Genomic DNA, 144,179 nt, shown 5'->3' on the forward strand with positions numbered 1-144,179 from the left:
GGAGCAGTAGTAGGCCATTCGGCCCTTCGAGTCTGCACCGCCATTCAATATGATCATGGCTGATCCTCTATCTCAACACTATATTCCTGCTTTTTCCCCATACCCCTCGATGCCTTTTGTATCTAGAAATCTATCTATTTATCTCCCTCTTAAATATATTCAGTGACTTGGCCTCCACAGCCCTCTGTGGTAGAGAATGCCACAGGTTCACCACCCTCTGAGTGAAAAAATTTCTCCTCATCTCGGTCCTAAATTTCCTACCCCTTATCCTGAGACTGTGACCCCTTGTTCTAGACTTCCCAGCCAGGGGAAACATCCTCCCCGCATCCAGTCTATCTAACCCAGTCAGAATTTTATACGTTTCAATGAGATCCCCTCTCATTTTTCTAAACTCTAGTGAATACAGGCCTAGTCGACCCAATCTCTCCTCATACGACAGTCCTGCCATCCCAAGAATCAGTCTGGTGAACCTTCGCTGCACTCCCTCTATGGCAATTATATCCTTTTTTAGGCAAGGAGACCAAAACTGCCCACAATACTCCAGGTGCGGTCTCACCAAGGCCCTGTATAACTGTAGTAAGACATCCTTGCTCCTGTACTCAAATCTTCTTGCAATGAAGGCCAACATACCACTTGCCTTCTGAACTGCTTGCTGCACCTGCATGTTTGCTTTCAATGACTGGTGTACAAGGACACCCAGGTCCCTCTGTACATTGACACTTCCCAAGCCATCACCATTTAAATAATACTTTGTCCTTATGTTTTTCCTACCACAGTGGATAACTTCACATTTATCCATGTTATACTGCATCTGCCATGTGTTTGCCCACTCACTCAACCTATCTAAATCGGCTTGCAGCGTCTTTGCATCCTCCTCACAACTCAATCCCACCTAGTTTTGTGTCATTAGCAAATTTGGAAATATTACATTTGGTTCCCTCATCCAAATCATTTATATATATATTGTGAATAGCTGGGACCCAAGCACTGATCCCTGTGGTACCCCAATAGTCACTGCCCGCCACTCTGAAAAAGACCCGTTTATTCCTATTTTGTTTCCTGTCAGTTAACCAATTTTCAATCCATGCCAATATATTACCCCCAATCCTACGTGCTTTAATTTTGTACACTAATCTCTTATGTGGGACTTTATCAAAGGCCTTCTGAAAATCCAAATACACTACATCCACTGGTTCTTCCTTATCTATTCTATCAGTTACATCCTCAAAAAACTTTAGTAGGTTTGTCAAACATGATTTTCCTTTCATAAATCCATGTTGACTTTGTTGATATTATCTAAGTGTGCCATTATCACATCCTTTATAATAGACTCCAGCATTTTCCCTACTACAGATGCTCTTGGCTGACTACCTCTGGGTTTTGGAGCTTATGGGGGCCCCACCAAAGACTGCCCCACCTGTACCTGTGCAAGGGCAGATTTGGCCATCGGGAGTCGAGGCAGCATGTCGGGTACTGACTGCGGGGAGGGGGGATAATGGGTGAGAAGTGGAAGCGCTTTGAGTGGAGACCCACTTCCATGTCCGCTTTAGCCATCATCCCTCTCATGGCCCAGCCACATTTCACTGCTACCACTCTGCTGGAGAACACTTTGGTGCAGATCAGTGTGGCACTGTAAGACTAAGGCTAAGGTATCTGTCACCCTATTTAAGGTGGCAGACATGTTGTCATCCAGAGTCTGCACAGCCATGGTCAAGTCGTTCATGGACCCATTTGATAGGAGCGTCTGATGTTCCATGGAGCTGGACACTCTATCCATTGAAGAAGACATCATTGCAATGGCCTACGACATCAACCCACTCATGTTTGAGACAGACTCCTCCATTCTCTCTACAATCATGTCAGTTTGTTGGAAGGCCTGTCAGTGCATTGCACATTCTCTACTGCTGCTCAATGATTCTCTTTTTCATCAATGTCCCCCAGGGTATAGTATCTGTGTCCAGCTGAGCAGAGCTTAAAGAGGACTGTGCCCTCAAATGCAGACTCGCCACTGCTGTCCTTACCACCATCTGCTCTTGCTCACTTGTTAAGTGTAAGTCATCAGGTGAAAACCCAACTATCTGTCTAAATGGTCCCACCGAAGTGTGAGTATCTGAACTGGTACATGGTATGCATAGGTCCTGTGAGTGTGCACCATCAGAAGGATTCAGATCCTCTGAGAAATCATTGTCCGTAACTTCCACCGTCTTCTGCTGTACACATGATGATCCGGCTGGAGATAAAATACATGAATTAGTATTGGCAAGATAAGAATGTTGCAACCTATGTAAGATTTGGATCACAGGTCACACACATATTACCCAAAGGGTCTTGTGAGGGAGCTGTGAAGCATTTTATTAAAGTTTTAAGCATAATCAGATACAACACATGACTAACATAGATATAGTAGACATACAACCCGTGACAGAAGAGAACAACCTGCGGCCCTGGAACGGGTAGACATTGAGGCAGAACAGTGGTCTATGAACAAATCTTGAACTGGTTGAGGTGTTTGGTCGAAGCCAACATGGGGGTCCACCTCAGAGCTTGGAGCTTCAGCAAGGTTTTGGGCTGAAGCTCACGAGATCCACCTTGAGAAAATTCTCTCCTCAAGCTGCCTGTTTCGCTCTCTCAAATGCCCGTTTTTATACCTCATTTCGGTGGGCTGGTGGATACCTTGCATCAATCATTTTTTACCCATTCAATTGTCCAATCACAGGGGAAAGGGTATCTATGAGGTCATTTTCTTCCTTATCTCTGTCTGAATGCCTTGTTGCCCTTTCAATGGACAGCTTGTTTATCTTTAAGGCTCCTTGCTAAATCCCTTATCTTGAAGGCCTGTTTTCCTCTCTCTGACCTTGCAACACAGCTCTCTGTACAACTCTTTTCCTGACATGACTGGAATCCTTCTGTGTCCTCAACTTAAGCAAACTGCTAAGCTAGGGAACCCGTAACAGACTATTATTTCTTCCAATCCACAATTTCTTACATCTCTCCACTTTGAGAAGGAAATATTCATGTTGACTTCTCACAATCGGCTCCTGACTACTCGAGCTATTTCCAAGTTAATTGCTATTTGCTTTCTCCACTTGGGCATTAGTTAGTAGGGAGACTCAGAAATGAAGATTTCCCCCTTTCTTGCAGTCCATTCCTTTGAGGGTGAGGAGCAACTTCCAACCTCTTACACAAATTCAATTCAATGTTCCAGAGTTCCAGTTCTGCCCCACCTGGGGTATCCTCTGTTTCTTCTATCTTTCCTAATCTTACCCCACCTGAGGTATCCTCGATGTTGCTTCGGATCTTCTCCTTCTGTGTGCTCAATTAATTTTTTTTTGGTGCTGGTTAATCATAGGCTTGAATACAAATTATGAAGATGATCACATTTCACTTGCTGTTGAAATCAAGTCAACATGACTGAGTGCTGTATGCCATGTGGGTCATTGATATTTAATTGTATCACAGGTAGCTGGAAGGTCCCCATCTCCGATGACCAGGGATGCCAAAATTCCACTTTTCTCCAGCGCCTCCTCCTCTACATGAGTTGGAAAATGTGTGGGGATTCACCTCCAGTTCTCTTCCTCTCCCTTGTGTTTTTGGTCTCTTCTCCTGCAACAAGGGAAAGAACAGACGTATGAGTGAGTTTAATGGCATGTGTTCAACCAATGGATGGAGTGCATTTGCGAAGGGTGACTATCAAGAGGCAGGAAATTGCTTAAGGATGAGTGGCAGTGATGGATGGATAGATGGGGAAGTGCATAGAAAGAGAAGGATGGGTGCACATGCAAGGTAAGTGGATGTGAAGAGTGATGTGATGGAGTATGCTTGAAAAGGCAGAAATGAGGGGATGGAGTGATTTGAACAGCAGGATGTAAGAGAATGTGCAGCTGTACTTACTTTTCTTGACTTGGTTAGGTCATTAAAGCACTTCCTACACTGAATCCAGGAGCATGACACAATGCTCTTGCTGCTCACCTCCTGGGCAACCTCTGACCATGCCTTCATCCTCCTATTGCTGGGGGAGAGTATTTCTCTCCAGCTCCTCATAGCCCCAGCATCAAGGAGAGTGCCACTGAAACGCAGCATAGCATTTGCCCATCTCAAATCCATTCTTGAACTTACTCTTCTCTTCAGATTGGTCCTTTGAATACTGAAGCTGAGATTGTGTCATGCAGCTGTACATCAAGCCCGCTGCCATGCTTTGGATGCCAAACCCGGAAGTAAAATGCTAATGAGCTGGCTCGGTTAAAAAGTCACTAACAGATGTGCTGAACTTATCTCCGGGATAAATGTGAGGTTATCCACTTTGGTGGTAAAAACAGAGAGACAGACTATTATCTGAATGGTGACAGATTAGGAAAAGGGAAGGTGCAACGAGACCTGGGTGTCATGGTACATCAGTCATTGAAGGTTGGCATGCAGGTACAGCAGGCGGTTAAGAAAGCAAATGGCATGTTGGCCTTCATAGCGAGGGGATTTGAGTACAGGGGCAGGGAGGTGTTGCTACAGTTGTACAGGGCCTTGGTGAGGCCACACCTGGAGTATTGTGTACAGTTTTGGTCTCCTAACTTGAGGAAGGACATACTTGCTGTTGAGGGAGTGCAGCGAAGATTCACCAGACTGATTCCCGGGATGGTGGGACTGACATATCAAGAAAGACTGAATCAACTGGGCTTGTATTCACTGGAGTTCAGAAGAGTGAGAGGGGACCTCATAGAAACGTTTAAAATTCTGACGGGTTTGGACAGGTTGGATGCAGGAAGAATGTTCCCAATGTTGGGGAAGTCCAGAACCAGGGGTCACAGTCTAAGGATAAGGGGTAAGCCATTTAGGACCGAGATAAGGAGAAACTTCTTCACCCAGAGAGTGGTGAACCTGTGGAATTCTCTACCACAGGAAGTAGTTGAGGCCAATTCACTAAATATATTCAAAAGGGAGTTAGATGAAGTCCTTACTACTCGGGGGATCAAGGGGTATGGCGTGAAAGCAGGAAGTGGGTACTGAAGTTTCATGTTCAGCCATGAACTCGTTGAATGACGGTGCAGGCTAGAAGGGCTGAATGGCCTGCTCCTGCACCTATTTTCTATGTTTCTATGTTTCTATGTTTCCCGTGCAATATTGGACCGCTCCAATGCGTCTCCGAGTAAATATCGGGTTGTGCTCCCTCCAGATCATTGGAGTTGTGTCTCTCGGGGTGCAGGTGGTACTATGACCCGCGGGTGTAGGTGACGCTATGTCCCTCCGACTGTAGGTGGGGATGTGACTCATGGGTGTAGGTGGCGTTGTGATCCACAGGTGTAGTTGGTGCTGTGTGCCTAACTTCCTTTTCTGGTTCCCATGTTAGCTGACATTGTTAATGGTTCTCTCTCCTCAGTCACTGTCCCTCTCTTCCTCAAATCTGCCATCATCATCACCCTCTCCTCAAAAAACGAAGCTTGACACCTCCGTCCTTGCAAACTACCGCCCCATTGTGGCTTGAAAACCTCACTTTTGAAAATCAGTAATAACTTTTCAAAGAAAACTTCTGTATAAAGCACCCAGCGTATCCCCCTCCTTACACGATTTTGATGTTCACCTGTAATTCCTGTACAGACTATCTGGCAATCTGGGCGAGGCGCATGTTCACATCGGCCGATGGCAAACCGTTGGTGACTACTCCCCTGTTAGCTGCTATAATGGGAATCGCAGGATTAGGAAAGGAAGAATTTTACATTCACAAGGTCAAAGCCCATTCCAAAGCTAAACCCAGGAAGGAAGGGAATAAGAGAGCCGACGAGCTGGCGCGCACAGGGGCAGAGAAGGGGATTCAGTGGGGTCCATACCAGTCAGGGTTAGTAGCTTCAATAGCACCTGAAACCAACAGGATGCCTCTCCCACCAGATTTGTAAAACAGTTCAGAAGGAGGATGTGGTGTTAAGGGCAGTCATGCAAGCCAAGAGGGAAGGAAAACCAATCGAGGGGCCATACAGGGTTAATGATACTGAGATCAAAGAGGAAATTCTGTTCAAGGGAGACTTGTGGATAGTACCGGAAAGGTATCAGGAGGAGTTTATGAAACTGGCACACGGGGCACCTGGGGCTGGCCATCCAGGACCAGAACTTACGCGACAGGATCAGGGAGATAGAGTGGTGGCCCCATTTCAGGGAAGATTATTATAAAAACTGCCTGACCTGTGCAGCTGATAATGGGGATCCTCATAGGAAGAATACGCCTTTAGGCCACACCCGCCGATCCGAAGGACCTTGGCAATGTATCCAAATAGATTTTATCAGACCATTGTCCGCCTGAAGCTGTTAGAGATTGAGGGGAAATGGCATGTGGCCCATAATTCGCAGTCGTCCGAAATTGTAGAATGAACCGAACTCTCAAGCGAACCCTTCGGAAAGAAATCCTTTGTGACTGTGACAAAGGTAAACTATCCCTCCTCGTCTTTCTCGACGTGTTTGCAGCCTTTGCCATGGTTGACCACTCCATTCTCTTCCAACACCTCTCCACTGTTGTCCAGAGGATAGGACCGCACTCGCCTTGTTCCATTCTTATCTATCTAATCGTAGCCAGAGAATCAACTGCAATGGCTTTTCTTCCTTCTCACACATACCTCTGGTGTTCCCCCAAAGATCTTTCCTTGGTCCCCTCCTATTTCTCATCTATATGCTGCCCCTTGGCGACATCATCCGAAAACAAAGCGTCAGTTTGCACAAGTACGCTGATGACACCCAGTTCAATCCCACCACCACATCTCGACCCCGCCATGGTCTCTAAATTGTCAGACTGTTTGTCCGACATCCAGTACTGGATGAGCAGAAATATTCTTCAATTCAATATTGGGAAGACTGAAGCCATTGTCTTTGGTCCCCGCCACAATCTCCATTCCCTAGCCACCGACTCCATCTCTCTCCCTAGCATCTGTCTGCGGCTAAACCAGACTGTTTGCAATGTAGGTGTCATATTTGACCCTGAAATGACCTTCCGGCCACATATCCACAGCATAACTAAAACTGCCTATTTCTACCTCTGTAACAATGCCTGTCTCCGCCCCGCCTCAGCTCATCAATGAGAACGAAAAACTGGAAGAGAAGGGATAACCATCTGTGGCTAACTAAGGAAATTAAAGGATGGTATCAAATTGAAAACAATGGCATACCAAGTGGCCAAGACTAGTGACAGGCCAGAGGATTGGGAAACTTTTAAAAGCCAGCAAAGAACAACTAAAAAAATAATAAGGAGGGGTAAGATAGATTATGAAAATAAATTAGCATGAAATATAAAAACAAATAGTAAAAGTTTCTACAGGTATATAAAAAGGAAAAGAGTGGCTAAAGTAAATGTTGGTCCCTTAGAGGATGAGACTGAAGAATTAATAATGGGGAACAGGGAAATGGTGGAGACTTTGAATAAATATTTTGTATCGGACTTCACTGTAGAAGACACTAAAAACATCCCAATAGTGGATAATCAAGGGGCTATAGGGAGGGAGGAACTAAAAACAATCACTGTCACTAAAGAAGTAGTACTCAGTAAAATAATGGGACTAAAGGTGGACAAATCCCCTGGACCTGATGGCTTACATCCTAGGGTCTTAAAAGAAGCGGCTGCAGAGATAGTGGATGCATTGGTTGTAATCTACCAAAATTCCCTTGATTCTGGGGAGATCCCAGCGGATTGGAAAACCGCAAATGTAATGGCCCTATTTAAAAAAGGAGGCAGACAGAAAGCAGGAAACTATAGACCAGTTAGCCTAACATCTGTCATTAGGAAAATGTTGGAGTCCATTATTAAGGAAGCAGTAGCAGGACATTTGGAAAAGCATAATTCAGTCAAGTAGAGTCAGCATGGATTTATGAAAGGGAAATCATGTTTGACAAATTTGCTGGAGTTCTTTGAGGATGTAACAAGCAGGGTGGATAAAGGGAAATCAGTGGATGTGGTGTATTTGGATTTCCAGAAAGCATTCGATAAGGTTCCATATAAAAGATTAATGCACAAGATAAAAGTACACAGGGTTGGGGTTAATATATTAGCATGGATAGAGGATTGGCTAACTAACAGAAAACAGAGAGTCGGGATAAATGAGTCATTTTCCGGTTGGCAAATAGTAACTAGTGTTATGCCGCAGGGATCGGTGCTGGGGCCTTAACTACTTACAATCTATATTAATGACTTTGAAGAAGAAATTGAGTGCAATGTAGCGAAGTTTGCTGATGATACAAAGATGGGTGGGAAAGCAAATAGTGAGGCGGACACAAAGAATCTGCAAAGGGATATAGACAGATTTGGCAGATGGAGTATAATGTGGGAAAATGTGAGGTTATCCACTTTGGCAGAAATAATAGAAAAGCAAATTATAATTTAAATAGAGAAAAATTGCAAAGTGCTGCAGTACAGAGGGACCTGAGGGTCCTTGTGCATGAAACACAAAAAGTTAGTATGCGGGTACAGCAAGTAATCAGGAAAGCAAATGGAGTGTTGGCCTTTGTTGCAAAGGGGATGGAGTATAAAAAAGCAGAGAAGTCCTGCTACAACTGTACAAGGTATTGGTGAGGCCATACCTAGAGTACTGCGTACAGTTTTGGTCTCCGTATTTAAGGAAGGATATACTTGCATTGGAGGCAGTTCAGAGAAGGTTTTTTGGGTTGATTCCTGAGATGAGGGGGTTGACTTATGAAGATAGGTTGAGTAGGTTGGGCCTATACACATTGGAGTTCAGAAGGATGAGAGGTGATCTTATCGAAAAATATAAGATAATGAAGGGGCACGACAAGCTGGATGCAGAGAGGATATTTCCACTCATAGGGGAAACTAGAACTAGGGAATATAGTCTCAGAATAAGGGGCCGCCCATTTAAAATTGAGATGAAGAGGAATTTCTTCTCTGACGGTTGCAAATCTGTGGAATTCTCTGCTCCACAGAGCTGTGGAGGCTGGGTCATTGAATATATTTAAGGTGGAGATAGACATATTTTTGAGTGATAGGGGAATAATGGGTTATGGGGAGTGGGCAGGTAAGTGGAGCTGAGTCCATGATCAGATCAGCCAAGATCTTATTAAATGGCGGAGCAGGCTCGAGGGGCCAAATGGCCTACTCCTATTTTTTATGTTATTATGTTCTATCTGCTGCTGAAACCATCACCCATGCCTTTGTTACCTCTAGACTTGACTACTCCAATGCACTCCGAGTTTTAAAAAAGTTTTTAAAATTATGGTTTAAAATAAATTTAACGTAGTGAGCAGGGTTTTAAAAAAAATGTGTAGTTTTAAATTTTATTTTGTATGTTTTAAGACTTACGCCTGTAAAAGTCTGCTACGCTACTGCTTTTATTAGGCGCAAGAACATTGAGGACATTTGCTGGGCAAGATATGGGTAAATACCGCAATCTTGCCCTTGCAAATGTCCTCGCTCCTGAGATGCTGGAGCTTGACAGATCGGAAAAGACGGTTTTCAGCTTATGCACATTGTGCGCTGAAAACCGGCTTTTCCGATGCCTTCCCGGAGCCGTAGACACTCCGTACGGACCCGGGGAGGCCGAAATTTCTGGGCCATTATCCCCAACACTGTGAACATTTATCTTCTGCAGTAACCTTTTATGTGGCACCTTATCAAATGCCTTCTGGAAATCCAATTACAGCACATCCACTGGTTACCACTTATCCATCCTGCTCGTTACAATCTTAAAGAGCTCCAGCAAATTTGTCAAACATGATTTCCCTTTCATAAAACCATGCTGACTGCTTGATTAAATCATGCTTTTCCAAATGTCCCACTACTGCTTCCTTAATAATGGACTCCAGCATTTTCCCAATGGCAGATGTTAGGCTAACTGGTCTATAGTTTCCTGCTTTTTGTCTGCCTCCTTTTTTAAATCGGGGAATTACATTTGTGGTTTTTCAATCTGTTGGGACCGCCCCAGAATCCAGGGGATTTTGATAGATTACAACCAATGCATCCACTATCTCTACAGCCATTTCTTTTAACACCCTAGGATATAAGTCATCAGGTCCAGGGAACATGCCCACCTTTAGTCCCATTATTTTACCGAGTACTACTTCATTTCTGATAATGATTGCATTAAGTTCTTCCCTCCCTATAGCCTCTTGATTATCCACTATTGGGATGTTTTTAGTGTCTTCTACCGTGAAGACAGATACAAAATATTTGTTCAACGTCTCTGCCATTTCCCTGTTCTCCATTATTAATTCCCCAGTCTCATCTCTAGGGGAACAACATTTGCTTTAGCCACTCTTTTCCTTATTATGTACCTGTAGAAACTCTTACTATCTGTTTTTATATTTCATGCTAGTTTACTTTCATAATCTATCTTCTCCCTCTTTATCATTTTTTTAGTCGTTGTTTGCTGGCTTTTAAAAATGTCCCAATCCTCTGGCCTGCCACTAGTCTTTGCCACATTGTATGCCCTTGTTTTCAATTTGATACCATCCCTTATTTCCTTAGTGATCCACAGATGGTTATCCCTTCTCTTAGTCTTTCCTTCTTATTGGGATATATTTTTGTTGCAAGTTATGAAATATCTCCTTAAATGTCTGCCACTGCTCATCAACTGACCCGTACTTTAGTCTATTTTCCCAGTTCACTTTAGCCAACTCTGCCCTCACCCCTTTGTAGTCTTATTTATGTAAGCTTAGGACTCTAGTTTGAGAACCAGCTTTCTCACCCTCCAATTGAATTTGAAATTCAACCATGTTATGGTCACTCATTCCTAGGGGATCCTTTACGAGATCATTTATTAATCCTGCCTCATTACACAGTACCAGATCTAAGATAGCCTGCTCCCTGGTTGGTTCCGCAACATACTGTTGAAGGAAACTATCCCGGATACACTATGAACTCTTCCTCAAGGCTACCCTGGCCAATTTGCTTTGTCCAATCAATATAAAGGTTAAAATCACCCATGATTATTGCCGTTCCTTTATTACAAGCCTCCATTATTTCTTGATTTATACTCCATCTAGCAATGTAACTACTGTTAGAGGGCCTATAGACTACACCCACCAGTGACTTTTTCCCTTTATCATTCCTTATCTCCACCCAAACTGATTCAACATCTTGATCCTCTGAGCAAATATCGTTTCTCACTAATGAGGAGGAACTTCTTCTCTCAGAGGGTCGGGAGTCTTTGGAATTCTCTACCCCAGAGAACTGTGGAGCCTGGGTAATTGAATATATTTAGGGTGGTGTTAGACAGATTTTTGAAGGATAAGGGAGTCAAGGGTTATGGGGAACGGGCAGGGATGTGGAGGACAAGATCAGATCAGCCATGAGCTTATTGAGTGGCAGAGTAGGCTCGAGGGGCCAAATAGCCTACTCCTGCTCCTGCTCCTATTTCTTCTGTTCTTGTGTTATGTCCTTCGGGCTGCAGGTGCAGCTGTGACACAAAGTTGTCGGTGGAACTGTCACCACGGGACTGTAGGTAGCACTGTGTTGCTTGGGCTGCAGGTGGCGCTGTGACTTTTCTGAACAAACGTTTCTATGAAGGCCACGTGGGCCAACATGGTCCAATTGAATGGACTGTTCCATGGCATCGTGGCCAAGCATGAACTGTTCACCTCCCATCATCATCATAGGCGGTCCCTCAAACGAGGACCGTAGTCAGAGTAGAAATAGCAGGGTAGTTAAGATGAATACGTGGCTTGAGGAGTGGTGCAGAAGGGAGGGATTCAAATTCCTGGGACTTTGGAACCGGTTCTGGGGGAGGTGGGACCAGTACAAACTGGACGGTCTGCACCTGGGCAGGACCGGAACCAATGTCCTAGGGGAGTGTTTGCTAGTGCTGTTGGGCAGGGTTTAAACTAATACGGCAGGGGGATGGGAATCTATACAGGGAGACAGATGGAAGTAAAATTCAGGCAGAAGCAAAAGGTAGAAAGGAGATAAGGAAAAGGTGGAAGGCAGAGAAATCAAAGGCAAAAATCAAAAAGGGCCACATTACAACATCATTCTAAAAGGACAAAGAGTGTTAAAAAAACAAGCCTGAAGGCTCTGAGTCTCAATGCGAGGAGCATTCGTAATAAGGTGGATGAATTAACTGCGCAGATAGCTGTTAACAGATGTGATGTAATTGGGATTATGGAGACATGGCTCCAGGGTGACCAAGGCTGGGTACTCAACATCTAGGGGTATTCAATATTCAGGAAGGATAGACAGAAAGGAAAAGGTGGTGGGGTAGCGTTGCTGGTTAAAAAGGAGATTAATGCAATAGTAAGGAAGGACATTAGCTTGGATGATGTCGAATCATCAACGAGTGGGAGTTGTGTACAGACCACCAAACAGTGGTAGTGAGGTTGGGGATGGCATCAAACAGGAAATTAGGGTGGCGTGCAATAAAGGTACAGCAGTTATCATGGGTGACTTTAGTCTACATATAGATTGGGCTAAGCAAACTGGTAGCAACATGGTGGAGGAGGATTTCCTGGAGTGTATAAGGGATGGTTTTCTGGACCAACTTGTTGAGGAACCAACTAGAGAGCAGGCCATCCTAGACTGGGTCTTGTGTAATGAGAGAGGATTAATTAGCAATGTTGTTGTGCGAGGCCCCTTGGGGAAGAGTGACCATAATATGGTAGAATTCTTCATTAAGATGGTGAGTGACACAGTTAATTCAGAGACTAGGGTCCTGAACTTAAAGAAAGGTAACTTCGATGGTATGAGACATGAATTGGCTAGGATAGACTGGCCAATGATACTTAAAGGGTTGACGGATAGACAATAGCAGACATTTAAAGAACACATGGATGAACTTCAACAACTGTACATCCTTGTCTGGCGTAAAAATAAAACGGGAAAGGTGGCTCAACTGTGGCTTACAAGGGAAATTAGGGATAGTGTTAAAACCAAGGAAGAGGCATATAAATTGGTCAGAAAAAAGCAGCAAACCTGAGGACTGGGAGAAATGTACAAATCAGCAGAGGAGGACAAAGGGTTTAATTAGGAGGGGAGTAAGAGTATGAGAGTAAGCTTACAGGGAACATAAAAACTGACTGCAAAAGCTTCTATCGATATGTGAAGAGAAAAAGATTAGTGAAGACAAATGTAGGACCCTTGCAGTCAGAATCAGTTGAATTTATAATGGAGAACAAAGAAATGGCAGACCAATTGAACAAATACTTTGGTTCTGTCTTCACTAAGGAAGACACAAATAACCTTCCGGAAATACTGGGGGATCGAGGGTCTAGTGAGAAGGAGGAACTGAAGGAAATCCTTATTAGTCAGGAAATTGTGTTCGGGAAATTGATAGGATTGAAGGCCGATAAATCCCCAGGGCCTGATAGTCTGCATCCCAGAGTACTTAAGGAAGTGGCCCTAGAAACAGTGGACACATTGGTGGTCATTTTCCAACTATGGACTCTGGATCAGTTCCTATGGATTGGAGGGTAGCTAATGTAACCCGACTTTTTAAAAAAGGAGAGAGGAAAAAAGATAATTATAGACCGGTTAGCCTGACATCAGTAGTGGGGAAATGTTGGAATCAATTATTATAGACATAATAACAGCGCATTTGGAAAGCACAGGATCGGTCCAAGTCCACATGGATTTATGAAAGGGAAATCATGCTTGACAAACCTTCTAGAATTTTTTGAGGATGTAACTAGTAGAGTGGACAAGGGAGAACCAGTAGATGAGGTGTATTTGGACTTTCAAAAGGCTTTTGACAAGGTCCCACACAAGAGATTAGTGTGCAAAATTAAAGGACATGGTATTGGGGGTAATGTATTGACGTGGATAGAGAACTGGTTGGCAGTCAGGAAGCAAAGAGTAGGAATAAACAGGTTCTGTTCAGAATGGCAGGCAGTGACTAGTGGTGTACCTGACCTCTTCTCCCCCCTGCATATGGTGAGTACCATGGCTGTGACCACCCTGACCTTCCACACTGAACTCCAGGGGACCACTGACCTTCCTAATGCCTGTCCCCCACCAAACAGCAAGCCACCTACCATCAACGGCGCTACTCAGCGCCGAGCTTGCAGCCAATACCTCGCCGTAGGCAACTAGGCTCACACAGCAGTGCCTGGTCTCCAGTAGTCTTGGACCCCCTTGCCACTGGACCAAGACCTTGCCCAACTAAGCCCGTGTGGTTGCCGGTGTGCAATGACCACCCCACGTTAAAAGAACTCACGTACGGCATCTTCCACTTATCGAATATGAAGTTCGAGACCTGGAACGTCAGGACCCTAATGGACATTTCCAACAGCGACAGGCCAGAACGCCGCACCGCCATAGTTGCCCGGGAACTTAGACGCTTTGACGTCGACATCGCCGCCCTATGCGAGACCCTGCGGGCAGGGGAAGGCCAGCTCAAGGAACGTGGTGGAGGTTATACCTTATTTTGGAAAGGAAAACCAGAGGAAGAACGCCGCCTTCATGGAGTCGGCTTCGCCGTCAAAAATGAACTGGTCAGCCACCTCAAAGATTCCCCCTGAGGGGTTAATGAACGCCTCATGACCCTTCGCCTTACCCAATCCCGGAACCAATGTGCCACAGGCATCAGTGTTTACGCCACAACATTCGATGCAATGGATGAGAGTAAAGAGAGTTTTTATTCCAACGTCGAGACATTACTGTCCCATGTCCCCACAGGCGACAAATTGATCCTCCTAGGAGATTTTAATGCCAGGGTCGGCAAAGACACAACCCTCTGGGGAGGTGTGATTGGCAGAGAGGGGGTAGAGAAATCCAACTCCAACGGCACCCTACTCCTGACAAAATGTCTAGAACATGAATTCTTCATCACCAACATCCTGTTCCGCCAGAGAGACAAATACAAGGCATCGTGGTAACACCCCCGCTCCAAATACTGGCACCTGCTGGACTATGTCATCGTCCGAGCCAGGGATCACAAGGATGTGCGCATCACCCGAGCCATGACAGGAGCTGATGACTGCTGGATGGACCATCGCCTAATCCGATCCGTCTATATATTAACATAGCCCCAAAGCAGAGAGGACAGCAGAAGCCGTGCCGCAAAAAAAGTTAATGCCAGAGCACTTAAAGACCCTGCTAAGAGAGCCCTATGCAGCCAGCGCCTCACAGCCATTCTGGTGTGCCTTGATGACCCTGAGATGCTCAATGCCCACAGCGCTTGGTCTGCCCTCCAGACCTCCATAACCAGTGCCTGTGAAGACACTTGGTTACTCAACCAGAAAACAGCAGGACTGGTTTGATGAAAACGATCAGGAGATCCAAAACTAATAGATCGTAAGCACAGAGCATTTCTGAGCCTCAAGCAACAACCCAACTCGGGAGCTGCAAAGCAATGTTACAGATGGCTCAAGGCTCAGGTCGAAAAAAACTCGGGACCTAAAGAACAGGTGGTGGATGGAGAAAGCACAGGAGATACAACAACTGGCCGACAGCCACGATATACGAAGATTCTCCATTGCAATCAAGGCCACCTACAGTCCAAACTCCCAAGGCCCCACCCCACTCCTGGCCAAGAACGGGGAAACACTCATCAAAGACACCGAGGCTGTCAGGGCCCGCTGGAACGAACACTTTGACGATCTCCTCAATCGAGACTCTACCTTTGACTCGAATGTTCTCAATTCCATCCCGCAACATGCAACCCGCCACCAACTCAGTGAAACCCCAATCCCGCACGAGGTAGGCAAAGCCATAAAACAGCTGAAGAGTAACAAGGCTACAGGTGCAGATGGAATTCCTGCTGAGGCGCTAAAATATGGCGGAGAGGCGCTGTTGGCGCGGATACATGACCTCATCTCTCTCATTTGGAGGGAGGAGAGCATGCCGGAAGATCTGAGATGCAGTGATCATGTCCATTTTTAAAAAGGGGAACAAATCCGACAATGGTAGCGAGGTTGGGGACAGCATAAAACAAGAAATTAGGGATGCATGCAATAAAGATAAAGCAGTTATCATGGGCGACTTTAATCTACATATAGATTGGCTAACCAAACTGGTAGCAGTACGGTGGAGGAGGATTCTCTGGAGTGTTTTAGGGATGATTTTCTAGACCAATATGTCGAGGAACCAACTAGAGGGCTGGCCATCCTAGACTGGGTGATGTGTAATGAGAAGGAACTAATTAGCAATCTTGTTATGCAAGGCCCCTTGGGGAAGAGTGACCATAACATGGTGGAATTCTTTATTAAGATGGAGAGTGACATAGTTAATTCAGCGACTAGGGTCCTGAACTTAAGGAAAGGTAACTTCGATGGTATGAGACATGAATTGGCTAGAATAGACTGGCGAGTGATACTTAAACGGTTGATGGCAAAAATTTAAAGATCACCTGGATGAACTTCAACAGTTGTACATTCCTGTCTGGAGTAAAAATAAAACAGGGAAGGTGGCTCAACCATGGCTAACAAGGTAAATTAAGGATAGTGTTAAATCCAAGGAAGAGGCATATAAATTGGCCAGAAAAAGCAGCAAACCTGAGGACTGAGAGAATTTTGTAATACAGCAGAGGAGAACAAAGGGTTTAATTAGGAGGGGGAAAATAGAGTATGAGAGGAAGCTTGCTGGGAACATAAAAACTGATTGCAAAAGCTTCTATAGATATGTGAAGAGAAAAAGATTAGTGAAAACAAACGTAGGTCCCTTGCAGTCAGATTCAGTTGAATTTATAATGGAGAACAAAGAAATGGTGGACCAGTTAAACAAATACTTTGGTTCTGTCTTCACGAAGGAAGACACAAATAACCTTCCGTAAATACTAGGGGACCAAGGGTCTAGTGAGAAGGAACTGAAGGAAATCCTTATTAGGCGGGAAATTGTGTTAGGGAAATTGATGGGATTGAAGGCCGATAAATTCCCGGGGCCTGATAGACTGCACCCCAGAGTACTTAAGGAAGTAGCCGCAGAAATAGTGGATGCATTGGTGATAATTTTCCAACAGTCTATCGACTCTGGATCGGTTCCTATGGACTGGAGGGTAGCTAATATAACACCATTTTTTAAGAAAGGAGGGAGAGAGAAAACGGGTAATTATAGACAGGTTAGCCTGACATCAGTAGTGGGGAAATGTTGGAATCAATTATTAAAGATGAAATAGCAGCACATTTAGAAAGCAGTGACAGGATTGGTCCAAGTCAGCATGGATTTATGAAAGGGAAATCCTGCTTGACAAATCTTCTAGAATTTTTTGAGGATGTAACTGGTAGAGTGGACAAGGGAGAACCAGTGGATGTGGTATATTTCGACTTTCAAAAGGCTTTTGACAAGGTCCCACACAAGAGATTGGTGTGCAAAATTAAAACACATGGTATTGGGGGTAATGTACTGACGTGGATAGAGAACTGGTTGGCAGACAGGAAGCAGAGAGTCGGGATAAACGGGTCCTTTTCAAAATGGCAGACAGTGACTAGTGGGGTGCCGCAGCGATCAGTGCTGGGACTCCAACTATTTACAATATACATTAATGATTTGGATGAGGGAATTGAGTGTAATATCTCCAAGTTTGCAGATGACACTATGCTGGGTGGCGGTGTGAGCTGTGAGGAGGATGCTAAAAGGCTGCAGGGTGACATGGACAGGTTAGGTGAGTGGGCAAACGCGTGGCAGGTGCAGTATAATGTGGATAAATGTCAGGTTATCCACTTTGGCAGCAAAAACGCGAAGACAGAATATTATCTGAATGGCGGCAGATTAAGAAAAGGGGATGTGCAATGAGACCTGGGTGTCATGGTACATCAGTCATTGAAAGTTGGCATACAGGTACAGCAGGTGGTGAAGAAGGCAAATGACATGTTGGCCTTCATAGTTAGGGGATTTGAGTATAGGAGCAGGGAGATCTTAATGCAGTTGTACAGGGCCTTGGTGAAGCCTCACCTGGAATATTATGTTCAGTTTTGGTCTCCTAATCTGAGGAAGGACGTTCTTGCTATTGAGGGAGTGCAGCGAAGGTTCACCAGACTGATTCCCGGGATGGCAGGACTGACATATGAGGAGAGACTGAATTGACTGGGCCTGTATTCACTGGAGTTTATAAGGATGATAGGGGATCTCATAGAAACGTATAAAATTCTGACGGGTCTGGACAGGTTAGATGCAGGAAGAATGTTCCCGATGTTGGGGAAGTCCAGAACCAGAGGACACAGTTTAAGGATAAGGGGTAAGCCATTTAGGACTGAGATGAGGAGAAGCTTCTTCACTCAGAGAGTTGTTAACCGCAGAAAATTGTTGATGCCAGTTCATTGGATATATTCAAGAGGGAGTTAGATATGGCCCTTACGGCTAAAGGGATCAAGGGGTATGGAGAGAAAGCAGGAAAGGGGTACTGAGGTGAATGATCAGTCATGATCTTATTGAATGGTGGTACAGGCTCGAAGGGCCAAATGGCCTACTCCTGCACCTATTTTCTATGTTTCTATGATTGCGGCAACTAAGGGGAATCTCCCTACTATCAACCACTGGGAAGGTTATCGCTAGAGTTCTCCTCAACTGTCTTCTCCCTGCGGCCGAGGAGCTCCTCCCAGAGTCGCAGTGCGGATTTCGTCCCCTACAGGGAACAACGGACATGATCTTTGCAGCACGACATGCAAGAAGCAGCACCAGCCCTTATACATGGCCTTTTTTGATCTCACAAAGGCCTTTGACACTGTCGACCGTGCGGGCTTCTGGAGCGTCCGCCTCCGTTTTGGATGCCCCGAAAGTTTGACAACATCCTTCGCTTGCTCCACGACGACATGCAGGCCGTGATCCTTACCAGCGGATCCATTACAGACCCATTTCATGTCAGGACCGGGCTCAAACAGGGCTGCCTCATTGCTCCAACCCTCTTTTCAATCTTCCTCATGCTCCACCTCACTTTCGACAAGCTCCCCGCTGGAGTGGAACTAAACTACAGAACCAGTTGAAGCTGTTTAACCTACGCCGCCTCCAGGCCAGGTCCAAGGCCACCCCAACCTCTGTCGTTGAACTGCAGTTCGCGGACGATGCCTGCGTCTGCACACATTCTGAGGCTGAACGCCAGGATATAGTCGATGTATTCACTGAGGCATATGAAAGCATGGGCCTTATGCTTAACATCTGTAAGACAAAGGTCCTCCACCAGCCTACCCTCGCCGCTCAGCACTGCCCCCGTCAGCAAGATTCACGGCGCAGCCCTCGAAAATGTGCACCATTTCCCATACCTCGGGAGCCTCGTCAACAAAGGCAGACATTGATGCGGAGATTCAACATCGCCTCCAGTGCGCCAGTGCAGCCTTCGGCCGCCTGAGGAAAAGAATGTTCTCAGACCAGGCCCTCAAACCTACCACCAAGCTCATGGTCTACAGGGCTGTAGTAATTCTCACCCTCCTGCATGGATCAGAGGCATAGATGATGTACAGAAGACACCTCAAGTCGCTGGAGATATATCACTAACGATGTCTCCGCAAGATCCTGCAAATGGGGGGGGCAGCGGAAACATTACAAGGACACCCTCAAAGCCTCCCTGGTGAAGTGCAACATCACCACTGACACCTGGGAGACCCTGGCCGAAGACCGCCCTAGGTGGAGAAAGTGCATCCGGGAGATGGCTGAGCTCTTTGAATCTCAACCCTGCGAGCGTGAAGAGGTCAGGCGCAGACAACGGAAGGAGCGTGCGGCAAATCAGTCCCACCCCCCACTTCCCCCGACAAATGTCTGTCCCACCTGTGACAGGGCCTGTGGCTCTCGTGTTGGACTGTTCAGCCACCAAAGAACTCACTTTAGTAGTAGAAGCGAATCTTCCTCGACTCCGGGGGACTGCATATGATGATGATGATGACCGCAATGTTCAGTGTTGGGCCCCCAGGTATTTATAATGTACATTAATGATTTAGACGAAGGAATTGAATGTAATATCTCCAAGTTTGTAGATGATACTAAGCTGGGTGGCAGTGTGAGCTGTGAGGAGGATGCTAAGAGGCTGCAGGGTGACTTGGACAGGTTAGGTGAGTGGGCAAATGCATGGCAAATGCAGTATAATGTGGATAAATGTGAGGTTATCCACTTTGGTGGCAAATATTATCTGAATAGTGACAGATTAGGAAAAGGGGAGGTGCAACGAGATGTGGGTGTCATGGTACATCACTCATTGAAAGTTGGCATGCAGATACAGCAGGCGGTGAAGAAGGCAAATGGCATGTTGGCCTTCATAGCAAGAGGATTTGAGTATAGGAGCAGGGAGGTCTTACTGCAGTTGTACAGGGCCTCGGTGAGCCCACCTTGAATATTGCGTACAGTTTTGGTCTCCTAATCTGAGGAAGGACATTCTTGCTATTGAGGGAGTGCAGCGAAAGTTCACCAGATTGATTCCCGGGATGGCAGGACTGACATATGAAGAAAGACTGGATCGACTAGGCTTATATTTGCTGGAATTTAGAAGAATGAGAGGGGATCTCATCGAAACATTTAAAATTCTGACGGGACTGGACAGGTTAGATGCAGGAAGAATGTTCCCTATGTTGGGGAAGTGCAGAACCAGGGGTCACAGGCTAAGGATAAGGGGTAAGCCATTTAGGACGGCGATGAGGAGAAACTTCTTCACTCAAGAGAGTTGTGAATCTGTGGAATTCTCTACCACAGAAAGTTGTGGAGGCCAGTTCATTATAGATATATTCAAAAGGGAGTTAGATGTGGCCCTTACGGCTAAAGGGATCAAGGGGTATAGAGAGAAAACAGGAATGGGGTACTGAAGTTGCATGATCAGCCATGATCATATTGAATGGTGGTGCAGGCTCGAAGGGCCGAATGGCCTACTCAGGCACCTGTTTTCTATGTTTCTATGACTTGCTTCCACATGAGTTCACAGATATTTCAATGAAGGACCAGATATTCCAGTCCTGAACTCCAATTGAAGGGGTGGAAGATGCCTATGCGTGGATTTTTTTTAACATGTGGTGCCGGTGCACATAAGCCACCACATGGGCTTAACAGAGCTAGGCCTTTATCCAATGGCAAGGGTTAACCAGGACAACTGGAGACCTGCTCTGCTGCACGGACGTAGCGTGCACACATATAGCAGTGTGGGCTGGCCCGTGATGCCCCTGGGCCCGTACCCCCATTTGTCGCACCTCCGCCACGATGTCTCGCCACTCCTCCGGCACAAAAACATTTGCCACACCTCCGCCACGATCTCTCGCCGCTCCTTCACCACGACCTTCCTGTTCCTCCGCTTTACCTGGACCCCGCTGATGTTCCTGCCCACGCTCCAAACAACCATGCAACCAAGGACCTCCAAGCTGCAGGAGACGCTGTGACCCCCAGGCTGCAGGTGGCGCTATGATCGGCGGAACCTTTACCTCGGTTTCCGGTCTGTTTTTCTTTCCACCGATCCATTCCTGGTGCCGGCAGTACAGCAGGAGTTCGAGGTAAAAATGGTCAAAATGAGTAAAGAGACCAAACAGCGGCTACAGCAGGTCTTCCGCTGCGGACAGTTCGCCATCCGCTGGGGATTTATTCCGACCGTCCTTTACCTAGGTCAGTACCGGCAATGTGCGGGGAGGCGGGCGCGCGCCCGGCGAGTGCCCCGCGTGCTCCCTCGGTCGGCGGTGCGGCCGCGCGCCTCATCGTCTCCCGGCGCCGCTGGGCTCTAATCTCCAGCGCGCGCCTGCCCGCCCACCCCAGCCTTTAGTCACGTGAGAAAGTACGTCGCCAACAGCACCGAGAGCCCCACCTGACCCCCTCCCTCCCTGAGCCCGAGCCCCCTGACCCCCCCCTCCCCGAGCCCCCCGACCCCCCCCCCCTCCCCGAGCCCCCCGACCCCCCCCCCCTCCCTGAGCCCCCCGACCCCCCCCACCCGAGCCCCCCGACCCCCCCCTCCCCGAGCCCCCCGACCCCCCCCTCCCCGACCCCCCCCTCCCCGACCCCCCCCTCCCCGAGCCCCCCGACCCCCCCCTCCCCGAGCCCCCCGACCCCCCCCTCCCCCGACCCCCCCCCCCTCCCCGAGCCCCCCGACCCCCGAGCCCCCCGACCCCCCCCCTCCCCGAGCCCCCCGACCCCCCTCCTCCCCGAGCCCCCCGACCCCCCTCCTCCCCGACCCCCCTCCTCCCCGACCCCCCTCCTCCCCGACCCCCCTCCTCCCCGACCCCCCTCCTCCCCGACCCCCCTCCTCCACGAGCCCCCCGACCCCCCTCCTCCCCGAGCCCCCCGACCCCCCTCCTCCCCGAGCCCCCCCGACCCCCCTCCTCCCCGAGCCCCCCCGACTGCCCCCTCCTCCCCGACCCCCCCCGACTGCCCCCTTGCGCCTCTCCCCCCCCCCCCCGACTGCCCCCTTGCGCCTCTTCCCCCCCCCCCCCCCCCCCGACTGCCCCCTTGCGCCTCTCCCCCCCCCCCCCCCTCCTTGAACCTCCCCCTCGCCCGCTCGAACCCACTGACTCCCCTAAACCCGAGCCCCTTGAAAATAAAATAGTGTTTAACAAATTATTTTGATTGTTTTAGTTTGTAACTAGCAGGGTAGTCGGGGGAACCGGTGGATGTAGTATATTTTGATTTCCAAAAGGCATTTAAAAATGTGCTACGGTTCAAGGGATATAAAGATTGGGTGTGACAGTGTAGTAGAGGTTGAAGATTAGCCATGATCTTATTGAATGGCAGAGCACGCTCGAGGGGACGTATGGCCTACTCTTCCTCCAATACTTATGTTCTTATAGTGGTTCAGTAGATGATGGTTGTAATTTACCAAAATTCCCTGGATTCTGGGGAGGTCCCAGCAGATTGGAAAACTGCAAATGCAATGCCCGTATTTAAAAAAGAAGTCATACAGAATGCAGAAAACTATAGACCAGTTAGCCTAACATCTGTGGTTGGGAAAATTTTATTAAAGAAGCAGTAGCAGGACATTTGGAAAAACATAATTCAGTCAGGCAGAGTCAGCATGGATTTATGAAGGGGAAGTCATGTTTGACAAACTTGCTGGAATTATTTGAGAATGTAACGAACAGGGTGGATGTGGTGTATTTGGACTTCCAGAAGGCATTTGACAAGGTGCCACATAAAAGGTTACTGCACAAGATAAAAGTTCACAGGGTTGGGGGTAATATATTTGCATGGATACAGAATTGGCTAATGAACAGAAAACAGAGTGTCGGGATAAATGGTTCATTCTCGGGTTGGCAATCAGTAACTAGTGGGATGCCGCAGGGATCAGTGCTGGGACCCGAACTATTTACAATCTATATTAACGACTTGCAAGCAGGGACTGAGTGTAATGTAGCCAAGTTTGCTGATGATACAAAGATGGGAGGTAAAGCAATATGTGAGGAGGACACAAAAAACCTGCAAAAGGACATAGACAGGAAAAGTGAGTGGACACAAATTTGGCAGATGGAGTATAATTTTGGAAAGTGAGAGATTATGCACTTTGGAAGAAAAAAAAATCAAAGAGCAAGTTATTATTTAAATGGAGAAAAATTGCAAAGTGCTGCAGTACAACGGGACCTGGGGGTCCTGGTGCAGGAAACACGAAAGGTTCGTGTGCAGGTACAGCAAGTGATCAGGAAGACCAATGGAATTTTGGCCTTCATTGCAAAGAGGATGGAGTATAAAAGCAGCTAAGTCTTGCTGCAGTTATACAGGGTATTTTGAGGCCACACCTGGAATACTGCGTAAAGTTTTCGTTTCCATATTTCTGAAAGGATATACTTGCTTTGGATGCAGTTCAGAGAAGGTTCACTAGGTTGATTCCGGAGATGAGGGGGTTGACTTATGAGGAAAGGTTGAATAGATTGGGTCTCTACGCATTGGAATTCAGAAGAATGAGAGGTGATCTTATCGAAACGTATAGGATTATGAGGGGGCTTGACAAGGTGGATGCAGAGAGGATGTTTCCACTGATGGTGAAGACTAGAACTAGGGGGCATAATCTTAGAATAAAGGGCCATTTAAAACTGAGATGAGGAGGAATTTCTTCTGAGGGTTGTAAATCTGTGGAATTCGTTGCCTCAGAGAGCTGTGGAAGCTGGGTCATTGAATAAATTTAAGACTGAGATAGACAGTTTCTTAACCGATAAGGGAATAAGGGGTTATGGGGAGCGGGCAGGGAAGTGGACCCGAGTCCATGATCGGATCAGCCATGATCGTATTAAAAGGCTCGAGGGGCCGTATGGCCTTGTCCTGCTCCTGTTTCTTATGTTCTTCCACACAAGTAATATATGAGCTGTTTTTAAAATTCCGGTCGGAGGCTTCCTGTGGGCAATTGCTTCCGACCTGGAACATTTCTACGAATTTACCTGGTGATCCGGGAGGAGCCTGCAATTCCAATGGGGAGGCCTTCTCTTCCCGCGCTGTGAAGCGCGCTCCCGTCCTCGAGGTTCCCATGCAGAAGATGCAGTCACGTGTGACTGCTTAGCCAATCAGGTACAGTATTCTCAATTAATAGCAATGGGAACTCCGTATCTATGAGTTCTCATTGTTATTAATTGAGGGGAAAAAAACAAACACAATAACACCAAATAAAAAAAAATAAAAAACACACCTCACAGAATTAAAATTAATTTAAATTAAAGTTAATAAATATCTTAAACATTTTTTCCAAGTTTTTAAAATGTTTTTTTAATTATGGTTTAAAAGAAATTTAACGTGATGGGCAAGGTTTTTACACACTGTTTTTAATTTATTTTTTATGTTTTAAGTGTGTTTTAAGACTCTTATGCTTGTAACAGTAGGCTATGCGTCTGCTTTTATCAGGCGCAAGAGTTTCGAGGCCATTTGCTGGGCAAGATATGGGTAACTACCGCAATCTTGCCCATGCAAATGTCCTCGTTCCCGAGATGCATGCAATCTGTCAAGTTGGAGCTTGACAGATCAGAAAAGCCGGTTTTCAGCACCTGCACATTGTGCACTGAAAACCGGCTTTTGCGATGCCTTCCCAGGTCCGCAGAGACACTGCATGGACCCGGGAGGCTGTAATTTCTGGGCCAATATTGTGCCACAATCAGATTGTTTAGAAGATCTGACCACCTTATTGGAGTATTTCCAGGGGACATAGTCTAGGATAAGGGGTAGGCCATTTCGGACTGAGATGAGGAGAAACTTCTTCACTCGAAGAGTTGTTAACCTACGGAATTCCCTGCCGCAGAGAGTTGTTGATGCAAGTTCATTGGATATATTCAAGAGGGAGTTAGATATGGCCCTTACGGTTAAGGGGTATGGAGAGAAGTCGGGAAAGGGGTACTGAAGGAATGATCAGCCATGATATTGAATGGCGGTGCAAGCTCGAAGGGCCGAATGGCCTACTCCTGCACCTATTTTCTATGTTTCTATGTATTATTTTGTGTCACTTGTGTGATTAATAGTTATTCATTGGAGCATCATCTCTTTACTTCCTATTTATTCGTGTCATTGTCTTGGGATTTGCGGTTTTGAATGCCTATGGTGTATTGAGGAACTTCATCCAAGGGAATGGTCAGGGTATGTGGTAGTTGCATCTTATTAAAATATGTACTGTATGAGTCCTTTTAAAAGGAGACAATAATAGAAAACAGGATTTGCCTTCCAAGGGTTCTGAGACTAAACTGTAAACAGGATTTGGGTTACACATGTTTTGCCACTCCCAGAATTATGTACCTCGTCTTTATTCCAGGTGAATTCTCAATTGGATATGACCTATCGCTTAGTCACTGACAGGTGTGGGATGTTTAGAGGGGTCATTCTGTGCTACTTGTGCAATTTAGGAGAGCTAACTGAAGAATGTTGACATGGGGCTGGGTGTGAGTCATTGCCCATCTGGTGTCTCGAACCAAGAGTAGTGTTTGATGTGGGAACTTTAATTTTAAAATATTTGAGAAAGAAAATAAGCATACTATATCTGATTACCAAAGTGGGAACTTTCATGAAAGTACGTGGGAGTCTTAAAAACATAATTTTCTGTGGTAATTTTCTGGTTTTTAACTTCCAAAACACTGGGATTTACAGGATTATAATGTAATTTTGAACCAGCAGTCCTTAGTCTTAAAAGGCTCAGAAGGAGAACACAAAACATTTAAATCAACATTCAGCATTATGTTTATTTATACTAGACAGAGCAGCACTTGAGACCCTTGTATCTTATGGTGGTACAGACAGTGACTGACTCATGAGTATGTTTTGTTCTGATGTATGTTAATCATCAGTCAAAAGGAAGTTGCAGCAAAGGTTACAGTAAAAGCTTTTCTGGTTTTCAGTAAGATTTCAGAGCTATATAAATTTTTGTTCTTCACAATATAATTGGAATTGTTGTGCTCCAAAATCATGCCTGCAGTTCTAGCTGGTGAATCTCGCTGTTGGAATTTGCAGTTCCACCGTGCCATTCATATCATTACCATCATATTGATCAAAGGTGCAGACATTTTGTGAATTATTATAAGAACGACCATGTTGATCATTGCTATTTCTCCAATTGCTCTCCACCCCCTTGTTCCCCTATTTTAGATCTTCTCAGCAGTCTTAAAAAAGCATGTATATTAAACAGTCTCAATTCAGCTGCAAATGAGTGTGGACTTACAGCACACAGCTACGACTAATTTAGCATTAATTGGCACTCTGGCTGACCAAAGGATGATTAGTTTGAGAGCATAACATGAGTACAGGAGTCGCTCATTCAGCTCCTTTGTGCCAGTTGTGCCTTCCATACTTCAACTCTATTTACCCACTATTGCTCCGTGTCCCTTGATATCCTCACCTAACAAAAATATATTAATTTTAGCTTACCCAGCATCTGGAGTCTTTGGGGGAGGGCGGGGAGGGGAGGGAGAGTTTAACATTTACACTGGTCTCTATGTGAAAAGGGGCTTCCTGGTTTCACTCTTAAATTGTCTAGCTCTAATTTCAAGATTATATCCCATTGTTTTGGATTACATGGAATATACGACACAGAAACAGGCCATTTGGTCCAACCAGTCCATGCCGGTGTTTATCTATATGGGTAGAGCTGCAGAATACCAAAGGGCAAAAAACTTTAGTGGGAGTTGTGTACAGACCTCCAAACAGTAGTAGTGATGTTGGGGAGGGCATCAAACATGAAATTAGGGGTGCGTGCAATAAAGGTGCAGCAGTTATAATGGGTGACTTTAATATGCACATAGATTGGGTTAACCAAACTGGAAGCAATACGGTGGAGGAGGATTTCCTGGGATGCATAAGGGATGGTTTTTTGGACCAGTATGTCGAGGAACCAACTAGGGGGGAGGCCATCTTAGACTGGGTGTTGTGTAATGAGAGAATATTAATTAGCAGTCTCGTTGTGCGAAGCCCCTTGGGGAAGAGTGACCATAATATGGTGGAATTCTGCATTAGGATGGAGAATGAAACAGTTAATTCAGAGACCATGGTCCAGAACTTAAAGAAGGGTAACTTTGAAGGTATGAGGCGTGAATTGGCTAGGATAGATTGGCGAATGATACTGAAGGGGTCGACTGTGGATGGGCAATGGCAAACATTTAGAGACCGCATGGAGGAACTACAACAATTGTACATTCCTGTCTGGCGTAAAAATAATAAAGGGAAGGTGGCTCAACCGTGGCTATCAAGGGAAATCAGGGATAGTATTAAAGCCAAGGAAGTGGCATACAAATTGGCCAGAAATAGCAGCGAACCCGGGGACTGGGAGAAATTTAGAACTCAGCAGAGGAGGACAAAGGGTTTGATTAGGGCAGGGAAAATGGAGTACGAGAAGAAGCTTGCAGGGAACATTAAGACGGATTGCAAAAGTTTCTATAGATATGTAAAGAGAAAAAGGTTAGTAAAGACAAACGTAGGTCCCCTGCAGTCAGAATCAGGGGAAGTCATAACGGGGAACAAAGAAATGGCGGACCAATTGAACAAGTACTTTGGTTCTGTATTCACTGAGGAGGACACAAACAACCTTCCGGATATAAAAGGGGTCGGAGGGTCTACTAAGGAGGAGGAACTGAGGGAAATCCTTATTAGTCGGGAAATTGTGTTGGGGAAATTGATGGGATTGAAGGCCGATAAATCCCCAGGGCCTGATGGACTGCATCCCAGAGTACTTAAGGAGGTGGTCTTGGAAATAGTGGATGCATTGACAGTCATTTTCCAACATTCCATTAACTCTGGATCAGTTCCTATGGAATGGAGGGTAGCCAATGTAACCCCACTTTTTTTAAAAAAGGAGGGAGAGAGAAAACAGGGAATTATAGACCGGTCAGCCTGACATCGGTAGTGGGTAAAATGATGGAATCAATTATTAAGGATGTCATAGCAGCGCATTTGGAAAGAGGTGATATGATAGGTCCAAGTCAGCATGGATTTGTGAAAGGGAAATCATGCTTGACAAATCTTCTGGAATTTTTTGAGGATGTTTCCAGTAGAGTGGACAAGGGAGAACCAGTTGATGTGGTATATTTGGACTTTCAGAAGGCTTTCGACAAGGTCCCACACAAGAGATTAATGTGCAAAGCTAAAGCACATGGGATTGGGGGTAGTGTGCTGACATGGATTGAGAACTGGTTGTCAGACAGGAAGCAAAGAGTAGGAGTAAATGGGTACTTTTCAGAATGGCAGGCAGTGACTAGTGGGGTACCGCAAGGTTCTGTGCTGGGGCCCCAGCTGTTTACACTGTACATTAATGATTTAGACGAGGGGATTAAATGTAGTATCTCCAAATTTGCGGATGACACTAAGTTGGGTGGCAGTGTGAGCTGCGAGGAGGATGCTACGAGGCTGCAGAGCGACTTGGATAGGTTAGGTGAGTGGGCAAATGCATGGCAGATGAAGTATAATGTGGATAAATGTGAGGTTATCCACTTTGGTGGTAAAAACAGAGAGACAGACTATTATCTGAATGGTGACAGATTAGGAAAAGGGGAGGTGCAAAGAGACCTGGGTGTCATGGTGCATCAGTCATTGAAGGTTGGCATGCAGGTACAGCAGGCGGTTAAGAAAGCAAATGGCATGTTGGCCTTCATAGCGAGGGGATTTGAGTACAGGGGCAGGGAGGTGTTGCTACAGTTGTACAGGGCCTTGGTGAGGCCACACCTGGAGTATTGTGTACAGTTTTGGTCTCCTAACCTGAGGAAGGACATTCTTGCTATTGAGGGAGTGCAGCGAAGGTTCACCAGACTGATTCCCGGGATGGCGGGACTGACCTATCAAGAAAGACTGGATCAACTGGGCTTGTATTCACTGGAGTTCAGAAGAATGAGAGGGGACCTCATAGAAATGTTTAAAATTCTGACGGGGTTAGACAGGTTAGATGCAGGAAGAATGTTCCCAATGTTGGGGAAGTCCAGAACCAGGGGACACAGTCTAAGGATAAGTGGTAAGCCATTTAGGATCGAGATGAGTTGGAATTTCTTCACCCAGAGAGTGGTGAACCTGTGGAATTCTCTACCACAGAAAGTTGTTGAGGCCAATTCACTAAATATATTCAAAAAGGAGTTAGATGAAGTCCTTACTACTAGGGGGATCAAGGGGTATGGTGAGAAAGCAGGAATGGGGTACTGAAGTTGCATGTTCAGCCATGAACTCATTGAATGGCGGTGCAGGCTAGAAGGGCCGAATGGCCTACTCCGGCACCTATTTTCTATGTTTCCATGTTTCTATGTTTATGCTCCAGTTGAGCCTCCTCCCATCCTTCCTCATCTAACTCTATCAGCATAACCCTCTACTCCCTTCTGCCTCATATGCTTATTTAGCCTCCCCTTAAATTATATATACACCCCCAACCGCTCCCTATGGTAGCGGGTTCCACATTCTCACCAGTCTTTGGTAAAGAATTTTCTTCTGAATTCCCTATTGGATTTCTTGGTGACTATCTTATAATTGATCGTCTCTGGTTATGCTCTTCTCCACAAGTGGTAACACACACTGTCTACTCTATCAAAATCTTTCATAATTAAAAAAAAATGCTATTAGGTGACCCCCCCTCAGCCTTCTCGTTTCAAGAAAAAAAGAGACCCAGTCTGTTTATTCTTTCCTGATAGCAGAAATGCGAGGTCATACCCATCATCAGTGTAAAAAAAAATTTTGCACCCTCTCGAGTGCTACTACATCCTTTTTATAATTTGGCAACTGGAACTGTACATAGTACTCCAAGTGTGGTCTAACCAAGGTTCCGTACAAGTTCAGCATAACTTCTCTACTTTTCAATTCTATCACTCTAGTAATAAACCCTAGTGCTTGTTTTTTTCGTGACTTTTAGTGATTTGTGTATTTGAAGTCCCAGATCCCTTTGCTCCTCTGCCCCATTTAGATTTTTATTTTCCAAGTAATCTGTAACCTCCTTATGTAATACAGGCTGGACCTCTGTGGTCCGGCACCCTCGGGCCTGAACGGTGCTGAAACACAGAATTTTCCGGACCACAGGAGATCATGCCTAGCTTAACCTGTCGACAGCACCCGGGCCGCGCACACCAACTCACTGACTCACAGCCGCTCCAGCCAATCGCCGCACGCACTCACTGACTGACAGCCGTTCCCAGCGATGGTTAACGTGCTGCTTTGGTGCTTTTTTTTAATAAACCTTCCTCTCCCTCAGGCCCAACAAATGCTGAACCACAGATGTTTCCGGACCAGAGAGTGTCTGTTGAAATTCACTTGCCAATTATATATCCATTCTGCAAGTTTATTAATGTCTTATAATTTATTGCAGCCCTCCCCAGTGTTGATTGCCACCCCCCTCACAAAAATAAAATGGTTTTATCCGCAAATTTAGAAATTGTGTTTTAATTCCAACGTCTAAATTGTTGATGTAAATTGTGACCAACAGTGGTCCCAGGACTGATCCTTGTGGTACATCACCAGAGGAAATAACTTCTCTGTATCTATCATTTATCATTTTAAACACCTCGATTAGATCACCCCATAACCTTCTAAACTCGAGGGAATGCAAACCAAGTTTATGCATCCTGTCTTCATAATTTAACCCTTTAAGCTCTGATACCATCTGGTGTCTCTGCACTCTACCCTCTCCAAGGCCAGTGTATCTTTCCTGATGTCTGGTGCCCAAAACTGAACTTGGTACTCCATGTCACACTTGTGCAGTAGGGGTGTTATTCTGATGCTGTTTGCTTCAGCCAAATTAAAGGGAGCTTTACACTGCATCTGGTTACACAATGACCTGACCTGGGAGTGCTTGATGCTGATACTGGAGGCCTGAATTGTAAGTGCTCCACTCCCCAGGACTAATGTCCCTCACCTTGATGAGCAGGAAAAATAATACAAGTGCTGCTAATTAGTCTTTTAAAAGTCCGTGAGAAATTTACCACATTAATACTTGAGAAATTTCTTTACAAAAGCGCACAAATGTAATGAGTGAAGAGAGGCTATAAATAAGAAAAAAAAAATACTATTTCTATCCCCTGGTGATATTACATCAACTCTTACACTGAGGAAGATTTTAAGGTTCCTTTTATGGCCTTGAGTCATGATCTATTTTTAAGAGAAGTAAAGTTTTTGAGTTTCTTTTGGTAACTTCCCATTTATTGGTATTAGGCCAGAAGTTGGGAAAAAATGGTCAGTTAGCAAAATTTCTGTTTTTTAATGACGGTCCATTATTTCCATTGATATGCAATAGAATTATGGAAGGCGTCAATGGTCAGTTAAAGTAGAGCTGTCCTCGTATTGTACTGCGTTTTGCCTGCCATGTAAAAGGGAAGCTTACATAGGATATACGGCACAGAAACAGGCATTCGGTCCAACCAGCCCATGCTGATGTTTATGCTACACTCGAGCCTCCTCCCGTCTTTCCTCATCGAGGATTGGCTAACTAACAGAAAACAGAGAGTCGGGATAAATGGGTCATTTTCCGTCTGGCAAACAGTAACTAGTGGGGTGCCGCAGGGATCGGTGCTAGGGCCTCAACTATTTACAATCTATGTTCATAAGAACATAAGAACATAAGAACCTAAGAAATAGGAGCAGGAGTAGGCCATTTGGCCCTTCGAGCCTGCTCCACCATTCAATACGATCATGGCTGATCTGATCTTGGCCTCAGCTCCACTTCCCCGCCTGCTCCCCATAACCCTTGACTCCCTTATCGTTTAAAAATCTGTTGAGCTCCACTTTAAATTTATTGAATGACCCAGCCTCCACAGCTCTCTGGGGTACAGAATTCCACAGATTCACGACCTTCTGAGAGAAGAAATTCCTCATCTCCGTTTTAAATGTGCGAGCCCTTATTCTGAAACTATGCCCCCTAGTTCTAGATTCTCCCACAAGGGAAAACATCCTCTCTGCATCTACCCTGTCAAGCCCCCTCAGAATCTTATACGTTTCAATAAGATCACCTCTCATTCTTCTAAACTCCAATGAGCATAGGTCCAACCTGCTCAACCTTTCCTCATAAGACAACCACTTCATTTCAGGAATCAACCTAGTGAACCTTCTCTGAACTGCCTCCAATGCAAGTATATCCCTCCTTAAATAAGGAGACCAAAACTGTACGCAGTACTCCAGGTGTGGTCTCAGCAATGCCTTGTACAGTTGCAGCAGGACTTCCCTGCTTTTATACTCCTTCCCCTTGCAACTATCAGTTTAACACAGCAGGCAGCTTTCATAGTCACGCAGATGAGGGGCTGGTGTTTTCTGACAAGCACGCTGGTTGGACAGAGCAACGAGAAAAAGGGATTCAAGCCCAACAAAGACGTGATTCCTTCTCATTTGTTCAAAGCACCTGGGAACGATCAAACTGCAAAGTGTAGTATCTGTTCTCGGCCTTTTGGCTAAGATCTGCATAACTAACCTGACCAGCCACCATGACGTCCGGGTGGTTTCTCCCTGGTCAGGAAGGTATATGCTTACATTTTTGTAAACAGGAGGTGGGTGGGATTGGTGACCCATCCACCTCCACGGAGGTGTGTGGGGGACCTGACCCATCCACCTCCATGGCACGAACCTGGTATTGCAGTACTTCCAGGAACGGTGCAGTGGCTCTAGGCCTTTTGGCTAAGAGCATTGGCGCAGAGTGACCTCTGGCGTTTGACAAAGAATTGTAACGATTGGATAACGATTGGACATGAATTTTAAAAAAAAAAAAAAAAAAAAAAAAAAAAAAAAAACCCACACTGGAGCAATCTGTAGTTGCAGTTGAACCAGACGAGTGCTTGAAGCTCTGGCAACGGTTCACGGGGAACTGGAAGTGTGGCACTAACAAGGAGAGGGGAATCCTGCTCCCAGGTGCACAATGTGACAGTCGAGTGGGCAAATAAAAAAAAAGCGATGAATGATCCAGGACACCATCCGTTGGATGAAAAAATAACTTCACTGTTCAAACTCTGGCGGGTCCCTAATGATTTTTTTTAAAATTCGTTCATGGGATGTGGGCGTTGCTGGCAAGGCCAGCATTTATTGCCCATCCCTAATTGCCCTCGAGAAGGTGATGGTGAGCCGCCGCCTTGAACTGCTGCAGTCCATGTGGTGACGGTGTTCTCACAGTGTTGTTAGGGAGGGAGTTCCAGGATTTTGACCCAGTGACAATGAGGGAACGGCGATATATTTCCAAGTCAGAATGGTATGTGACTTGGAGGGGAACGTGGAGGTGATGGTGCTCCCATGCGCCTGCTGCCCTTGTCCTTCTAGGTGGTAGAGGTCGTGGATTTGGGAGGTGCTGCCGGAGAAGCCTTGGCAAGTTGCAGCAGTGCATCTTGTAGATGGTACACACTGCAGCCATGGTGCGCCGGTGGTGGATGTTTAAATTGGTGGATGGGATGCCGATCAAGTGGGCTGCTTTGTCCTGGATGGTGTCGAGCTTCTTGAATGTTGTTGGAGCTGCACCACCCAGGCAAGTGAGAGTATTCCATCACACTCCTGACTTGTGCCTTGTAGATGGTGGAAAGGCTTTGGGGAGTCAGGAGGTGAGACACTCGCCGCAGAATACCCAGCCTCTGACCTCTTATTGCCACAGTATTGATGTGGATGGTCCAGTTCAGTGATCAAGGAGACGGGCTGTAAATAACATCCAGCACCAGTGGCAATGTGGAGACAGACTGTGCGAGAGTTGGAAACGCAGCCTGAGATGCAGCCAATTCAGTTTCTTTTGACGCAGAGACTGTGAGTAAACAGCTCCATGCATTGGGACAACAGCACTTTGTTGATACACATTTCACATTGACTATTCTGCAGGAGTGATTCGGAGGAACTGTTTAATGTTACGTGCCTGTAAATTGCGAGATGGTGTTTGTACAACAGTTCCCAAACACTGAATTTTTTCTCGCACCTTAAGCACTTGTTTGTAATCTTAACTGTGCAGTATGCAGTACTTATACAGCATTCTGAAAATACACTGAAATTGTTCTGAAATGCAAGCCCATAGATGACACAAAATTCAGGTGGGTGGTGGACATCATAAACACAAGAATTAGAAGCAGGAGAAGGCCATTCGGCCCCTCGTGCCTGCTCCCGCCATTCAGTAAGATCACGGCTGATCTTCTATCTCAACTCGACCTTCCCGCCCAATCCTCATAAAAGAACATAACCACATAAGAAATAGGAGCAGAAGTAGGCCATATGGCCCCTTGAGCCTGCTCCGCCATTTAATACGATCATGGCTGATCTGATCATGGACTCGGGTCCACTTCCCTGCCCGCTCTCCATAACCCCTTATTCTTTTATCGGTTAAGAAACTGTCCATTTCTGTCTTTAAATTTATTCACTGTCTCAGCTTCCACAGCTCTCTGAGGTAGCGAATTCCACAGATTTACAACCCTCTGAGAAAATAAATTCCTCCTCATCTCAGATTTAAATGGGCAGCCCTTTATTCTAAGATTATGCCGCCTAGTTCTAGTCTCCCCAATCAGTGGAAGCATCCTCTCTGCATCCACTTTGTCAAGCCCCCTCATAATCTTATACATTTCGATAAGATCACCTCTCAATCTTCTGAATTCCAATGAGTAGAGGTCCAACCTACTCAACCTATTCAACCTTTCCCATAAGTCAACCCCCTCATTTCTGGAAACAACCTAGTGAACCTTCTCTGAACTGCCTCCAAATCAAGTATATCCTTTCATAAATATGGAAACCAAAACTGCACGCAGTATTCCAGGTGTGTTCTCACCAATACCTTGTATAACTGTAGCAAGACTTCCCTGCTTTTATAAAGGCCAAGATTCCATTGGCCTTCCTGATCACTTGTTGTAGCTGCATACTAATCTTTTGTGATTCCTGCACGTACCCCCAGGTCCCGCTGTACTGCAGCACTTTGCAATCTTTCTCCATTTAAATAATAACTTGCTCTTTGATTTTTTTTCCTGCCAAAGTGCATGACCTCACACTTTCCAACATTATACTTCATCTGCCAAATTTTCGCCCACTCACTTAGCCTGTCTATATTCTTTTGCGGATTTTTTGTGCCCTCCTCACACATTGCTTTCCCTCCCATCTTTGTATCATCAGCAAACTTGGCTACATTACACTCTGTACCTTTTTCCAAGTTGTTAATAGAGATTGTAAATAGTTGGGGTCCCAGTACTGAGCCCAGCGGCAGCCCACTAGTTGCTGATTGCCAACCCGAGAATGAACCATTTATCCCAACACTGTTTTCTGTTCATTAGCCAATTCTGTATCCATGCTAATATATTAACCCCAACCCCGTGAACTTTTATCATGTGCAGTAACCGTTTATGTGGCACCTTGTCAAATGCCTTCTGGAAATCCAAATACACCACATCCACTGGTTTCCCTTTATCCACCTCCAGAAAATTTGTCAAACATGACTTCCCCTTCATAAATCCATGACCGAATTATGTTTTTCCAAATGTTCTGCTTCTGCTTCTTTAATAATGGGCTCCCAACATTTTCCCAACCATAGCTGTTAGGCTAACTGGTCTATAGTTTCCTGCCTTTTGTCTGTTTCCTTTTTTAAATAGGGGTGTTATATTTGCAGTTTTCCAATCTGCTGGGACCTCCCCAGAATCCAGGGAATTTTGGTAAATTACAACCAATGCATCCACTATCCCTGCTGCTATTTCTCAAGACCCTAGGATGCAAGCCATCAGGTCCAGGGCATTTATCTTCTTTTAGTCCCATTATCTTACTGAATACCACCTCCTTAGTGATTGTGTTAAGTTCCTCTGTTTCCCCTCCCCACCCCCCCCCCCCCCCCCTCCCCATAGCCCCTTGACTATCCAGTGTTGGGATATTGTTAGTGTCCTCTACTGAAGTTGCATGATCAGCAATGATCATATTGAATGGTGGTGCAGGCTCGAAGGGCTGAATGGCCTATTCCTGCACCTAGTTTCTATGTAAAGACTGATACAAAATATTAGTTCAGAGTTTCTGCCATCTCCATGTTCCGCATTGCTATCCCTCGATTCCATTAGTATCGAAAAATCAATCGATCTCTGTCTTGAATATATTCAAAGACTGAGCATCCACAGCTCTCTGGATAGAGAATTCCAGAGATTCACCACCCTCTGAGTGAAGAAGTTTCTCCTCATCTCAGTCCTAAATGGCTGACCCCTTATTCTGAGACTGTGACCCCTGGTTCTAGACTCCCCAGCCAGCGGAAACAGCCACCCTGCATCTAACCTATCAAGCCCTGTACGAATGTTATATCTTTCAATGAGATCACCTCTCATTCTTCTAAACTCTAGAGAATATAGGCCTAGTCCGCTCAATCTCTCCTCATAGGACAATCCTCCCACCCCAGGAAATCAGTCTAGTAAACAACAGAAGAAAGAGGCTCAAAAGGAAGCAACCAAGAGCATAAGACAGCATTTTCACCTAATCTGATCAGAAGCATGTACAGCTCAATGTGGACAAATGCAAGATACTTTCTAAGGCAGTGGTTTGGACATGGTTGCCTACCATGTCCAAACAGCATGAGGCAGCAATGAAAGAAAGAAAAGAAAGACTCGGATTTATATAGCGCTGTTCACGACCACCAGACGTCTCAAAGTGCTTTCCAGCCAGTAAAGTAATTTTGAAGTGTAGTCACTGTTGCAATGTGGGAAACGCGCCATCCAATTTTGCACAGGCAAGCTCCCACAAACAACAATGTGATAATCTGTTTTTTTGCTATGTTGATTGAGGGATAAATATTTGCTCAGGACACCGGGGACAACTCCCCTGCTCTTCTTCAAAATAGTGCCATGGGATTTTTTTACGGGATCTTACACAAGGAAAGGCTGCTGAGGGGGACTGCAAATCTGTTGCGTCCAAATGTCTTGAAATCATTTTGGAGCTCTTCCGTGCTCTGGTCAGGCTGCACTTAAGGAGTACAGTGTCTAGTTCTGGTTGCCATGACATTCAAGCCTGAGAGACAGTGCAGAGGGGAGCAGCAGCACAGCTGATACCCGGTCTCAAAAGGATGATCTGTGAGGAATGAGCTGGAGCCACTCAATCCTGTGTAAACTCAGCCCGTGCCTCAGCTCATCTGCTGCTGAAGCCCTCATCCATGTCTTTGTTACCTCTAGACTTGATATTCCAACGCACTCCTGGCTGGTCTCCCACATTCTACCCTGCGTAAACTTGAGATGATGCAAAACTCGGCTGCCCGTGTCCTAACTCGCTCCAAGTCCCTATCACCCATCACCCCCCCCGTGCTCGCTGACCTACATTGGCTTCTGGTTAAGCACCCCTCGATTTCAAAATTCTCATCCTGGTTTTCAAATCTCTCCATGGCCTCGCCCCTCCCTATCTCTGTAATCTCCTCCAGCCCCCGAACCGTCTGAGATGTCTGCAATACTCTAATTCTGCCCTCATGAGCATCCCTGATTATAATCGCTCAACCATTGGTGACCATGCCTTCTGTTGCCTCGGCCCAAGCTCTGGAACTCCCTGCCCAAACCCCTCTGCCTCTCAACCTCACTTTCCTCCTTAAAACCTACCTCTTTGACAAAGCTTTTGGTCACCCCTGCTAATTTCTACTTATGCGGCTCAGTGTCATATTCTTTCTCTCATAATACTCCTGTGAAGCGCCTTGGGGCGTTTCACTATATGAACGGCACTATATACACTTGTTGTTGTAAAAAAAAAACCATCGCAGAAGAAACCCAACAGACATACAAGATACTGAATGGAACCCAGAACAGTACTTGCAGATATATCAAGGTGGCAGGACAAGACAACAGGGCTCGTGTTTGGAGTAAGTTTAGGACATGTGCCAGGAAGCACTTCTTTACACAAAGGTTGATTAACAGCTGGAACAGGATGCCAGAAATGGTTTTGAGATGAGGACACTGGATTTGTTTAAGAAACGGCTTGGTATGCAACGGGATCAGAGCAGGGTTGGCCTTCGGGAACGTTAATATCTGATCAGCCATCGGGACTTCCTCATCTGAATCAGTTGTGTGAAAGCATTCAAGGTTTAATTTGCAGAAAATTGCCTGGATTTGGTATAAGAACATAAGAAATAGGAACAGGAGTAGGCCCTATGGCCTCTCGAGCCTGCTGCGCCATTCAATGAGATCATGGCTGATCATCGACCTCAATTCCACTTTCCCGCCCGTTCTCCATATCCCTTGATTCCCCTCGACTCCAAAAATCTATCGATCTCAGCCTTGAATATATTCAGAGACTCAGCAGCCACAGCCCTCGGACAGAGAATTCAAAAAATTCACAACCCTCTGAGTGAAGAAATTCCTCCTCATCTCTCTCTCAAATGGCCCTCCCCTTATCCTGAGACACTGCTCCCTAGTTAAATGTCAGAGCAGGCTCGAGGGGCCGTAGGGCCCACTCCTATTTCTTACGTTCAGCCAGGGGAAACGACCTCTCAGCACCTAGAACAGTGTAGTTGTTTTCATTGTGCAGCGAGTTTTCTGCACTGAATATAATTCAAGGCAGTACAAATGTCAGATTAGAGGGTCAATTATCTTAATTATTCCATTTAATCACAGGCAGTTTGCCCACCCTGTTCCGATGAGAGGCAGGTGTCCTGGGAAAGTGCAAAGAATCTGATGAAGAAAAGCTTGCCAAGCGGAAAGAAAGGAAGAGATCCCAAATTGTGGTGAAATTTGGGCGAGAAGGTCCTCCCGCATCTGTAGGGCCAGTTTATTGATCACACTCCCACAGAGGGGCGGGCGGGAGGTGGAGGGAGAAATGGCAATGGCAGTGAAGTCTCCAAAAAACATATATTTACAGTAAATCATTCTCCATGCAAATGAAACCAGATGGGTGTTGCTGGCCCAGACTCCACACTGCACCAGGGGAATTTGGGCAGTCCCTCTTTTGATGGAATCCTGGGAGAGCTTCAACAGCACTGCTGATTTGTTATTCCTTTGCCACTGCTCTTGTTCCGAAAGGCTGGCTCGAGTACTGAGAGGCGTTCGCCTGCCGTGTTGTGAAGCAACACACTGGCGAGGCTCGCTCGCCCCTCTGAAGATTGTGTTTTCTCAATGAAAACCAACAGCCTTGCCCAAGAGCCAATCGAATTTCCTCAGCTTGATGTTCAGAACATTTCCAACCTTGGCAACACATGGCTAGAATTTTCATTCCCTTATTTAATGCAGTAAAATACTGTAATAACTTTAGATTCTCCCTCTTTCCCTATCCTACCCACCTCAATGTCAGCAGTGGCTCATAAGAACATAAGAAATAGGAGCAGGAGTCGGCCATTTGGCCCCTCAAGCCTGCTCCACTATTCAATAAGATCATGGCTGATCTGATCATGGACTCGGCTCCACTTCCCCGTAACCCTTGATTCTCTTATCGATCAAAAATCTGTCTATCTCCACCTTAAATATATTCAATGACCCAGCCTCCACAGCTCTCTGGGGCAGAGAATTCCACAGATTCATGACCCTCTGAGAGAAGAAATTGCTCCTCGTCTCCGGCTCAGTGGGTAACTGAGTCAGAAGGTTGTGGATTCAAGTCCCACTTCAGGGACTTGAGCACATAAATCTAGGCTGACACTCTCGGTGCAGTGCTGAGGGAGCGCTGCACCGTCGGATGTGCCACCCTTTGGACGAAACACCAAACCGAGGCCCCGTCTGCCCTCCCAGGTGGACGCAAATGATCCCAAAAGATTTCGAAGAAGAGCAGGGGAGCCACTCCCGGCTAACACTTATCCCTCAATCAACACCACCAAAACTGACCATCTGGTCATCATCACATTGCCGCCTGTGGGAGCCCGCCGCACGCACACTGGTCGCCACGCCTTCCACACTACAACAGCGACCACACATCAAAACAAACCTCATTGGCTATAAAGTGCCCTAGGACGTCCGGTGGTCGCGAAAGACGCCATGTAAATGCAAGTCTTTTTCTTGGAATAAGAGACTGAGTGTAATGTAGCCAAGTTTGCTGATGATGCAAAATGGGTGGGAAAAGAAAATTGTGAGGAGGACATAAAAAAATCTACAAAGGGATATAGACAGGCTAAGTGAGTGGGCAAAAATTTGGCAGATGGAGTATAATGTGGGAAAATGTGAGGTTATCCACTTTGGCAGAAAAAATAGAAAGCAAATTATAATTTAAATGGAGAAAAATTGGAAAGCGCTGCGGTACAGAGGGACCTGGAAGTCCTTGTGCATGAAACACAAAAAGTTAGTATGCAGGTGCAGGTTGAACCTCCCTTATTCGCACCCTCAGGATCTGGCCTGTTCCGAATGAGGTATATTTCCGGATAAGGAAAGGGCACGTGTTTTCAGTGTGTGTGTGCCGATTGGCTGGAACGAATCTCAGCTCACATTGGAGACCAAACTATTCTAGAGTTCTAGGGCCCAAGTTTCCACATGATTCGCGCCTGATTTTTAGGAGCAACTGGTGGAGAACGGACTATTTTAGAAATCGCAATTCTCCACATTTTTTTTTCTGCAGTTCTAGTCAGGTAGAACAATTCTAGTTTAGAACAGAATTTTTTCTTCAAAAGGGGGCGTGTCTGGCCACTGACGCCTGATTTGAAAGTTTCCACAGTGAAAATGTACTCCAAACTAAAGTAGAATGGAGCCAGTGAAGATTTTTGTAGAACTGAAAAAATCTGTTCTACACATTAAAAAATCAGGCGCAGGTTACAAATTAGGTGTCCAGAACGAGGTGGGGGGGGGGGGGGGAAGGGAACTCATTAAATTCGACAATAAATCCTTATTTATACTTCTACAAATATTATACAAATAAATCCAACCTGAATAAACATTTATAAGCCAAGAAAAATTAAATAAACCATCTTCCTACCTGTGTGAAAGTGCTTCAGCCAGGGAGAATTCTGCAGCCGTTCGTGCCGCTGAGCGGGAGAGGAGGGAGAGGGGGAGTCGGGGAACAGGAGCGCGGGTCGGGGGGGGGGGGTGAGCGGGCCTCGGGTCGGGGCGGGGGGGATGGGGGGGCGGGTCTCGGGTCGGGGCGGGGGAGCGGGTGTTGGGTGTCGGGTCGGGGCGGGGGGGGAGCGGGCCTCGGGTCAGGGCGGGGGTGGGGGGGGAGCGGGTGTCGGGTCGGTGGGGGGGAGCGGGTGTCGGGTCGGGGCGGGTCTGGGGGCCGGGGGGGGGGGAAGCGGGTGTCGGGTCGGGGGGGGGGGGGGGGTCGGGTCTTGTCGGGGGCGGGGAGCAGGAGCTGGCCGTGGGAGGAGCCTCATTCACGCAGCCCCAGTGAGGCCATTCAGCCAGGGCTAGGGGCTGCGTGCTTCGGGCCCCTCCCACACAGTTCGGCGCCTGGAGCTACTGCACTTGCGTGCCGACTGTAGCGCGCATGTGCAGAGGTCCCGGCACTGCCCCCCCACAGCACGTGCTGGCTGCGCCGAGTGCCACAGGACCTGTAAGTAGGTGGAGAATACCGAGGATTTTTTTAGGCGCCGTTTTAGGCCCCTAGAGTTGGGATATTCTCAAAATTTATGGAATGGTTAGCTGCTCCAAAATATTAAAAAGGTAGATACTTTCAAAACATTTTCTGAACAATTTTTATTGGAATTTCCATCAGTGTGGTCTCGAGCGGGTCCCGAGATGTCGGTGGGCCAGGTGGCAGGTGGGCCTCAAGGTGTCGGGGGCTGATCTGGTCTTGAGGTGTCGGACGGGGGGTGGGCGGGCGTTGAGCGTGCCTCAAGGTGTCGTGCAGTGGGGGGGGGGGGGCTGAGTGGGCCCTGAGGTGTCAGGGGAGCCGAGCGAGCCCCGACGTGAAGTGGGGGGGGGGGGGGGAAAGAGGTGGGGAGGAGGGAGGAGAGGGGGGGGGAAGGTAGAGGGGGGGGTGGGGCTGAGCAGGCCTTGAGGTGTCGGGTGGGGGGAGGCTGAGCGGGCCTCGAGGTGTCGTGCGGTGGGGGGTGGGTGCCGAGGAGGTCCTCGGGTGTCTGGGGGGGTGCCGAGTGGGCCCCGAGGTGCCAGGGGAGCCGAGCGAGCCCCGACGTGGGGGTGGGGGGGGCGTCGGAGTTGTGCGCATGCGCCACCCAGCGGCTGGGAATGGTTCCGGACGATGGGTGGTGCTAAGGGAGTCCCGAATAAGAGAGATTCAACCTGTACAGCAAGTAATCAGGAAGGCAAATGTAATGTTGCCCTTTATTGCAAGGGAGAATAGAGTATAAAAGCAGAGAAGTCCTGCTACAATTGTACAGGGTATCTGGTCTTGAGGTGTCGGACGGGGGGTGGGCGGGCGTTGAGCGTGCCTCAAGGTGTCGTGCAGTGGGGGGGGGGGGGCTGAGTGGGCCCTGAGGTGTCAGGGGAGCCGAGCGAGCCCCGACGTGAAGTGGGGGGGGGGGGGGGAAAGAGGTGGGGAGGAGGGAGGAGAGGGGGGGGGAAGGTAGAGGGGGGGGTGGGGCTGAGTACTGCGTACAGTTTTGATCTCCGTATTTAAGGAAGGATATACTTGCATTGGAGGCTGTTCAGAGAAGGTTCACTAGGTTGATTCCGGAGATGAGGGGGTTGACTTATGAAGATAGGTTGAGTAGGTTGGGCCTCTGCTCATTGGAGTTCAGAAGAATGAGAGGTGATCTTACCGAAACATAGAACCATAGAAAATAGGTGCAGGAGTCGGCCATTCGGCCCTTCTAGCCTGCACCGCCATTCAATGAGTTCATGGCTGAACATGCAACTTCAGTACCCCATTCCTGCTTTCTCACCATACCCCTTGATCCCCCTAGTAGTAAGGACTTCATCTAACTCCTTTTTGAATATATTTAGTGAATTGGCCTCAACAACTTTCTGTGGTAGAGAATTCCACAGGTTCACCACTCTCTGGGTGAAGAAGTTTCTCCTCATCTCGGTCCTAAATGGCTTACCCCTTATCCTTAGACTGTGTCCCTCAGTTCTGGACTTCCCCAACATTGGGAACATTCTTCCTGCATCCAACCTGTCTAACCCCGTCAGAATTTTAAACGTTTCTATGAGGTCCCCTCTCATTCTTCTGAACTCCAGTGAATACAAGCCCAGTTGATCCAGTCTTTCTTGATAGGTCAGTCCCGCCATCCTGCGAATCAGTCTGGTGAACCTTCGCTGCACTCCCTCAATAGCAAGAATGTCCTTCCTCAGGTTAGGAGACCAAAACTGTACACAATACTCCAGGTGTGGCCTCACCAAGGCCCTGTACAACTGTATCAACACCTCCCTGCCCCTGTACTCAAATCCCCTCGCTATGAAGGCCAACATGCCATTTGCTTTCTTAACCGCCTGCTGTACCTGCATGCCAACCTTCAATGACTGATGTACCATGACACCCAGGTCTCGTTGCACCTCCCCTTTTCCTAATCTGTCACCATTCAGATAATAGTCTGTCTCTCTGTTTTTACCACCAAAGTGGATAACCTCACATTTATCCACATTATACTTCATCTGCCATGCATTTGCCCACTCACCTAACCTATCCAAGTCGCTCTGCAGCCTCTTAGCATCCTCCTCGCAGCTCACACTGCCACCCAACTTCGTGTCATCCGCAAATTTGGAGATACTACATTTAATCCCCTCGTCTAAATCATTAATGTACAGTGTAAACAGCTGGGGCCCCAGCACAGAATCTTGCAGTACCCCACTAGTCACTGCCTGCCATTCTGAAAAGTCCCCATTTACTCCTACTCTTTGCTTCCTGTCTGACAACCAGTTCTCAATCCATGTCAGCACACTACCCCCAATCCCATGTGCTTTAACTTTGCACATTAATCTCTTGTGTGGGACCTTGTCGAAAGCCTTCTGAAAGTCCAAATATACCACATCAACTGGTTCTCCCTTGTCCACTCTACTGGAAACATCCTCAAAAAATTCCAGAAGATTTGTCAAGCATGATTTCCCTTTCACAAATCCATGCTGACTTGGACCTATCATGTCACCTCTTTCCAAATGCACTGCTATGACATCCTTAATAATTGATTCCATCATTTTACCCACTACCGATGTCAGGCTGACTGGTCTATAATTCCCTGTTTTCTCTCTCCCTCCTTTTTTTAAAAAGTGGGGTTACATTGGCTACCCTCCACTCCATAGGAACTGATCCAGAAACATATAAGATAATGAGGGGGCTCGACAAGGTGAATACAGAGAGGATATTTCCACTCATAGGGGAAACTAAAACGAAGGGACGTAGTCTCAGAATAAGGGGCCGTCCATTTAAAATTCAGAGCAAAGGAATTTCTTTGAGGGTTGTAAATCTGTGGAATTCTCTGTCCCAGAGTGCTGTGGAGGCTGGGTCATTGAATATATTTTTGAGCGATAAGGTAATAAAGGGCTATGGGGTGCGGGCAGGGAAATGGATCGGCCATGATCTTATTAAATGGCGGAGCAGACTCGAGGGGCCAAAAGGCCTACTCCTGCTCCTAGTTCTTATGTTCTTTCCGCATAATCCTTTATTCCCTTCTCCCTCATGTGCTTGTCTAATCTCCCCTTGAATGCATCTATACTATTCACTTCAACCACTCCCCGTGGTAGCGAATTCCATATTTACACCACTCTTTGGATAAAGAATTTTCTTCTGAATTCCCTATTGGATTTCTTGGTGACGACCTTATATTGATGGCCTCTGGTTATGCTCTTCCCCACAAGTGGAAACATTCTCTCTGTATCCACTCTATCAAAACCTTTCATAATGTTAAAGACCTCTAATAGACCCCTCAGACTTTTTTCAAGAGAAAAGAGACCCAGCCTGTTCATCCTTTCCTGATTTGTATCATCTTTGTAAATCTTCTCTGCATCCTCACCAGTGCCTCTATATCCTTTTTTATAATATGGCAACTGGAACTGCACATAGTTCGTTACAGGTTTAGTATAATTTCCCTACTTTTCAATTCACCTCTAGAAATAAACCTTAATGCTTGGTTTGCTTTTTTTATGGCCTTGCTCATCTATGTCGCAACTTTTTGCGATTTTGTGTATGTGTACTTTTAAGATCCCATTGTGCCTCTACCTCACCTAGACTCGCACCCCCGAAGTAATAAGTTACCTCCCTATTCTTCCTACCAAAATGTAATGCCTCACATTTATATGTGTTGAACTTCATTTGCCAATGATATGCCCATTCTGCAAGTTTATTAAAGTCCTCCTGTAACTGCAGTCCTCCTCAGTATTAACAATTCTCTTTCCCCCCCCCCCCCCCCAAATTTGGTGTCATCTGCAAATTTAGAGATTGTGTTTTGATTACAAAGTCTAAATCGTTAATAAAAAGTGGTCCCAGCACTGATCCTTGTGGAACACCACTGTCCACCTGTCACTGTGAATACTCCTACGCTCTGCTTTCTGTCTTTAAACCAGCTAGCTATCCATTCTGCTACTTGTCCCCTGAGTCTGCATTCTCTGACCTTATTCATCAGTCTATTATTGGGTACCTTATCGAAGGCCTTTTGAAAATCTAGATAAATTATATCTACTGCTTTACCATTGTCTACTCTCTCTGTTACCGCTTCAAAAAATTCAATGAGGTTGGTCAAGCAAGACTTTACCTTTTGAAATCCATGCTGACTAATCGTTATTATATTTTTGGTTTCTAGATGTTCTATTTTCTCCTTTAGTAGGGATTCCATTATTTTTTCTACCACCAATGATAAGCTGACTGGTCTATAATTCCCTGGACATGTTCTATCCCCCTTCTTAAATTACGTTAGCTATTTGCCAGTCCTCTGGCAGTACACCTTTTTCTAACAAATTATTAAATATGTGTAGTAAGGCGTCTGCTATCTCTTCAATAGATTCTTCTAAAATGCGTGGATGCAATTCATCCGGACCAGGGATTTTATCCTGGTTTGAGTTTGATTAGTTTATTTAATATATCCCTTCTTTTTATTTTATTTTAAATTTACTTATCTCATTACTAATCTCATCATCCAATGTGATGTCCGCCTGTTACATCTCTGGTAAATACTGAAGCAAAATAATTATTTAATATTTCTACCATATCTCTATCATTATCTGTGGTATTATCTTGTCTATCCTTTTAATGGTTCTATTCTCATCGCAACCTTCCTAATTTTATACATGTGCCTGTAAAATATGTTACTATTTTGTTTTATGCCCATTGATAATTTAATTTCGTAGTTCCTCTTTGCTTTCCTAATCTTTTTGTATTCTCCATTATCATGCACTCCCCTGCTGTCTGTGTACTTAATGTATGCTTCTAAACTGTATGTTGAACACTTCTCCAAACAAGTACTGAATTCTAACTTCATAAATTGCTTATATTTGCAATGGTATGGCACTTATTCACTGGAGTAAAAAATATTTTGTGCCTTTTCTGAGTAGGTCCAAGAAGTTAGAAGTGCTTAAGACAATGAATAAAGAAATCGCCTTAAACCTCCAGTTGCAAATGGCATACATCTGAAAATACAAAGTGAGATTAGAGACAAAATATACAATGTGCTGATCCTCATCACTGAGTGACTGAATACAGGGAGGTCTCACTGGATTGGTGATATCCATTTTCAAAAAAGGCAACAAAATAAATTGAATAATTTAACCTTGCATCAGTCACAGGCAGAGCAATGTAATTAATCATTAGAAACAACCTGTATAAAAATTACTTAAATTGTAGCCAATACAGATTCAGAAAAGGAAGATTATGCTTAACTTTTTCAGGAAGTGACATTCCAAGTGGATGATTGGAAAGCTCCATGATGTACACTGCTTAGACTTCTAAAATCTTTCAATAAAGCTTCACGTGGAAGCTGTTGTACAGGCTGAAGGTAATCGGTATTATAGATGTTTAAAAAATAATTTAACATGATACAGATCCAATTTATACCACTGAGAGGCAAGAGCTCTACTTGCCAAACAAATGAGCCATGGACAACTAGAGATAAGGGACAGCATAAAACTAAAGGAAAAGACATACAAAAATGCAAAAAATAGCACAGATACTGGCGAATGGGAAAGATACAAAGAACAGCAGAGTCACAAAACAGTAAAGGCTACAGAAAGGGAGTATAAAAAGAAACTGCCAATGGATATCACAATCAATAGGAAGAATTTTTATAGTTACATTAGGAAAATGAGGGTGGTCAAGAGCAATGTTGGCCCCTTAAAAACTGAAAGTGGTGATACTGTCAGTGACAATGGGAAGTGGTGGATATTTGTAAAAATTATTTTGTGTCAGTAATTACAGTAGAAGAGGAGGATAGCATGCTGGAAATCTCAAAGAAACTAATATTGAATTGGGGATAGGGACTCAATAAAATTAACATAGGTAAAATAACTAATAAAGGAAATAATGGCACTAAAGAGTGACAAATTCTCAGGGCCAGATGGTTTCCATCCCAGGGTGATGAAGGAAGTAGGTGAGCACATTGCAGATGCCCAAACTATAATCTTCCAAAGTTCTCTAGATTCAGGAATCATCCCTTTAGATTGGAAAATTGCGCATGTCACTCCATTTTTTAAAGACTGACGAGAGGGGGAAACCAGGGAATTATAGACCAATTAGCCTAACATCTGTGGTGGGGAAATTGCTAGAGTCTGTAATTAAGGATAGGATGACTGAACACCTTGAAAATTTTCAGTTGATCATGGATTTGTGAAAGGTAGGCCATGCCTGACAAACCTGATTGAATTCTTTGAAGAGGTGACTAAAGTAGTGGACAGGGGAATGTCTATGGATGTTATTTATATGGACTTCCAGAAACCATTTGATAAAGTCCCACATTAGAGACTGTTAACTAAGGCAGAAGCCCATGGAATTGAGGGCAAATTATTGACCTGTTTAGGAAATTGGCCGAGCGGCAGGAGACAGAGAGTAGGGATAATGGGTGGGTATTCAAATTGGCAGGATGTGACTAGCAATGTCCCGCAGGGATCTGTGTTGGGGCCTCAACTATTCACAATATTTATTAACAACTTAGATGATGGCATAGAAAGTCATATATTCAAATTTGCTGATGACACAAAGAAAGGCGACATTTTAGGCAGTGTAGATGAAAGCATAAAAATTACTAAGGGATATCGATAGATTAAGTGAATGAGCGAAACTGTGGCAAATTGATTTCAAAGTAGGCAAATGTGAGGTCATCCATTTTGGACCTAAAAAGGACAGAATAGGATATTAGTAGATGGTAAAAAGCTAAAAACAGTGGATGTCCAAAGAAACTTGAGGGTCCAGGTACATGGATCATTAAAATGTCATGAACAGATAGAGAAAATAATCAAAAAGGCTAATGGAATGCTGCATTCTATATATAGAGTACAAGGGGGCAGAAGTTATGCTGCAGCTATACAAATCCCTGGTTGCACCACACCTGGAGTACTGTGAGCAGTTCTGGGCACCACACCTTAGGAAAGCTATATTAGCCTTGGAGGGTATTATGTCCTTAGATGGTCTAACAGTGACTCCACAAGGCAGTGTGTTGTACTTGAACTGTAATGACCATAGTCCTTTATTAGTTAACTCCAGAGTGCGGATCACACCTGGTGGCCTGCCTTTTATACTAGGCCAGGCACACCTGTACAGGTAACCTACGAGTCTCCCACTGCTGTGCCCTCTGGTGGCACACCTTGTGATAGTACCAACAGTAGCCATGTAGGATACATGACAGAGGGAGTACAGCGTAGGTTTTTCAGAATGATACATGGACTTCAAGGGTTAAGTTATGAGGAGGGACTACACAAATTAGGGTTGTACAGTGTTGAACCATTTTATCCGGAACCCTCTGGACCTGGCCTGTTCCGGATAAGGGATTTTTCTGGACGATGGGTGGTCACGTTAAATTGGATGGTATAGGTACTGAGCAAGGAGATATCAGGGTTGGCTGGCTTGGGGTTGGGAGTGTGGCAGAGAGATCATGGGGAGAAGGGGTGAGAGGTTGGGGGGAGGCGGTGGATCGCGGGGTCAGGCCAACAATTGTGGGAGTCGGCAGGGAGGAAGGATTTTAATTTGTTCATGTTGGAGTTCTGCGCATGCGCCACCCAGTGACTGGAAATGCATTCCGGACGAGGGGTGGTTCCGGATAAGGAAGATTCAATCTGTATTCCTGAGAATTTAGAAGGTTATGAGGTGAGTTTTCAGGATATTAAGGGAACAGATAGGATAGATAGAGATAAATTATTTCCGCTGGTTGATGATTCTAGGACTAGGGGGCATAGTTTAAAAATTAGAGCCAGACCTTTCAGGAGTGAAATTAGGAAACATTTCTACATATAAAGGGTGGTAGAAGTTTGGAACTCTCTTCTGCAAATAGCAATAGATGTTAGATCATTGTTAATTTTAAATTGGGGATTGATAGCATTTTGTTAACCAAAGGTATTAAGGGATATGGGACAAAGGTGGGTATATGGAGTTAGATCACAAGTCAACACTGATCTCATCGAATGGTGGAACAGGCTCGAGGGCCTGAATGGCCTACTCCTGTTCCTATGTTCATAGGTAAAACGTGGAAATGGACAAGGAAATAGTTGAGTGAAAGGAAGCAGCGAATGTTACTTAGGGGAATAATGTTGGACTGAAGAGCTGTGCAAGTGAATTGCTTTAAGGATTAATGGTAAGAAGCACTTCATGAGGAATCATACCTAGAAAGATCATCTAGGTAGGCTAATAAAGACAAAGTCTGAAGTTATTAATGGAGCAATTAGATGATGTGAAAGGGGGACTGTAGGTTTCTATGGTGAGTGAGATGGCTGAATGTCCTCCTGATCTATATTTATCAATATGCATAGAGTTGATTTAAAAAAAAAAAAATGTTTTATTTCTATTCAACAGACATAGTTTGGAATTCTTGTTGGTATCGAATAGCAGAGTTCTTTGCTTTCTTTTTCCGCTTGCTTGTCTCCTTGTGATGTTCAATTGTTGAAGAGGGCACTCATTCTGTGCCACAGACCTCTACATCTGCTACGCTGCGATTGGCCAGCAGATCCAGTTCAGTGAGATTACTCGTCTGTTTTGGTTTCTTTCTAACTCTTCGTTCCACCCACCCAACTTTCCCCTTTTAGTGTATATACTGAAAATATACTCGATCAATGCAAGCAAATTAGGCAAATCCTTAGTATTTAAAATCTCAGCCCTCTGGGTTTGAAACCTTTTGAGGTATCAAGCTGCCTTAACTTAAAACTACAAAGTGCTACACTTTCCTACCTCTCAATGAGTGAAGTATTTTATTCTTCCGTACAGGACATTTAAAGCTTACAATATTTATAGATTGGGACAGATTTGCAGGGCATACTTTCACTTTCTATTAATCTGTATATTTAAAAAGGAGCCATGTTTGGTGTTCTCTGCAGAAACCTCATAGTGTGATGGTAGGAAGAGGTCATATAAATAACTGAATCAATTTGATGGGATAAAGGTCAGGCACACATGTTTTCAGTACCCACATTCAAAATAAAGCGCTTTTTAAAAAAAAAAGTGAGGAGCAAAGGATTAGTGTCTTTATTAATAACCTCTAGACTTGACTACTCCAGCCTTCCACATTCCACACTATGTAAACTTGAGGTCATCCAAAAATCAGCAGCCCATGTCCTAACTCGCACTAAGTCGCGATCACCCATCACCCCTGTGCTTTCTGACCTACGTTAGCTCCCAGTTAAACAACGTCGCGATTTCAAAATTCTCATCCTTATTGACAAATCACTCCATGGACTTGCCCCTCTCTATCTCTGTAACCTTTTTCAGCCTCACAATCCCACAAGATGTCTGCGCTTCTCAAATTCTGGCCTCTTCAACATCCCTCATGATAACAGCTCAACCATCGGTGGCTGTGCTTTTAGCTGTTTGGGCCCTAAGCTCTGGAACTCCCTCCCTAAACCTCTCTGCCTCTCTTTCCTCCTTTTAAGACGCTTCTTAAAACCTACCTCTTTAACCAAGCTTTTGGTCATCTGCCTTAATTTCTTCTTTTGTGGCTTGGTGTCAAATTTATCTGTTTTGTCTTGTAACACTGCTGTGAAGTGCCTTGTGACATTTTACTACGTTAATGTTCATTTATTATTATTATTACAGAAATCTTTGATAGTGCCAGGACAAGTTGATAAGGCTATTTTTTTTTTTAAAGCATATGGGTTCTTTAGCTTTATTAATAGAGACATAGAGTACAAAAGCAAGAAAGTTATGTTAAACCTTTACAAAACACTAGCAAAATCTCTGCTAGAGTGTTGTGACCAATTCTGGGTACTGCACTTGAGGAAGGATGCAGAGGAGAATGTGCAGAGGAGAATTACTAGAATGCAATCAGAATTACCGCCCCTTTTGCCAGTGGAAACAGTTTCTCCTTATTTACTCTTTCAAAAATCTTCATTACTTTGAACACCGCTATCAATCTCCTCTTAATCTTCTCTGCTCTAAGGTGAACAACTCCAACGTCTCCAGTTTCTCCACACAACTGAAGTGTCTCAGCCCTGGTACAATTCTAGTAAAACTCCATCCTAAAGTGTAATGACCAGAATGGAACACAATACTCTAGCTCGGGCCTAACCAGTGGTTTATAAAGGTTTAGTATAATTTCCTTGCTTTTGCATTATATTCCTCTATTTATAAAGCCAAGGACCCCATATGCTTTTTTAACAGCTTTCTCAACTTGCCCTGTCACCTTCAAAGATTTGTGTATATACACCCCCAGTTCTCTGTTCCTGCACCCAGTTCAAACATTGTACCATTTAGTTTATATTGCCTCTCCTCAGTCTTCCTACTTTACTCACTCTGCCTTAAATTTTACCTGCCATTTGTCTGCCCATTTTACCATTTTGTCGATGTCCTCCTGAAGTGTGTTACTATCCTTCTCATTGTTTACTACATTTCCGAGTTTTGTATCATCTGCAAACTTTGTAATTATGCTCTGCTTACCAAAGTCCAGGTCATTAATATATATCATCAGAAAGAGCAGTGGTCCTAATACTGACCCCTGGGAACACCACTTGTATACTTCCTATCAGTCTGAAAAACAACCGTTCACCACTACTCTCTGCTTTCTGTCCCTTGCCAATTTTGTGTCCACGCTGCCACTATCGTTTAATTCCATGGGCTTTAATTTTGCTAATGAGTCTATTATGTGGCACTTTGTCAAACGCCTTTTGAAAGTCCATATACACAACATCAACCGCACTACCCTCATCAACCTTCTCCATTACTTCGTCAAAGAACTCGATCAAGTTAGTTAAACACAATGCCTTTAACAAATCTATGTTGACTTTCATTTATTAGCCCATACTTTTCCAAATGCCAATTAATTTTGTCCCAGATTATATTTTCTCAAAGTTTCCCCACCACTAATATTAGACAGACTGGTCCGTATTTGCTGTGTTTATTCCTCCTTTTTTTTTTAAACAGGAGTGTAACATTTGCAAACCTCCAGTCTATGGGCAACACCCCCATATCCAAGGACAATTGGAAGTTTGTAGCCAGAGCCTCCGCAATGTCCTCCCTTACTTCCTCATAACCTACGATGCATCCCGTCCGGACCGCGTGACTTTTCTACTTTCTATTTTTATTCTAGCCAATATTGCTATTGCCTCCTTCTTTACTGCTAAATTGGCAACATCCTCTTCTCTAGTGAAGACAGATGCAAAGGAAAGAAAGAAAGACTTAAACATAGATGCAGGAGTAGGCCATTCGGCCCTTCGAGCCTGCACCACCATTCAATAAGATCATGGCTGATCATTCACCTCAGTACCTCGTTCCTGCTTTCTCTCCATATCCCTTGATCCCTTTAGCCGTAAGGGCCACATCTAACTCCCTCTTGAATATATCCAACGAACTGGCATCAACAACTCTCTGCGGTAGGGAATTCCACAGGTTAACAACTCTGAGTGAAGAAGTTTCTCCTCATCTCATTCCTAAATGGCTTACCTGTTATCCTTAGACTGTGACCCCTGGTTCTGGACTTCCCCAACATCGGGAACATTCTTCCTGCATCTAACCTGTCCAGTCCCGTCAGAATTTTATATGTTTCTATGAGATCCCCTTTCATCCATCTAAACTCCAGTGAATACAGGCCCATTTCATCCAGTCTTTCCTCATATGTCAATCCAGCCATACCGGGAATCAGTCTGGTGAACCTTCACTGCACTCCCTCAATAGCAAGAACGTCCTTCCTCAGATTAAACTGAGACCAAAACTGAACACAATATTCCAGGTGAGGCCTCACCAAGGCCCTGCACAACTGCAGTAAGACTTCCCTGCTCCTATACTCAAAACCCTAGCTATGAAGGCCAACATACCATTTGCCTTCTTCACCGCCTGCTGTACCTGCATGACAACTTTCAATGACTTATGTACCATGACACCCAGGTCTCGTTGCACCTCCCCTTTTCTTAATCTGCTGCCATCCAGATAATAATCTGCCTTCGTGTTTTTGCCCCCAAAGTGGATAACCTCACATTTATCCACATTATACTGCATCTGCCATGCATTTGCCCACTCACCTAACCTGTCCAAGTCACCCTGCAGCTTCTTAGTGTCCTTCTCACAGCTCACACCGCCACCAGTTTAGTGTCATCTGCAAACTTGGATATTTTACACTCAATTCCTTCATTTAAATCATTAATGTATATTGTAAATATCTGGGGTCCCAGCACTGAGACCTGCGGCACCCCACTAGTCACTGCCTGCCATTCTGAAAAGGACCCATTTATCCCGACTCTCTGCCTCCTGTCTGCAAACCAGTTCTCTATCCACGTCAGTACATTACCCCCAATACCATGTGCTTTAATTTTGCACACCAATCTCTTGGTGTGGGACCTTGTCAAAAACCTTTTGAAAGTCCAAATACACCACATCCACTGGTTCTCCCTTGTCCACTCTATTAGTTACATCCTCAAAAAATTCCAGAAGATTTGCCGAGCATGATTTCCCTTTCATAAATCCATGTTGACATGGACCGATCCTGTCACTGCTTTCCAAAGGCGCTGTTATTTCATTTTTAATAATTGATTCCAACATTTTCCCCACTACTGATGTCCGGCTAACTGGTCTATAATTACCTGTTTTCTCTCTCCCTCCTTTTTTAAAAAGTGGTGTTACATTAGCTCCAGTCCATAGGAACTGATCCAGAGTCAATAGACTGTTGGAAAATGATCACCAATGCATCCACTATTTCTCGGGCCACTTCCTTAAGTACTCTGGGATGCAGACTATCAGGCCCCGGGGATTTATCGGCCTTCAATCCCATCAATTTCCCTAACACAATTTCCCGCCTAATAAGGATTTTCTTCAGTTCCTCCTCCTCACAAGACCCGCGGTCCCCTAGTACTTCGAGAAGATTATTTGTGTCTTCCTTCGTGAAGACAGAACCAAAGTATTTGTTCAACTGCTCTGCCATTTCATTGTTCTCCATTATAAATTCATCTGAATCTGACTGCAAGGGACCTACGTTTGTCTTCACATCTTTTTCTCTTCACATATCTATAGAAGCTTTTGCAGTCAGTTTTTATATTCCCGGCAAGCTTCCTCTCATACTCTATTTCCCCACTCCTATTTAAACCCTTTGTCCTCCTCTGTTGAATTCTATATTTCTCCCAGTCTTCAGGTTTGCTGCTTTTTCTGGCCAATTTATATGCCTCTTCCTTGGATTTAACACTATCCTTAATTTCCCTTGTTAGCCACGGTTGAGCCACCTTCCCCATTTTATTTTTACTCCAGACAGGGATGTACAATTGTTGAAGTTCATCCATGTGATCTTTAAATGATTGCCATTGCCTATCCACCGTCAACCCTCTAAGTATTATTTGCCAGTCTATTCTAGCCAATTCATGTCTCATACCATCGAAGTTACCTTTCCTTAAGTTCAGGACCTTAGTCTCTGAATGAACTGTATCACTCTCCATCTTAATAAAGAATTCTACCATATTATGGTCACTCTTCCCCAAGGGGCCTTGCACAACAAGATTGCTAATTAGCCCTTTCTCATTACACACACCCTGTCCAGGATGGCCAGCCCTCTAGTTGGTTCCTCGACATATTGGTCCAGAAAACCATCCCTAATATTCTCCAGCCCAATCTATATGTAGATTAAAGTCGCCCATGATAACTGCTGTACCTTTATTGCACGCGTCCCTAATTTCTTGTTTGATGCTGTCCCAACCTCACTACTACTGTTGGGTGGTCTATACACAACTCCCACTAGCGTTTTCTGCCCTTTGGTATTCCGCAGCTCCACCCATACAGATTCCACATCATCCAAGCTAATGTTCTTCCTTACTATTGTGTTAATTTCCTCTTTAACCAGCAACGCTATCCTACCTCCTTTTCCTTTCTGTCTATCCTTCCTGAATGTTGAGTTCCCAGCCTTGGTCACCCTGGAGCCATGTCTCCGTGATGCCAGTTATATCATATTCATTAATTGCTGCCTGTGCAGTTAATTCGTCTACCTTATTACGAATACTCCTCGCATTGAGGCACAGAGACTTCAGGCTTGTCTTTTTAACACACTTTGCCCGTTTAGAATTTTGCTGCAATGTGGCCCTGTTTGATTTTTGCCTTGGGTTTCTCTGCTCTCCACTTTTTTACTTTTTTCTTCTTTCTATCTTTTGCTTCTGCCCCTATTTTTACTTCCTTCTGTCTCCCTGCATAGGTTCCCAACCCCCTGCCATATTAGTTTAACCTCTCCCCAACAGCACTAGCAAACACTCCCCCTTGGACATTGGTTCCGGTCCTGCCCAGGTGCAGACCATCCGGTTTGTACTGGTCCCACCTCCCCCAGAACCGGTTCCAATGTCGCACGAATTTGAATCCCTCCCTTCTGCACCACTCCTCAAGCCACATATTCATCTGAGCTATCCTGTGATTCCCACTCTGACTAGCACGTGGCACTGGTAGCAATCCTAAGATTACTACCTTTTGAGGTCCTACTTTTTAATTTAATTCCTAGCTCCCTAAATTCAGCTTGTAGGACCTCATCCTGTTTTTTTACCTATATCGTTGGTACCTATATGCACCATGACAACTGGCTGTTCACCCTCCCCTTTCAAAATGTCCTGCACCCGCTCCGAGACATCCTTGACCCTTACACCAGGGAGGCAACATACCATCCTGGAGTCTCGATTGCCGCCAATACTAAAACATATTCTTTGAGATCTTGGATTCATGTCTTTAACTATTTCCAGTAGTTTTTAATACTAATCTTTGAGACCCTTGGAAATTCATGGCACAGAGTGCACCTACATGCTAAACTTGTGTGTTATGTGTTTGAGGAAACACTTTGCAATTTCAAATTGCTAATTGAAGCCTGTCCTGCTGGTGATTGTTTTAATCCAAAGAGTGAGCAAATTTTAAACTCCAGTAATCATGCTGCAAATTGTATGTTGTTGGGTTGTTGTTGGGTTGTTTCTACAACTTGCATTGTAAAAAGCACCTTTAACTTGGAAATATGTTGCAAGGAACTGCAGTCTCTGTTCCTACTTAAACTGTCTCTATTTAATCTCTTTCAGAAATTACCATCTCCTTTTACCTACTTTATCATCCTTCAGTTTGAGGTTAGCAAGAGGTCTTCCTGTCTCTTTTACTCCCACTCTCTATAAATAATTAATTTATCCCTAATGCTTAAGTCAGCTTGTACTTGTGATGCTGCTATTGGGAGAGCAGGTGTGCAGCATGCTCTGCTGATGGTTGCAAGGGGTACACTATCATTCAGGTTGTATGTTCCTATCTGATTTTTTTACTTTATTTATTTGGGACATGTAACAATCTCAGTTTGGTTCAAGGTAATGAACTGATTAGAGCCTGTGGTCTAAATCTGCAGTCTCTCACTCAGGCACTCAGTTTTATGACTGCAGTGCTCAGTGTCACCATGACTGTCCTTAATCAGCTTTAGAAACTGAGTTTTTCTTTGTCTTCCCTGATGACATCTAAGAATGTAGTTATCATTAGTTTTTTTGTTGGACCTCGGCCTTCAAACATCTGTAGAGCTACTTTCTTGCTCTCGAGTTGTGTTGCTGTTTCCAGTCCAAGCATGCCTTGCGCTTGTGGCTTATTAGCTTCTGGATCTCTTGGTCATTCTCATTGAAGTAGTCTTGGTGTTTCCTAGTCGAGTGACCGAGCGTCTCTTCACGGATGCTAATTATGGAGGTCTTGAGGGCAAACCAAGCGCTGTGGGCATTCTGCATCTCTGGGTTACTGGGAGTTGCCAGGTTGGCAGTGAGGTGCTGGCTGAATAGTGCTTTCTTAGTCGGGTCTTGGAGTGCTCCAGCATTGATTTTCCTGCGACATTGTTTCTGCTGCCGTCGCTGTTTTGGGGCTACGTTGATGGTGATGACAGAGTGGATTCGGCGGTGGTCCGTCCAGCAGTTGTCAACTCCTGTCATGGCGGGTGATGCGCACGTCTTTGTGGTCCCTCACTCGGACGATGACGTAGTCTAGCAGATGCCAGTGCTTGGAGCGAGGGTGCTGCCATGAAGCCTTATACTTGTCTTTCTGACAGAGCAGGGTGTTGGTTATGACAAGGCTATGTTCTAAGCATTTTGTCAGGAGAATGGTACCGTTGGAGTTGGATTTCCCTACCCCCTCTCTGCCAATCACACCTCCCCAGAGCTCTGTATCCTTTCCAGCTCTGGCGTTAGTCACCCAGGAGGATCAGCTTGTCATCTCTTGGTACTCAGAATAGGGATTGTTCAAGGCTGGCGTTTCTCTTTGGTCTTGTCTGTAGCTTCCAGTATTGCGGCATACACGCTGAGGACCGTAGATTTCGGACTAGTGAGCCGAAGAGTCATGAGGCATTCGCTTATCCTGGAAGGGGAGTCGCTGAGACGGCCAGCTAGTTCGTTTTTTATGGCGAAGCCATCCCTGTGGAGACGGCGTTCTTCTTCTGGTTTACTTTTCCAGAAGAAGGTGTAACCACCACCTTGTTCCTTGAGCTGGCCTTCCCCTGCCCACTGGAAGCAATACGGTGGAGGAGGATTTCCTGGAGTGCATAAGGGATGGTTTTTTAGACCAATATGTCGAGGAACCAACTAGGGGGGAGGCCATCTTAGACTGGGTGTTGTGTAATGAGAGAGGATTAATTAGCAATCTCGTTGTGCGAGGCCCCTTGGGGAAGAGTGACCATAATATGGTGGAATTCTGCATTAGGATGGAGAATGAAACAGTTAATTCAGAGACCATGGTCCAGAACTTAAAGAAGGGTAACTTTGAAGGTATGAGGCGTGAATTGGCTAGGATAGATTGGCGAATGATACTGAAGGGGTTGACTGTGGATGGACAATGGCAGACATTTAGAGACCGCATGGATGAACTACAACAATTGTACATTCCTGTCTGGCGTAAAAATAAAAAAGGGAAGGTGGCTCAACCGTGGCTATCAAGGGAAATCAGGGATAGCATTAAAGCCAAGGAAGTGGCATACAAATTGGCCAGAAATGGCAGCGAACCCGGGGACTGGGAGAAATTTAGAACTCAGCAGAGGAGGACAAAGGGTTTGATTAGGGCAGGGAAAATGGAGTACGAGAAGAAGCTTGCAGGGAACATTAAGACGGATTGCAAAAGTTTCTATAGATATGTAAAGAGAAAAAGGTTAGTAAAGACAAACGTAGGTCCCCTGCAGTCAGAATCAGGGGAAGTCATAACGGGGAACAAAGAAATGGTGGACCAATGGAACAAGTACTTTGGTTCTGTATTCACTGAGGAGGACACAAACAACCTTCCGGATATAAAAGGGGTCGTAGGGTCTAGTAAGGAGGAGGAACTGAGGGAAATCCTTATTAGTCGGGAAATTGTGTTGGGGAAATTGATGGGATTGAAGACCGATAAATCCCCAGGGCCTGATGGACTGCATCCCAGAGTACTTAAGGAGGTGGCCTTGGAAATAGTGGATGATTGACAGTCATTTTCCAACATTCCATTGACTCTGGATCAGTTCCTATGGAGTGGAGGGTAGCCAATGTAACCCCACTTTTTAAAAAAGGAGGGAGAGAGAAAACAGGGAATAATAGACCGGTCAGCCTGACATTGGTAGTGAGTAAAATGATGGAATCAATTATTAAGGATGTCATAGCAGTGCATTTGGAAAGAGGTAATATGATAGGTCCAAGTCAGCATGGATTTGTGAAAGGGAAATCATGCTTGACAAATCTTCTGGAATTTTTTGAGGATGTTTCCAGTAGAGTGGACAAGGGAGAACCAGTTGATGTGGTATATTTGGACTTTCAGAATGCTTTCGACAAGGTCCCACACAAGAGATTAATGTGCAAAGTTAAAGTACATGGGATTGGGGGTAGTGTGCTGACATGGATTGAGAACTGGTTGTCAGACAGGAAGCAAAGAGTAGGAGTAAATGGGGACTTTTCAGAATGGCAGGCAGTGACTAGTGGGGTACCGCAAGGTTCTGTGCTGGGGCCCCAGCTGTTTACACTGTACATTAATGATTTAGACGAGGGGATTAAATGTAGTATCTCCAAATTTGCGGATGACAATAAGTTGGGTGGCAGTGTGAGCTGCGAGGAGGATGCTATGAGGCTCCTGAGCGACTTGGATAGGTTAGGTGAGTGGGCAAATGCATGGCAGATGAAGTATAATGTGGATAAATGTGAGGTTATCCACTTTGGTGGTAAAAACAGAGAGACAGACTATTATCTGAATGGTGACAGATTAGGAAAAGGGGAGGTGCAAAAAGACCTGGGTGTCATGGTACATCAGTCATTGAAGGTTGGCATGCAGGTACAGCAGGCGGTTAAGAAAGCAAATGGCATGTTGGCCTTCATAGCGAGGGGATTTGAGTACAGGGGCAGGGAGGTGTTGCTACAATTGTACAGGGCCTTGGTGAGGCCACACCTGGAGTATTGTGTACAGTTTTGGTCTCCTAACCTGAGGAAGGACATTCTTGCTATTGAGGGAGTGCAGCGAAGGTTTACCAGACTGATTCCCGGGATGGCGGGAGTGACCTATCAAGAAAGACTGGATCAACTGGGCTTGTATTCACTGGAGTTCAGAAGAATGAGAGGGGACCTCATAGAAACGTTTAAAATTCTGATGGGGTTAGACAGGTTAGATGCAGGAAGAATGTTCCCAATGTTGGGGAAGTCCAGAACCAGGGGACACAGTCTAAGGATAAGGGGGAAGCCATTTCGGACCGAGATGAGTTGGAATTTCTTCACCCAGAGAGTGGTGAACCTGTGGAATTCTCTACCACAGAAAGTTGTTGAGGCCAATTCACTAAATATATTCAAAAAGGAATTAGATGAAGTCCTTACTACTAGGGGAATCAAGGGGTATGGTGAGAAAGCAGGAATGGGGTACTGAAGTTGCATGTTCAGCCATGAACTCATTGAATGGCGGTGCAGGCTAGAAGGGCCGAATGGCCTACTCCTGCACCTATTTTCTATGTTTCTATGGGTCTCGCTGAGGGCAGCGATGTCAATATAAGTGTAAGTAAGGCCCATGCTCTCATGCTTTGGTGAAGGTGTTGACGATGGCTTGGAGTTCGGCCTCCCAGTGTGCGCAGACACAGACGTCGTCTACGTACTGTAATTCAATGACCGAGGATGGGACAACCTTGGATCTGGCCTGGAGACGGCGGAGGTTGAACAGTTTCCCGTTTGTCTTTAGGTTAGCTCCACTCCAGCGGTGAGCTTACTGAGGGTGAGATGGAGCATTGCAGCAAGGAAGATCAAGAAGAGCGTTGGTGCGATGACACAGCCTTTCTTGATCCCGGTTCGAACGTGAATTGGGTCTGTGGTGGATCCATTGGTCATGATCGCAGCTTTCATGTCGTTGTGAAGTAGGCGAAGGACGGTGACAAACTTTTGGGGCATCCAAATTTGATGAGGACTCTCCATAATCCCTCATGGTTGATGGTGTCGAAGGCCTTTGACGAAACATCCGTAAGACAAAGGTGCTCTGCCAACCTGCCCCCGCCACGCAGCACTGCTCCCCGATTATCAAAATCCACGACGAGGCAGTGTGCAACATGGACCATTTTCCATACCTTGAGAGCCTACTGTCAACAAGGGCTGGCGTTGATGAAGTCCAACACCGCCTTCAGTGTGTCAGTGCAGCCTTCGGTCGCCTGAGGAAGAGAGTGTTTGAAGACCAGGACCTCGAACCCGGCACCAAGCTCATGGTCTTCAGAGCATTAGTGATTCCCACCCTCCTATATGCCTCAGAGACATGGACTATGTACAGCAGGCACCTCAAAGCACTGGAGAAGTACCAGTGCTGCCTCTGCAAGATCTTGCAAAGTCGGCGTGCTTGTTCTGGCCAACATCTCCAGCATCGAAGCATTGACCACTCTTGATCAGCTCTGTTGGGCAGGTCGCATCATCGGCATGCCCGATATGAGACTCCCAAAACAAGCGCTCTACTCAAAGCTCCGACACGGCAAGCGAGCCCCAGGTGGACAGATGAAATGTTTCAAGGGCACCCTCAAAGCCTCCTTGGAAAAAGTGCAACATTCCCACCGACACCTGGGAATCCCTGGCCCAAGACCCCACAACGTGGAGGAAAAACACTCGAAGGTACCGAACACCTGGAGTCTCTACGCCGAGAGCAAGCTGAAACCAAACATAAACAGAGGAAGGAGCACACAGCATCCCAAGCACCTCACCCATCCGTTCCTTCAACCACCGTCTGCCCCAACTGTGACAGAGACTGTACGTCCCGCATATGCCTCATTAATCACATGAAAACTCATTTTTAGTGTGGATGCAAGTCATTCCCAATTCCGAGGGACTGCCTAAGAAGAAGATTTAGTTATGCTGTCACTTTTAGCAGTCTATGCTTTGAGGTAGCTCGAATGTAGCAGTATAACTCCAGAGAGAGAATCTCTTGAGCAGATCAGTGTGAGTCTCCCTTGGGGAGGTGGTCCTATACTGCTTGGGTTTGACACTATGGATTATTACCACAATGTGGTGTCAAACTGGGTTTAGAAAGTGTTTAGGTAGTCAGTCCCTGGGTACCTCAAACTTACTTCGTTATTTTTAATGTTTTGAGACTGCTGACAATCCTGGTCTGCTCTCAAAACATTTGGAAAACTAATGAGCGAGAAGGGAGCGCTGCATATGCTTATATGCAGGTGTGTGCAGAGCTGTCTGCTAGCTTTGAGAATTTGATTCAGAGTTGGGCAGTGTAATCAAGAATGAAACAGATGCTATAATTGCTGGTCTCAGGCTAGTAGCTGCAGAATAAAATACACTCAAAACTTAGTCCTTCATGCCAAGTATGTCTTCTGAATTAGCATCTTGCTTTACACCCATGTAAATTTGTATTCTTAAACACTTGTAAACTATACATTTTGATTTGTTAAATTTATCAATAGGAATTAAAGAATGGAATTATTTGGTTTATAATCGCACTATTAAATCCTGCGGGCATCTAAAACACAGAGCTGATTGTGCAGTTTAATGCTGAATGAGGTAGTCCTCATTAGTTAACTGAGCGCAGAGCTTTTTCTTATAGTGCAGTTATTGTAAATGATTTGGCAAGTTTCTGTCTTTAGTTATTTTTAGTCCTGGGGAGAATTGTGGATTCATTTATTTCCTGTAAATGAATAACGGACTAAACATTGGTTTGCATTAACTAGTTAGAGGCTGAGCTTAATCACTGATCAGTGGCAGTTGGATTGATGCTTTTTAGATTTTTTTTGCAATTTTGATGGCTGAGACCCTTATGAATCAGGCTATGACCTGGTTTTCCTGTGGGATGTTGAGTAAGAAAACAATACATTTGTGGTGTGGTATAATCAATGTTGGTGCTTGCATTCTTTATGGATGATGTGACAGTTTTAGTTTCTGTAGGATTTTATCTGGTGGGTTTATGGAATTTCCTTTCTTTCATTTTCATAGTATAAGTGAGTTAGAAGAAATGAATCATAATTTTCCCGGGCAAAAAATAAGTTTGAAGTGAGTGTTTGTCTTGTACACTATCATAGCTGACTTATTTGCAATATTTGTTAATTGTGCCCCACTGCTTTTGTGCTTCACATTCAAACCAAGCTGCTGTTTCAATCACAGTTATACTGTTGAATCGCACAATGTCAAATTGGTTTAGGTCTGTACCAATAATCAATTTCTAATTGTAACCTATAAAGTCCAACAAAGGATTTTCAGGTTTTTTTTTTCCAGAGTTAAGAGATTGATGTAGAATTTCATAGGTGGTAGGCATTTTAAAAAGTATATATTTTTTACACATTTGGCAACATTTTCACGTGGGATATTTTGATTTGAATGTGAAATGTTCTATATGCTGCAAAACCCCAGATGTATTTGACATTGGGCATGTCATGTGTGTGAATGATGTTGTCCTTTAGACCTTATCCTGGCCAAGACTAACATCACTACATTAACTATAATCTGATCTTTTTTCTGATTGTTCCTAGGTAAGCTGATCTATGTACATGCTGAAGAGTGTAATGGGAGCTAGCCTGCATTAACTCAGTATGTTGAAGAAATGCTCTGTAATGACCTTATCCTAGAGTTTTAATGCCAATAACTGACGTGCCCCAACCACCATCCCAATATCCTTTGTCTAACTAATTTACACCCGGAAGAAAGTCACATCCACATGATCACTTTCTTGTTTGTAAAGGGATTGGTTGAAGGGGGATGGGTATACTGTGATGTGTCATCTCAATTTCAAGCAGAGTTCCCTCTTCTTGTGCTCTTCAGCTGGACTAAACTAAAACTTGCAACTAAACTGAAACTTGAAATGGAAGCATATAACATAAAGCTTATGGGTTTTATAAATAGAGGCATAGAGGATAAGAGCACAGATGTAACGATCAATTTGTGCAGACAATGGTTAAGCCACAGAGTATAGGCCCCAAGTTTCCACACGCAGCAAAACAGGCGCCCCTCTGAGCTGGGCGCCCATTTTTCGCGCCGAAAACGGCGCCTGAAAAAAAACACGCTATTCTCGAGCGCTTTGCAGCTCGATGTCTGCTTGACGCGGCGCCCAGGGGGCGAGCCTACCACTCGCGCCGATTTTGTAAGTAGGAGGGCGCGGGTACAATTTAAATGAGTTTTTTTTCGTGCCGGCAACCCTGCGCATTAGAGCGTTCGCGCACGCGCAGTCTGAAGGAAACATTGGCACTCGGCCATTTTAAAAAGTGCTGCAGAAAAAGTGAAAATTTGTTTATTGAACCCTTGCAAAGGCTTGTATTTTAATTTTCTTGATATTTCTGTGTGTGAGGGTGAGGGAGTGCATTCTGTAATTAAAGATAGACTGATAAACGGGACACATGCACTTGTTTGAGACTATTCAAATTATTTGTAGCTGTTCAATTTTTAACATTTTTTAATAAAACCCATTGCCCTTCCATGATCAGCACTGAGGCTTCTTGCAGCTTTCTCCCCCTGCCGTCGGTCGGGCCCGACGGCAAACGGCTGCCTCAAGTAATGAGGCTTTCTGCAGCCTTCCCCCTGCCTTCCCCTTCCCCCCCCCCCCCCCCCCCTCTGCCGTCGGGAATGGCTGCCTCAAGTAATGAGGCTTCCTGCAGCCTTCTCCCTCCCTCCCCCTGCCGTCGGTCGGTCCCGACGGCAAACTGCTGCCTGAAAGGCCTGCCTGAAGCACTTTCACACAGGTAGGAACATGGTTTATTTAATCTTTTCTTTGCTTATAAATTTTTATTCAGGTTCGATTTATTTGTATAATATTTGCATACGTATAACTAAGGATTTATTGTAGAATGTAATGACTTCCCTTCCCCCCCCACCTCATTCCCGATGCCTAATTTGTAACCTGCGCCTGATTTTTTAATGTGTAGACAAGGTTTTTTCAAGCCTACAAAAATCTTCACTTGCTCCATTCTAAGTTAGTTTGGAGTACGTTTTCACTGTGGAAACTTTCAAATCAGGCGTCAGTGGCCGGACACACCCCCTTTTGAAAAAAAAATTCTGTTCAAAAGTGAAACTGTTCTACCTGACTAGAAATGCAGAAAAGTGGAGAATTCCGATTTCTAAGATACTCCACCAGTTCACTAAAAATCAGGAGCAAATCATGTGGAAACTTGGGGCCATAGTGTGCAGTTTTAGATGCTCCATTTTAGAAAGAACATTGAAGCCATAGCGAACGTTCATAGTAAATTCACCAGGATGCCAAGAGTGACTTGAGGTACTGGGATTAGTTTCTCTGCAAAGGCTAAGATGACATTTTCAAAATTTAGATGGTTTTTGGTAAGAGTGAATAAGGAAAGACTCTTTATTTTGGTTGGAGACTGAGTTTCAAGAGTTCATCAACCTAAAATAGTCACTGAGATTGAGGTGAGGAGAAACGTCTTTACATAAGAGCGTTGTTAGAGTTGTCACAGACCATTGCATCTTTTAAGGTAAAGTTGATAAAAATTTGAAGCAAAGGAAGATGCGGGGGGGAGTGGGGAGCGATGGAATTAGTTTTTTATTGCTCTGGCCAAGAGCTAGCACAGACTCACTAGACTGAATGGCTTCCCTCTCTGCTGTAGTTCTTATAGTTCTTCCATCCCCATCTCTTCTGACGACATTTACTCCTTGCTGATCGCGGTATCTTACCTGCATGACCATTAATAACTAGGGGCTTGACAACACTGTCACTATGTTCCTGCACTGTATCTGCTAGCAATTAAAGTCCAGGGCAGCATCACAGGCAAGCCTGATCTTGTTCTTATCTGAATCCACGTGTGTATATTTCTAGGAAGGACCCTTGATAGCAGCAGCATGAACTCCTCAAACCGAGCATGTTCCTGGTCTGTATTTCTGTTTCTTGCTGGCTAAACGTGCTGATCCATTGGGGGAGCCACACACTCATTTTATCAGATCTCATTGGAATATGTAATTTATGAAAATCTCTAGTCATTAACAAAGAAAATCTTGCACTCGAGAATGCTAAGATATATTTAAGATAGTGGTGACAGGGAGGTTATTCTGATTGCCTGCGTATTTAAAAAAAAAACTATTTACCTTCTAAACTTTTACTGTCCATTTTTGGCTTCTTTGATCTATCCTTGCCTTGTGCCACACAGCCCAGAGGAGAATGTGTAACCAGCTCTCAGACCACTGCTTTTTGCTGGACACCAAATATGGATCAGGGACAAACATTCCCTGCCTGTGGAGAGGGATCAAGTATAATTCAACATAGCTGAGTGAAAATTTTATGCAGGGGATTAAACGTGGATTGTCCCATTTGCCCACAAAGCTGGCTCGTGACATTCTCTTGTAGCTGTATTCTAATGGGATGCTGCTCCTTCTGGAAAGAAGCTGAGCCAGTTCATACGTGGAACAGTAGGCCTTTGTTGATCGGGTACTGACATCTTTCCACAGATGATGTACGTCCGCTATGCCATGATATAATATTGGTATTAATGAAGTGACTAAATCTGGTCATATAAACTCCTGTATAGTTACTGTACTTCCTATGACACATTAACTAAATCAAACAGCATCTCTGTTAGTATATGTTTCATGGGGGACTGCATTGTTATGTTTATAACACTCACTGTTCCTGCATTGTATCTGCCAGCACCGTTTCTGTGATTTTAATGCAGACCTTTTCTACTAATTTGTCTTGTGAAATTTAAATCCTAAGAGTGAAATTCAAGGAAAATAATAGTGGAGTGATTCCAAGGCAGTAATCTTTTTATAGAATCATGGAATGATGCAGTGCAGAAAGGCTATTCGGCCCATCGTGCCTGTGCCAGCCTTATTTTGTGTTTTCTGATGAGATTTTGTGCTCAAGTTAAGGAGCATTGTGTTGGGGAGTGGAACAGTTTTTCCACATTGGACATGGAATGTCAGAATCAAGTGTCATTTATAGCATTATCAGGTACTCCGTAAAGCTTTCTGCGGTAAGAATTTACTTTGATCCCAGCTCCAGGACAGAACTTCCAGCTTGAATTCTTTCACTTTCCATGCGTCAAAGGCCCCTTTGAGTGAAAATGGCATTTTTCTGCGGAAACGCAAGCAGTTTTGTGCTGTGGCATTGTGCCCTTCGAGATTGTTCAAACTCATTTTATGTAGGACCTGACTCTCAAAGCCAGCAGAGAGGAAACTTCAGTGTGTTATTTAGGCAGCTGGAACCTAGGGATGAAGAGACAGTGTGCTTAACTTATTGTACCACCTAACTCTGCAAAGCAAAAACTTTCAGTGTGATAGAAACCATGACAGTGAGGTGCACTATTTCAGACATATATGACTGTGTTCTTTTGCATCAGTGGAGTTGACCACTTTGGGCATTAACACTCTGCCTCATGTCTGAGTTGGTTTATCAGGAACTGACCTGCAGTTGATTACTGCAATTTTGTTTGCCAGTAAATATAATGCAGTGTCCAGCGTGTCTCTGCTCTGACTGATGAAGTGTGAAGTTTCTGCTATACTTTTGATATAGCAAGTCTAACTTATGGCTGTGCTTTTTAGACTTTAAATATATTTCATGTGCTTTCGATATTGTTTGGATTTATTATAAATATTTATTTTACTTTTTTGCAGGTTTTAGGAGAGGTGGAGACCCAGGCATGCCAGAACCCAATCTTCTGAGGTAGATACCTGAAATTGTAGTAATCATTTAATATGATGTATCCATTATAAAATTTTACAAATATATGTAAGATTATGCCTATATTTTCAGTGGATATAATTCTTGTAGTTGCTAGTGTTGTGCTTTGGAGTGGTAAAATGTAGTTTTATGCCTGCAGTTCTCCTTAGTGAGTTCCCAATCTTGCCTTGTCAGTGTTTGGGGAGGTGTAGGTGGCAAGTACAGGCTCAATTACTGTAGTATCGAGTTCTGGAATTATTGGTTTCAGTTACAGTGCATAATGCACACTAATGCCAGTTTTTCCCCCCTCTGCTTAATTTTAACAAATTTTTAAGTATGTTTACAAACTACTCATGCTTTGGATCTACAGTGCAGAAACTGGCCATTCGGCCCAATGGGTCTATGTTGGTGTGTATACTCCACACGAGCCTACTCCCACCTCGGTTCATCTGACCCGATCAGCATTTCCTTCTATTTATTTCTCCCTCGTGCTTTTATAGCTTCCCCTCAAATCCATCTATGCTGTTTACCTCAACAATTCCTTGTGGTAGCACATTCCACATTTTTACCACTCTGGGTAAAGAATATTCTCCTGAATTCCACCAGGCCCACCCCTCTCCTCGGCCCCCGCCTCTCCTCGGCCCCCGCCGCCCATTCTCTGTGCCTCTCTACAATACAACATTGACTACACTTCAAAAGTACTTCTTTTGACTGCAAAGCTCTGAGATGTCCTGATGTCGTGAATGGCCCTATATAAATGCAAGTCTTTCTCTCTCCGTCTCTCACTTTTTTACACTTAAGTTTGAATTATCGAATAATTAGAAGTAAGCAACATAAATGCAACAAAGTGGAAATTTGATACTAGAAAAATTAGGATTGAGTAGACTATATAATAGACAATGCAGAACTCTCAGTGTTGTAAGGCTAGAGGAGGTTATAGTGGTAGGGAGGGGTGATGCCAAGGAGAGTTTTAAGCACTCGGATGAGAAATAAAAGTGTGAGGCATTGGTGCCTAGGAGCCAATATAGGTCAACTAAAATGGGGGTGATGGGTGAATGTGACTTGGTGTGAGTTAGGAGTCAGGGAGAAGAGTTTTGGTTAAGCTCTGGTTTAGAGGATTGTCAAGGTTGATGAGTCACTGGGCTCTGATGGCATTCACCTTAGGCTGTTGAAGACAGTCCAAGATGAAATAGCATAGTATTTAACCACAATTTTTTTAATGCTCTATAGATATACAGAAGTTGCCAGTGGTTTGCTTGGTAGCCAATGTAACACTGCACAGAAGGAGACTATTTGGCCCATCATGTCTGTGCTGGCTCTTTGTAGAGCAATCCAAAACTAATCCCACTGGCTTGGTGTCTCCTCATAGCTCTGTATCTTCTTCAAATGTTTAATCTACTCTCTTGCCTTGACAATTAGTGGAAAGTCTCTTAGAATCATTCATTTAAGATCAAATAAGTGACCATTTAGAGATGCTTCGGATACTCGAGGACAGTTGGCATGGATTTGTTAAAGGCAAGATGTATTTGACAAAGCTAATCATTTAGAAAGTTGGTTGACAGACAGGAAATAAAGGATTAGTGTTAATAGATGTTGCTGAGATTGAAGAAGGGTTTGAAATGGTGTACCCCAAGGATCTGTGCATAGGGAGCACAATATTGAAACTTGCTGATGATTGATAAACGGTATGGAGGAATGCAAAAGACTTTAGGAAAGAAACAACTTGTATTTATACAGCACCTTTCACAACCTCAGGAGGTCCCAAAGCACTTCACAAAGAAGTTCTTTTGAAATGTAGTCATTGTTCTAATGTAGCAGCCAATTTGTTCACATCAAGATTCTACAAACAGCAATAAGATAAATTACAAGTAATCTGCAGGTGGAAGGATAAATGTCCAAGGCATCATAAGAACTCCTCTGCTCCTCTTTGAATAATGCCATAGGATCCTTTACATCCACTTGAAAGAGCAGACAGGGTCTCGATTTAACATCTCATCAGAAAGATGATGACAATTTAAATTGATAGACTGGTTAGCAGCACAGTCAGATATAATTTTATATGCAGAAGTAGGAGATGATGCACTTTGGGAGGAAAAATAAGGAATGGGTGTAGAGGAAGAGCGAGACCGAGGATTCAAATACATAATTCTTTGAAAGTAAGAGACACAGATTTGTCCTGCTTTTTGACATACCTGGGCAGTCTACCCGACAATGTGGGAAAACTGCCCTGTTATGTCCTGTCCACAAAAAGCACGACAAATCCAATTCAGCCAATTACGACAGTGTTATCAAGCAGCAATTACTCACCAATAACCTGCTCGTCGATGCTCAGTTTGGGTTCTGCTAGACCTCATTGCAGCCTTGGTCCAAACATGGACAAAAGAGCCGAATTCCAGAGATGAACTGAGAGTGACTGCTCTTGACATCAAGGCAGCATTTGACCGCATGTGGCATCACGGAGCCCAAGTAAAATTGAAGTCAATGGGAATAGGGGAGGAAAACTCTCCAGTAGCTGGAGTTATACCTAGCACAAAGGAAGATGTTTGTGGTTGTTGGAGGTCCGTCATCTCAGCCCCAGGACATAACTGCAGGAGTTCCAAAGGACAGTATCCTAGGCCCAACCATCTTCAGCATCTTCATCAATGACCTTCCCTCCATCATAAGGTCAGACTTGGGGATGTTCGCTGATGATTACAGTGTTCAGTTCCATTCGCAGCTCCTCAGAAAATGAAGCAATTCATGCCCGCAGGACCTGGACGACATTCAGGCTTGGGCTGATAAGTGGTGAGTAACATTCGTGCCACACAAGTGCCAAGGAATTACTATCTCCAACACGCAAGAGTGCAACCACCTCCCCATGACATTCAGTGGCATTATCATTGTTGAATCCCCCATCAGTAACATCCTTGGAGTCACCATTGATCAAAAACGTAACTGGACCAGCCACACACATACTGGGGCAACAAGATTGGGTCAGATGCTGGGTATTCTACAGCGAATGACTTCCCTCATGACTCGTCAAAGCTTTTCCACCATCTACAAGGTACAAGTTAGGAGTTTGATGGAATACTCTCCCCTGCGCTGGATGAGTGCAGCTCCAACAATGCTCAAGAAGCTCAACGCCATCCAGGATGAAGCCTGATTGATTGGCACCCCATCTCACACCTTAAACATTCATGCTTTCCAACACCAGCGCACCATGGCTGCAGTGTGTACCATCTCCAAGATGCACTGCAGCAACTCGCCACGGTTTCTTCGGCAGCACCTCTCAAACCTGCGATCTCTACCACCTAGAAAGACCAGGGCAGCAGGCGCATGGGAACACCTCCTGCAAATTCCCCTCCAAGTTACACACCATCCTGACTTGGAAATAGATCACTGTTCCTTCATCGTCGCTGGGTCAAAATCCTGGAACACCCTCCATAACAGCACTGTGGGAGTGCCTTCACCTCATGGACTGCAGCATTCAAGAGGGTGGCTCACTGCCACCTTCTCTAGAGCAGTTGGGGATGAGCAATTAATGTACACATCCCGGGATGAATTTTTTTTTAAAGTAATCAATTTGTAGAGTCATTGGTTAGACATCAGTTGGAGTACTGTGTAGTTGTGGCACCCCATTATAGAAGGAGCATTAATGCCATAAAGACCAGTGCATATTCACCAGGAGGATGCTGTGGATGAGAAACTATAGCTTTGACGAGACTTGAGATAATCGGGACTACTTCCACTCGAGCAGAAAAGTCTGAGGAAATTTAATTAAACGTTTTTAAGATGGGAAAGGGTTTTGATCAAGTGAATGGGGAAAGATGATTTCTCTGGTTGTTGGATTCGTGATAAGGAATCACCAATTTATAATTGCCCCTTTAGAAAGTAAGGAGAAAGAGTAGGAGAATGTTTTTAATGCAGAGAGTTGTTCAAGTACAGAATGTTTTGCCACAGGAAGTAGTTGAGGTGGAGATCATTGTCTTCTAAGGAAAAGAAGCAGCATTAGAAACATAGAAAATAGGTGCAGGAGTAGGCCATTTGGCCCTTCAAGCCTGCACCCTTCAAGCCGAACAAAATACAGGACTATGGGGATAGAGTAACATAGTGGAATTGTTTTTGCACTAGCGAAGAGCCAGCACACACACGAAGGACTAAGTGGCCTGCTTCTGTGTTGTAAATATCAATGGTTCCTCCCTTGTACATTAAATACTAGAAGCTTTAGTTTGCAAGGGGTTAAGCAAACAAACCAATTGGACAAAAGCTTTGAATTCTTCTTCACTTCACTTGAAAGACTTCTTAAAGAAATAAGTAACTTGTTTCTTTGTGAAAACAATATACAGTGTGGATCTGCATGCACTGATCTCGCCAGCCTCAAACTGTACAGTGAAACCTGTAAATTATGAACATCTTGGGACTTGCATCAACGTCTTTTTTTTTGCAGATGTCCTTATTTTCAATAGTCAAAGTATGTTAGGTAAAATATTTCAACAGTCTTGAAGAACCAGCTGTGTTTATGATCGGCACCTAATCAACCGCAACAATGCTAAGATTCCTTCTCCCACACACCAGCATCTAAATAGTGCATGTGACGTCGCTCAGTTGCCACCTTGAAGCCGTCAACTACATAGAGTCTTCTAGCCAGTGTTAGAACTGTTGTTGCAAATAAAGACGGAAAAGTGAAAAATCTTTCTGCAAAGCAGTCTTCTGTCCAGTAAACTACCTTCAAACTCCAGATATTCCTCTTCATTACAAACGAATTTAAAAAAAAGCAAGTAAGCCAGTCACTGACCCAGAGCCTGAAATTCCAAACCGTTACAAGTGCCCTGTGATTAACCTCAGCAGTTTAAGTAACTGGATTTGGCAATGGCCTCAAAGGCATAGGTCAGGTTAGCAGTTAAGCCTGTCCACACACACTTTCGCGGCTGCTGGCAGTTCCACTGCTCTTGACCCTTCCATTGTTTTCTTTCCCTCGGCTTATAGAAACATAGAAAATAGGTGCAGGAGTAGGCCACTTGGCCCTTCGAGCCTGCACCACCATTCAATAAGATCATGGCTGATCATTCCCTCAGTAACCCTTTCCTGCTTTCACTCCCTTGATCCCCTGAGCTACAAAGGCCATATCTAACTCCCTCTTGAATATATCCAATGAACTGGCATCAACAACTCTCTGCAGCAGTCAATTCCACAAGTTAACAACTCTGATTGAAGAAGTTTCTCCTCATATCAGTCCTAAATGGCCTACCCCTTATCCTAAGACTATGTCCCCTGGTCTGGACTTCCCCAATATCGGGAACATTCTACCTGCATCTAACCTGTCCAGTCCCGTCAGAATCTTATTCGTTTCTATGAGATCTCCTCTTATCCTTCTAAACTCCAGTGAATAAAGGCCCAGTTGATCCAGTCTCTCCTCGTACGTCAGTCCAGCCATCCCAGGAATCAGTCTGGTGAACCTTTTTTCGCTGCACTCCCTCAATAGCAAGAACGTCCTTCCTCAGATTAGGAGACCAAAACTGAACACAGTATTCCAGGTAAGGCCTCACTAAGGCCCTGTACAACTGCATTAAGACCTCCCTGCTCCTATACTCAAATCCCCTAGCTATGAAGGCCAACATATCATTTGCCTTCTTCACCGCCTGCTGTACCTGCATGCCAACTTTCAATGACTGATGTACCATGACGCCCAGGTCTCGTTGCACCTCCCCTTTTCCTAATCTGCCGCCATTTAGATAATAATCTGCCTTTGTGTTTTTGCCCCCAAAATGGATAACCTCACATTTATCCACATTATACTGCATCTGCCATGCATTTGCCCATTCACCTAACCTGTCCAAGTCACCCTGCAGCATCTTAGCGGCCTCCTCACAGCTCACACCGCCACCCAGTTTAGTGTCGTCTGCAAACTCCCAAATGTTCTCAGTTTGTTCTAAGACTTGCTTTTGAAAGCTTCAATATACCGACGCGACCTGCAATCGCATTTCTCCCTTTTTTCTTGTCATGTGACTCCCCTATGATGGTAAGTAGAAATGAGAAACACAGCTCACTATTGAAGTTATGCTCTGCTGGAAGTGAAGGCGGTTTGAAATAAAACTGGAATTTAGCCTGCAAAACTTTTACGTGAACTGAACGCTGGTGTGTGGGAGAAGGAGTCTTTGCATTATTGCACCTGATGAGGTGCTGATCATCTCAGCTGGCTAATAAAGATTGTTTGGAAACACTTTTCAGTACATATGATCATTTTAAAAATAAGGACACCTGCAAAAAAAAAAAAGATGTTGCCAGTCCCTAAAGTGTCTGTAATTTACAGGTTTCACTGTACAGTTTTTGTACCAATTAGATTATGTTCTGGCCAACATACCTCCCTTAGCCAGCACCAATTTAAAAAAAAAACAAAATTTACTCATTGATTCATTTGCTGTTTATAGGACCTTGCTGTATCCAATTGGTTATGAATCACTTTGAAATGTGGTGAGGAAATTGATTCATTCTTTGTAGATCATAGTTCACCCTCCTGCTGCACAACAAAAATTGAACCACTATGAAATGTGCCTCTTCTCAATTACTATCATACAGACATTCCACTGATCTGCGTTAAAAAGTAAAATAAGACAATGTTTAAGAATATTTGTATTACCCTTATGATCACTGCTAATAAAATATCTGCCCCATGTTATCTTGTTGAGTGGTTGGATCTGTAAAAAAAAAATATTTGTCATAAAATTAATCACTCCAATGATGTGAGTCTTCAGTTTCCTGAAACTTAATTGGCTGAGAATTTGGCCTCAGGCCTGTTTTCAACCGATCGAGGACCATTTTGTTTCAAACTTGACCAGACCAGGAATGGAGATTTAACATATGGAGGCAGGTTTTTAAAGTAACACTAAATGAGGAATAATGTTAAATGAATCTTGAGATAGAATAAAAAAGTTAAAATCGAGAAATAGGGAAAGTAGGGAAATTGACCACAGCACTGCATTTTTATCTTTCTTAAGCGTCTATTTTAGCAACATAACATTGGTATTACTGTAATAAAGCAACTCCCGTTAGGGCATTTTTACAAGAATATGAGCCAAAATCTTAGCAAAAAATTCCCTCGAGCTGCCGACAGTTACATTTACAGATTATGATGTGTATTTTAATTAAAAAGTGCTAAGTGATGGGCTGAATTTTCGGCTTTTGGATTTTTTTCAGTGAAAACGGTAGCGATACGTGAAATTTAACTTTGTCGCTGCGCTACCGTTTTTAGGCCGAACTTTCGGGTTTTACGCCTGCACGAGGATTAATCCAGGGCTGGAAGCGCTGCGAGAGAGGCCTTGGGAGGGGAAAAAAAATTCCTCAAGACATTTACAAGACCCTTAACTGTCTAATCGTTGCAAAAAACATGTTAAAATAAAAACTTTAACTTGCCTTTTTTGCAGTTTTTCATACTTACTGCTGCTGGCAGGGCTGCACCGACAGGTTTGACCTGTCGATATTCTGGGTGTGGCGTGTGGGTTGGGAGAGAGCTAAAAGCTCGACACAAATGCAATTGGCGACCTCTCCCCAGCGGTACTTGGAAGCGGCGCAGCAAACAGATACCCGAGGATCCCGCCCGGCTTTGCGACCGAGTAATCGCAGCGAAAACCCGGTCGCAAACTTCTCAAATCTGGCCCATTGTGTTAGCTACTTGTATGAATTACATTTTTATGCAGATTTGACAGTGGATATCTAATAATTACTGATAATGGGTCTGGAAGTGCGCATATGCCCATGGGGTGTGTTCCGGGTTTAGGTACGCGAAGAGCATGCGCCTAAACCTGGCACTTGCAATCTGTCAAAAAATCACACGCATACGAAGGAAAAGGGCCTCCACGGCTTCTGTCCATTGAGTGTGGCCTGCTTTTACCAGCGTAAGAGTTTTTTTTTAAAATTGAAAATAAAATGTTGTCACTCATTTATATATTAAAAACCCTGTCCATTAAGGTAAGTTTATTTTTAGCCCTGTTAAAACATATTTTTTTTAAAAATGCAAAAGAATACATTTTTGTATAAAATATTTAATTAAATTGCATTTTAATTACTTTTAAATATGTAATGTGTTGAGTTTATTTTCAGTGTTTCGGGGAGATATTCCCATTCATGCTTATCGCAGTTCTGTATATACGGAATGACTAAGTGTGAACGGGAATCCCCCTACTCTGATAGGTTGGGCCGACCCACGTGATCCCAGAGATCCGTATGAAACCTGTACGATTCTGCGTTACATGGGCCCCTACGCTGGCCTTCGCAGAGAGCCTCAGGAGCGCAGGCAGCCGAACCTCTGGGACCACCAGGTACCTTCATAGAAATTACTGCGGTCAGAGCCGTCCACCCCGCGGGAAGCCTCCGACCGCAATTTCTGGGCCAATGTTTAACTTCGCGCCATGATTGCTGCTAATGAAATAACCTGTTTGGCCATGATCAATTAAACTTTCCTGTTATCCAAAAACCTTCCCAAGTGTAAAACTTTAAAGAACAGTAACCTCACAAATAATCACAGGCCAGTGATCCAAAAGAATTGAAATATTTTAGCCATGATGTAAAGGAATGCACCATGCCCAAGGTCACTGATTTAAAGTTTTCATTGAAAAATTAATGAAATCGTGGAACATCATTCACAAAACACTGGCAAAAATCTCAAACATTATAAACCAATAGGCTTAATTATAAGAAGGAATTGTGGAATATGATCGCCAAAATATAATAAGTCCTGCAATCCCAGATTTAAAAGAGTGTTTGACTTAATAAATTGCTCAATGATCCTTTCTCATTGTTAGGAAACTGAAATTATTTTGTGATTTCTATGAAGAGTGGAAAATGGAAGCTAGTTACTGTGATACTGTTCTTAAAAATCATAATTTCTTTAACAGAAATCATAATTTATTTAACAGACAAGTGGTACAATGATGCAGAGTATTAGAACATAAGTATCCTGTTTTGTACAGTGACACAATGCAAGTTCATACCTGCAATTTCCCACACTGAGTTGCCAGTCTAAGGCATCGTGGGAGCCATAGATAGAGCAGAAGCTAAATGCATCCCGGTGGAATGAAGGGAAAAGCAAAGGAACAGTCACCTGGGTTGGTGTCATTGAAGAAGTTTGGAAGCAGATCACTCGCCAGCCCTGCTGGTGAAAAATATGGATAGTGTGTAGTGACACAAAAAAATGGTAAAATCTGATTTTGCAGTCAGCAGCGAAGGAACAGCGCTCACCTTTTGACCTCAAAATGCTGTGCACAAAGTTTAGCAGGCTCTCGAGCGCAAATGTCCTCTCTTCTGATGTCCATTTGAACGTGGTCCTTCTACAGGGAATCTGTGGCAAGCAGCAACAGGGCAGGCAGTAGGATGGCAAAGCCGGAAGTAAAAAGCAGAATATAAATTATTGTACAGAAAGCAAAATAAAGATTGGGACATCCACATGGTGTTGAGAAAATTGTAAATATCAGAACAAACTTTAAAAACAATACTTAAAAAAAAAAAAAAAAAAAATTCTGCTATTTTTGAGTGTTCTTGGGAATGAGACTCAACACTTGTTTAAAAAAAATAGTTGTTCAGGGCCAGAGGAATTGTTCAGCGGTAATTATGACTTAATACGCTATTTAAAAACTCAATTGCTTCTGATTGAACAAGACTAACTTTTCCATTGGTCCTTACAGCAAAAATAGGGGGTAAATAGTTTAAGTTCACGACAAATCACTGATTCTGTGTTGATTGCATCTGTGAAGACTGTAACAGCGCACCTTGTGGAGGAGCAGGGTATTACTCACAGCAGCTTCCAGATTTCCGTGTTCAACTGCGCATGGGTGGGTGCCAGAAGGCTATCTGTTTAATAACGGCGAGCGGTGACTGTTTTGCTGTCATTATAATTGCAAATTCCAGGCCAATATGTTTTAGTTTTATAAAAAATATTTGATCTGCTTTAGCAGTTTGCATAGTAGGCATTTAGTTTCACCAATAGATCATTTTGTTGTATTTTTGAAGTTGTAAATTACCCTTCATATGTTGATTTCTAGCTGGTTGCACATCCTTTAACATACAAGAGGAAGTGTCAGTTAATTGACCCATTGGGCCCAAGTTTCCACATGATTCGCGCCTGATTTTTAGGAGCAACTGGTGGAGAATGGACTATTTTAGAAATCGCAATTCTCCACATTTTTTTTTTCTGCAGTTCTAGTCAGGTAGAACAGTTCTAGTTTAGAACAGAATTTTTTCTTCAAAAGGGGGCGTGTCCGGCCACTGATGCCTGATTTGAAAGTTTCCACAGTGAAAATGTACTCCAAACTAAAGTAGAATGGAGCCAGTGAAGATTTTTGTAGAACTGAAAAAACCAGTTCTACACATTAAAAAATCAGGCGCAGGTTACAAATTAGGCGTCCAGAACGAGGTGGAGGTGGAGGTGGAGCTGGGGGGGGAAGGGAACTCATTAAATTCGACAAAATCCTTATTCATACTTCTACAAATATTATACAAATAAATCCAACCTGAATAAGCATTTATAAGCCAAGAAAAGATTAAATAAACCATCTTCCTACCTGTGTGAAAGTGCTTCAGCCAGGGAGAATTCTGCAGCCGTTCGTGCCGCTAAGAGGGGGAGAGAGAGAGAGAGAGAAGGGGGAGAGGGGGAGAGGGAGAGGGAGAGTCGGGTAACAGGAGCGCGGGTCGAGTCGGTGGGGGGGAGCGGGTGTCGGGTCTGGTCGGCGGGGGGGGGGGGGAGCGGGTGTCGGGTCTGGTCGGCGGGGGGGGGGGAGCGGGTGTCGGGTCTGGTCGGCGGGGGGGGTGGGGGAGCGGGTGTCGGGTCTGGGGGGGGGGAGCGGGTGTCTGGTCGGGGGGGGAGCGGGTCTCGGGGCGGGGGGGGGTGTCTGGTCGGCGGGGGGAGCGGGTGTCTGGTCGGTGGTGGGGGGGGGGGGAGAGCGGGTGTCTGGTCGGTGGTGGGGGGGGGGGGGGGGAGAGCGGGTGTCTGGTCGGCAGCGGGGGTCGGGTCGGGTCTGGTCGGCGGGGGCGAGGAGCGAGTGTCTGGTCGGGGGGGGGAGCAGGAGCTGGCCGTGGGAGGAGCATCATTCACGCAGCCCCAGTGAGGCCATTCAGCCAGGGCTAGGGGCTGCGTACTTCGGGCCCCTCCCACACAGTTCGGCGCCTGGAGCTACTGCACTTGCGTGCCGACTGTAGCGCGCATGTGCAGAGGTCCCGGCACTGTTTTCAGCGCCGGGACCTGGCTCCGCCCCCCCACAGCTCGTGCTGGCTGCGCCGAGGGCCAGAGGACCTGTAAGTAGGTGGAGAATACCGAGGATTTTTTCTAAAGAAGCCCGGGGGAGGGTGGAAGCTGAACTGAAGGCATGAGAAGCCTTACACTATGCAGCAGCTTCAAAGGAAGCCAGAGTCGGGGATGGGTGTTTGCCGAGTCCCTGTGTCAGGGCGAGGGGGCGATTCTTCCAGCCGACCCTCGAGCCCGGCGAGGAGACTTTCGGTTCGTGGTGGGGTAGTACTTTGGAAAAAAAATCTAAAATTAAAGAATTGCATTAGACTTCGTTGCTCCAAATGTCCTCCTTGAATACCTAGCTTCCCGTTCTAAGCAAGCCTATTGTGCATGTGCAGACCAGAGTGTGGTCCATACTAGGGTGTCGATCTTGGGGAGAGAGCGAGGAGAGAAGCAGAAGGGAGGGATTCAAATTCCTGGGACATTGGAACCGGTTCTGGGGGAGGTGGGACCAGTACAAACCGGACGGTCTGCACCTGGGCAGGACCGGAACCAATGTCCTCGGGGGAGTGTTTGCTAGTGCTGTTGGTGAGGGGTTAAACTAATATGGCAGGGGGATGGGAACGTACGCAGGGAGACAGAGAAGTAGAATGAGGGTAGAAGCAAAAGCTAGAAAGAAGAAAAGTAAAAGTGGAGGGCAGAGAAACCTAAGGGCCACATTACAGCAAAATTCTAAAAGGACAAAGTGTGTTGGAAGACAAGCCTGAAAGCTCTGTGCCTCAATGCGAGGAATCTTCGGAATAAGATGGACGAATTAACCGCGCAGATAGCAGTTAACGGGTATGATGTCATTGGCATCAATGGAGACATGACTCCAGGGTGACCAAGGCTGGAAACTCAACATCCAGCGGTATTCAACATTTAGGAAGGATAGACAGAAAGGAAAAGGAGGCGGGGTGGCATTGCTGGTTAAAGAGGAAATTAATGCAATAGTAAGAAAGGACGTTAGCTTGGATGATGTGGAATCGGTATGGATTGAGCTACGGAATACCAAGGGGCAGAAAACGCTAGTGGGAGTTGCGTACAAATCACCAAATGGTAGTAGTAAGGTTGGGGACAGCATCAAACAAGAAATTAGGGATGCATGCAATAAAAATACAGCAGTTATCATGGGTGACTTTAATCTACTTCATGGGTAACTTTAATCTACATATTGATTGGGCTAACCAAACTGGTAGCAATGCGGTGAAGGAGGATTTCCTGGAGTGTATTAGGGATAGTTTTCTAGACCAATATGTCGAGGAACTAACTAGGGAGCTGGCCATCCTAGACTGGGTGATGTGTAATGAGAAAGGACTAATTAGCAATCTTGTTGTGCGAGGCCCCTTGGGGAAGAGTGACCATAACATGGTAGAATTCCTAACTAAGATGGAGAGTGACACAGTTAATTTCGAAACTAGGGTCCTGAACTTAAGGAAAGGTAACTTCAATTGTTTGAGGCGGAATTGGCTAGAATAGACTGACAAATGATACTTAAAGGGTTGACAGTGGATAGGCAATGGCAAACATTTAAAGATCGCATGGATGAACTTCAGCAATTGTACATCCCTGTCTGGAATAAAAATAAAATGGGGAAGGTGGCCCAACCGTGGCTAACAAGGGAAATTAAGGATAGTGTTAAACCCAAGGAAGAGGCATATAAATTGGCCAGAAAAAGCAACAAACCTGAGGACTGGAAGAAATTTAGAATTCAGCAGAGGAGGACGAAGGGTTTAATTAAGAGGGGGGAAATAGAGTATGAGAAGAAGCTTGCCGGGAACATAAAAACTGACTGCAAAAGCATCTATAGATATGTGAAGAGAAAAAGATTAGTGAAGACAAACGTAGGTCCCTTGCAGTCAGATTCAGGTGAATTTATAATGGGGAACAAAGAAATGGCAGATAAATTGAACAAATACTTTGGTTCTGTCTTCACTAAGGAAGACACAAATAACCTTCTGGAAGTACAAGGGGACCGAGGGTCTAGTGAGAAGGAGGAACTGAAGGATATCCTTATTAGGCGGGAAATTGTGTTGGGGAGATTGATGGGATTGAAGGCCAATAAATCTCCGGGGCCTGATAGTCTGCATCCCAGTGTACTTAAAGAAGTGGCCCTAGAAATAGTGGATGCATTGGTGATCATTTTCCAACAGTCTATCGACTCTGGATCAGTTCCTATGGACTAGAGGGTAGCTAATGTAACGCCACTTTTTAAAAAGGGAGGGAGAGAGAAAGCGGATAATTATAGACCAGTTAGCCTGACATCAGTAGTGGGGAAAATGTTGGAATCAATTATTAAGGATGAAATAGCAGTGCATTTGGAAAGCAATGACAGGATCGGTCCAAGTCAGCATGAATTTATGAAGGGGAAATCATGTTCGATAAATCTTCTGGAATTTTTTGAGAATGTAACTAGTAGAGTGGACAAGGGAGAACCAGTGGATGGTGGTGTATTTGGACTTTCAAAAGACTTTTGACAAGGTCCCACACAAGAGATTGGTGTGCAAAATCAAAGCACATAGTTTGGGATAATATACTGATGTGGATAGAGAACTGGTTGGCAGACAGGAAGCAGAGAGTCGGGATAAACGGGCCCTTTTCAGAATGGCAGGCAGTGACTAGTGGGGTGCCGCAGGGCTCAGTGCTGGGACCCCAGCTCTTTACAATAAACATCAATGATTTGGATGAAGGAATTGAGTGTAATATCTGCAAGTTTGCAGATGACACTAAACTGGGTAGTGGTGTGAGCTGTGAGTGGGAAGGTAGGAGGCTGCAGGGTGACTTGGATAGGTTAGGTGGGTGGGCAAATGCATGGCAGATGCAGTATAATGTGGAAAAATGTGAGGTTACCCACTTTGGGGGCAAAAACACGAAGACAGAATATTATTTGAATGGCGGCAGATTATGAAAAGGGGAGGTGCAACGAGACCTGGGTGTCATGGTTCATCAGTCATTGAAAGTTGGCATACAGGTACAGCAGGCGGTGAAGAAGGCAAATGGTATGTTGGCCTTCATAGCTAGGGGATTTGAGTATAGGAGCAGATAGGTCTTACTGCAGTTGTACAGAGCCTTGGTGAGGCCTGACCTGGAATATTATGTTCAGTTTTAGTCTTCTAATCTGAGGAAGGACGTTCTTGCTGTTGAGGGAGTGCAGCGAAGGTTCACCAGACTGATTCCCAGGATGGCAGGACTGACGTACAAGGATAGACTGGATCAACTGGCCTTATACATTGGAGTTTAGAAGGATGAGAGTAGATCTTATAGAAACATATAAGATTCTGACGGGACGGGACATGTTAGATGCGCGTAGAATGTTCCTGATGTTGGTGAAGTCCAGAACCAGGGGACACAGTCTTAGGATAAGAGGTAGGCCATTTAGGATTGAGATGAGGAGAAACTTCTTCAGTCAGAGAGTTGTTAACCTGTGGAATTCCCTGCCGCAGAGAGTTGTTGATGACAGTTCATTGGATATATTCAAGAGGGAGTTAGATATGGTCCTTACGGCTAAGGGGATCCAGGAGTATGGAGAGAAAGCAGGAAAGGGGTACTGAGGGAATGATCAGCCATGATCTTATTGAATGGTGGTGCAGGCTCGAAGGGCCAAATGGCCTACTCCTGCACCTAGTTTCTATGTTTCTATGTTTAACTTTGTCCTGTTTTGTGCTTGCAACGGTACAATTTAATTATGGGGGCAATATTGATAATGCCATACCTGTGCAAGCCTTCTGCGTGATGGTGCTGTGGAGGAGATAATTGATTCGACGTCATCGCATGAGGAACCTCCAAGCACATAGGATGATGGGCAGGAGGCCTTACCCATGTCGGGTATATCGAGACAGGTGTTCATACCTGCACCTGAGTGATGCAGACTGTATCAGAGGCGTTTCCTCAAAGAAGTTGTAAGCGAGATCTATGAGTTAGTGAAACCTGCAACCTGGAAGCATCAGGAGGACTGCTTTGTCAGTTGAAGTGAAGGTTACAGCTGCAACTTCATTCTATGCAGCTGGGTCATTCTAGGCCATAACTGGGGATGTGTGCGCCATTTCTCATAATGCAGCACATATCTGCATTCGGCAGGTAACTGCTGCACTATATGCCCGGAGAAATAACTACATAAAGTTCCCCATGGCCACCCAGGCAATGCATGAAAGGGCTGTGGGCTTCCCCAGGATTGCTGGCTTTCCAAAAATACAGGGCTGCATTAACTGTACCCAAATCGCATTGCGAGCACCTTTGGAGGATTCCGAGATGTACAGGAACGAAAAGGCTTCCACTCCGTTAATGTGCAGCTCGCGTGTGATGACATGCATCGCATCATGTCTGTTGATGCGAGATACCCTGGGAGCACCCATGATGCGTTCATCCTACGCGAGAGCGCTGTATCTGCCATGTTTCAGCAGCAGCCAGAAAGGCAGAGCTGGCTGCTGGGAGACAACGGGTACGGCCTCGCCACCTGGCTCATGACGTCCCTACGAGTAACCTGGACGGAAGCTGACCGGGAATACAACATGTCGCACATTGCGGCACAGCATAATAGGGAGGACCATTGACATCTTGAAACAGCGTTTCTGATGACTGGACCTTTCCGGAGGCTACTTGCAATACACCTGAGATTGTCGGTCAGTTCATTTTTGTGTGCTGCATGCTGCATAACTTAGCCATCATGAGGCAGCAGCAGCTGGTAGTAGAAGACCCACCTGAGGTGATAGTGGCTGATGATGAGGATGACGAGGAAGCCATGCAACTACCTGAACCCGGAGCACGATGGCGGAGGAGGGCGGGCCATCATGCCCCTTTAATGATTGCTCGAGCTTTGCACCAGTAGTGCATCCGTAAACACTTTGCTGCCTGAAGACTCAGCAGCAACTATTCAAAATGGACCTTGTTTACTGTTTGGACCTGTTCCGTAATGTGTTGTATTAATGGAACAAATAATGGGAATGATTCTTCTTTAGTTCAAAAAGTTGTGGTGTTAATGGAACAAATAATGGAAATGATTTAGTTATAATTTAAAATGTATTTTATTCAAAAGTTTAACTCTTTGTACTTTTAATTAAAAACTATTCTATCAAACTTTAAAGTTTTCAGTTTTGATCACTTACAAACTTTAAGATCACTTACAAGCTTTTAAACTTGTAAATTTACATAACTTACAAAAAACTTTTAATTTCAGAACAGTTACAACAGTAACAACAATAATAGCAGCAGCAAAGAAAGGCTCAACCTCATTCTACGGCCGGCCACTGCGCTTGGTCTTGTTGACTCCACCCCTGCCTGCACTTCTTGATGGGGGGGGGGGGGGGGGGCGGTGCGGTGTGGGCAGGCGGTAATGTGGTCTGGCTTGGGCCTCATCAGAGGCTGGTCTGGAGATTGGAGTGGGAGGGGTGTGGGCGCATTCCCTTATTGCAGCAGCTAACTCCGACATTCCCTCCCTCATGTTCACCGACAGTGTCTCAACTACCTGCAACATTCCCTCCCTCTTCCCTCCCTCATGTTCACCGACATTGTATCAGCTGCCTGTGACATTCCTTCCTTCGTGTCCGGACAGTGTTCCCATTTCTCGTGAGAGTGTTGTTACTTCTCCCGACAGTCCTGATACCTCATCACTCACCCCACTGATGGTGTCCAGGAGTGATCGTGTAAGGTCAATGCTCTCCCCACTCATTGTCATCATCTGAACCACATCTGTTAGATCCTGCACCTCAGGCGAGCGCTGTCGAGCTCTCCTTCTCCTTCTCGCACCCCACCACTGGGACCCGCAGCCTCGGATGGTGGGGCCCTGGGTGTGCCTCACTGCACCCCATTGGAAACCACAGCCTTGGGCTATGAGAGACCATGGAATGTCCCAACACTCGTACCACTCAGGAAAGGGCCTGGCACCTCAATGGGCAGCGCCTGCACCACCTCCTGAGTGAGTACAAAAGTGGGGGCTTCATCCATCCCCTCACCCCCATACACTTGGTCTGGAAGGTGGGATTAGAAGCTGTTCTTTTCAGGCTCTTCCGCTTCTGCATCGGCTTCAGCCTCGTCTGGGTTGGCCGCAAGTTCTGCAAAATATAACGGAACAAAGAAATGGTTAGCAGCAGAGGAGGGGGCAGGGTGGCATGAGTAGGCTCACACAGCGCAGGCAGCAGGCTCATTTGAAGGATCACGATGAATGATAGCACATTGCATCAACCGAAGCGTAGCTGATGGAAACATCCCTACGAAGCATGGCTAGCCCGTGCAATACTTAACATTTAGCAAAGCCAGACTGGAATTTGCAGGACTTGCCCTCTCCCTTGAGTATGGGCCCAGCTTGTGCTGTGGTAGTTGCTTTTCTCTATCAAAGCAGCGGACCTGTCTTCCAAGGGTGTCGGTGGGTGCCGATTTGGTGGGCCGCCTCCTGTGCGAGTTCTTTCCCTTTTGTTGTGTGCCACCTTCCTCTACAAAGATGAAAATATAACTTTTTAGAGAGGGTGCCTTTCTGCTGTGTGGGACATATACAGATGGTCACATTTACAATTGTAATTCCAGTGAATAAATGAATATATTACTTACACTAGCTACTTGAGCAAGGTCCTGCCACTTTTTGCACTGACCTCCAGACCTTGGAGGTGGTCACCAGTGCACAGTAAACTTCTGTAAGTTGGTTCTAGCATTTTCGTCATTTCTTTTGGTGAAACTTTTATGTGACCTCTGCTGGTGTCCAGCTCGTGCCATCTGGCCTCCATTATAGTAACCAGTGCTTCCACTTCAGCCTGAGAGAAATTCTTGGTCCTTGAGCCGCGTTGCATATTGTATTGCGGTTCCGATTTTTCCACCAAGAATTAAAGTTCTCACACACAACTAGCTCTTTAAAAATGGCCGAATGCAGACCGGGAGCTGTACTGTGCATGCGTGCCCAAAGCGTCAAAAACATATTTTTTTTTGCGCATGCGTGGGGGATGATTGGGGGGTGGGGGCGGCATTGTTTTTTTCGGCACAGGCATTAGGCTCCACCTCCCGAAACTAAAGGACCGGCTGCGCGGCACCAATTTCAAAAAGTAGAATGGGGAAACTTGCTAGCTTTTTTTGGAGTAGTCGGGCCAAAAAAAGGGCATAACTCTTGTAATACGCCAAAATTGGGGAAAATTGAGCCCAGTGAATGTAAAAAACACAGTTCCCTAACCAACGAGGTTGATTGACCAGTTTTACTGTGAATAATAATCTTTAAACTTGTATGATCCAATAATTAGGTTGCAAAACCAGCATTTTAATAGAAGTTATTAATGGCCACACAGTTGAATACTGATGTTAGTGTGTCATGTATTAGGAATGTTACAGATTTTACTCCTGCAACACTAAAACTGTATGAAGTTAACTTCCTTTTTGCTGTGATTTTGTTAATCTGAAACACATTATTTTCTGTCGAATTTATCACATAGGGACAGGAGTTGGCCTTTCAGCCCCTCAATCATAGAATCTAGATATTTACAGCACAGAAGGAGGCCATTCGACCCATTGTGTCTGTCAGCTGAAAAAGAGCTATCCAGCCTTAACCCCACTTTCTAGCTCTTGGTCCATAGTTCCACATTCAAACCACTTTGAGTAAAGACATTGCTCCTTATTTCCCTCTTGGATTTATTCGTAACTACTTTGTATTTATGGCCTCTAGTTTTGGATTCTCCCACAAGTGGAAACATTCTCTCCACATTCTCTCCTGTCCAACCCATTCATAATTTGAAAGATCTCTAAAGTCACCTAAGTCATTTCTTTTCTGAAGAAAAATGCCCCAACCTGTTCAATCTTTCCCAATAGCTGTAATCTCTCAGTTCGGGTACTATCCTTGTAAATCTTTTTTGCACTTTATCCAATGCTTCAATGTTCTTTTTATAGTATGGAGACCAGGAGTGTGCAGAGTACTCTTGTGTGGCCTGACTAGGGTCCTATATAAGTTTAACATAGTTTCACTACTTTTAAATTCTATACCCCTGGAAATAGATCCCAGTGCTTCATTAGCATTTTTAATTGCTTTGCTGACCTTCAGTACCGCTTTTAATGATTTTGTTCACCTGTATCCCGAGATGCCTTTGGTCTTCTACCGCATTCAGTTTATTTTCTAAGGAGTAGATAATGTTTCTATTTTTCCTACCAAAGTTAAAGTTCATTTGCCACTTAACTGCCAGTCTGCAAGTTTTCTTGGGTGTCTTGTATTATGTTGTATTCTTCCTCAGTGTTAGCTATACTCCCAGTTTGGTATCTGCAAATGTTGATACTGTTACTTGTTCTTGAGTCCAAATCCTTACTGTAAGTTATGAATATCTGGTCTCCGCACTGATCCTTATGGAACACCGCTTTCTACCTTCCTCCAATCTGAATCAGTACCTTTGCCTCGACTCTCTGCTTTCTATTTTTTTTTAGCCAATTGACTATCCATTCAGCTATTTGTTTTCTGACTCCACATGCCCTAACCTTTGTCACGTAACTGTTAATGACAGGATCAAATACCAATCCCTTCAAGGTTGTGCTATATCACACAGGGTTATAAGTGGAGACTGCTGCCTACTTGGACATAGTTCTTCTTTAATCAGGACAGTCCTTGTTTTTATTTTAACATAAGTTCATTTAGATAAAGAAATTATGAATGAAGCATTGGGAATTCTTGTGAATTAATTGTCTTTATTTTCTATTTGTAGTTTACTGTGGGGATGAAAACTGTACAGCAGAAGATCAATATTTCCATTTCGACAGGAAGCACCATTTGTATGAAAATTGGGAAGAGCAGATCATTGCATCTGACCGGTTCAGTATGTGTGTTCACCACATGACTGACCAATGTCAATGGAATTTCCAGGAGAAAACTAATGGGCTGTCTTGTAATCCTATAGAAATTAACTATGTATTTGTGGCTAGTGTTATTTTGCAGTTTACATGGCCCATTATTGAGGAAAAAAGAAATCAAAGATAAACTATTTGTCTAAAAATGACGACGAAATTTGTTACATACGTATCTGTCAGTTGCCTTGGTTTAAAAACTAAGCACTCCTTTAAAATGCGAAGCTTCCGCAGAATATACCTGCACTCTCTGAAGCATCAAACTGTATCTAAATACATTTTAAGCTTTTGCTAAGCTAACGGATGTAATTACTGGAGTGTACTCCTTCCTGGACACACTTTACTTGAAAGTGTTATAATTTTTAAGTTCAAGATGCATATTGTAAATTTTGCTTTGAGATTTGACAGTTGCAATGGAAATCCATCAATTCAAATAGTTATGGTGCCAACAGTAAATTCATTGTTCCTGTACAACTGATTAAACAGAAGGCCTTTGTATACTGAACTAAATGTACTAGTTGCCTTTCTAATATAGTGTAATATTTCACACTTTTTATTAATATAATGAATTTGTTTTTTCCGGTATCATGCATTGTTTCATCATTTTCTATAGGAACAGGATAATGTTTTCAATGTAACTTTCAAATATTACATTTAATGTGAAGTTAAGAAGTACTCACCCTATTTTGATGATTTTAATTTTGGCCTATCTGATTTTTTAATTCAATTTTGAATCCCAAGCTACTTTTCAATTTTTGTAAGTTTTAAAACATTGATTGCATATCGCTGAAACAATTAACTGGCTGCTTCTCCATTAATTTCACAAGGGTTACTATTGACTGGTGCACAACATTTTATTGGCATACAAAAATATTGTTTAATAAGGTGACATTTATGGAGTGCTGGCTCTAATACGGCTACTTTTAGGACTTTCTAAAAGAGCACAAGTGCATGCTATAGAGAGGATGTTTCATAAATAATGTGAGATTATTGGGAACCATAGTGTATCTGAAAATATATGCCATTTTCTTTTAAAATGCTGGACATTAAGTGGTTTGTAACATTATAGCAGCAAACAGGAGCTAAATTAACAAATTAAATGTGCTGATTTTACCATGGTGAAGTTGACTATTTTGTTTTTAACTTTTCAAAAATACAGTTCTGGATGGGTTTACTGACGCAGATTAAAAACTGGAGTCCTGAAATCAGATTTTAGTGTTACTTTAAACAGCAATAAAAAAGATTAAAGCACTGGGGGAAGGGGCTCCAATATTTTCTCCATACAAGTCAGCAGGAGTGTTACAACTGAACAAATGATGTAATTGTTTTTTTGCTGCTTTTCTTTAGCTAATGTTAGAATCACCTTGGATGACTGGTTTTAACAACATGTGTGCAAAAATGTAAATTAAGAGAACCACTTATTTAAAGGGTTCTGTGCTACACAAGCCCTATCAGAATACATGCATTAGAACAGTAAAATGTGCTATCTAAGAGAAGTTGCTAAAAGTTTTTGGCCAAAAATTGCGGATGCCTCTGACCGATCTTTTTAACGAAAATATCTGGTGGTCCCGGAAGAACGTAGACTTGCGCTCCGAGGTCTAGCTGAACAGTCCAGCATAGGGGCCCACATATTCCAGGAGCGTATGCGTATCCTGTAATCACTTGGGCCTGGACCACCAATCACAATGTAGTATTCTCATTCATAGAAACATAGGAAATAGGTGCAGTAGTAGGCTATTCGACCCTTCGAGCCTGCACCACCATTCAATAAGATCATGGCTGATCATTCACCTCAGTATCCCTTTCCTGCTTTCTCTTCATAAACCCTTGATCCCTTTAGCCGTAAGGGCCACATCTAACTCCCTCTTGAATATAATTAACAAACTGGCATCAACAACTCTCTGCGGTACAGAATGCCAAAGGCTAACAACTCTCTGAGTGAAGACGTTTCTCCTCATCTCAGTCCTAAATGACTTACCCCTTATCCTTAGACTGTGTTCCCTTGTTCTGGACTTCTCCAACATCGGGAACATTCTTCCTGCATCGAACCTGTCCAGTCCCGTCAGAATTTTATGTTTCTATGAGATCCCCTCTCATCCTTCTAAACTCCAGTGAATAAAGGCCAAGTCGATCCAGTCTCTCCTCATATGTCAGTCCAGCCATCCCGGGAATCAGTCAGGTGAACCTTTGCTGCACTCCCTCTTTAGCAAGAACGTCCTTCCTCAGATTAGGAGACCAAACTGAACACACTATTCTAGGTGAGACCTCACTAAGGCCCTGTACAAGACCTCCTTGCTCCTATACGCAAATCTCCTAGCTATGAAGGCCAACATATCATTTTGCCTCCTTCACTGCCTGCTGTACCTGCATGCCAACTTTCAGTGACTGATGTACCATGACACCCAGGTCTCCTTGTGCCTCCCCTTTTCCTAATCTGCCGCCATTCAGATAATATTCTGCCTTCGTGTTTTTGTCCCCAAAGTGGATAACCTCACATTTATCCACATGATACTTCATCTGCCATGCATTTGCCCATTCACCTAATCTGTCCAAGTCACTCTGCAGCCTCTTAGCATCCTTCTCACAGCTCACACCGCCACCCAGTTTAGTGTCATCTGCAAACTTGGAGATATTGCACTCAATTCCTTCATCCAAATCATTAATGTATATTTAAATAGCTGGTGTCCCAGCACTGAGCCCTGTGGCACCCCACTAGTCACTGCCTGCCATTCTGAAAAGGACCCGTTTATCCCGACTCTCTGCTTCCTGCTTGCCAACCAGTTCTCTATCCACGTCATTACATTACCCCCAATATCATGTGCTTTAATTTTGCACACCAATCTCTTGTGTGGAACCTTGTCAAAAGCCTTTTGAAAGTCCAAATACACCACCATCCACTGGTTCTCCCTTGTCCACTCTACTAGTTACATGCTCAAAAAATTCAAGAAGATTTGTCAAGCATGATTTCCCCTTCATAAATCCATGCTGACTTGGACCGATCCGGTCACTGCTTTCCAAATGCGCTGCTATTTCATCCTTAATAATTGATTCCAACATTTTCCCCACTACTGATGTCAGGCTAATCGCTCTGTAATTACCCGCTTTCTCTCTCCCTCCTTTTTTAAAAAGTGGTGTTACATTAGCTACCCTCCAGTTCATAGGAACTGATCCAGAGTCAATAGACTGTTGGAAAATGATCACCAATGCATCCACTATTTTTCGGGCCACTTCCCAAAGTACTCTGGGATGCAGACTATCCAGCTTCGGGGATTTATTGGCCTTCAATCCCATCAATTTCCCTAACACAATTTGCCGCCTAATAAGGATTTCCTTCAGTTCCTCCTTCTCACTAGACCCTCCGTCCCCTAGTATTTCGGGAAGGTTATTTGTGTCTTTCTTCGTGAAGACAGAACCAAAGTATTTGTTCAACTGGTCTGCCATTTCTTTGTTCCCCATTATAAATTCACCTGGATCCGACTGCAAGGGACCTACGTTTGTCTTCACTAATCTTTTTCTCTTCACATATCTATAGAAGCTTTTGCAGTCAGCTTTTATGTTCCTGGCAAGCTTCCTCTCGTATTCTATTTTCCCCCTCCTATTTAAACCCTTTGTCCTCCTCTGCTGAATTATAAATTTCTCCCAGTCCTCAGGTTTGCTGCTTTTACTGGCCAATTTATATGCCTCTTCCTTAGAGTTAACATGATCCTTAATTTCCCTTCTTAGACACGGTTGAGCCACCTTCCCCATTTTATTTTTACTCCAGACAGGGATGTACAATTGTTGAAGTTCATCCATGTGACCTTTAAATGTTTGCCATTGCCTATCCACTGTCAACCCTTAAAGTATCATTTGCCAGTCCATTATAGACAATTCACGTTTCATACCATCGAAGTTACCTTTCATAGAAACATAGAAAATAGCTGCAGGAGTAGGCCATTTGGCCCTTTGAGCCATTCAATGAGTTCATGGCTGAACATGCAACTTCAGAACCCCATTCCTGCTTTCTTGCCATACCCCTTGATGCCCCTAGTAGTAAGGACCACATCTAACTCCTTTTTGAATATATTTAGTGAATTGGCCTCAACAACTTTCTGTGGTAGAGAATTCCACAGGTTCACACCTCTCTGGGTGAAGAAGTTTCCCTTCATCTCGGTCCTAAATGGCTTACCCCTTATCCTTAGACTGTGACCCCTGGTTCTGGACTTCCCCAACATTGGGAACATTCTTCCTGCATCAAGCCTGTCTAAACCCGTCAGAATTTTAAACGTTTCTATGAGATCCCCTCTCATTCGTCTGAACTCCAATGAATACAAGCCCAGTTGATCCAGTCTTTCTTGATATGTCAGTCCCGCCATGCCGGGAATCAGTCTGGTGAATCTTCGCTGCACTCCCTCAATAACAAGAATGTCCTTCCTCAAGTTAGGAGACCAAAACTGTACACAATACTCCAGGTGTGGCCTCACCAAGGCCCTGTACAACTGTAGTAACACCTCCCTGCCCCTGTACTCAAATTCCCTCGCTGTGAAGGCCAACATGCCATTTGCTTTTTTAACCGCCTGCTGTACCTGCATGCCAACCTTCAATGACTGATGTACCATGACACCCAGGTCTCGTTGCACCTCCCCTTTTCCTAATCTGTCACCATTCAGATAATAGTCTGTCTCTCTGTTTTTACCACCAAAGTGGATAACCTCACATTTATCCACATTATACTTCATCTGCCATGCATTTGCCCACTCACCTAACCTATCCAAGTCACTCTGCAGCCTCATAGCATCCTCCTCGCATCTCACACTGCCACCCAACTTAGTGTCATCCGCAAATTTGGAGATACTACATTTAATCCCCTCGTCTAAATCATTAATGTACAATGTAAACAGCTGGGGCCCCAGCACAGAACCTTGCAGTACCCCACTAGTCACTGCCTGCCATTCTGAAAAGTACCCATTTACTCCTACTCTTTGCTTCCTGTCTGACAACCAGTTCTCAATCCATGTCAGCACACTACCTCCAATCCCATGTGCTTTAACTTTGCACATTAATCTCTTGTGTGGGACCTTGCCGAAAGCCTTCTGAAAGTCCAAATACACCACATCAACTGGTTCTCCCTTGTCCACTCTACTGGAAACATCCTCACAAAATTCCAGAAGATTTGTCGAGCATGATTTCCCTTTCACACATCCATGCTGACTTGGATCTATCATGTCACCTCTTACCAAATGCACTGCTATGACATCCTTAATAATTGATTCCATCATTTTACCCACTACCGATGTCAGGCTGACTGGTCTATAATTCCCTGTTTTCTCTCTCCCTCCTTTTTTAAAAAGTGGGGTTACATTGGCTACCCTCCACTCAATAGGAACTGATCCAGGACCCAAGTCTCTGAATTAACTGTGTCACTCTCCATCTTAATAAAGAATTCTATCATATTATGGTCACTCTTCCCCAAGGGACCTCGCAGAACAAGATTGCTAATTAGTCCTTTCTCATTACACATCACACAGTCTAGTTGGTTGCTCGACATATTGGTCCAGAAAACCATCTCTAATACACTCCAGGAAATCCTCCTCCACCGTATTGCTACTTGTTTGGTTAGCCCAATCTATATATGTAGATTAAAGTCACCCATGATAACTGCTGTAGCTTTATTACACGCATCCCTAATTTCTTGTTTAATGCTGTCCCCAACCTCTACTGCTGTTTGGTGGTCTGTACACAACACCCACTAGCGTTTTTTGCTCTTTGGTATTTCGCAGCTCCACCCTTACAGATTCCACATCATCCAAGCTAATGTCCTTCCTTACTATTGCATTCATTTCCTCTTTAACCAGCAACGCTACCCCACCTTCTTTTCCTTTCTGTCTATCCTTCCTGAATGTTGAATACCCCTGGATGTTGAGTTCCTAGCCTTGGTCACCCTGGAGCCATGTCTCCGTGATGCCAATGATATCACATTCATTAATTGCTGCCTGTGCAGTTAATTTGTCCACCTTATTACGAATACTCCTTGCATTGAGACACAGAGCCTTCAGGCTTGTCTTTTTAACATACTTTGCCCTTTGAGAATTTTGCTGCAATGTGGCCCTTTTTGATTTTTGCCTTGGGTTTCTTTGCGCTCCACTTTTACTTTTCTTCTTTCTATCTTTTGCTTCTGCCCCCATTCTACTTCCCTCTGTCTCCCTGCATAGGTTCCCATCCCCCTGCCATATTAGTTTAACCGAGCTATCAATGAGAGAATACCCCCTAAAAGCAAATAAAACAAACATAAATTTAAAAAAAACACCACTTTAAAAAAAAATTAATAGTAATTGCATTAAATTAAATGTTTTAGAGAAGAATTTATTTTTCTGAGTGTTAAAATTAAACTTGCCTTCATAGACTGTTTTTAATATAAAAATAAGTAATTACTTTTTTCTATCTATTATCACACTTTCGCTGGTAAAAGAATGGCCTTGCGCCTGCTTTTAGGCAAGTTTAATTTTAACACTATTAAAACATTTTAAAAAACATTTCAGAAAAATAAATTCTTCTCTAAAACATTTAATTTTAATGCAATTACTATTAATTTTTTTTAAAGTGATGTTTTTTTTAATTTATGTTTGTTTTATTTGCTTTTAGGGGATATTCTCTCATTGATAGTAATGGGAGCTCAGTTAAACTAATATGGCAGGGGGATGGGAACCTATGCAGGGAGACAGAGGGAAGTAGAATGGGGGCAGAAGCAAAAGATAGAAAGAAGAAAAGTAAAAGTGGAGGGCAGAGAAACGCAAGGCAAAAATCAAAAAGGGCCACATTGCAGCCTTGCGCCTGCTTTTATCAGGCATAAGAGTTTGAAGGATGTTCACTGGGCTAGAGTTGGGCAAATAGCCCAGATCTCCGCCCGCGAAGGCCCTTCTACTGGGAATGCATTGGATCTGTCAAAAGACCGGCACTTGCGGAACTCTACGGGTGCGTGCGCTTCATAATATTGAAGGAGCTTGCGAGTCGATGCATGTATTTGCTGTCCTGACGTCGTGTGTGTGTGCGCAGTGCTTGCTTTTCTCAGTAATGGATGACTACGAGAGAGGCATTTTTTTCCATGATTTGTTCTCCTGATAACATAGGTAAGATGACCATCCTTTATGGAAATCACCACTAAGGACCTGCTTTATTATTGCTGTTGCATCATGTGACTGCTTTCTATGCTTGGTAGAATACCTCCATGTGCTCAATCTCCTGTTCTGTTTCTCATTTGCTGTTCCATTCAGTCATATTTTCTCTTGCCAATATTGTATGTAAATTTTGACCTTTTGGTTTCAAATTTAACCTGGGGATTGCTCGATGAATAGCCATTAAAGTTATTTTACTTCTAGCATGAAGGATTGGCTTCTTGCTAAAACTAAATCCTTAAATTAATTCCAAATTTTGACTTCAAAAAAAATCTTCAGCTGAAGGAAGGCATTTTCATTGATTTTCTGTCTTGATTCATCATCATAGGTAGTCCCTCGAAATCGAGGAAGACTTGCCTCCACTCTTAACATGAGTTCTTAGGTGGCTGTAAAGTCCAATATGAGAACCACAGCCTCTGTCACAGGTGGGACTGGCTTGCCGCACGCTCTTTCCGCTGCCTGCGCTTGATTTCTGCACGCTCTCGGCAATGAGACTCGAGGTGCTCAGCACCCTCCCAGATGCGCTTCCTCCACTTAGGGCGGTCTTTGGCTAGGGTCTCCCAGGTGTCAGTGGGGATGTTGCACTTTATCAGGGAAGCTTTGAGGCTGTCCTTGTAAAGTTTCCGCTGCCCATCTTTGGCTCATTTGCCATGAAGGAGTTCCAAGTAGAGCGCTTGCTTTGGGAGTCTCGTGTCTGGCATGCGAACTATGTGGCCTGTCCAGCGGAGCTGATCAAGTGTGGTCAGTGCTTCGATGCTGGGGATGTTGGCCTGGTCGAGGACTCTAATGTTGGTGCGCCTGTCCTCCCAGGGGATTTGTAGGATGTTGCGGAGACATCATTGGTGGTATTTCTCCAGCGACTTGAGATGACTACTGTACATGGTCCATGTTTCTGAGTCATACAGGAGGGCGGGTATTACTACAGCCCTGTAGACCATGAGTTTGGTGGCAGTTTTGAGGGCCTGGTCTTCGAACACTCTTTTCCTCAGGCGGCCGAAGGCTGCACTGGCGCACTGGATGTGGTGTTGGATCTCGTCGTCAATGCCTGCTCTTGTTGATGGGAGGCTTCCAAGATATGGGAAGTGGTCCAGGGTGGTGCCATGGATCTTGATGACTGGGGGACAGTGCTGTGCGGTAAGGACAGGCTGGTGGAGGACCTTTGCCTTGCTGATGTTTAGCGTAAGGCCTATGCTTTCGTACGTCTCAGTAAATATGTCGACTATGTCCTGGAGTTCAGCCTCTGTATGTGCGCAGACGCAGGTGTCGTCCGCGTACTGTAGCTCAACAACAGAGGTTGAGGTCGTCTTGGAACTGGCCTGGAGACTGCGTAGGTTGAACAGCTTCCTACTGGTTCTGTAGTTTAGTTCCACTCCAGCGGGGAGCTTGTCCGCTGTGAGGTGGAGCATTGCAGTGAGGAAGATTGAGAAGAGGGTTGGGGCGATGACGCAGCACTGTTTGACCCCGGTCCGGACGTGGATTGGGTCTGTAATGGATCCGTTGGTAAGGATCACGGCCTGCATGTCATCGTGGAGCAGGCAAAGGATGGTGAAGAATTTTTGGGGGCATCCGAAACGGAGGAGGAAGCTCCATAGACTCTCGCAGTTGACGGTGTCAAAGACCTTTGTAAGGTCGAAGAAGGCCAATATAAGGGCTGGTGCTGTTCCCTGCATTTTTCCTGCAGCTGTTGCGCTGCAAAAATCATGTCCGTTGTGCCGTGTAGGGGACAAAATCCGCACTATGACTCTGCGAGGAGCTCCTCAGCCACAGGGAGAAGAAGATTAAAGAGGACTCTAGCGACGTCCTTCCCAGTGGCTGATAACACGGAGATTCCTCTGTAGTTGCCGCAGTCGGACTTGTCTCCTTTTTTTAAAGATGGTCACGATTACTGCATCTCTCAGATCTCCCGGCATGCTCTCCTCCCTCCAATTGAGAGAGATGAGGTCATGTATTCGTGCCAGTAGTGCCTCTCCGCTATACTTCAGTGCCTCAGCAGGGATTCCATTTGCTCCCAAAGCCTTGTTTATAAGCTGCCTTATGGCTTTTTATACCTTGTGCAGTGTTGGGGATTTACTGAGGTGGTGGTGAGTAGCATGCTACGGGATGGAGTCAAGAACACTCGAGTCAAAGGCAGAGTCTCGGTTGAGGAGATCTTTGAAGTGCTCCTTCCAGCTGGCTCTAATTGCCTCGGTTTCTTTAATGAGTGTTTCCCCGTTCTTGGCCAGCAGTGGGGTGGGGTCTTGGGTGTTTGGGCCGTAGGTGGCCTTCACTGTCATGATTAACACTTGATTGACAACATTCCTCATTGTTAATTTAGTCCAATTGAAAGGGACTATTGAGCACTATGAAAACCTGATGAAGTTTGGAGTGGCTGATGGGTTAGTGCCCTTCTCATCATCTACTGTCTATGATCTCAGATACAGCTGAGCTGTTACACAAGATCATAAAATATGGAACAAGATGGGGCAATTCATGTCAAAGGCAGTGTACATTGTTGACTCTACTGCACCCACTCAATCTCTTGAGCAAGGTGACCGCACTGATCAACACTTTCCATAAATTAAGTTACTTTCTATTTGAGCCTCAAAGGTAACTTGAAAACTCTAGAATGGTAACCTGCACTTAACTGACCAGTTGAAATCCACCAGGATGTATATAGTGAGCTGTAGAGGTAGCTTCTCAGCATGGTAAACAACCCCATCTAGAAGGATGGTTTTACTTGCTGTTGGTTCTGACTGCTCATCCAATTCTCGCTAATGAGTCAAAGTGCCACACATCTTGTATTGGTTTGCTGTGCTAAACCTAGTGAAAGTAACTAAGGAGTAACGGTTGAACACTGGGTGAATTCTAGACCTCTGAAACTGAATGAATTATGGAGGATGAGACAGACAACTCATGCTGGAACGGATGTCATCCGGATAAACCAGGGCCGTGCTTTACTGTTCAAGAACTGAAGCGTGAGCAAAAAGTTTTCCAATGGAGCAAAACATAAGGTATCTATAGGAACATGGAGAGTTTGAACTCTAGATCAAACTGGAGCCCTGGCAAAATTGGACCGGAATTCTTTTTTATTCATTCTGGGATGTGGGTGTCGCTGGCAAGGCATTGCCCAGCCCTAATTGTTCTTGAGAAGGTGGTGGTGTGCAGTCGCCTTGAATCGCTGCAGTCCGTGTGGTGAAGGTATGTCTACAGTGCTGTTAGGGAGGGAGTTCCAGGATTTTGAACCAGCGACGATGAAAGAACAGCGATATATTTCCAAGTCAGGATAGTGTGTAACTTGGAGGGGAACTTGCAGGTGATGGTGCTCCCATGTGCCTGCTGCCTTTGTCCTTCGAGGTGGTAGAGGTGCTGCCGAAGAAGCTGTGGTGAGTTGTTGCAGTGCATCTTATAGAAGGTACAAACTGCAGCCACAGTGCGCTGGTGGTGGAGGGAGTGAATGTTGGTGGTGGATGCGGTGCCAATCAAGCGGGCTGCTTTGTCCTGGATGGTGTCGAGCTTCTTTAGTGGTGTTGGAGCTGCACTCATCCAGGCAAATGGAGAGTATTCCATCACACTCCTGACTTGTGCCTTGTAGATGGTGGAAAGGCTTTGGGGAGTCAGGAGGTGAGACACTCACTGAAGAGTACCCAGCCTCTGACCTACTTTCGTTGCCACAGTATTTATGTGGCTAGTCCAGTTAGGTTTCTGGTCAATGGTGACCCTGAGGATGTTGATGGGGGATTTGGCGATGACAATGCCATTGAATATTAAGGGGAGGTGGTTGGAGTCTTGCTTGTTGGAGATGGTCATTGTCTGGCACTTTTTGGATCGAATGTCACTTGCCACTTATCAGCCCAATCCTGAATGTCGTATTTTCTGAGGAGTTGCGAATGGAACTGAACACTGCAATTATCAGCGAACATCCTCACCTCTGACTGATGGAGGGAAGGTCATTGATGAAGCAGCTGCAGATGGTTGGGCCTAGGACACTGCCCTGAGGAATTCCTGCAGCAATGTCTTGGGGCTGGGATGATTGCCCACCAACAACCACAACCATCTTCCTTTGTGCTAGGTATGACTCCAGCCAGTGGAGATTTTGCCTCCTGATTCCCATTGACTTCAGTTTTACTAAGGCTTCTTGATGCCACACTTGGTCAAATGCTGCTTTGATATCAAGGGAAATCACTCTCACCTCGCCTCTGGAATTCAGCTCTTTTGTCCATGTTTGGACCAAGGATGTAATGAGGTTTGGAGTCGAGTGGTCATGGCAGAACCCAAACTGAGCATCGGTGAGCAGGTTATTGGTGAGTAAGTGCCGCTTGATAGCACTGTCAGCAACACCTTCCAATTTGTGGGTCGGCCATGAAGGTGAACATAGTGTTCGCCGTTATTACCTCCTGAAACTGCCCGCAACTTCAGGATGAAGCGCATACTCATCTAAACACGGAAATCCTGAAGTTGCGGTCAGTCGTTCACTGCTCCGACATTGTCTCCCCAGTGGACCACCCCCCCTCTTCAATCCATAGCCAGTAATCAAAAAAAAAACTTGGACTTTTCTGCAGTAATATCGCTGTTAAATACTTCATTAAATGTTAGGACCTTGTTGGATTAGGTGAAACTGGGGTTTTAACAGCATACTGACTGCTAAACAAATGTTATGGCCCTGAAAAATGAATTTTAATTTTGTGGAGTGTCAAATTTCTCATGATAAAAATTACAATTTTTAAGAAACTTTAAAAAATGTTTTATATTTTTTAAAGTTTTTCATATTTATTTCAGGTTCTACCTTATCCCATGTGAGACCCTCATTCTTTGTTTTGCTCTCTAACAGTTTTTAAAAGTTGGGATAAAAGTTGAGAATTCTGCAATGCTGCTTAGACAGCTTGTTGATGTCACAGCAGCTTGGATTAGGGATTCCCCATTATATTACACTGAAATCACTTCCATGTCGAAAAAGGCAAACTTCTCATCAGAGATCGCGGGTTCTCTGTGGACAGCTTTCTTTAGGGCCATCAGCGAACGCCTTTGCTTCACCACTGATCGCAAATTCCATTGATTAATTAACTAAAGATATACCAATGGGAAATAGTAGGTTTATGAGAGACAAGATGAAATGGTAAAGATGAGTTTCAGTATGATGGACATAGGCTTTTAGTATGTGGAAGGGAACATGGTATGCATCAGGAGTTAGTGTTAGTGTTGAAAACAGCTGCAAGTCAAGCACTTGGCCCCATCATTGCTGCTCTGCTGACGGACAGGACTTTAATAGTAGTCAACTGGTCTCATGATCTCATCACATCCGAAACATTTTGTTCCATAAAGTATTTGATCATCTGTGTCAGTCATTATCCTTGGCATGTTCAGTCCTAATCAGGTATTAAGCCAACTTTTAAAGGATTTAATTAACATTTCTACATCTGTTTTAAATCCTGCTGGCCATGAGTCAACTTTAAAGGCTGCCATGCAGAATTCTATTAAATGACTTGGGGAGTAACAAAGCTCAGACTTATTTGACACTCCTATGCAACTTATCCAACTCTTTGTTTGCTCCCAACAACTTCCTCAGTCAAATTCATGCGACATTGTCATTATGGTTGCTTGAAATGGTGCGCTGTTAAAATCAACCTTAAAACAACCAAATGTATCCCAGTACATTTCTAGCTTGCATTTTAGCCAGGAAATGACATAAAAGAAATTGAAAGATGTCTTGGATTCGACACTTTAGTCTAAATCTTTAGAATCCTTTGCCTTCGCATTGGAGGTTGAATTTTCAGGAGAAAAAAATGTATCCTTGATCCAGAATGATACTCCCTGTTGGTGTTTCAGAAGTGGGAAAGGGATTGAGCTCAGTAGTTGTGCAATCAATTTCTATTCTGATTATTGATTAATATTTCTACCACATGCATTGATAACAATTGTCTGTGTTGAGACTGATGTATTGAGCCCTGATGCATCCATCGGAAGGACACTTAAATAAGAAACCGCTTAAATCTATCAGACAGGGTTTTACTGAATTATTTGGAATAAAGCATTGAACTTGTGGAAAAACCTTACCAGAGGAATACAATTCCATCAGGGTTAGTTAAGTTGTCGAGTCTCTTAACCATTTTAAATCCTTGTTTATTTATGAACTTTACGCTCAAGTCTATGATCACATGCCAGTTCTAGACTAGGATGCAGCTGACACTGCTTTAAATCAATTGAGCAATTCCATTTTTATTAAATGGTGGTCTCAGATTTTTATTGGTATGTTTGGGATTGAATTCCATGACTGTCCATTACTCTATGCATTTTTAGCAGTAACTTACATTCTGTGCTTACACTGTGCCACAAATTAATAACAAAAGTCTGCTGCATCAGTCATGATTATGTAATGGGACCTAATGATAAATGGTAAACTATCATAAGAACATAAGAAAAAGGAGCAGGAGTAGGCCATACGGCCCCTCGTGCCTGCTCTGCCATTCAATAAGATCATGGCTGATCTGATCATGGATTCAGCTCCACTTCCCCGCCCGCCCCCCATAACCCCTTATCCCCTTATCGTTTAAGAAACTGTCTATTTCTGTCTTAAATTTATTCAATGTCTCAGCTTCCACAGCTCTCTGAGGCAGTAAATTCCACAGATTTACAACCCTCAGAGAAGAAATTTCTCCTCATTTCAGTTTTGAATGGGCGGCCCCTTATTCTAAGATCATGCCCTCTAGTTCTAGTCTCCCCCATCAGTGGAAACATCCTCTCTGCATCCACCTTGTCAAGCCCCTTCATAATCTTATACGTTTCGATAAGATCACCTCTCATTCTTCTGAATTCCAATGAGTAGAGGCCCAACCTACTCAACCTCTCCTCATAAGTCAACTCCCTCATCTCCAGAATCAACCTAGTGAACCTTCTCTGAACTGCCTCCAAAGCAAGTGTATCCTTTCGTAAATATGGAAACCAAAACAGCACGCAGTATTCCAGGTGTGGCCTCACCAATACCCTGTATAACTGTAGCAAGACTTCTCTGCTTTTATACTCCATCCCCTTTGCAATAAAGGCCAAGATTCCATTGGCTTTCCTGATCTCTTGCTGTACCTGCATACTATCCTTTTGTGTTTCATGCACAAGTAACCCCAGGTCCCGCTGTACTGCAGCACTTTGCAATCTTTCCCCATTTAAATAATAACTTGCTCTTTGATTTTTTTCTGCATGACCTCACACTTTCCAACATTATACTCCATCTGCCAAATTTTTGCCCACTCACTTAGTCTGGTTCATTCTTGTACACCCCAGCTAATATGGATGGATACTGAATTTGGAAAGGGTTGTAAACTATAAATTGGCACTTTGATTAGTCCCTGCTGCACTTCGTGTCTAGTGTTCAACAAGCAGGTACAGGCTTTAAGAAATCGATTGAAGTGAAGAGTATTCTAGCTAACAACACTCTTTATTCCAATATAAGGGAATTTTTTTTGTGGTTCCTAATCCTTTCCGAGGATGATCTTGACAATGAGCATCAGCTATTAGCAGTTGCACATTTAATAGGCATACAGAATATTAGCACATGAACAACAGCTTGCATTTATATAGCGCTTTTAATGTAGTAAAACATCCTAAGGCATTTCACAGGAGCATTATCACACAAAGTTTGACACAGAGCCACATAAGGAGATATTGAGAGAGGTGACCAAAAGCTTGGTCAAAAGAAGGAGCATCTTAAAGGAGGACAGAGAGGTTTGGGGAGGGAATTCCACAGCTTGAAACCCAGGCAGCTGGAAGACCTCCCCAAACTCTCCATTTCTAACTCTGATCTCTTATGCACCCCACTCTGTTCACTCCACCATTGGTGACCAATGCTTCTACTGCCCAGGTCCCATGCTCTGAAATTCGCTCTCCCCCGGGCTTTCCTCCTTTAAGACTGTCCTTAAAACTAACCTTTTTTAGCCAAGCTTCAGTAATTTATCCTCCTTTGGTTTAATGCCCATGTTTTGATTACAGCTCCATGAAGTGCTTTGGGACATTTTCCTACATTAAAGGTGCTTATGAATATAAGTTGTTATTGATGTTATTTCTGTGCTGTACCCACTTCTGGAATGCCAGATCTTCCACTTCATAAAGGAATACTCATAAGGCTGTCATTCTCTTCTGGCCTCTTGCACATCCCCCGATTTTAATCGCTCCAAAATTGACCAAGGAGAAAAGACAGGCGGAGAGTAAATTTCAGAGTATGGGACTTAAGCAGTGTAAGCCTGAGTCACCAATGGTGGGGTGAAGGGAGGGGTGTATATAAGAAATCAGAGTTCGAGATGTTGAGATTGGGGAGGGCCTTATGGAGGGTGGTGAACAGCAGCCAGCCAGGAGAGCATCAGAGGCGACAACGGCATGAATCAGGGTTTCAGCTGTAGACGGGCTGAGATGGAAAAGATATGGGGTCAGAAGCTCGGGTTTGAATAGGATGCTGAGGTTATGTATAGTTGGGACAATCATAAAAAGTTGGTGGTGAGAGCTGAAAACAATGGATTTGGTCTTCCCACTGTTTAGCTGGAGCAAATTGCAGCTCATCTAAGATTAGATGTCGGACAAGCTTTCTGACAACAAGAGAGAGGTGGCGGAGCAGCAAAACTGGGTAGTGTAAGGATGTGGAAGCATGTCTGTAATTGCTGTTCCTAAGGGACAGAATGTAAAGGAGGGGCCCCAAGCATAGATTTTCCTTGGGGGAATCTGGAGGTAACAGTGGGATTGGGAAAAGAATTCATTGCTGGAGTTGCTTCGGCTACCAATGTACCAATTTCACAACGCACACGTGATTTTCTTAATTGATACTTATGTAACATATGATTATGTAACCGTTATGAAATGCTATACTATTGGCAGTAGCTTTTTTAGTTAACAGAACCAACAATATTAATTATTGAAAACTACAATAGTTGTAACAGCAGCATATAACAGCATTTATGATTATTGGCATCATTAGCAAATTCATGTCTGTTGCTGAAAATGGTTCTATGACAAAGTATTGATTATAGTCATGATGTGACTTTTAGGACTAAATATTTCCTTAGCCACTGAAAACTGCTGACTAATGTTCAGTGGTATTCAAAGCAAATACCATTTATCTGCACTGTGTTACAACGCCTTTTTGTATCAGAATTGAACATAATGCTTTGAAAAAATGATTCTTGCAGCAGGAAGTATGTATTATGTGCTGATACTCGATACCAGTGTTGCTCGACAACTGGCAAGATGTGACACTGACTCTGAATAATAGTAGTGGTTAAACATAGACAACTGGCAACATGTGGCTCTGACACAGTGGTTAATATAAGTAGTGGTTAGACAAATGAGGCATGTTTCTTGTATTAGATATTTACTACTTTCCAGCATGTAAAAACCCTGAACAAATGTTGCATTAGATGCGGCCTGTGGATTTTGGAATAATATCCTTGATCTGATTGTTGTTAGTTTTAAAAAAAATGAACCTTCCCATAGAGCAATATAAATGATCATAAGCTATGGGTTGAGGAAAAGGAAAAAAATCCAATGCTGACTCCCATCATTGAATAAGTGGTCCGTATTAAGAATTGCCCTGGAAAGAATTGCACTTTGGTAGAGAGCATACATTTCGGTCAACTGTTGGCTGTTTGACAGATATTCCAATTTAAGACTTAAGAATTAAGATTATTTTTAACATTTATTTTTTCTATTTTCTATTTGGCCCTTCCAGCAGCTGGGTAATGAAGGAGAGTAGTCCCGGTGACTTGTGCTCCAATCATCTTTCCCTCCAGCTCTGAGAAGAACCTCCTGGCTTCTGATTAACATCAGGAACTTGTCTTATGAAGAATCACTGATATGGACTAATTTTACCACTCTTAGCTTGCTAGTAGGCTCTGTCACAGGTCAAGGAGAATTGAAACCTTAAATTTGAGTAAGTTAAAAGCAGACAACAGTTTTTTGATAGGTTAATGATCTTTATATAGTCCAATTGATGGGGAAGGGCAGAATAAGGGAACTTGCTTGAATAGTGGTTAAAAATAACTCTTGTCTTTCCTCAAATAACAAGTCTTACTCAACTAAAAATAGAAAATGCTGTAAATCGCAGTAAGTCAGGCAGCATCTGTGGAGAGAAAAACAGTTAATGTTTCGGGCCGACGACCCTTCATAAGAATTCATGAATGCATCTCCACTTCTCTTCTAGGCCGCAGTATTTTCTTTTGTATTAGTGTTTAATTCACTGCCACTTCTTTTCTAGGAATGCCAATTCCAGCATCTGCAGTATTTTGTATAAGTCTTACGAAACATTTGTTTCTTGAAAGAAATATCCTTTTTAACTGAGGTCAGATTGATAAATGCTTTTTTCTCTAAATTAATGACGCCAGTAATGCAGAGCTGCTCATGTATTGTCACTAATTTGGAAATCTTACTGAGAAATGGGCATAGAAAGTGGAATGGTCATTCTGGTGTATAACTATTATTATAAAGTCAAGATTAGCTCTTTGATCACAAATCTCAGTTGTAGTGACCCACATAATCTTTGTCCAGTATGTTGGCTTGGCTCCGTTGTTTCGGAGACAGCGGGTTGTGAGTTTAAAGTCCCACTCCAGGATTTGAGCCCAACATCTAGGCGAACACTTCAGTGCAGTACTGACTGAGTGCTATATTGTTGGATGTGCTATGTTTTGGATGAAATGTCCAAAAGAGACCGTGAGTGTTCAGGTAGCTGTGAAAGATCCCATGCCACTATTAGTGGACCGGAGAGTTTCCTTGGTATCCTTGCCAGCATTCCTCCTGTAATCAACACACCAAAAATGGATTAACTCATCATTCATCTCATTTGACATGACATGTCATGGTCTTAAATAAAGGGTAGAGAGGGGACAGTATGAACCAGTCTAAAGTTAAAGTCTGATTCCCTGTGGTGGGTTGAATTCCAAGAAAATCAACTTGGTTGAGATGTGTTGTGACCTCGGTGTTGGCAGTGATATGATGAACCAGCAGAGCGTAACCACAGATCACAACGTTAACTGAGTACATTGTAAAGAGAGTGGTAAGTCGAGAATTTGGCGAGTGTGTGAATTTGGTGCAGAGGGGTAAGGAGGTCCTCCTTTTGCCTTCACTACTTGTAGTGGTTTGTGTAAACCTGAGGCAGTAAGCATTTAAAACTAGGAACCTATAACTAATACTTCACTAAATTAATAATTTAAACTAGTTAAATTAATTTGTTTAAAAAAACTAAAAATAAACCAAAATAAAATAATGACAAAACATGAATTAATTAAGTATATCAAACAAAGTTGGATAGAGATGGCAGTGCAGGAGTTGTGCCGTCTCTGCAAGATGTGGGAGTTTGTGGAGAGCAGCATGATCCCAGGCAACTACATCTGCAGTAAATATCTGCAACTTGAGGAACTTCAACTCCGAGTTGTTGAGCTGGAGTCTGAGGTACAGACATTGCGATGCATCAGGGAGGGGGAGAGTTATCGGACATTTTGATCCAGGAGGCAGTCACTCCCCCCTTGTGATAAGTAGTGGTTTAGATTTTGTTCGTGGTCAGGCACAGGAGGATGTGATTGTGATTCAGGCAGGTAAGGGCCCGCACATGCAGTGGTGGAGAAGCCTCAGACGTTGCCATTTTCCAACAGGTATGAGGTACTTGCTGCCAGTGTGGCTGCGAACAAAGACTGCAGGGAGGATGGACAAATGGACCACAGCACCATGGTACAGGAGGCCATTCAAGTGGGGAGAGTGAAAAGAAATGTAGTGGTAAGGGATAGTATAGTCAGGGGTTAGATAATGCTCTCGGCAGCCGCGATCAGGAGTCGCAAAATCTGTGTTGCCAGCCCTGTGCCAGAGTTAAGGACATCTACTTGTGGCTGGAGAAGAACTTGGAGAAGGAGAGGGAGGATCCAGTTGTTGTGGTCAAAGTATGAACCAATGACATGGAATGAGATTCTGCTGATACAGATGAAAAAGAAGATTCTCAAAGGTAAGAAATACCTGAGCCATGCGCAAATTGGCAAACAGATTAGAGGTTTAATGAGTGGTGTGGGAGGTAGGGGTTTCAATTCATGAGGCACTGGAACCAGTACTGAGGAAAAAAGGGAGCTGTTCCATTGGGACAGACTCTACTTAAGCTGGGCTGGGACTAGTGTTGTGGCAAATTGAATAACTAGGCTGGTAGGTTGGGCTTTAAACTAATAAGGGGGGAGGGAGGGTTCAGGTTAAGGTAATTTATAAGTCTGAACAGAAAAGTGAAGGCTGTAGAACAGAATGGCAATTTGGTTAAAATCAAGCAGATTGTGTTGGAAAGGGACAGAAAGCTTAATAACAGTAATCGGGAATTAGTGCCTAAGGCCACATTAGTGAAAAATAGTTAAAAGTGTGGAGGGGAGGGGGGTAGGTGGGCGAAAAGGAATGTAGTGGGGAATAATATAGACATGAGGATAGACACTGTTCTCTGCAGCTGCAATCGAGAGTCCCGAAGGCTATGTTGCCTGCCCAGTGCCAGAGTTAAGGACATCTCCTCGTGGCTGGAGAAGAACTTGGAGAAGGAGGGGGAGGATCCAATTGTTGTGGTCCACGTATGATCCAATGATATGGAATTAAGTTCTGCTGGGGGATTTGGAGGAGCTAGGGTACCAATTAAAAAGCAGAACCTCAAAGGTAATAATCTCTGCATTACTACCTGAGCTACATGCAAATTGACATAGGGACAAACCGAGGCACTATGTCTGAATGCATGAAACATTCTTAATAAAATAGATTAATTAATTAAACAAATAAAGATAAATGGGTTTGATCAAGTAGCCATTACTGGAGTTGCAGGGTGACCAAGGTTGGGAACTAAATATCCCAGGGTACTTGGCTTTTGGAAAAGATAAACAAGATAGAAAAAGAGGTGGGGTAGCCCTGATAAAGGATGAGATAAAGGCAGTAGGGAGGATCTTAGCCCCAAAAAATCAAAATGTAGAATCAGTATGGGTGGAGCTTGGAAATAACAAAGGGCAGAAAACACTGTTGGGAGTAATTTATAGGCCGTGTAACAGTAATCTTCGTGTTGGACAGGGTATAAATCAGGAAATTAGAGGAGTATGTAATACGGGTAATGCAACAATCAGGAGGACTTTAAGCTTCATATAGTCTGGACTAAAGTAGCTTGGAGGATGAGTTCATGGAAATGCATTTATGACAATTTTCTAGAACAACACACTAGGGAACAGGCTATTTTAGATCAAGTATTGTGTAGAAACATAGAAAATACGTGCAGGAGCAGGCCATTCGGCTTCCCTGCCTGCACCGCCATTCAATGAGTTCATGGCTGAACATGCAACTTCAGTACCCCATTCCTGTTTTCTCACCATACCACTTGATCCCCTTAGTAGTAAGGACTACATCTAACTCCTTTTTGAATATATTTAGTGAATTGGCCTCAACAACTTTCTGTGGTAGAGAATTCCACAGGTTCACCACTCTCTGGGTGAAGAAGTTTCTCCTCATCTCGGTCCTAAATGGCTTACCCCTTATCCTTAGACTGTGACCCCTGGTTCTGGACTTCCCCAACATTGGGAACATTCTTCCTGCATCTAACCTGTCTAAACCCATCAGAATTTTAAACGTTTCTATGAGGTTCCCTCTCATTCTTCTGAATTCCAGTGAACACAAGCCCAGTTGATCCAGTCTTTCTTGATAGGTCAGTCCCGCCATCCCGGGAATCAGTCTGGTGAACCTTCGCTGCAAATAGATGTTAACAAATATGATGTGATCGGGATTACGGAGACGTGGCTCCAGGATGATCAGGGCTGGGAACTCAACATTCAGGGGTATTCAACATTCAGGAAGGATAGAATAAAAGGAAAAGGAGGTGGGGTAGCATTGCTGGTTAAAGAGGAGATTAATGCAATAGTTAGGAAAGACATTAGCTTGGATGATGTGGAATCTATATGGGTAGAGCTGCAGAACACCAAAGGGCAAAAAACGTTAGTAGGAGTTGTGTACAGACCTCCAAACAGTAATAGGGATGTTGGGGAGGGCATCAAACAGGAAATTAGGGGTGCATGCAATAAAGGTGTAGCAGTTATAATGGGTGACTTTAATATGCACATAGATTGGGCTAGCCAAACTGGAAGCAATGCGGTGGAGGAGGATTTCCTGGAGTGCATAAGGGATGGTTTTCTAGACCAATATGTTGAGGAACCAACTAGGGGGGAGGCCATCTTAGACTGGGTGTTGTGTAATGAGAGAGGATTAATTAGCAATCTCATTGTGCGAGGCCCCTTGGGGAAGAGTGACCATAATATGGTGGAATTCTGCATTAGGATGGAGAATGAAACAGTAATTTCAGAGACCATGGTCCAGAACTTAAAGAAGGGTAACTTTGAAGGTATGAGGCGTGAATTGGCTAGGATAGATTGGCGAATGATACTTAGGGGGTTGACTGTGGATGGGCAATGGCAGACATTTAGAGACCGCATGGATGAATTACAACAATTGTACATTCCTGTCTGGCGTAAAAATAAAAAAGGGAAGGTGGCTCAACCGTGGCTATCTAGGGAAATCAGGGATAGTATTAAAGCCAAGGAAGTGGCATACAAATTGGCCAGAAATAGCAGCGAACCTGGGGACTGGGAGAAATTTAGAACTCAGCAGAGGAGGACAAAGGGTTTGATTAGGGCAGGGAAAATGGAGTACGAGAAGAAGCTTGCAGGGAACATTAAGGCGGATTGCAAAAGTTTCTATAGGTATGTAAAGAGAAAAAGGTTGGTGAAGACAAACGTAGGTCCCCTGCAGTCAGAATCAGGGGAAGTCATAACGGGGAACAAAGAAATGGCAGACCAATTGAACAAGTACTTTGGTTCGGTATTCACTAAGGAGGATACAAACAACCTTCCGGATATAAAAGGGGTCAGCGGGTCTAGTAAGGAGGGGGAACTGAGGGAAATCTTTATTAGTCGGGAAATTGTGTTGGGGAAATTGATGGGATTGAAGGCCGATAAATCCCCAGGGCCTGATGGACTGCATCCTAGAGTACTTAAGGAGGTGGCCTTGGAAATAGCGGATGCATTGACAGTCATTTTCCAACATTCCATTGACTCTGGATCAGTTCCTATGGAGTGGAGGGTAGCCAATGTAACCCCACTTTTTAAAAAAGGAGGGAGAGAGAAAACAGGGAATTATAGACCGGTCAGCCTGACCTCAGTCGTGGGTAAAATGATGGAATCAATTATTAAGGATGTCATAGCAGTGCATCTGGAAAATGGTGACATGATAGGTCCAAGTCAGCATGGATTTGTGAAAGGGAAATCATGCTTGACAAATCTTCTGGAATTTTTTGAGGATGTTTCCAGTAAAGTGGACAAAGGATAACCAGTTGATGTGGTATATTTGGACTTTCAGAAGGCTTTCGACAAGGTCCCACACAAGAGATTAATGTGCAAAGTTAAAGCACATGGGATTGGGGGTAGTGTGCTGACGTGGATTGAGAACTGGTTGTCGGACAGGAAGCAAAGAGTAGGAGTAAACGGGTACTTTTCAGAATGGCAGGCAGTGACTAGTGGAGTGCCGCAAGGTTCTGTGCTGGGGCCCCAGCTGTTTACATTGTACATTAATGATTTAGACGAGGGGATTAAATGCAGTATCTCCAAATTTGCGGATGATACTAAGTTGGGTGGCAGTGTGAGCTGCGAGGAGGATGCTATTAGGCTGCAGAGTGACTTGGATAGGTTAGGTGAGTGGGCAAATGCATGGCAGATGAAGTATAATGTGGATAAATGTGAGGTTATCCACTTTGGTGGTAAAAACAGAGAGACAGACTATTATCTGAATGGTGACAGATTAGGAAAAGGGAAGGTGCAACGAGACCTGGGTGTCATGGTACATCAGTCATTGAAGGTTAGCATGCAGGTACAGCAGGCGGTTAAGAAAGCAAATGGCATGTTGGCCTTCATAGCGAGGGGATTTGAATACAGGGGCAGGGAGGTGTTGCTACAGTTGTACAGGGCCTTGGTGAGGCCACACCTGGAGTATTGTGTACAGTTTTGGTCTCCTAACTTGAGGAAGGACATTCTTGCTATTGAGGGAGTGCAGCGAAGGTTCACCAGACTGATTCCCGGGATGGCGGGACTGACCTATCAAGAAAGATTGGATCAACTGGGCTTGTATTCACTGGAGTTCAGAAGAATGAGAGGGGACCTCATAGAAACGTTTAAAATTCTGACGGGTTTAGACAGGTTAGATGCAGAAAGAATGTTCCCAATGTTGGGGAAGTCCAGAACCAGGGGTCACAGTCTGAGGATAAGGGGTAAGCCATTTAGGACCGAGATGAGGAGAAACTTCTTCACCCAGAGAGTGGTGAACCTGTGGAATTCTCTACCACAGAAAGTAGTTGAGGCCAATTCACTAAATATATTCAAAAGGGAGTTAGATGAAGTCCTTACTACTCGGGGGATCAAAGGTTATGGCGAGAAAGCAGGAAGGGGGTACTGAAGTTTCATGTTCAGCCATGAACTCATTGAATGGCGGTGCAGGCTAGAAGGGCTGAATGGCCTGCTCCTGCACCTATTTTCTATGTTTCTATGTTTTCTATGTTTCTATTTTCCCTCAATAGCAAGAATGTCCTTCCTCAGGTTAGGAGACCGAAACTGTACACAATACTCCAGGTGTGGCCTCACCAATGCCCTGTACAACTGTAGCAACACCTCCCTGCCCCTGTACTCAAATCCCCTCGCTATGAAGGCCAACATGCCATTTGCTTTCTTAACCGCCTGCTGTACCTGCATGCCAACCTTCAATGACTGATGTACCATGACACCCAGGTCTCGTTGCACCTCCCCTTTTCCTAATCTGTCACCATTCAGATAATAGTCTGTCTCTCTGTTTTTACCACCAAAGTGGATAACCTCACATTTATCCACATTATACTTCATCTACCATGCATTTGCCCACTCACCTAACCTATCCAAGTCGCTCTGCAGCCTCATAGCATCCTCCTCGCAGCTCACACTGCCACCTAACTTAGTGTCATCCGCAAATTTGGAGATACTACATTTAATCCCCTCGTCTAAATCATTAATGTACAGTGTAAACAGCTGGGGCCCCAGCACAGAACCTTGCGGTATCCCACTAGTCACTGCCTGCCATTCTGAAAAGTACCCATTTACTCCTACTCTTTGCTTCCTGTCTGACAAACAGTTCTCAATCCATGTCAGCACACTACCCCCAATCCCATGTGCTTTAACTTTGCACATTAATCTCTTGTGTGGGACCTTGTCGAAAGCCTTCTGAAAGTCCAAATATACCACATCAACTGGTTCTCCCTTGTCCACTCTACTGGAAACATCCTCAAAAAATTCTAGAAGATTTGTCAAGCATGATTTCCCTTTCACAAATCCATGCTGACTTGGACCTATCATGTCACCTCTTTCCAAATGTGTAATGAGACAGGGTTAATTAGTAATCTTATAGTAAAGGATCCACTGGGGAAGAGTGGTCAGAATATGAAAGAATTTCATGTTAGGTTTGAGAGAATTGTGATTAAATCTGAAAAAAGGGTTTTGCATTTAAACGACGCCAATTATGGATGTATGAGGGGTTCGTTGGTTGAGGTAGATAGGGAAATTAGATTAAAAGGTATGACCACAGACAAGCAATGGCAAACAGTTAAAGAAATAATTCCTAATTCTCAATAAATATACATTCCTTTGAGGAATAAAAACTCCACTGGAAAAGTGGTACAGCCATGGTTAACTAGATACGGTAAGGCTAGTATTCGGTGAAAAGAAAAGTCTTACAATGTAACCAAAAAGAGTAGTAAGCCTGAAAATTGGGAGAGTTTTAAAAATCAATAATTGATAAAGTGAGAGAAAATAGAATGAGAGTAAACTAGCAAGAAATATTCAAGCAGATTGTAAAAGCTTTTACAAGTATGTAGAAAAGGAAGAGATTAACAAAAGTAAACACAGGTCCCTTAGAGGTCGAGACAGGAGAAATTATAATGGAGAGTAAGGAAATGGCAGAGACGCTAAACAAATATTTTGTGTCTTTTCAGTAGAAGACACACAAAACATACTGGAAACTGTGGGGAAACAAAAGTCTAATGCAAGTGAGGAACGTAAAGAAATGAATATTAGTAAAGAAAAACTACTATAGAAATTAATGGGACTAAACACCAACAAATTCCTGGACATGATGGCCTAAACCCTAAGGTTTTAAAAGGCGGCTACAGAGATACTGGATGCATTGGTTTTGATCTTCCAGAATTCCCTAGGTTCTAGAATGGTCCCCATAGATTGAAAGGTAGCAAATGTAACCCCGCTGTTCAAAAAAGAAGGGAGAGAGAAAACAGGGAACTATAGGCCATTTAGCAGGGAAAGTGCTAGACTCTATTGTTAAGGACATAGTAACAGGGCCATAAAGGAAAATGACTATGATTAGGCAGAGTCAACACGGTCTTATGAAAGGGAAATCATGTTTGACAAATCAGAATTTTTTGAGGGTGTTACGAGCAGAGTAGATAAGGGGAAACCAGTGGATGTTGTATATTTGGATTTTTAGAAGGCATTCGAAAGGATGCCACACAAGAGAGTAGGAATAATGGAGTCATTTTCAGGATGGCAGGGTGTAACTAGTGGAGTGCCGCAAGTACCAGTGCTTGGGCCTTAGCTATTTATAATCTATAATCAATGACTTAGATGAGGGGACCGAATGTAATATATCCAAGTTTGCTGATGATACAAAGCTAGGTGGGAATGTAAGCTGAGAGGAAGACATGATGAAGTTGCAAAGGGATATAGACCGGTTAAGTGATTGGGCAAGAAGGTGGCAGATGGAGTATAATGTGGGGAGGTGCAAAATGATCCACTTTGATAGGAAGAAAGGAAAAGCAGGATATTTTTTAAAAGGTAAGAGACTAGTTAATGTTGGTATTCAGGGGGATTTGGGGGTCCTTGTACATGAATCACAGGAAGTTAACATACAGTACAGCAAGCAATTAGGAAGGCAAATGATGTGTAAGCCTTTATTGCAAGGGGGTTCAAGTAGAGACTGTGGATCAGTTCCTATGGATTGGAGGGTAGCTAATGTAACACCACTTTTTAAAAAAGGAGGGAGAAAGAAAACAGGGAATTATAGAACAATTGGCCTGACATCGGTAGTGGAGAAAATGTTGGAATCAATTATTAAAGATGTATTAGCAGTGCATTTGGAAAGCAGTGACAGGATCGGTCCAAATCAGCATGGATTTATGAAAGGGAAATCATGCTTGACAAATCTTCTTGAATTTTTTGAGAATGTAACTAGTAGAGTGGACAAGGGAGAACCAGTGGATGTGGTGTAGTTGGACTTTCAAAAGGCTTTTGACAAGGTCCCACACAAGAGATTGGTGTGCAAAATTAAAGTACATGGTATTGGAGGTAATGTATTGACATGGATAGAGAACTGGTTGGCAGACAGGAAGCAAAGAGTAGGAATAAACGGGTCCTTTTCAGAATGGCAGGCAGTGACTAGTGGGGTACCGCAAGGTTCAGTGCTGGGACCCCAGCTATTTACAATATACATTAATGATTTAGACAAAGGAATTGAATGTAATATCTCCAAGTTTGCAGATGACACTAAGCTGGGTGGCAGTGTGAGCTGTGAGGAGGATGCTAAGAGGCTGCAGGGTGACTTGGACAGGTTAGGTGAGTGGGCAAATACATGGCAAATGCAGTATAATGTAGATAAATGTGAGGTTATCCACTTTGGTGGCAAAAACAGGAAGGCAGATTATCTGAATGGTGACAGATTAGGAAAAGGGGAGATGCAACGAGACCCGGGTGTCATGGTACATCAGTCATTGAAAGTTGGCATGCAGGTACAGCAGGCAGTGAAGAAGGCAAATGGCATGTTGGCCTTCATAGCAAGACGATTTGAGTATAGGAGCAGGGAGGTCTTACTGCTGTTGTACAGGGCCTTTGTGAGGTCACACCTTGAATATTGTGTACAGTTTTGGTCTCCTAATCTGAGGAAGGACATTCTTGCTATTGAGGGAGTGCAGCGAAGGTTCACCAGACTGATTCCCGGGATGGCAGGACTGACATATGAAGAAAGACTGAATCGACTAGGCTTATATTCACTGGAATTTAGAAGAATGAGAGGGGATCTCATAGAAACATATAATATTCTGACAGGATTGGACGGGTTAGATGCAGGAAGAATGTTCCCGATGTTGGGGAAGTCCAGAAGCAGGGGTCACAATCTAAGGATAAGGGGTAAGCCATTTAGGACCAAGATGAGGATTGTGAACCTGTGGAATTCTCTACCACAGAAAGTTGTTGAGGCCAGTTCGTTAGATATATTCAAAAGGGAGTTAGATGTGGCCTTTACTGCTAAAGGGATCAAGGGGTATGGAGCGAAAGCAGGAATGGGGTACTGAAGTTGCATGGTCAGCCATGATCATATTGAATGGTGGTGCAGGCTCAAAGGGCCGAATGGCCTACTCCTGCACCTATTTTCTATGTTTCTATAAAAGTAAGAATGTCTTACAAAATTATGTAGGGCTTTGGTCTCCTTATCTAAGGAAAGATATACTTGTCTTAGAGGGGTTGCAACTAAGGTTCACTAGATTGATTCCTGGGATGAGAGGGCTATCCTATGAGGAGAGGTTGAGTAGAATGGGCCTATATTTTCTTGCGCTTAGAAGAATGAGAGATGATCTCTTTGAAACATATAAAATACTTACAGGACTTGACAGGGTTGATGCCGTGAAGCTGTTTCCCCTGGGTGGAGAGTCTAGAACTAGGGGCTTGGCCATTTAGGACTGAGATGAGGAGAAATTTCTTCATTGAGATTTGCAAATTTGTGGAATTCTCTACGCCAGAGGGCTTTGGGTGCTCAGTCCATGATTATAATTTAAGACTGAGGTCGATAGATTTTTGGGCACTAAGGAAATCAAGGAATATGGGGATAGGGTGGAAAAGCAGATTTGATAAACATAAGAACATAAGAAATAGGTGCAGGAGTAGGCCATTTGGCTCCTGGAACCTGCTCCACCATTTGATAAGATCATGGCTGATCTGATCTTGGGCTCAGCTCCACTTCCCTGCCTGCTCCCCATAACCCTTCACTCCCTTATCGTTCAAAAATCTGTCTATCTCCATCTTAAATATATTCAATGACCCAGCCTCCACAGCTCTCTGGGGCAGAGAATTCCACAGATTAACGACCCTCCAAGAGAAGAAATTTCTCTTCATCTCAGTTCTAAATGGGCGAGCCCTTATTCTTAAACTATTCCCCCTAGTTCTAGATTCCCCCTCGAGTGGAAACATCCTCTCTGCATCTACCTTGTCGAGCCCCCTCAGTATCTTATATGTTTCAATAAGATCACCTCTCATTCTTCTAAACTCCAATGAGGCCCAACCTGCTTAACCTTTCTTCATAAGTCAACCCCTTCATCTCAGGAATCAATCTAGTGAGCCTTCTCTGAACTGCCTCCAATGCAAGTATATCCCTCCTTAAATAAGGAGACCACAACTGTACACAGTGCTCTAGGAGTGGCCTCAGCAATAGCTGTACAGTTGTAGCAGGACTTCCCTACTTTTATACTCCATCTCCCTTCCATTTGCCTTCCTGATTACTTGCTGTACCTGCATACTTAATGTAGTAGTTCAGCCATGATCTTATTGAATGGTGAGACAGGCTTGATGGGCTATATAAGAACATACGAACATAAGAAATAGCAGCAGGAGTAGGCCATACGGCCCCTCGAGCCTGCTCCGCCATTTAATACAATCTTGGCTGATCTGATCATGGAATCAGGTCCACTTTCCTGCCTGCTCCCCATAACCCCTTATTCCCTTTTCGGTTAAGAAACTGTTTATCTCTGTCTTAAATGTATTCAATATCCCAGCTTCCACAGCTCTCTGAGGCAGTGAATTCCACAGATTTACAACCCTCCGAGAGAAGAAATTTCTCCTCATCTCAGTTTTAAATGGGTGGCCCCTTATTCTAATATTATACCCCCTAGTTCTAGTCTCCCCCATTAGTGGAAACATTCTCTCTACATCAACCTTGTTAAGCCCCCTCATAATCTTATATGTTTCGATAAGATCCCCTCTCAATCTTCTGAATTACAATGAGTAGAGGCCCAACCTACTCAACTTTTCCTCATAAGTCAACCCCCTCATCTCTGGAATCAACCTAGTGAACCTTCTCTGAACTTCCTCCAAAGCAAGTATATACTTTGTAAATATGGTCCACTGCTGCTTCTATTTCTTATGTTCTTAGTACCAAAAAACAATGGGTATGAAATCTAGGGACCAAATGCAGTGAAGATCAGAGAGCCAGGGGAAGGTGAATGGTAAACCCAAGGAATCAGTGTAGATTTGGAAGATAAATTGCTGGAAGGTGGCAAGGAGCGAACAAGATCAGGAGCAGCAGTGGAGTTTGAGGAGCCAGTCCAGCAAAGCTTGATAGAGAAGTATGACTGAAAATGCAAGCAAGAAAGAAATAAAACCTTTCACAACCTCAGGATGTCCCAAAGCGCTTTATAGCCAATTAAGTATTTTTGAAGTGTAGTCACTGTTGTAATGTAGGAAATACAGCAGCCAATTGCACACTGCAAGTTCCCACAAACACTAATGTAATAATGATCAGATCATCTGTTTTTGTTATGTTGATTGAGGGATAAATATTTCCCAGGACACTAGGGATGGCTCCCCTGCTCTTTGAAATATTACCGTAGGCTCTTTTACGTCCACTTGGGAGACCAGATGGGGCCTCTGTTTAACGTCTCAGCTGAAAGATGGCGCAGCACTCCCTCAGCACTGCACTGCATAGATTTTTGTGCTCAAGTTTCTGGAGTGGGACTATGAACCCACAACCTCAGACTTGGAGGCGAGAGTGTTACCCACTGAACCACAGCTGACATATAATGCATATATTATCAGGTAAGTACCACAACTTCACGCCGTTCCATGTATTTCAATGGTGAATCTCTCAGCAGCATACCATTATCCTGCAGCTTTTGGAGGAACAGAGGATCTTGGACAGCAACTTCCGGATTTCTGCATTTAACTGAGCATGTGTGGTCACTGGAAGTTGCTCATTTCCACATAAATAACGGTGTGCACTGTTGGCCTCACCGTTATTTCTCCCACAAAAGTCGGCCCAATATCGTTTCCCTGTTATGTTTACACAATCACAATTTCATAAAGGGAGGATGTAAGTTCTTGGTTATAGGACAAAAATTATTTTTTAATTTAACTAATTTTCATACAATTTTATCTTTATTGCAACAAATACATTGTCCAAAATTCATAATGCCACTGTTTTCTAAGTTTATTTTTCTTTTGAGTGATTTTTTTTTTTAGGTTCATTAAAGAAAGGGAATTTAGAGCTAGGAATAAATAGAACGTGTTTTTCTTTTTTAGGCACCTGTGTCAGTATCAAGTCCTCCGACATCAGATACCTAAACCTCAACTTGGGAAAATAAAATGGGCAACACTATTGGCAACCACGATGTAGAACAGCAATGGAAAACATTTAAAACGGTGTTCAACAGAGTGCAGGAAAAATATATTCTGCTAAAAGGAAAGAACTAAACACTAATGAAACTCCATGAATGAATAAAGACATAAGGGAACAATTGCGGATAAGGAAAGAGGCATACATTAAGTACATAGACAGCAGGGGAGTGCATGATAAGAGAGAATATGAAGAGATTAGGAGAGAAGTCAAAAAACAATTAGGAAGGCAAAGAGGAACTATGAAATTAAATTATCAAGGAACATAAAACAAAATAGTAAAATGTTTTACAGGCACGTCAATAAAAAAGGAAGGTTGGGATGGGAATAGGGCCATTAAGGGATAGACAGTATAATACCACTGGTAACAATAGGGAGATGGCGGAAATATTAAATTATTATTTCGCTTTGGTATTTACTAGGTGAACATGACATTGGATGATGAAATTAATAATGAAATAAGTGAATTTAAAATAAAAAAGGGGATATATTAAATAAATGAATCAAACTCAGAGGATAAAACCCTTGGTCTGGATGGATTGCATCCACACATTTTAAAAGAAGCTAGGGAAGAGATAGCAGAGGCATTACTAGACATATTTAGTAATTCATTAGAAAAAGATGTAGTGCCAGAGGACTGGCGGATAGCTAATGTCATACTTATATTTAAGAAGGGGGATAGAACATGTGCAGGGAAATATAGACCAGTCAGCTTAACATAGGTGGTAGGAAAAATAATGGAATCTCTACTAAAGGAGAAAATGGAACATCTAGAAATGAAAAATATCTAGATTTTCAAAAGGCCTTCGATAAAATACCCCATAATAGACTGATGAACAAGGTCGGATAATGCTTAGTCAGGGGGCAAGTAGCAGAATGGATTGCTAGCTGGCTCCAAGACAGAACGCAGAGAGTAGGGGTAACGGGTAGTGGCAGAAGCTGGGTAATGGTGTTCCACAAGGATCAGTGCTGGGACCACAGCTGTTCACAATTTACATTAACAATAGTCAATAATGAGGAGGATTGCAACAAATTACAGGAAGACATTAATAAACTTGCAGAATGGGCATATCATTGGAAAATGAAGTTCAACACAGATAAATGTGAGGTATTACATTTTGGTAGGAAGAATAGGGAGGTCACATATTACTTCGGGGTGCAAGTCTAGGTGGGGTAGAGGAACAAAGGGATCTCGGAGTACTAATACATAAATTGCTAAAAGTTGCACACAGGTTTGCAAGGCCATAAAAAAAGCAAACCAAGCGCTAGGGTTTATTTCTAGAGGTATAGAATTGAAAAGTAGGAAAGTTATGCTAAACCTATATTGAACCTTGATTAGACCACACTTAGAGTACTATGTGCAATTCTGATTGCCATATTATAAAAAGCATGTAGAGGCACTGGAGAGGGTGCAGAGAAGATTTACAATGCTGATACTAAAAATGTGAGGGTATACATATCAGGCAAGGATGGACAGGCTGGGTCTCTTTTCTCTTGGAAAGAAAAGACGGGTGACCTACTTGAGGTCTTTAAAATTATGAAAGGGTTTGATAGAGTAGATACAGAGAGAATGTTTCCACTTGTGGGGAAGAGCATAACTAGAGGCCATTAATACAAGATCATCACCAAGAAATCCAATTGGGAATTCAGAAGAAATTTCTTTAAACAAAGAGTGGTGAGAATGTGGAATTCGCTACCACAGGGAGTGGTTGAAGCAAATAGTATAGATGCATTTACAGATAGGCTAGACAAGCATAGGAGGGAGAAAGGAATAAAGGGTTATGCTGATAGATTTAGATGAGGAAAGACAGGAGGAGGCTCGAGTGGAGCTTAAACGCCAACATGGACTGGTTGGGCCGTATGGCCTGTTTCTGTGCCGTATATCGTATGTAATCCTATGTAAACAACCCTAGCTTCTCCAGTCTATCCACGTAACTGAAGTCCCACATCCCTAGAACCATTCTTGTAAATCTTTGATGCATCCTTTCTAAGGCCTTCACATTCTTCCTAAAGTGCGGCGCCCAGAATTGGACACAATACTCCAGTTGAGGTTGGACCAGTGTTTTATAAAGGTTGATCATAACTTCTTTGCTTTTGTACTCTATGCCTCAATTTATAAAGTCCAGGATCCCGTATGCTTTTTTAACAGCTTTCTCAACCTGCCCTGCCACTTTTGAAGATTTGTGCACATATACCCCCAGGTCTCTCTGTTCATGCACCCCCTTTAGAATTGTACCCTTTAGTTTATATTGCCTCTCCTCGTTCTTCCTACCACTTTACACTTTTCTGCATTAAATTTCATCTGCCATGTGACCTCCCATTCCACCAGCCTATGTCCTCTTGAAGTCTATCACTATCCTCCTTACACTTCACTATACTTCCAAGGTTTGTGTCATCTACAAATTTTGAAATTGTACCCTGTACAATCAAGTCCAAGTCATTAATATATATCAAGAAAAGCAGTGGTCGTATTATAGACTCCTAGGGAACCCCACTCTGTACATTCCTCCAGTCCGAAAAACAACCGTTTCACCACTACTCTCTACTTCTTGTCGCTGAGTCAATTTCATATTCATGCTGCCACTGTCCCTTTTATTTCATGGGCTTCAATTTTGCTGGCAAGCCTATTATGTGGCACTTTATCAAACGCTTTTTGGAAGTGCATATACACCACATCAACCACATTGTTCTCATCAACCCTCTCTGTTGCCTCACCAAAAACTCAATCAAGTTAGGATGACGATTTGCCTTTACCAAATCCGTGCTGGCTTTCCTTAATTAATCCACACTTGTACAAGTGACTTAATTTTGTCCCGGATTATCATTTCTAAAAGCTTCCCCACTACCAACGGACTGGCCCTTAGTTGTTGGGTTTATCCTTACACCCTTTTTTGAACAGGGGTGTAACATTTGCAATTCTCCAGTCCTCTGACACCACCCCTGTATCTAAGGAGGATTATGGTCAGTACCTCGCAATTTCCACCTTTACTTCCCATAACATCCTAGGATGCATTCAATCCGGTCCTGGTGACTTATCTACTTTAAGCACAGCCAGCCTTTCTAGTACCTCCTCTTTATCAATTGTTATCCCATCCAGTATCTCAACTACTTCCTCTTTCACTATGGCTTCGGCAACATCTTCTTCCTTGACAAAGGCAGAAGCAAAGTACTCATTTAGTACCTCAGCCATGCCCTCTGCCTCTATGCGTAGGTCTCCTTTTTGGTCCCCAATTAACCTCATCCCTCTTCTTACTACCCGTTTGCTATTTATATGCCTATAAAATACTTTTGAATTCCCATTTATGTTGGGTGCCAATCTATTCTCATACTCTCTCTTTGTCAGTCTTATTTCCTTTTTCATTTCCCCTCTGAACTTTCTATATTCAGCCTGGTCCTTACTTGTATTCTCAACCTGACAACTGTCATAAGCCACTTTTTTCTGCATCATCTTACTCTCTAACTCTTTTGTCTTCCGGGTAATGGTAGTATAGTGGTTAAGCTACTGGACTACTAATCCAGAGAAGTGAATTCCAATCCCATCATGGCAGCTGTGGAATTTAAATTCAATTCAAGAAATCTGGAATAAAAAAGCTAGTATCATTAATGGTGACAACAGAAGCAACATGCTATAGACAGGGCTAAGCGATCCTACAATGAATGGATCAGATTAAAGCTCTGCTGTCCTGTCACATCCAGTCATGAATGGTAATGGACCAGTAAACAACTAACAGGTGGAGGAGGCTCCATGAATATCCCCATCCTCAATGATGGTGGAGCCCAGCACATGAGTGCAAAAGACAAGGCTCAAGCGTCTGCGACCAGCCAGAAGAGTCAAATGGATGATCTATATTGACCTGCTACTGAGGTCCCCACTATCACAGGGCTCAATTTTCCCCAAAGCATTTTTTTGGCATATTTGAAGAGTTACGCCCGATTTTTTGGGGCCCAAGTTCACCAAAAAAAAAGTGTTGTAAGTTTCCCTGTTGCATCTCTTCATTTTGGCGTGGTCTAACCCGACCTTTAGTTTTGGGGTCGGAGCCTTGATCTGCGCCAAAAAGATCGGGCTGCCATGGTAACCAGGGACACAATGCAAGCTGAGGCTGCAAAGTGAAGCATACAGCCAGCTCCGAACACATTAAAAAAATTGAAAAACACACAGCACCAACTTACCTCCAGCCCCGCCCGAAGGCTGTCTGGTCTTCTTGGTCGCCAGTTCGGGTTTCTCTCTCTCTCTCTCTTTCTCTCTCTCTCGAATGGGACCGAACTGTGTGTGAACCGGGGACCGAGAATGGGACTGGACAGCCTTCGGGCGGGGGTTGGAGGTAAGTTGCTGCTATGTGTTTTTCAATTCTTTCAGTGTGTCTGGGCATCTGCTGCGCCGCTTTCCTTGCCTGCGCCGATTTCCTTAACTCTAGGGAAGATTTTTCAGGACAGGCCACTTATGTTAGCTTAATCAGAACTGGAGTAACTCAGCTGGCCAAACTTCTCTAAATGGCCAGAAGTGGCATAGGTGGCTGGTTACGCCCCCTTGGGCTGAAAAAAAACTGACTTAAAAAATTTGTAACTAACTGAGTTACGCTGGTGCAAATTGATTGAGGCAACTGGGGATCTTTAAGTTAGGCCAGAAAAAGCAGCCTGCTCCAAAAAAAAAACGGCGCAAATACTGGGAAAAATTGAGCCTACAGAAACTAGTCTTCAACCAATTCAATTCACGCCACATGGTATCAAGAAACGGCTGAGTGCACTGTGGGCCCCGACAACATCCTGGCTGTCGTGCTGAAGACTTGTGCTCCAGAATTAGCCGCGCCTCTAGCCAAGCTATTGCAGTACAGCTACAACATTGGCATCTATCCAACAATGTGGAACACTGCCCAGGTATGTCCAGTCCATAAAAAGCAGGAAAAATTGAATCTGGTCAATTAATTCTCAATTAGCAGCAAAGTGATGAGAGGTGTCATTGACAGTACTATCAATAACCTGCTCACCGAAGGCCAGTTTGGGTTCTGCCAGGACCACTCAGCATCATTACAGCCACGGTCCAAACATGGACAAAAGAGCTGAATTTCAGAAGTGAGGTGAGAGTGATTTCTCTTGACATCAAGGCAGCATTTGACCGAGTGTGGCATCAAGGAGCCCTAGTAAAACTGAAGTCAATAGGAATCGGGGAAAACTCTCCACTGGCTGGAGTCAGACCTAGCATAAAGTAAGATGGTTGTGGTGGTTGGAGGTCAATCATCACAGCCCCAGGACATCGTTGCAGGAGTTCCTCAGGGCAGTGTCCTAGGCCCAACATCTTCAGCTGCTTTATGAATGATCTTCCCTCCATCATAAGGTCAGAAGTGGGGATGTTCGCTGATGACTGCACAGTGTTCAGTGCCATTTGCAACTCCTCAGATAATGGAGCAGTCTGTTAAAGACTGAGTACTGTGAGCTAAAGCTGATGTGACCTTAGTCTCTTTAATACAACTCCAGAGTGCCTAAGCAACATGGCAGACAACCTTTTATATTCCTTTGCATGAGGTGTGCAGGTGACCCTTGGGCTTCCAACAGTTGTGCCCTCTGGTGGCAAGTCTTACATAGTTACAATGTTTACATACATAACATCACTCTTCCCCCCCCCCCCCCCCCCCCAAAGTCTTTGATACAAATTATTTACAAGTTGGGACGATCCAGGGCACCTACGCTCCCTGGTTGATCGTCCGAGTTCAAACTCTGGCATGGATGAGTTGGTCGGACCATTGCTGCGCTGCGGCGCGGCTGGTCTGACAGGACTGTTGGGAATGGTGGGTTCATCCTCTTGATTGCCAGCAAGGTCAATTGCTTGTTGGGTGTGTGTTGGTGGGTCGATGATAGTGATGTCCTCTTCAGGTTGTTCCTGGTTGTTGGTGAACCGCAGTTTAGTCTGATCCAAGTGCTTTCTGCACATTTGTCCATTCAATAGTTTGACTATAAATACTCTATTCCCCTCCTTGGCCAAGACAGTGCCAGCAACCCATTTAGGACCATGACCGTAATTCAGGACAAACACAGGGTGGTTAACATCACGGTACAGCCACGGGATTGTGGTACATGTTTTGCCGGTGACGCCGGGTTTCCACATGATCATTTAGATCCTGGTGGACTAGGGAGAGCCTGGTTTTGAGTGCTCTCTTCATTAGCAATTCTGCCGTGGGAACCCCAGTGAGCGAGTGGGGTCGCGTCTGGTAGCTGAGCAGAACCCGAGATAAGCGGGTCTGCAAGGAGCCTTCCATTACTCGTTTCAAGCTCTACTTGATAGTTTGGACTGCCCGTTCCGCTTGACCATTGGATGCGGGCTTAAACGGGCAGACCTGACATGCTTGATGCCATTGCGGGTCATAAACTCGTTGAATTCCAAGCTGGTGAAACACGGTCCATCGTCACTGACAAGAACGTCGGGCAAGCCATGGGTGGTGAACATAGCCCGGAGGCTTTCAATGGTGGCAGTGAACGTGCTGGATGACATGATTACGCATTCAATCCATTTAGAGTAAGCGTCCACTACAAATAAAAACACCATTCCGAGAAAGGGGCCAGCAAAATCTACGTGGATCCTAGACCACGGTTTGGAGGGCCATGACCACGGTTTGGAGGGCCATGACCACAGACTCAATGGAGCCTCCCTTGGTGCATTGCTCAATTGTGAGCACATGTTGCACTGGTGTACGCGTGATTCTAAGTCCGAGTCAATGCCGGGCCACCAAACATGCCACCTGGCTCTAGCCTTCATCATGACTATGCCTGGGTGGGTATTGTGTAGGTCGTGTATAAACATTTCCCTGCCTTTTTTTGGCAAAATCACACGATTATCCCATAAGCAACAATCCGACTGGATGGACATTTCATTTTTGCGTCGGTGAAATGGCTTAATTTCATCTTGCATTTCCCTCGGAACGGCCGACCAGCTCCCATTGAGGACACAACTGTTTACAAGTGATAGCACAGGATCCTGGCTGGTCCAGGTCCTGATCTGGTGAGCAGTGATGGGTGACCCCTTGCTCTCAAAAGCAACCATGACCAGAAGCAAGTCTGTGGGCTGTGCCATTTCCACCCCGGTAGTGGGCAATGGCAGCCGGCTGAGAGCATCAGCACAGTTCACTGTGCCCGGTCTGTGGTGAATTACATAGTTGTATGCTGATAGCATGAGCGCCCATCTTTGGATGCGGGCAGAGGCATTGGCGTTAATCCCTTTGCTCTCTGAGAATAGCGATATGAGTGGCTTATGGTCAGTTTCTAGCTCAAACTTAAGATCAAATAGATACTAGTGCATTTTTTTCACCCTGTAAACGCACGGCAGAGCTTCTTTTTCAATCATGCTGTAGACCCTTTTGGCCTTGGACAGACTCCTGGACGCATAGGCCACCGGTTGTAAAATCCCCGATTCGTTAGCCTGTTGTAACACACACCCGACCCTGTATGGCAACGCATCGCAAGCTAGCACTAATCGTTTACATGGGTTATACAGAACAAGCAGTTTGTTTGAACATAACACATTTCTGGCTTTCTCAAAGGCAGCCTCTTGTGAAATCCCCTATACCCAGTCATCTCCCTTGCATAGCAGCACATGTAGGGGTTCTAGTAAGGTGCTTAACCGGGTAGGAAATTACCGAAATAGTTGAGGATTCCCAGGAACGACCGCAGCTCCGTCATGTTCTGTGGTCTCGACGCGTTCTTGATGGCCTCCATCCTGGCATCGGTGGGTCTGATGCTGTCTGCTGCGATTCCTCTTTCCAAGAACTCGACCTCTAGCGCCAGGAAAACACACTTCGAGCATTTCAACCTGAGTCCCACCCGATCTAGCTGACTTAGAACCTCTTCCATATTCTTCAAGTGTTCAATGGTGTCCCGACCTGTGACCAGTATGTCGTCCTGGAAAACCACAGTGCATGGAAGTGACTTTAGCAGGCTCTCCATGTTCCGTTGGAACATTGCTGCGGCCGAACGAATCCTGAACGGGTATCTGTTATAGATGAACAGATCTTTGTGTATGTTGATGCAGGTGAGGCCTTTCGAAGATTCATCCAGCTCCTGCGTCATGTAGACCGAGGTCAGGTCTAACTTGGTGAACGTCTTTCCTCCAGCCAGGGTCGCAAATAGGTTGTCTGCCTTGGGTAGTGAGTACTGGTCCTGTAGCGAAAAATGGTTAAACGTTACTTTATAATCCCCACAAATTCTGACCGTGCCATCACCTTTGAGTATCGGGACAATCAGACTGGCCCACTCGTTGAATTCCACCAGCGCGATGATGCCTTCTCGCTGCAGCCTGTGCAGCTCAATTTCCACTTTCTCTCGCATCATATACGATACCACCCGTGCCTTGTGGTGGATGGGTCGTGTACCGGGAACCAAGTGGATCTGCACTTTCTCCCCCGAGAAACTTCCAATGCCTGACTCGAACAACAATGGAAATCTGCTAAGAACCTGGGCACATGAGGCGTCGTCGATGGATGAGAGCGCTTAGATGTCATCCAAGTTCCAGCGGATTTTTCCCAGCCAGCTTCTGCCGAACAGTTTAGGGCCATCCCCTGAGCACGATCCATAGTGGGAGTTCATGCACTGCTCCATCATAGGAGATTTTGACTTCTGCGCTGCCAATTACCGGGATCAGTTCTTTGGTGTAAGTTCTTAGCTTGGTGTGAATGGGGCTGAGCTTGGGCCTGTGTGCCTTGTTGCACCACAGCCTGTCGAAGGCCTTTTTCTCATTATGGACTGACTCGCACCCGTGTCCAGTTCCATGGATACTGGAATTCCGTTCAGTTCAATTTTTAACATTATCGGTGGACTTCTGCCTCCTCGGTTCGAGTCTCTAGTTCAGCCTGATCTACCATGGATCGATCTTCCTCTGCAACATAGTGGTTTGCACGGTTTGCAGCTCGCCTGCATTTTCGCTTGAGATGTCCCATTGTTCTGCAGTCGTTGCGCGCATAGTGTTTGAAGCGGCATTGATGGGCCCGATGATCACCTCCACAACGCCAACAGGGTGTTAACTGCCTCACATTAACAATTGATGGCGGACTCTGGGTCATCTGAGGTCGTGCAGCAGCCGCGTGTATGTTCTGCCATGTATATTCCTGCTCGAAAATGACGTTACTTTGTGCACAGTACTAGCCGAACCCTCTTTATGCTGCGAAATTTGTTTGGTGTTATCACTGGTGGACATAAATGCCTGGGCTATCGTTATGGCTTTGCTCAGATTTGGTGTTTCAACAGTCAATAGTTTGCGAAGGATTACCTCATGGCCAATGCCAAGCACAAAAAAGTCTCTTTGCATTTGTTCAAGGAATCCATCAAATTCGCAATGTCCTGCAAGGCGCCTTAGTTCGGCGACGTAGCTTGCCACTTCCTGGCCCTCCGACCGTTGACATGTGTAGAACCAATATCTCGCCATCAAAACGCTTTCCTTCGGATTTAGGTGCTCCCGGACCAGCGTACACAATTCTTCATAGGATTTTGTTGTTGGTTTTACCGGAGCTAGAAGATTCTTCATGAGGCCATAGGTTATTGCCCCACAGACGGTGAGGAGGATCGCTCTTCATTTGGCAATGTTCTCGTTCCCTTCCAGCTCGTTGGCCATGAAGTATTGGTCGAGTATCTCCACGAAGGCCTCTCAATCATCCCCTTCTGAGAACTTCTCCCGAATACCAACAGTTCTTTGCATTTTTGTGCAGTTATTCGTTACCTCGTCGTCAATTATTATGCTCATAATAAAGGATGAAACTGAGTACTGTATGCAATGAGTAAGTGAGACCTTAGCTCCTTTGATTAGACTCCAGCGTGCAGGTACAGCGTGGGAGGCCTGCTTATATAAAGTGCTCCCAAGGGATGCTGGGATCCCTTGGGACACCAACAGGTAGGCCCTCTGGTGGTGGTGTGATACAGGTTGCCAAGGGTTAAATACATAACACCATATACACATGCTAACGCCTCTTTCTCGACCATACTGTAGGCTCTTTCAGCCTTAGACAGACTTCTAGACGCATATGCAACCAGTTGAAGTTTCCCCGACACACTGGATTGCTGTAACACACTGCCGACCCCGTACGAAGATGCATCACAGGCTAGCACTAATCGTTACACGGGTCATATAGTACAAGTAACTTATTAGAACAAAGTAGGTTTCTGGCATTCTCGAAGGCTGTCTCTTGAGATTTACCCCAAGCCCAATCGTCACCCTTATGTAGCAACATGTGCAATGGTTCCAGCAAAGTGCTTAACCCAAGTAGAAAGTTACCAAAATAGTTGAGGAATCCCAGGAACGAACGCAGCTCCGTCACATTCTGTGGTCTGGGTGCATTTTTGACAGCTTCTGTCTTTGAGTCCGTGAGTCTGATGCCGTCTGCCGCAATCTTTCTCCCCAAAAATTCGACTTCTGGCGCCAGGAAAACACACTTGGAGCATTTCAGCTGAGTCCCACTCTGTCTAGTCGACTTAGAACCTCTTCCAGGTTGTGCAGGTGTTCGGTGGTGTCACGACCGGTAATCAGGATGTCGTCTTGAAACACAACGGTGCGCGGAGCCAATTTCAGCAGACTCTCCATGTTCCTCTGGAAGATGGCAGCAGCTGAGCGAATCCCAAAAGGGCACCTGTGGTATATAAACAGTCTTTTGTGCATGTTGATGCACGTCAATCTTTTTGAAGATTCAGCCAGTTCCTGTGTCATGTAGGTGGAGGTTAGGTCCAACTTGGTGAACCCCCCCCCACCCCCTAGCTAACGTTGCGAACAGGTCATCCGCCTTGGGTAGTGGGTACTGATCTTGTAACGAGAGTTGGTTGATCGTTACCTTGTAGTCTCCGCAGATTCTGACCGTGCCATCGCTTTTCAACAGCGGAATAATCGGACTGGCCCACACGTTGAACTCGACTGGCGATATGATTCCCTCTCGTTGAAGTCTGTCCAGTTCGATCTCGACTTTCTCCCTCATCATATATTGAACCACTCGAGTCTTGTGATGAATGGGCCTTGCATCGAGGACTAGATGGATCTGCACCTTGGCGCCTGTGAAGTTGCCGATGCCTGGTTCAAATAGCGACGGAAACTTGCTCAGCACTTGGGCGCACGAGGCATCTTCCACTGAAGGTAGTGCTTTGATGTCGTCCCAGTTCCATCGACTCTTTCCCAGCTAGCTTCTGCCGAATAGCATTGGGCCATCGCCTGGTACAATCCACAGTGATAAATCATGCACAGCTCCATCGTACGATACCTTAACTGCCGCACTGCCAATGACAGGTATGAGCTCTTTGGTATAGGTGCGCAGCTTTGTCTGAATCGAGCTCAGTTTGGGCCTTTGTGCCTTGTTGCCCCACAGTTTCTCAAAAGCCTTCAGGCTCATAATTGACTGACTCGTCCCTGTGTCCAACTCCATTGATACCGGAATACCGTTTAATTTGACTTTCAATATGATGGGAGGGCTCTTGGTGGTGAAGGTATATACCCCATACACTTCTTCCTCGGGTTGAGTTCTGCGTGATCCACGCCAGATCGATCATCCTCTGCCAACTCTGCCATGTGGTGAGTCGCAGCACTCTTCGCTGGAGGTGCCCCATTGTTTCACAGCCTTTGCACACGTAGTGCTTGAATCGACATTGATGAGCTCGATGATTACCCCCGCAGCGCCAACATGGTGCTAATGGATTTGCATTCATGCCTGATGGTGGACTCTGAGTCATCCTAGGCCTTGCAGCTGCAGACGTGTAGGCCCTGCCATATGCAGTTCTGCCTGCAAGCAATGTTATTTTATGCACAGTACTTGCCAGTGAGCTTTGATGCTGGGAAGATATCTGTCTGGTATTATCGCTCGTGGATATAAATGCCTGGGCTATCATGATGGCCTTGCTCAGGTCAAAGGATTCGGCGGACAGCAGCTTGCGAAGAATGACCTCGTGGCCGATGCCAAGCACAAAAAAGTCCCGCAGCATTTCCCCCAAAAATCCAGCAAATTTGCAAGTTCCCGCAAGGCGTCTCAGGTCGGCGACATAACTCACCACGTCCTGGCCCTCGGAGCGGTGGTGCGTGTAGAAGCGATACATGGCCATTAAGACGGTCTCCTTCAGCTTGAGGTGGTTCCGAACCAGCATACACAACTCTGTATATGTCTTCTCCGCTGGTTTCTCCAGTGCTAGTAGATTCTTGATGAGGCCGTATATTGTGGACCCACATGCAGTGAGGAGAATCGCCCTGCACTTGATCGCCTTTACGTCCCCATCCAGGTCGTTGACCACGAAGTACTGGTCGAGACACTCAATGAAGGCTTCCCAATCATCAACCTCTACAAATCTCACCAAAATACCAATGGCAGCCACGACCGCATGAATGTTTGTAATCTGTTACTTGTCGCCAATTGTTATGTATGGAAGAATTCCACAAGACTGAGTACTGTGAGCTAAAACTGATGTGACCTTAGTCTCTTTAATATAACTCTAGAGTGCCCAAGCAGCATGGCAGACAATCTTTTATACTCCCTTGAACGAGGTGTGCAGGTGACCCTTGGACCTCCAACAGTTGCGCCCTCTTGTGGCAAGTCTTACACAGTTAAAATGTTTACATGCATAACACAGTCCATGCCTGCATCCAGCAAGACCTGGACGGCATTCAGGTTTGGCCTGATAAGTGGCAAGTAACATTCGCACCACACAATTGCCAGGCAATGACTATCTCCAATCAGCGAGAGTCTAACTACCGCCCCTTGATATTCAATGGCATTGTCATCACCGAATCCTCCACTATCAACATCCTGGGGGGGGTCACCATTGACCAGAAACCTAACTAGACCAGCCACATCAATACTGAGCAGGTCAGAGGTTGAGATATTCTGCAACGAGTGTCTCTTCTCCTGACTCCCCAAAGCCTTTCCACCATCTACAAGGCACAAGTCAGGAATGTGATGGAATATTCTCCACTTGCCTGGATGAGTGCAACTCCAACAACACTTTGTGGGGAATTGTTCTCATCTAACTTTCCACTAGAAATTGTGGGGTTGAAATTTGGTACCGCCATTTTTGAGGCGTTGTCACTGCATGAGAGAAATTTTTAACGCCTCACATTAGGCGCGCACCCCAAACGCGAAATTCAGTGTTGACGCCTAAAGAATTGATAGGAGCATTAAATCATGGTGTTTCACACTTACCTGGATGCGCCTAGTTGGCCATTAAGCATGGGCTCAACATCAGGGACTTAGGCAGCATTTGTTGCCGCATCACAGACAGTGGTGCCATCTGGCTTTAATTGAATTGTTGATTGGTGGCTCAACTCCTCGTAGCTATATTAATTTCCTACGCACTTACTCAGAAGTGAGCATGGCAGACCTAGCAGCAGCAGCTCGTCAGCGTGCCCATCAGTTCTCGGACACCGCCCTGGATGCATTCCTTGATGCCCTGGAGAGGCGCCGGCTGACAGAGGCCTATGGAAGGAAATCTCACAACAGGTTTCTGCGAGTGACACGGTGGCCACGACAGCCACTGAATGTGTACAGAAGTGGAACGAGATGATGTGGCTGGTGACGGTGCGTATCTTACATTTGAACAGTTAAGATGTTAAGCTCTGACCTCACTGTGCACTCTCTCAAAGTAGTGTTTCGACATCCATGCTCTAAGTGGGTGAGGCCACATGGAAAAGGTTCCCATTTGAAGCCTCACCCACTGCAAGGGCCTGCATTTGCTGTTAACCTTGCTACTCGGTTCTACAGAACTACTCCTCATGTTGTTGACTCCTCCGTCTTCATTTGCATCTCAAAGATGGTAGCCTCCCTGTTACTGTTAGGTCCTGGTCCCTGAATTCAAGCATTGCCACAGCAACACCACGCAGCGAATGGAAGTTACATCGAACTGTGAAGACACTCATACAATTACATGTATCAAGCTATGTAAGGCACTTGGGACACACTAATAGAAGGCCTCTAACTCAGGCATTCTTTTTCATCTCACAGGACAAGCTCGACCACAACCGTAGGGAGCAGATGTGGACCGGAGGAGGGGACTCTGACCTGTAGGTTCTGACTCTGTTCAAGAACCACGCCTCAACCCTGATGGCCATTCAAGTGGGTGCCATGGCGGTGGGTGAGTCCGACCCCCCCTGGGGACAATGAGGGTATGTTGAGTTCTTTTGCAGCATCCGCCAGGATACTTAGGCCTGACACCACAATCCTTCAGCTCTTTCCATGAGACTGGCATTCTCGAATGTGTTTCCCGCTCCTGGCGCCCTCCCCTGCAGCTAACCACTCTTCTCTGGCTTTGTGCTTTCAGATGATGTCTCAGACGGCCAGGGGCCTGCATGTCAGCCTTCCACTGCAGGTGACGGTGAAGAGGACGAGGACGAGGAGGTGGAGGACATCACTCTGGACATGACCGACGATCCAGCATCGTCAGAGACTGGGGTCAGCAGTGTTTCGTCAGAAGGCATGGTCGGGGAGATGCAGGTGGGTGATGCTCCGGGACCCAGTGACCTGCTGCAACACCACGGGGGAGGGGAGATCAGGGGACCTGCTCCCCGGAGGGTGAGTGTATGCCCGAGTGATGCTCAGCAGCACTCTGATGAGGCCGACTTCGAGGATCTCGCCAGACAGTCATTACAAATGCACAGTGATCTTCTGAGTGTTTTGTCAAGGGTGCCCGAGAGTGTCGGTGCACTTGCTTTGAGTGTGGTGGCGGCCACCTCAATGATTGCATTTGTGTTTCAGTGGCCCATCGAGTCGATCCTTGATAGGTACCGACAGATGTTGGGATGCTTCAAGTGACCATGGGGGTCCCACGGGCTATGGCTGATGTGGCAGTAGCCATTGAGCACCACACCGACGCTATGGTCAGCCTGCACACTGTCATGTCGTCAGAGCGTGGTGGCATCAATCAGCTCCATGGTGTGCTGCAGTCGCAGTCTGCCCTAATGCAGAGCCAACTTGAATCCACGCAAGCACTGACTGCTGCCATCATGTCTGGGGCCCCATCAGTTACACAGGGTACTAACATTGGTGAAGCAGGGCAGCAATCTGCTCAGCCAGAAAGCTCAAGATGCTGAGGCTCTGCCCCGGGGGAGTAGCACTGTGTTGGGCCTGTTGGAACGTGATGTTCTCTCTCAGGATGACATAATTCCACCCTTGTCCCTGCCACTCTCTGCAACCTATCCACCACAGAGTGCTGCCGCCCATGCTGAGGTGATGCAGTCCGCAGCCAGCCTTTCCAGGGACCGAGGTGGTGCGGAACGTTCTGCTCAGCCATCAGCTGTGGCAGCGGTGCCATCACAGCGGCCTTCTACCAGCCTTGCTGCAGGCACCGAGACCCCATTGAGGAGGAGCAGTAGGTCTGGGAGGGGGAGAAGGGAAGGGGTGGGAAAGCACTGAGAAAGAGCTGGTACAGATGTGTGTGCTAGTGGCCAGAAATGGACATCTTGCTCTAATGTGAACTAATGTAAATAGTTGGAGTTGGATGAACCAATAAAAAATTGTGTGATGCTGCCCAGAGATGTTGTCCTTGTTCCATGATAAAGTAATGTGAATAGTTGCACGTGCACATGGATGATAATGTTTCAAGGGGACAGGTTTCAACTATTGCTTGCTGTGGATGATAGCGTCCTTTCGTGCTTCTTTACAGCACACTATGTTGTTTTGTATCAATAAAAATGTGTTACATTTGTCACAATATTGTGTTGCCGTTTGTTTGCACGGAGGCTTCGAGGGTCGGGCGCGATGTGTTCAGCAGATGGCCAGGTGAAGAGGCTGGCCAGGTGAGGTGGGGCCCGCAATGCCAGATGAGTGCAATCAATGACTCCCTGAACCCTGGGGAAGGCCATTATCATGGCAAGGCCACAGGTGTGCTCATCCACGTCTTCCCTGGACATGTTGAAGTTGATCTAATGTAATTGTTTGCTGTAGAGAGCGTCGGTAACATGGCGAATGCAGCAATATACTGCAAACTGCGAGATGTTGCATATATTGCCTACACAAGATTGGAAGGAGCCGGTACCATAGAAGTTAAGTGCTGCTGTCACTTTCACTGCCACTGACAGCGAGGTCCTGGTGCCTATGTCATCTGCCAGGTAGGTCTGCAGAAGGTTGAAAAGCTCCGTGACCACCTCCTTGAGGAACCTCAGGCTTCTTCAGCAGTGCTCCTCGGATATCTCAAGATAAGAGCAATGCGCACAGTAAAGCCTGCGTGGGTGCGGCCTCCTGCCCCACTGTCTGAGGTGTCTCCTCTGGGGAGGATCCACATTGCCCTAAGCTGTGTCTGCAGCCAGCGCCTTTCAAGTTGTCGCCGCAGGATGACGTGGTGTGCAATCACTGCCCCCATAACTTTGCAGAGGTCACAGTGAAATCCAACATTCACTTTTCTCCCATATCGAACCCAGCAATGTGTCTGAGATATTAATAATCAATCTGACGAGTGAACAGCAGCACGATACCAACACCCTACTGTCTGTGTGAGCATCAAACGCAGCACTGACCGAGACCGCTCAACTCCGGCTGCAACTCCTTTTAAATACCGCTCCGGATTATTTTCTCCGCCTTGTGCAGTCCATTTTTTTCAGGCGCCATGAATGCCAGCCATGACGTAAGGTAGCAAAAGTGAATGTGGCGAGAAGGGTGCCAAAGAGGCGTTGCATGCGTACTGATGTAATGATTTCCATGGCGTTAGCCGGCGGTACGTTACGTGTTTACGCCCCTAAAAAATTTCAAGCGAATTTTGCATCAGGCGTGAACAGCACCGAGCACCACTCCCAGACGCCTAACTCCTAGTTAACACCTAACACTGATGTTATCAGCATGCGTTATCAATTGAATTTTGACCCGTGTGTTTTCAGCAATTTACTGAAAAGAAAATGCAAGGATTTCAGAATTTATTTTAAAACCTATTCATATATTGGGGCTAGATTTCAAAGAATGTCCTGATAGTGAAAAACCTCGCCTGGTGGCAGCACATAACAGAGAATCATGGATATATACTGACATTGGCCCCCCCCTGATCAACTAACACCTCAATTTTAAAAGTATCAGCCTGTTCAAATCGCTCCATGACTTTGCCCCTTCCTATCTCTGTAACCTCCTCCAGCCCTACAACCCACTGAGAACTCTACATTCTTCTAACTCTGACCTCTTGTGCATCCCCCACTTCCTTCAGCCCACCATTGGTGACTCTGCCTTCAACCGTTTAGGCACCAAGCTTTCGAATTCCTTCCCTAAACCGCTTTGTTTCTCCACCTTTCTCTCCTCCTTTAAGATGCTCTTTAAGACCTACCCTTTTGACCAGGCATTGAAATCACTGGACAGGAGTTAGCAGCAAGTGCACCCGCGATGTTCTGATACGTGCTACCAACATGTACCTAAAGTTAGCTATTGTACTCCTTTTGCTATCTTACTGTGTCTTTTTATTTTACATTTGGCTAGGTCTAGTTTGTATGCAGTGGTCTGTTAATGTGTTATTTTCTGCCTTTGAAAATGATAGGTAACTGTGGGTAGGTACCTGCAGATTATCCAGTAAGAAGTTTACCAAAACTAGGAGTTAATTGTTAAATCTGGCCACGCTAACAAATACATCAGGGCAAATGAAGTTGTGAATTTTGGTTCATAAGGCACTTGATCTTTTGGAAATTGCAGGAGAGCTATGAAGAAAAAAGTAAGTGATGATTAAAATCCTGAACTATGATATGGAAGTCAAACCTGGGACTTTCCTGGTCTTTATGGTTAAGCTACTTATTGAATAAACTCATTGAGTAATTGGGCGAACACCATAGCTGGAATTTTGCTTATCTGGGCGGGTGTCCTTGGGGGGTCATGACCCCGTTGATGGCTCCAGCCCGCTGCTGAAAATGAACTTACCTCACTGGGGCCTATTAAGCCCACCCAGCTCATTACCCTGCCTAATTAAATGGAATGAGTCTGGTGACATCATTCATGACGCGTTTTCAGCCGGGATTTTTAAAGGGACCATGGCCACATTACATTTGAAGTTTAATCTAACAAAGTGGGTGTTGAGTCTTTATTGTACAATAATGTAATAAAAGTTATATATGAGTGACAAAGAAATATTTAAATCTTATCATTAAGTAATATGATGTCATCTATAAATACAATCAAGATCATAATTTTAAAAGTTAATTAATTGGAAAGTTATTGGTGCTTTAGTCACAAATCTAAAGGGCTGGAAATTCACCTCCCATTAGCGTCCCTGGGGGGGCGCTAACAGGGTGCAAGTGCCTTACCACCCACGTAAGGCATATTCAGCAGGAGTTTAACACCGATGCTATGGCGTTGCGCCCCAATCTCCTGTACCCAGAGATTGTGACATCATTGCAGTGTGCATCACCCATTAGCGCCCCGTCCCTGAAATTAGCTTTTACCCCTGGAACAGTGCCAGGCAATAATAGCAACAGCTTCAGGGGACACGTATCAAGCAGCCAGCTGCTACCAGGGCAAAAATTAAAGGGGAGGTAGCTAAGTGCAGAAAAAACACATAACGTTTCATTGCCACTCTTCATGCAGTTTCCTTCATGAGGTCTTGCCATTATCACATGGCAGCCCTACTACCCAGTGATCCAGGTAGGTGCCTTTTCCTTCTGTAAATTCAGCAGCAGGACCTACCATTTAATTGATGAAAAGCCCCTCAGACATGGCAGCAAAATGCAGCCAAGTGTGTAACACTGCTGACGCATCTACTCCATTACCACCCACTTCCTTCCGGGGCGGTAACCCGAAGGGGGCAGTAATGAATTTCACCTCCATAGACTTTTGTATCAGTTACTGGTACAAATAAAAGATGTTTGTGTATAGGGCATATATAATATTAAGCAGATTTTAAATGTAATTGTAAAGAGGTGGATTTACAATCTTATGCAAATTCAGCGGAGGAGCTGCAGAATCCCTGACAAACAGTGTAAGTGGTGTTACTGGTATTTCTGCAGCTCTTCCGTTGAAATTAGCAATGGAAAAGTGAGAGAACCTCTGCAGAAATTCACCCCCAAAGTCTCAGACTGAAAAGTGAAATTAGTCATATTCAGGGACTGAAAGCAAATTGAACCAGTGGAATAAGTGATGAGAATGAAATTGTTACGGTTGATGACTTAATTTAATCTGTAACTGGACAATCACAGTATACTGTGAGAAAACCCTGACCAGAAACAACACAAACATTTATTTAACTGGGATATGTAATTTGCTATAGTGCAGATCAATTCACTGCAATTACTGTTGAGTTGGACGGCAATAGCCTATAATGGCCAGTGAAAAATGTATTTCCCTCACTATCCAGGGTTGGAGGGGAGCCTTCAGCACTCACTTCCCTTCAGGTATTTCTGAATTAATATTTACCAGTAGCTTTTCAAGTAGAACAGAATCTCCATAAATCTGTTAGCTGATGTAATTATGCTTTTATTTGGGGAGTTATTTTTCATGCTGTCAAGTAATCAAAATTCCCGCCTCAGGTTGCCCAGACATGGTTCCCAAGCTGCATGAATCTCGTGGCCATGCAGGGACATTTAAAAAGTAAGTGAAAAAAAACCCGTAAGTGCCTGTAAACTACCTGGTAATCATTATAATTGGGTCTCCTTCTGTTGCCCGTTGGGTTGGCTCTACGATGAGAGACTTGCCTGGGGGAATAGCATGTGGGAGTGAGATGATAACGGATTCCCGACCCTCTGTCAAAAATAACAACTTTACCACCCAACCTGCCACCGATCATGCCCACTACCACCCCGGAAAATTCAGCCCTATATTTGTGTTTAAATCAGTTACAGGCAATACTATTGTCCAGGAGAGAGTTCCCCAGGCAGGAGAAGCAATATAGTTTGCGCAGTTCTTTTGATGTAGATTGCTGGATGGAACTGCAGTCAGGGGCTGGGGGGCCTTATTATCCTGGAAGGTTGGTTAAATGCTGGCAACTATTAGAGTGCTACACTGCCATAGTTTTGCATAGAATTAGTGGCCCATTCACAGCTCTTCAATGTTGCAGAGGGCAATGGAGCAGCAATTCTCATGCGTAGTTGCCTTTGGCGATAGCTGCTTTTTCAGGACCAAGTTTTTGAGGAAGATATTTGCACATGATTAATGTTGATTGGGCTCATTGAGATTTTAATCTTGAATTGGAGCTTTTTTTTATATTCATTGCTGGGATGCGGGCATCGCTGGCAAGGCCAGCATTTATTGCCCATCCCTAATTGCCCTCAAGAAGGTGGTGGTGAGCTGCCTTCTTGAACTGCTGTAGTCCTTGTGGTGAAGGCACTCCCACAATGCTGTTTGGGAGGGAGTTTCAGGATTTTGACCCAGCGATGATGAAGGAACGGCGATATATTTCAAAGTCAGGATGGTGTGTAACTTGGAGGGGAACTTGTAGGTGATGGTGTTCCCATGCGTCTGCTGTCCTTGTCCTTCTAGGTGTTAGAGGTCGTGGGTTTGGGAGGTGCTGCTGAAGAAGCCTTGGCGAGTTGCTGCAGTGCATCTTGTGCTTTGGGGCTTTATCTTGGATTTCAGATTATTTTTCTGAAAACACAATGTTATTTGGTTTATTTAATGAACTGATTGTGATAGTTGTAATGTATGCACCAGTGAATATGATCACAGGTTTGTAGAGCTATTGAAGGCATTCGGGCCTCCATGCGGAGGCTGCCTATCTTTTACCAGGAACAAGGTCGCCTGCAAACACAGTTCTTCCCCGTCAGAGTGGTGGCTGTCCTTAGGGAAACCGCTGCTCAGGAATCCATACCGCCACGACCGCACAAAGGAAGATGGTTGTGGTTGTTGGAGGTCAATCATCACAGCCCCAGGACATTGCTGCAGGAGTTCCTTAGGGCGGTGTCCTAGGCCCAACCACCTTCAGCTGCTTCATCAATAACTGTCCTTCCATAATAAGGTCAGAAGTGGGGAAGTTTGCTGATGACTGCACAGTGTTCAGTGCTATATGCAACTTCTCAGATGATGAAGCAGTCCATGCCTGCATGCAACAAGACCTGAATGACAGTCAGGCTTGGGCTGATAAGTGGCAAGTAATATTCGCATCACACAATTGCCAGGCAATGACTATCTCCAACAAGTGAAAGTCTAACCACCGCCCCTTGACATTCAACGGTATTACCATTGCCAAATGCCCCATGATCAGCATCCTGGGGGTCACCATTGACCAGAAACTTAACTGGACCAGCCACATAAATACAGTGGCAACAACAGCAGGTCAGAGGCTGGGTATTCTCCGGCGAGTGTCTCATCTCTTGTCTCCCCAAAGTCTTTCCACCATCTACACAAGTCAGGAGTGTGATAGAATACTCTCCACTTGCCTGGATGAATGCAGCTCCAACAACACTCGAAGCTCGGCACCATCCAGGACAAAGCAGCCACTTGATTGGCACCCCATCCGTCACCTTAAACATTCACTCCCTTCACCACCAGTACACCATGGCTGCAGTATGTACCATCTACAAGATGCACTGCAGCAACTCGCCAAGGCTCCTTTGGCAGCAACTCCCAGACCTGCGACCTCTATGACCTAGAAAGACAAGGGAAGCAGGCGCATGGGAACACCATCACCTGCAAGTACCCCTCCAAGATGAACACCATCCTGACTTCATCGTCGTGGATTAAAATCCTGGAATTCCTTCCGTAACAGCACTGTGGAAGTGCCTTCACCAGAAGGATTGCAGCGGTTCAAGAAGGCAGCTCACCACCACCTTCTCAAGGGCAATTAGGGATGGGCAATAAATGCTGGCCTTGCCAGTGACACCCACATCCCATGAACGAATTTTTAAAAAGAAGCGTAAAGGTAAAATGAATGGCAGGGGTGAAAGGAATAGTCAAAATATTTATTTTATTCTGTCTGATTTGTTCTTTTTTTATACAGTTGTTGTCCTTACTGTGTTATATATAAAAATAAATTAATTAAATGTTTCAATAAATTATTTTCAATATTAATCATTTTAACCACAGAAGATTTAAATCCTATATAATAAATTATAAATATACATTTATTATAAACTTATTATAAATATTATAAGCAGACAAATCCTACATAGAGATTTCATTTCAGATGTCATAATTTGTAATGAATATGCCAGCAGCAGTTTTTAATCACAGTATAAAGAACAGTAGATTTAGGAACAAACTGCAAAACAGGATTTTGACTCAACAGCACTAGATTTATAGTCTTAGTAAATAAATAAATATTAATTTAACATATTATAAATAGTCAAGTGAGCGTTATTATTTTCAGTCTCACAGAACTGAAGTAAAACAAAAACTGCAGGTTCTGAATATAGAACAACATTGTTATCTACTATAAAAGTAGATCTCATCCAGGAACTCGTGAACTAGAACGTTCATACAGTGTTGTCATTGCTGTCATAATGAAACAGCTGTAGGGATTCATTTCATGAATCGAATGGCTCGAATAGTGCTCTCCATGAAGAGAGCAAAGTTTCTAAGAATAACATGAATTTTCAATTGCTTATTCCAGACACTTTTAGGAGGCTTGTCTGGAATAAAAGATGCCTTGTGCTGGTGTTGCGTAATACTTTCTTGAATCTTACTCTGGAAAACAGAGAACAAAACAACATTCAGTAATACATTTTGCACGTTAGTCTAAGAGCAACAAAATAAAATACTATCATTCTGTGGCATCAAACACTCTCTGACACTATGGTCCTGACAAGCTGAGATCTGAGTGAAGCTACAGACACTAATTCTGGCTTTCACCACTTCAAGTTAGTTATTATATAGCTATTCTAGGCTCGCTAACCCTGTGAAAGAGCGTCCCTATGCTTAGCCCACCTTATAATAGGTTTCTGGCAATGTCACTGCAACGTATTGTCTTGCTTAACATTAATACATATTAATGTTTACAAGTGCGAGCACACAGTCAAGGTGTATTACTAAGGATAGTACTAAAATATTTGTTATGAATTACAGTGTAATGTCTGCAGTACAGATTGGCCTTTTGCTTGCGGGCTGAGCCTTAAATTGCTGATCTCTGCAAAACCTGTGAACAAATCTTAGGAATTCACTTACTAACTTAAACCAATATCTTAAATTATTGCTAGCTACGACTAAAACAATTAACATGATTAGTTGAAAATCTATTATCTATGTAAATATCATTTTTGCTGTTGCTTGTTAATGTGTTTCAGTGGGGGAATTGTATTTTGTCATTTACAGGGAGCGATGGCTGGCAAATTGTGATCCTGCAGAGCTTGCTTTTCTGCCCAGTTAAATGAATTCACAGAAAATCAGTCACTGCAGGTTTTCAATTTTCCAAGCAGTACTTCCTGTGAGCGCTGATGGCTGAATTCCACCCTATTGCTTCTATTCTATTCATTGGACTTTTTGGCCATATTAGGCCCTTGAAGGCTTTACTAGGTTAAGGAGCACCTTCTACTAACAAACTTCAAGACTTCTACTATTGGAGCTTGTTAACTCCAGTATATATTGTTCATATGTAATTTCAAACAGGATTGACAGAGTCTTTTGTATTCTTGTCTGTTCATCCTTCTTTAGTGGTTACAATTCTTAAGTGATTGTTGGCTGAGGAAACAATGACTAGAGTAATTGGCTGCAGAAATGTGCTTTGTCTTGGTCCATTGACTTATTAGTTACCTTCCTGAAGTTCTGACTTGCTTAGTTATAGAGCATACATTCTAAACAGTGATTACCTGGAGTACAAGTAAGTCAGTCAGATTTTTCATGCTAATCAGCATTAAGTCCACTTGCTGCTTTTCATCCTCAATCCATTGCTTCACAAATAATAGATACTTGTTGTATTCATGAAGGCCCTTGACAATCTTTGTCAAACATTTTTTCTACAAAAAAAACAAAAACTTCTAAAGTTACTGAACACTAGTGAAGATGGTATCGTCATGATGAAATGCATAAATCTAAGGAAAGTTTACATAAGAAACTGTTATATCATGAAGAGGAATCTGTACTTAACTATTGGTCCAGTAAATTCCTCCATGAAGGAGCCACACAAAATGTACTGCTGGCTGCAACAAGGACAACTGTAGAGAATTACTTTTGATAATTTGGAAAGAAAGATCGATCTTGCATTTCTATAGCACCTTTCACAATCACAGATCATACCAAAGCATTTACAGCCAATTAAAGACTTTTGACGTGTAGTAATATTGGGAAATACAGCAGCCAATTTGTGCACAGAAAGGGCCCACAAACAGCAATGAGATAGTGAGCAGAGAATCCCTTTTTTCAGTGATTTGGCCTATCCACTCCAGAAACATTTTTATTAAAGAATATTTAGAAAGACAGAAATACTGTTTTAAAGGTAGATAAAGGCTATGCCACAGTAAGGATAGAAAGCATCTTTTTTGATATCAGGTAACATGATAGGATGCCGTTGATTGCAATATATAGCAAGGACAGATTTATCACAAATATTGCCTTTGTGCTTACTGAGGGCATTAACAGACTGGTGAGATGCAACAATTAATAGATTTCCCATAACTTAATACATGCTCCCACAAAGCTAGCTCAACATTATAACAAGAAGACTGCCAGTATTTTACAAGACAAGTTAACATATTTTTGAAGCAATCAAAGTTTAGCATGAATTTAAATATGCATTGTTTAACTTGGGCAATCTATATATTTTTTTAATGTATTGAAATAATTTTATTCTGGATAGATTTTTTCTTGTGATTCGGTGAAAGGGTACTGTGCCAACTGGTTGCTTGTAAGATAGCCAATCCATAAAGATGTGTTATGAATGAAATTGCTGGCAGTGTGCCTGCGATTTTATATGTTCTGACTGCGTATGAGACCTCACATGCAACACAAAATGTCACAAAACTTACCAATTTTTTCTTGATGATCAATGATTAATTATTTTACAATAAATAATGCTACAATGGTTAACTTTTCAGTGTACAAACTATCACACATCTATGACACAGGCTGCTATTATATACACTATGCGCCGTGCACTCTCTGGCCAGTTTGACTGGTGATAGAGCTGAGGAGGTAAGTTTTAAAGTATATTTGTGGAGTCGGAAGAATCAGGAATGCTCCGCTAAGCCCCATAAAAGAAAATTCTGGGCCACTCGTGCCCCAGGCTTGCCCCCCCACCCCCACCCCCACAATTATCTCATCCCCTCCCCAGACTTATTTTGCTGCCAATTGGGTGGCCTCCGGACCACCTGATATTGCACCAATACAAAAGCAAAATACTGCGGATGCTGGAATCGGGAATAAAAACAGAAACTGCTGGAAATCTCAGCAGGTCAGGCAGCATCTGTGGACCGGAAGCAGAGTTAACGTTTCGGGTTGATGACCCTTCGTCAGAACAGGAGAGTATTTGCAAAGAACAGATTCTTAACAAGCACTGAAAGGGGAAGGGGAAGAAAGAACAAAAGGGAAGGTCTGTGATAGGTTGGAGAGATTAGAGAGACAAAAGGGATGATGGCCTAAATTCAAATGCCAGAAGTTAAAAAAACATTAGACAAGATAGGGTGTGAATGGTGGGATAATGACCAACTGCCATTAGAGACAAGGAGAGAAAAAAAGAAACCGGCTCTGAAGGGGGCGGGTGGGGGGGATATTGCATCAGCCTGAATTTGGTGAGCTGCATTAGGATGCTTATTTGACACCCACAGCTCGCAGGTTCTATTAAATTGAGGCACAGGCATCAAAATGGCCACTGCCTCTATGCTGCTGGGATGGGTAGGCTGCCAGCATGCTCCACCAGTCAACCACCCAAATGGTAACATCGAGTGTAGTCTTTGGCTGAAATACGGTTAGAGAGGGAGGGATAATTAGACCAGGCACGCAGTCAAAATTCAGTCTGCATTTGAAAGTCACATATTCTGCCTTTATTGAGAAGCAAAAAAGTACAGTTGGTTGGAGCTTGGGAGTTTCTCTGTAATACAAGCTGAGGAGCTGGGGTCACAAAACTGAAGTACCACAATACCACTATGACCAAGAGAGTGCATGACAAATTTACATGGGCAATTTCAATTATAAATGAGAACATAAGAATTTACAATGGGAAAAGTTGAGCTGGAAGTGTAACAAAAATGTAATAACGGG

At 44.4% G+C, this 144,179-nt stretch overlaps 1 protein-coding gene and 1 pseudogene across 1 annotated transcript; both read left to right on the forward strand.

Annotated features, from left to right (window-relative positions):
• Positions 1–21,230: 21,230 nt before the first annotated feature.
• tomm7 (translocase of outer mitochondrial membrane 7 homolog (yeast)) lies at positions 21,231–88,676 on the forward strand. Its single transcript, XM_070880968.1, has 3 exons — positions 21,231–21,412; positions 67,489–67,537; positions 87,425–88,676. Exons 1-3 carry the CDS (start codon positions 21,310–21,312, stop codon positions 87,438–87,440), a joined length of 168 nt encoding a protein of 55 aa, XP_070737069.1. The 5' UTR covers positions 21,231–21,309; the 3' UTR covers positions 87,441–88,676.
• On the forward strand, positions 32,573–32,802 carry LOC139264927 (U2 spliceosomal RNA; annotated as a pseudogene).
• Positions 88,677–144,179: the final 55,503 nt, after the last annotated feature.

This window comes from Pristiophorus japonicus, chromosome 5, assembly GCF_044704955.1.
Source record: "Pristiophorus japonicus isolate sPriJap1 chromosome 5, sPriJap1.hap1, whole genome shotgun sequence".
Classification (NCBI taxonomy): Eukaryota; Metazoa; Chordata; class Chondrichthyes; family Pristiophoridae; genus Pristiophorus; species Pristiophorus japonicus.

Coding starts and splice junctions, on each gene's coding strand:
- tomm7 (XM_070880968.1), top strand. CDS start 21,310: ATGGTCAAAATGAGTAAAGAGACCAAACAGCGGCTACAGCAGGTCTTC. Junction 21,413..67,488: donor TCCGACCGTCCTTTACCTAG/GTCAGTACCGGC, acceptor ACTTTTTTGCAG/GTTTTAGGAGAGGTGGAGAC.